Source organism: Pan paniscus, chromosome 9 (genome assembly GCF_029289425.2).
Source record: "Pan paniscus chromosome 9, NHGRI_mPanPan1-v2.0_pri, whole genome shotgun sequence".
In the NCBI taxonomy this organism is placed as follows: domain Eukaryota; kingdom Metazoa; phylum Chordata; class Mammalia; order Primates; family Hominidae; genus Pan; species Pan paniscus.
Genome location: NC_073258.2, coordinates 76,065,526 through 76,189,591, shown reverse-complemented (window position 1 = coordinate 76,189,591; position 124,066 = coordinate 76,065,526). Strand labels below are relative to the sequence as shown.

The following is a 124,066-nucleotide window of genomic DNA, read 5'->3' as shown; positions in this document are numbered from 1 at the left end:
CTCATGTCTCAGCCTCCCTAGTAGCTGGGATTACAAGCATGTGCTAACACGTTCATCTCATTTTTGTATTTTTTGTAGAGATGGGGTTTTGCCATGTTGGCCAGGCTGGTCTTGAACTCCAGGTGAACAATATATTTTTTAACATTCCTGTAAAATACTGTGCAATGTAGATCAGAACATTGCCCTCCTGGTTGCCCAGAAGGGAGTCTGTTTCCTCTGATGTTCCCTTCCAGCCAGAGTAGGGCAGTGGGAAGACACTGACATTTGAGTCAGGAGACTTGAGCTACAGCTTTTGTTCAGCTGCCCTCCCATATGGACTGTGTCAGTCTGAGTCCAGATAAGCAGTCTGCCCCTGCAGCAGGAATTTAATTGGGCCAGATGCAGTGGCTCATGCCTGTAATCCCAGCACTTTGGGAGGCTAAGGCAGGAGAATCTCTTGAGGCCAGGAGTTCAAAACCAGCTAGGACAACATAGGGAGACCCCCCACCCATCTCTCAAAAAAAAAAAAAAGAAAAAAGAAAAAAAAAAAAGCTGACAGTGGTAGTGCATGCCTGTAGTCCCAACTACTTGGGAGGCTGAGGCAGGAGGATCCCTTGAACCCAGGAGTTCAAGGCTGCAGTGAACTATGATCATACCATTGCACTCCAGCCTAGGTGGCAGAGTGAGAAACTGTCACTTAAAAAAAAAAAACAAGCCAGGTGCAGTGACTCACTCTTTGGGAGGCTTGCTTGAGCCCAGGAGTTTAAGACCAGCCTGGACAACATAGCGAGACTTCATCTCAAATTTTTTAAAATAAAAAAAAAAAAAGAAAGCAATTTAATTGGGGAAATGTTTATTAAAATGTTGGATGAGATGAAAGTGCAAATGGGGTTTGAGACCACCCAAAGATGTGGCACAATAGGAGACCATTACTACCCCTAGGGTGGAGGGACAAGGAGAGGAGCTGAGGAACCAGGGCAGCCTAGCAGGAACATTGGGGAAGAGGGTATCTACGAAAGCCAGAAGCACAGAGGAAACATCACCCTTGCTGGGAATGCTGCCCAAAGCAGAGAGACTGGAGACATGCTCTGGCTTCTCTCCTCCTGCCCTCCAAATTTAAGCCAGAGCCTCCTATTGGCAGAATCTAATTAAAAGCTGATTTTCAAGAAATATGAAAATGTAGTTTGCAATGGTCAGGGCCTGACAATACAGAGCAAGAGAAGGTCAAGGGATTTGATCTGAGATCAAATAGGCAAATGGCAAGCTCTTCCTTAGTGTTCTCATCCAAAAAGTAGAAGTAGTTATGTTGGCCTGGTTACCACAATTTAGAAGGAATGCCTTGACATCTGAACAGGATTCCAAACAAGGGAGAGATATTTGCTGTTTTCTCATATCTTTCAATTTTAATGCCACTATCACTGTCTTCACTGTGCTTTGGAGCTTCATTTCTCCTAGCTTTTTTAAACTCCAGCAAATCAAAAGAAACTGAACAGGAGGTTCAAATTCTGGCCAACATGGAGTAAATAAATTCATTATAGCCTATCTCTCCTACTGATTACACCGAAAAACGCTGGACAAAAATACAAAACACAATTAAATAACAACTCTGTGAAAGTTAGACAAAAGAAGGCAAATGATACAGGTGAGTTAAAATTTAGAGAAATCATCTCCATAGGATGATTTTCCCATTTTTCTCTTTTCTCGTGGCTTTTCACTAAGATTAGAACCACCACCCACAGAAAGTGAGACAGAGCTTAGAATCTGAACTTAAGTTGGTTCATTGCCTCCTGAAACAACAATAACAACACGATCAACATTCTATAGAGGATTATAGCAGGACCCAGAGTCTATACAATATAACATTCACAATGTCCAGGACACAATCTGAAATTACTCAACATACAAATATGGTAGTCCCCCCTTATCTATGGGGGATAAGCTCCAAGATCCCCACTGGACACCTGAAACTGCAGATAGTACCAAACCTTTTATATACTATGTTTTGTTCTATACATACATACCTATTATAAAGATTAATTTATACATTAGGTACAGTAAGAGATTAACGACAAGAGCTAATAATAAAATAGAACAATTATAACAAATGCCAGCATCACTACTTTGCACTTTGGGGCCAATGTTAAGTAAAATAAGAGTTACTTAAACACAAACACTGTGATATTGCAACAGTTGATCTGATAACCAAGATGGCTACTAAGCGACTAATGGGTAGATAGCATACACAGCCGAGGTACACCAGACAAAGCGATGATTTACGTCCCAGGCAGGAGAGAATGGGTCACTGTGAGATTTAATCACACTATTCAGAATGGTGTGCAATTTAAAACTTATGAATTGTTTATTTCTGGAATTTTCCATTTAATATTTTTTATTTCTGGAATTTTCCATTTAATATTTTCAACTGTCATTGAGTGCAAATAACTGAAACCAGGGAAAGTAAAACTAAAGATGGGGGAGTGGGGTGACAACCCATAAAAATGTGACCAATCCTCAAGGAAAAATACAATCAACAGATACCAACTCTAAGATGACTTAGATGTTGGAATTATAAAAGATTTTGAAGTGGCTGTTATAACTTGAAATGGATTGAAATAGTTCTCAGCAGAGATATAGAAACAATTAAAAAAGAACCAAATGGAAATTTTAGAACTGAAAAATACAATATCTGAAATTAAAAATTGATTGGATAAGTTCATAGCAGAATGGGGGGTTGACAGAAGAAAGAGCCAGTGAACTTGAATATAGATCAATAGAAATTATTCTATCTGAAAAAACAGAGAAAATAGGTTGAAAGAAATTAACAGTCTCAGGGACCTGTGGAACAATATCATAAGGCCTAAGATTCCATGTCACTGGACTCCCAGAAGTGAGGAGAAAGAGACTGATGGAGAAAAAATAGTTGAGAAAATAATGGCCACTAACACCCCAAATTTGGTAAAAGACATAAATTTATAGATTCAAGAAGCTGTGCAAATCTCAAACAGGTTAAACTCAAAGAAAATCACACATAAACATACAAAATAACCAAACTTATGAAAACCAAAGACAAATTTAAAAATCTTGAAAGCAACTAGAGAAAAGGACACATTCTTGTATTTTCTTCCATACAAAGGATGACTATCTGAACGTGGATTTCTCAATAGAAGACATGGAGGCCAGAAGAAAGGAGTACAACAACTTTACAGCACTAAAAGAGTTGTCGACCCAGAAATCTATATCCAGTGAAAACATCCTTCAGGAAGGGTGCAAAATAGATTATCAGATGAAGGAAAACCAAGAGAATCTGTCACCAGCAGACTTACTCTTAAAAAAAAAAAAAAAGCTAAACAAAATTATTTAGTTTAAAACAATGCCAGAGATAAACCCAGATGTTTAGAAATTAAGAGCAACAGAAATGGTAATTATCTGGATAAATTTAAAAGGCTATATTTATCATTTATCCCCTAATCTTCTTAAGTTCTTTAAAGTACTTATTATTGGCGTTTTTTGTTTGTTTGTTTATTTTTTGTTTGTTTGCTTTTTGACAGGGTCTCGCTTGGTCATCCAGGCTGGACAGGCTGGAGTGTAGTGGTGTGATCATAGCTCACTGCCACCTTGAACTCCTGGGTTCAAGTGATCCTCCCACCTCAGCCTCTTGTGTAGCTGGAACTACTGGCATGCACCACCACACTCAACCAATTTTCTTTATTTTTGTTGTAGAGACAGGGCCTTGCTATGTTGCCCAGCTGGTCTTGAACTCCTGAGCTCAAGCGATTCTCTTGTCTCAGCCTCCCAAAGTGCTGCGAATATAGGCATAAGCTACTGCACCTGGCTTATTACTGTTGAAAAAAAATTTATAACATTGTCTGATAGGTTTACCAATGTTGATAAATAGATGAAATACATACAACAACTATAATGGAAAGGTCAGTGGAGGGAGATAAACCTATTTGTTTTTTGTTTTTGTTTTTGTTTCTTTTGAGACAAAGTCTAGCTCTTGTTCCCCAGGCTGGAGTGCAATGGCATGATCTCGGCTCACTGCAACCTCCGCCTCCCGCGTTGAAGCAATTCTCCTGTCTCAGCCTTCCGAGTAGCTCGGATTACAGGCGCCTGCCACCATGCCCGGCTAATTTTTGTATTTTCAGTAGAGACAGGGTTTTACCATGTTGGCCAGGCTGGTCTCAAGCTCCTGACCTCAAATGATCCTCCTACCTCAGCCTCCCAAAGTGCTGGGATTACAGGCGTGAGCCACCGCACCCAGTAAACCTATTTGTTTTTAAGGCTTCTATATTACATTTGAAATGGTGAAATGGTACAGTGTTAACCCTAAGTAGATTGTGAAGGGTTATATATGTATATTGTGGTCCCTAGAGCAACAACTAAAATAGAGCCGAACATATTGATAAATCACAATAGTAAAAAAAATTTTAGTGACATATTAAAAATATCCAAGTATTCCAAAAGAAGACAGGAAAGTTGGAACAAAGGAATAAAAAATAGGGGGACAAACAGAAAAATAAAAGTGGTAGACCTAAATACAACCATATCAATAACTACACTAAATGTAAATGATCTCTACATAACAATTAAAAGATAGAGGTTGCTAGATTGGATTAAAAAACAAGATCCAATTATATGCTGTCCACAAACATACTTTAAATATAAAGAAACCTGCTTTGAATATAAAGACATAGATAAGCATGTCTTTTTGAAAAGAATGAAGATATACCATGCAAACAATAATAAAAATAAAGCTGAAATGGCTATATTAATACCAAACAAAATAGACTTCAGAACAACAAATGTTACCAGGGATAAAAAGGGACATATGTAATAATGAAAGTGTCAATTTACCAAGAAAGCATAACAACCCTAAATGTGTGTGCATCTGATCATGGTGTTTCCAGATACACAAAGCAAAATGTAATAGAATCAAAGGGAGAAATATACAAATCCACAACATTCCTCCCTCAGTAATTGATGGAACAAGAAGACAGAATATTAGTAAGGATATAGAAGACCTGAACAACGATATCAGTTTGACCTAATAGACACTATGGAATATTTCATCTCGAAACAATTGAATATGCATTTTTTTTTCAAGTGTACATGGAACATTCCCCAAGAACTATTTTCTGGGGAAAAAAAACCTTAACAAATTTTAAATAATTTATATATTTTTTATTTTAAATTTTTAAATTTTTCTTTATTGAGACACGGTCTCACCATGTTGCCCAGCCTGGTTTTGAACTCCTGGGCTCAAGCAATCCTCCTGCCTCAGCCTTGTAAAGTGCTGGGATTACAGGTGTGAGCCACCACACCTGGCCAAATTTAAAAGAATTTAATAAGTACATTCTTTAGTCACAGCAGAATTAAACTAGAATAACAGAAAATTACCTGGAAAATTTGCAAATATTTGAAACTTAAGCAATTTCTAAATGGGCCAAAGAAGAAATCACAAGGAAATTTATGAAGTGAAATGAAAAGAAAAACAAATATCTAAATTTTGGGGTTTGAGCAAAAGCAGTGCTTATCTCAACAGATGCAGAAAGGCACTTGACAAAATTCAACATCTGTTCATGATTTAAAAAAGCAAACCGCTCTTAGAAAACTTTCTTAACCTGATAAAGAGCATCTACAAAAAAACCTACATCTACTAACATAGTTTATGGTGAGAGACTTAATACCTTTCCTCTAAAATTGGGAACAAGGCAAGGATGACTACTCTCACCACTCCTATTTGACTTTATACTAGATGTCCTAGCCAGTGCAATAAGACAAGAAAAAGGGAGAAAAGGCCTACTGATTATAAAGAAGAAATAAAATAAGGCCAGGCACAGAGGCTCAATAACTGTAATCCCAACACTTTGGGAGGCCAAGGCAGGAGGATCACTTCAGCCCAGGAGTTTGAGACCAACCTGGGCAAGATGGCAAGACTCCATCTCTACAAAAACATTTAAAAACTAGTCAGGCACCGTGGTGCATGCCTGAAATTCTAGCTACTTAGGAGGCTGAGGTGGGAGGATCCCTCAAGCCCAAGAGTTAGAGGTGGCAGTGAGCTATGATTGCACCACTGCATTGCAGCCTGGCAACAAAGAGAGACCCCCGTCTCTAAAAAAAGAAAATGAAAATGGTTTCTATTCACAGACATCTTGATTATCTACATTAAAAATCCTAAGAAATCTGCAAAAAAAATAGCTACTAGAAATAATAACTGAGTTTAGATAGATTGCAGGAAACATGATTAACACACAAAAATCCACTGTACTTCTGTAGAGTAACATGCAACAACTGAAATAGAAATTTAAAAGATGATGCCATTTATAACAGCGCCCGAAACTGAAATACTCAGATACAAACCTAACAAAATATGTGCACAATCTCTATGCTGAAAAGTAAAAAGTACTGATGAAAGAAATCAAATAGGCCCAAATAAACTGAGAGCTATACCATGTTCACAGCTAAGAAGATTCAATACTGTTATGTCAATCTTCCTCAAACTGACAGTAGATTCAATACAATACAAATCAAGACCTCTGTAGGATTTTCTTTTAAAGACATAGAGAAACTGATTCCAAATTTATATAGAAAGGTAAAAAATCTAGAATAGCCAAGCAATTTTTATAAAGAAGAACAAAGTTGAAGGACTCTACTATCTGGTCTGAAGACTTACTAGAAAGCTACAGTAATCAAGACAGTGTGGCAGTGGTGAAAGAATAGACACCTATATCAATGGAACAGAACTGGGAATTCAGAAATAGACCTGCACATAGGTGGTCAATTGATTTTCAACGAAGGCACAAAGGAAATTCAGTTGTTGTTTTCAACAAATGGTTTCGGCAAAGATGGAGAGGAACTAGAACTCTCATACACTGCTAGTGGAAATGAAAAATGGTACAGACACTCTGGAAAACAATGTGGAAGGTTCTTATAATAAATTTGAACATACTCACTATAATATTCAGCAGTTCCACTCTTCAAAGAAAAAGTGGCTGGGTGCAGTAGCTGATGCCTATAATCCAAGCACTTTGGGAGGCCAAAGTGGGAGGATTGCTTGAGCCTAGGAGTTTAAGACCAGCCTAAGCAATATGGTGAGGCCCTGTCTCTACAAAAAAGGAAAAAATTGGCCAGGCCTGGTGGTGTATGCCTGTGATCCCAGCTACTCAGGAGACTGAAGAAAGAGGATCGCTTGAGCCCAGGAGTTCAAAGCTGCAGTGAGCTGTGTTTGTACCACCGTACTCCAGCCTGGGCAACAGAGAGAAATCTTTTCTCAAAAGATAAAATAAAATAAAGAAAGAAATAAAAAGTGACATTCCTTCAAAAACCTGTACATGAATGTTTATAGTGGCTATATTCATCGTTGTCAAAAACTGGAAACCACCCAAATGCTCTTCAGCTATTGAATGGATAAATGATTGTACAACCATATGATGGAATACTACACAGCAATAAAAATGAACAAACTATAATGATACCTACAACATGGATGAGTTTCTACTGCATTATGCTAAGTGAAAGAAGTCAGATTTAAAAGGACAAACATGTATGATTCTACTTATATGACATTGTGTCAAAGGTAAAACGATGGAGACAGAAAACAAAGCAGTAGTTGCCAATGGCTGGACTTGGGGGGAGGGCTGCTATGAAGAGGGATTTTGGGGGGTAATGGAACACTCTATATCTTAATTGTCAAAACTCATAGAACTGTATGCCAAAAAGAGTGAACTTTGTATAAATTTCAATAAAAAGAAATGGAGCAATTTACAGCTCACAACTGCAAACGATATTTACTGGGCATGTACCATTTGTTGGGGCTTCTGCTGGCCCTGAAGACACTAAGATTAAATGAGACAATCCTGGCTGGGTGCAGTGGCTCATTCCTGTAATCCCAGCACTTTGGGAGGCGGAGGTGGGCGGATCACTTGAGGCCAGGAGTTCGAGACCAGCCTTGCCAACAAGGTGAAACCCTGTCTCTACTAAAAATACAAAAATTAGCTGGGCATGGTGGTGGGCGCCTGTAATCCCAGCTACTCAGGAAGCTGAGTCATGAGAATCTCTTAAATCGGGGAGGTGGAGGTTCCAGTGAGCTGAGATTGCGCCACTGCACTCCAGCCTGGGCGATAGAGCGAGACTCAGTCTCAGAAAAAAAAAAAAAAGACAATCCCTTCTGTCAAATTGCTTACAGATTAATTGGGGGATAAGGCATGATGCTAAAGGTTTGGAATTGCTGATGAGGAGTATTGCAGAGGGGGCCTGTTGTGTAGTCACAGCATGCCATGAGAGCACCTAAGGAGAGGTCTCACATTTAGCTAGAGTGGCCAAGATGAGAAATAGGCAGCTTCCAAGAGGACGAAATGCTTGAACTGAGTTTTTGTTTTTTGTTATTTGTTTTTTGTTTTTTGAGACGGAGTCTCACTCTGTAGCCCAGGATGGAGTGCAGTGGCACAATCTCTGCTCACTGCAACCTCCACCTCCCGGGTTCAAGTGATTCTTCTGCTGAGTAGCTGGGACTACAGGCACACACCCACCATGCCCAGCCAATTTTTGTATTTTTAGTAGAGTCGGGGTTTCACCATGTTGGCCAGGCTGGTCTCGAACTCCTGACCTTAGATGATCCGCTCACCTCGGCCTCCCAAAGTGCTGGGATTACAGGTGTGAGCCACCCCACCTGGTCTTGAACTGAGTTTTTAAGGGTAAAAAGGGAATTAGGTAGGCAAGGAGGGGCTACAGACCTTCCAGGTAGAAGAAACAGCACATAGGGAGGCTCAGGGTGAGACAAGCTGGGGCCTTCAGGCAACTATAACCACATTGGAGTGACAAGAGTGAAGGGAGCTGGAAAAGCTGGCAGGAGATTGGATTAGTGGGTGGAAGTTACAGATAATCAGTAAAAAAAAAAAAAAAAAAAAAAAAAGCTTTTTTTTTTGTTTGTTTGTTTGTTTGTTTTTTGTAGAGATGAGTTCTTGCTATATCGCCTAGCCTGGTCTCCAACACCTGTCCTCTGATCCTTCTGCTTCAGTCTCCCAAAGTGTTGGGATTACATGTGTGAGCCACTCACTGCACCTGGCCTCAAAGATCTTTGTTTTTATCCAGAAGACAGTGGGACAGGTTTTAGGCAGAGTAAGGAGAGGGATCAGATTCACGCATTTTCACTGCAGTGTGGGCTGCAGTGTGGGACCAGAGAGGGGGGCTGCAGGCTGGGGGAACAGGGAGGAAGCTGGGGCAGGGATGCAGATGAGAGAAGTCCAAGCTGCGACCAGGTGGGGAATGAGTCTAAGGACAGTGTGGGGAGGTGTAGGAGTAGAGTGGCCAGAACTTGCCTTCCACCTGATGTTTGAATATTTGGTCTCAGCACCTTTGTGCTCACTGCTGCTTCTGCCTGGATTAACTTTTCCTAGATTCTCTGCATAGCTCGTTCCTTCCCATTCTTCAGGGTAGGTCGCCCTCAGAGGGGTCTTTCATGACTTACCCCACTCAAAGGAGACCTCTCCTTGTCACTCACTCTCACATTACCCTGCTTATTTCCCTCATAAGTATCGTGCTTGTTTATGGTCTAAATAAGAAGAGGGCTCTGGAGCAGAGCCTGAGTTCTAAGCCTAAATGGCCTCTTATTAGGAGTGTGATCTTGAGCAAATTATTCATCTCTACGTGCCTTAGTTTCCTTATTTGTGAAGTAGGAATAAGAATACCTGCTTCACAGAATTGTCATCAGGACAAGATGGATTAATATATGTAAAGTACCTAGAACAATCTCTGGCACATAGTAAATTCTGTATGTGTTAGTTTTCACTATTATTGTTTTATAAGGACAGAGACCTTATTGGTTTTCTTTTTCTTTTTTCTTTTTTTGAGATGGGGTCTCACTCTGCTGCCCAGGCTGGGGTGCAGTGGCATGATCTCGGCTCACTGCAACCTCCACCTCCCAGGCTCATGCAATCCTCCCGTCTCAGCCTCCTAAGTAGGTGGGATTACAGGAGGGCGCCCCTGCACCCAGCTATTTTTTGCATTTTTTGTAGAGACCGGGGTCTCGCCATGTTGCCCTAGGCTGGTCTCAAACTCCTGAGGTCAAGCAATCCGCCGGCCTCGACCTCCCGAAGTGCTGGGATTAGAGGCCTGAGCCACCACACCCGGCTCTAGTTTTCTTCAAAATTGTATCCTCATCTTCCTAGCACAGTGCTTGGCACACAGCAGGCACTTACATACTTGTTGGATTGTTGACTGAACGAAGAAAGGCACTTTCCCATCTCCACCAGCAGATGACGCATGTATACCAAGAAAAGTTAAAGCTGACTCGGCTCCCACACGGATCGGCCAATAGATGTCGCTGCAGCTCCCTGTGGGGAGGAACCAAGACTAAGCCAGTAGCAGGGGCTGCCCAAACAGAGCCCTGGACAAAGATCCCAAACGCAGGGCCAGAAGTTGTAATTGTATTAAAAAGCCAAAGTTAGCCAGGCACGGTGGCTCATGCCTGTAATCCCAGCACTTTATGAGGTTGAGACGGGAGGACTGCTTGAGCCCAGCAGTACAAGGTTACAGTGAGCTATGATAACGCCACTGCATTCCCAGCCTGGGTGACAGAGGCCGACCTCATAAATAAATAAACAAATAAATCAGTGCCAAAGTTAAGAGGCTAAGACTAAATTGTGTTTTGCATGACCACATATTCTAAAACTGCATTTTCTTTCTGCTCGCTCACTTTGTAGACAACGGAGTCAGCCATCCTGGGATCTTATATAATCGAAACCCCAGTTTAATGATAGGGGGGTTGTGGGAGTCAAAGGAAGCACCCATTCAACGTGCAGAGGGGTAGGCCACAGAGTCCTGCGTGATGCTTCTTCCTCTGTGTTTTGTATTTCTGTGGGGGCAGGGGCTGGGAGAGCGTTCACAAATCTCTGTGCACCCTGACTGGGGACTTAAAGTGACTGGGTCTGGCCTCTGTCCTGTGGGAGCTTCTGGTCTGGTGCAGACAAGAGGCAAGGAAACCAGTCAGTAGAAAGAAAGCTCTGGGTGGTACAGCAGTAGGAGAAAGACAGCGGGGTCATAAAGACTGGGGGACTCCTGGGCTGTCTTGAGTGCTCCCTGTGTTGGGGAAGGCATCCTAGATAGAGGGTACTGTGTGAGCAAAGGCACAGGGCATGGAAGAGCTGGGCCCCATTACTAACATCCCCATAGTTTGGTGCAGCTGGAAAATAGGGTTCAAAGAAGGGGAGTGTATTAGTTATTTATTGCTGGTAGATTTGCTGGTCTTGTCTAGCAATCTAGTACTTTTTCTTTTCTCTCCAGGTCTTGTCAAAAGTCATTGAAGTCCAGGGCCCAGCAGCTTGGTACAGTCCTAGTTCTTCTTCTTCTTCTTCTTCTTCTTCTTCTTCTTTTTTGAGACAGACTTTTGCTCTTGTTGCTCAGGCTAGAGTGCAATGGCACAATCTCGGCTCACTGCAACCTCCCCTCCAGGGTTCAAGCGATTCTCTTGCCTCAGCCTCCCGAGTGGGCACGCGCCACCACGCCCAGCTAATTTTTTGTATTTTTAGTAAAGACGGGGTTTCACCATGTTGGTCAGGCTGGTCTTGAACTCCGGACCTCAGGTGATCCACCCACCTCGGCCTCCCAAAATGCTAGGATTACAGGCGTGAGCCACTGCACCCAGCCAGTCCTAGTTTATTCTTGCTCCAATGTAATGATTAATAGTGGCCCCTTTCACTCCCGAGTTTGCCAGCTTGGATGATCCCCTAAGTTAGGGGCCTCCCTGGGATCCCTGTGCTTCCATGATCACAGTGTCCTGTGTGTGTGGTCACCATCTTGATCGAAAACAGGAGCAGGATCTGGTTCATCCAGGTGAGCCTCATGCTCAGATGATAGAAGCTCAGGAAGAATGAATTTAATGCCTGGGACCTCAGAGCCTGGAGGTCCAGACAAGCCCCTTTCTCCTCTCAGGGAGGGGAGACATAATTCCCAGCAGGGCCGCTGCCTGCAAGATGCTGGCATGGGACTCCTGAGGCCTGTCCGGAGCCGCAGACAGAGGCTGAAGAGTCCTTCCAACCCTCCACGGCTCACTTTCTTATTTTCATCTTCAGGCTACCTCAGGCTTGGGGCTGGCTCCTGGATGCACTGACAGGGTGGAGATAGCAAGTTAGGAGGCGGGGTGGCTCTGCCAGACGCTCAGACCCAGGGCAGAGCAGGGGTAGCCCTGGGGCATCCTGGGCTCAGGATCTGCTCCTGACAATCTGTGTGACCTGGACGGGCTCCTGCATACTCTTGGCCTCAGTTTCCCCACCCATCCAATGAAGGGCTAGTTGAGGGTCTGCATGGGCCTGGCCAGCTCCTGGCAAATCGCCCTGTGACAGTGCTGAGGGAAGCAGGTGGGGGTGGCGAGGCAGGGGTGAAGGGTGGAGGGGGGACTCAGAAGGCAGCCAAGTGTATTATTAGCACAGGAATATTAACTGCCCCCGTCACTTCTCCCAGTCTGGGAAAAGCCATACCCATAAATTAGGGCCGAGAGTCTGCCAGGCAGCGGCTTAATGAAGAAGGAGATGGACTTCAGGGAGAGCAGGCAGTGCCTTTAGAGGTCACAAGTCCAGCCCCAGCCTGGACAGAAGGAACCCGGAGCCAGAGGCAGGCAGGGGTGTCCGAGGCCACAGTGTCAGGCTGGGCCAGGAAGGCAGGGGCTGGTTCTGCTGTGGTCACTGCTGAATCCCCAGACCCTGGCACATAGTAGGATCTCAACTGGTATTTGTGGCTAAGGACTAGGTGACATGACAAGTCAGGTGCTGAGTTCAGACTCAAACCCAGTCCTCTCGACTCTAGCTAGGTCCTCCCTGGTTCCCAGCCCAGGTCTGAGGGTGTGAGTAGGTGAGGGGGCTTGGAAGCAAAAGGCTTCTCAAGGAGACGTCTTTGAAAGGCAATTTCACAGTGTTTTTGAGGTCACAGAACCTGGGAAGTCTGCCACATTTCTCCAGGTGTGCAGCTGGCTTCACATCTCCCACGTTTCTGACAGTCATACACACCTGTCCTCTCCTCTCCTGTTCTTTACCATGCCTGCTCCTTAAGGGGACATCCTAGAGGTAGATTTCTTCCTCTGTCATTTGGCTTCTGCAGGCAGGCCCCAGGCCTCTGGGCCTCTGCTCACCTCACACTCCAACAGCACTCCCAGTGTGTGATCAGAGGAGGAGGCTGGCCATTTAGTGGGGTCCTGGCACTTCTGAGAAAGAGTCTGGAGTGGATGGTGTCAGGGAGTCTGGGCAGGGCCAGTCGGCTGCTCCATCTCACTTTTTACTGCAAGGCTTCTCTGGGCTCCCCTCCCCTTCCCTTCTCTCACTGCCCTCTCTGGCCATGGTGTTGGTTTGATTCCTCTCTGTGTCTCCAGTGCCCAGCATGAGGCCAGGCACAAAAAGGATGGGCAGAAGGAAGGAACAACCAGGCTTTACAAGCAGGAGGCACAGTGCAGTTGCCTGTGCCCCCATCACACCTCTCTACCTTCCTGACTCTTCCTTCAAGGGCAGAGGTCCCTCTAGCGCTTCCCAGTGGAGAATGTGGTGAATGTAGTAGATCCATTCTACCCCATACGCATCCTCCTACCTACCCCCAGCCATTGCTGGCCTTCAATCCTCAGGCTAATGAGATCTTCCTGCCTCCAGACCTTTGCAGAAGTTGGTACTTCTGATCTTTCTCTGTTCAGCAAACTTCTACTCATCCGTCAAAACCCAGTTCAAATGTGACTTCCTCTAAGAAGTCTGTCTAGGTGGGGTCAGGGCTCTTACTCTGAGCTCTCATTATTTGCTGGGATTTCTTTTCTCCAGATCTTGATTAAATGTGATTCCTTCCCTGGATTGTTAGCTTTTCTAGGACTGGCAGAGTTGCATTCAGTAAGGGCTGAGTGAATGGCTGGGTTTGTAGAAGAGGTGAAGCTGGCGGCCCTGGACCTTGATAGCCCCGTAAGGCTATAGGCCACTGACAGACAGCAAGGAGGATGGCAGCCCAGAAAAGACATTTAATGGGGATCAGTGAATGGTACTAAGGTTAAACACCAACTGGCACACAGTAGACACTCAATTAGTTGATTTTTGATGACTATTGATTTGATACTTAGCAGTAGCTCTCACATACATCTTTGGAACTGGAGAGATCTACAGATTTACAGATCACCTCCTCAGTTCCAAGGACATGCTCTCTGCTAATGTAGCTTAAGACTACAGTAAGTCCTGGCAAATGAAACTGCAATTAGCTATGGGTTGTCAGCAAAAATCTTTGAGGTTTTATGAGAGCTACTGCTAAACTAAGTATTAAATCAATAGTTATCAAAAATCAACTAACAAGCTCTAACTTGCGTTAGAGAGACCATCACTATATTGTCCTGGGGGACTGCGGGGCACCCTTTGGAGGTCATTGACAGAGGGGAATGTGTCAAGAGGACTTAATCCTTTCTCATGAGGAATGACTTGAAGAAGGGGTAGAGAGCGTGCCGGGAAAAGACAAGGAGCCCCATGCACGGTCTCTGACTTGTGAAGAGCTGTCCTGGGCTGAGGGGTGCTCCTGGCCCCATGGCAAAGCTGGGGCTGTCAGAGTCCCAGGCAGGCTCCTCAGACACTGAAAGGAAGGGAGGGAGGGAGCCTCCCATCACAAGATGATGCCTCCTGTTGAGACAGCTTAGGAGGCTTCCCACATTACCTCTGCAGTCCTTTTCAATAGTTAGAAGGCACACATTCTAGAATTATGTGGCCCTGAAATTAGAAAATGCCAGAATTCTAGGCTTCTGCCCTATGGTTCTAGGGCTCTGTGACCCTGAATGCAAAACAATCCAGCCTGGGGACCTGGAGGCCCTCCTGGCCCTCCGGTCCCCTGGCTTCACATATCTCAAGGAGTCATTTCATCCACACTCCCCACACGCAGCCTCTCACATACCCAACACGCAGGTCTTACCCTCTGGCCAGGAGAGTGTGAAGTGACACAGGACATAAAGGAGTATCAGATAATAATTCATTAGAGGGGATGATCCCAAAGCAGCAAACAATCCCTCTTTCCTGTCTGAATTAACTCCTCATTCTCTGTAGCTGGATTTCCTCCCAGATGGTCTTGGCTGAGGCTAATGTTTCTTAGTCTAACTCCATCCCCATCCTGAAAATGAGGAACGGGAGGGAAGAGGATGTAGAGGAAGTGTCGAATCCCACTTTGGCTGTGCATAACCCCTCCTCCGATGATAGAAAGCAGGCTGGCTTGGGGAACAATGTCATCCCAATGGGAAGTCCCTCCATGTATCTAACCTTAATCCTGCTATGTGCAATCAGAACCCATTTCTTCTCCCACAGTCTGGGAGAACGCATCAAGGGTCACTGCCCCACCAAAAAGAGGTCCAAAATGCCCTCCCAAGAGTCCCCTCCCACCCCCATCAGTACTCCAAGGTCAGCAGGAATGATACAGCACCACTAACAAGAGTAGAGTATCTGAGATTATTGCAGACTTTATAGAAAACTGCTCAAGGGAGATCCAGATTTTCTGGGTATGGGGAGGGCAGGCAGGCTTCAAGCCAATATATTAAAGGAAGGTGACTTCCTGTGTGCAGACGCAGCACAGGCCAGCCATTCTGCCTGATCTAGAGGGTGGGGAGTCAGGGAGAGGGGGTCCTCTCCCCCACTCACCAATTGTGCTTTGGGATCATGGAGAAGGCAAGGTGCTGAGCTTCTGACCCTGAACCAGGAGGGCTTGTGCCTGAGGCAGGAGGAAAGACCTACTTCTCTTTCAGAAGATACACGGGGTGAGGTGGTGGTGGTAGCGGTGGTGGCAAGGAATCCCCAAGGGCGAAGAGCCACAGGGGTGGGAGAGAGCATAGAGAAATCGAAGGGCAGCAACTTCCAGCCCTTCAGACCCCACTTCCTGCCCCTCTCTGAGGCCACGATGCCCCACTATCCCTTTCACACACCCAAGACTCTCTCCTTCCCTACAAGGATCTGCCAGTATGCACTAGGGGTGCATGGCACCTGCACCTATCCGGCAGGACTGAAGAGCTCGTCCTGGGAGGAAAACGGGATGAGGACATCCCAGGGACGGATTCCTCACTGGACCTTGACTAGTGAATGGCAGGGGTGGGTGCTGAGTGCCAGCATTGGGTATGGGGGGGTCAAGAGCCTAAGGCTTGGGCAGGAGGACGAAAGTCAGATCGGGGTGAAGAGCTGAGAGTCTGAGACTGGGGACCAGCACTGAGTATCGGGAGGTCAGCGCCCTGGTGGGAAAGGCTGAGAGTTGGCTCCACACTAAGGCTAGATGGGCTGTGCTTGTCCCTGGGATGGGAGGGACAGACTAGGAGCTGAGCCCCATGCCTGAGCCGAGGAAGGGAAGGGCCTGAGCCAGAGGCGGGGGTGGGTGAAGGGGGGGCAGGGGTATGAAATATATTCTTAGATGAGGGGAGGGTGCCCAATCCTCAGAGCCCCAGGGTTGGGCCTCCAAGCAGGATGGAGGGCTCTGAGCTCTGGGATGGGACAAAGGGCTCAAAATCCACAAAACCATTCTGATGGGGGTGCTGTGCTTCGAGTCCAGAATGGGATGGAAGGGCCCTCAAGCCCCGGAGGGGACTGAGGGCTCCGAGCTGGCGAGGGAGGTCAGTGCAGTCTCGGGTGTCGGAGCGCCAAGCACAGGGTGCTGGGGGCAAGTCTCAGAGCTTTGGCCTTGAAGGACAGATTCTCTGTGTGAGCTCCGAGACGGGGAACGGACTTTCAGTGGTTCAGGAGGGAGGTTTCGGAAACTAGGGTGGGCAGGCGGGGTTTCTGGATTCGGACCGGCTATCTCTGGGTCTTTGACGGTGGGAGCTCTCGGAGGCGGGAACGAGAGGGTACGGCTTAGCGCCTCCGAGTCAGGGGAAGGTCTCAGAGCTCGGGGCTCGCGGGTGTCTCATCTCCACGGCTTCGGGCCAGGCAAGGGAAGCCCCGAGCCCGGGGGCGCCGCTCAGAGCCCCGAGCCCGGGGAGGTGGCGCGGGAGCCCGCGGGCGCGGCGGGCGCGGGCGCGCGGCGCGGGTCGGCGTCCTGCTCGTAGCGGTAGTGGTAGCCCTCCATCTGGTCCCGGCACGCCTCGCGCAGGTTGCGCATCCAGCGCTGGATGCCGCGGCGGTTTAGGTAGAGCACCATGAGGAAGATGAGGCCGATGAGCGCCAGCACCAGCCCGAAGAACACGTAGGAGGCTTCCAGCTCCGGGCCGGCGGCCTCCGCCTCCTCTCCGCGAGCGTCGGCGCCGCTGTCCGCGCAGCGAAGCCGCGCCCCGTCCAGGTCCAGTAGCGGCCGGTCTAGCAGCGCCCGCGGGGCGGCGCAGCGCAGGCGCCGCGAGTCGGGCACGCGCTCCGTGGCGTTGCGCAGCCAGGCCAACAGGGGGCGTGCGGCACAGCCGCAGCGCAGGGGGTTGTCGGCGAGCAGCAGGCGCGGCCCGGGGAGGCCGCCATCGCTCTCCAGCGCGCGCAGCTCGTCGGGGTCCAGGCCGGCCAGCGCGTTGAGGCGCACGTCCAGCTGCTCCAGGCGCGCCAGGCGCAGGGCGGCTGGCGGCAGACGGCTCAGCGCGTTGCCCGCTAGGCCCAGCAGGCGAAGCTCGGCCAGAGGTGCCAGCGCAGCGTCCAGCGCGGCCAGCAGCGCGGGGCCGCCGCGCACCAGCGCGTGGTTGAGCTGCAGCGAGCGCAGCGCGGGCAGCCCGCGGAAGGCGCCGCCGCCCAGGGCGCGCAGCGGGTTGTGGCTGAGGTCGAGCGCCGCCAGGCTGGGCAGCCCGTCGAAGGCGCCGTCCTCCACCACCTCGATGTGGTTGTGCGTGAGGCGCAGCGCGCTGAGGAGCGGCAGGCGCACGCCCGCCGCCTGGTCGCCGTCCCCGCCGGCGAAGGCGGCCGCGCGCAGCACCGTCAGGTTGGCGCCTACGATGGTGAGGTTGCGCGCGTCGGGCGGCACGTCCCGCGGAGGCTGGCGGAGCTCGGCTCCCGACGCGCAGCGCAGCAGCAGCTTGGGGCCGCCGAAGCAGTAGCACTGGAAGGGGCAGGGTGCCGCGGGCTGGCTCAGCGCTGCCGCCACGAGCAGCAGCCCCTGGAGCCCCGGCTGTCCCGCGCGCGGGGCCATCGCGGCCGCCCCCGCATCCAGCGCCCGGGCCGCCGCGCTCACCAGTGAGTTGGGAGCGCCTGGTGGGGGGCACGGGTGGGGCGAGTCCTTGACCCGGAGCGGCTGGCAGTCCCGGTCGGTCCGTTCGCTGTCTCGAAAGTCTGAGGAGCCGCACTTACTGGCTGACTGGCCGAGGGCGAGAGGGGTCAGACGGGGAGCGGAGCCCCCCGCCCCCGGTGCCCTCGCCCTGCGCGCCGGCCTCCGGCTTCCGCGGCCGCTCCGGGCTCCGAGCCGAGTGGGCAGGGTTTGCCTCCCCCCTCCCCGCCTCCCGGTCTCGTCCTCCGCCCCCAGCGGAGTCTCCGCGCCCTCCTCGCCGTGGGAGGCGGGGTGGGAGGCTCCCGAGAATCAGGGCTGTCGGCTGCTGCGCTTTCTCTTCATCCTCTCCGCCCCCGCCCCTCCGGGCTGCCGAGAAGTTTGGCTCCTGGAGGCTCCGACTTGGTTTTCCTCCTCCTCCACCCCCAACATTTAAGCTGGGTCCTTCCTCCTCCTTCTCCAGCACGTGTGGGGCGGGGCCCGACTGCGGAGAGCAGGCAGGTGGGTCACCACCAGGGAGAATTCGGGGGTTGGGGAGGACTTTAGAGCTGCTCCTACTACCGGAGGAAGGGATGAGGGGTGGACTGAGAAAGTTACTCATTTTCCGGCCTCTTCCTAAGGCAGAGAGACTGGAAAATCCCCAGTCTCTGCTTCCTCCTCTGCGACCCTAGTTCCATTAGACCTGGCTGTGTCACCACCCCTGCAGGTCCTATGGGACCAGCTTTTTCTCCATCCCATCCCATCCCATTCTCAGGAGAAGTCTGTGGCACCCGCTCCCCTCCCACCCACTAACTCTGGCTGCTCTGCCTCTGCCAGGAGTTCCCCCATGTGGTTTCCTCCACCGGGCTGGGCTTCTCTGCCAAGCACTGTCCTAGGCACAGAGACCCGGGGGTGTAGTGATTCTGCTCTTTGCTTTCACTCCCTGCCCCCAAACCTTTTAAGACTCCTGGGGTTCCGTTGGACACTGTCAACTAGTCCCTCCAGGCTTCTCCGCCTGTGAGTGGGGTTTGGGGCACCAGAGGTTGGGAGAGCAGGAGCAGATTTTGCAGCATGGAGTTGGGGGTCTCAGAAGGGGCCAGGGCTGAGCGGGGCGGGGGGGGGGGGCTGAGCTGTTTACAGATTTGTTTTGTTCTGGATTTTTTTTTCCCCCAGAACTGGGAAGCTCTAAACCTGATTTAAAGAGACAGGCTCCTGAGAAGGGAGGATTCTTGGCCTTAGCATGAATTATTCAGGCTGGAGAGGCTGACACTTGATCCGCAGGCCATTCGGGTATCAGCAGAGCTGGTTGGAATAGAGGCTCCCCCCCTCCTCCCAAGAATCAGTCTCTTTCTCCTGAATTGGGTACGGTTGTTATGTTGACTCCTTCCCTGAGGTTATATTTAACAGATCGACCAAAGGATCAATACCACTTAAGGAGAAGAGGCAGACCCTGCAGTGGCCTGGGTCTTGGGCAAGGACCAACATTAAGGAACAGAGCTGGTGATGATGGGGGTCTCCCAGCTCTCCCCTCCTCCAAGCCCCTCTCTCTTCCCTACCCCCTGTCTTAACTCTCCCAGGTATGAGAGCTCAGATGTGTCTCATGCAAGTCCATGCAGACTCATTCATATGTGGACATAGGATCGTAGGTTTGAGTGAGTCCTGGCATGTGTCCATAAATTCATAAAGACATACATATTTGAATATGCACACTTCTGAGCCCATGCAGGTTCGTGGGTACATTCTCAGAGGGCAAGCTTACAGGCCCATGCTTAAGCCATGCCAAGCACAGGGACCCAGAGATTGGCTAGCACAGTCAGACCCTACTCCTCCTGCCCTGCACCATGCCCTTGGTCTGTGGAGGTAACAGGCTGGTGATGTCTTTTCTCACATGGGCACACGTGCTCAAGTAGATGCCGCTGGGGCTGGGCCCCCAGCTATAGCACTCCCCTAAACCCCGGCCCACACAGCAACATGCCCCAGCTCTGACATCTCCCCTGGTAGGAGGCACTAGGTCGTTTTCACTTTTGTGTTTCCAGTATAGAGACTATCTCAGGAGAGTGTGTGGTGCAAATGACAGACTGAATGAACAGAAGTCTGTGTTTCCTTGTCTGCTTCCAGGCCCTGAGGAATCAGACCACTACCAAGGCTGGAACTCCTTCCCCAGGCCCCCGTGGTGGCTGGCCTCAGATTGGCTGATGCCCCCCTCCCCTGCTGCCCCCCAGGAAAGGAGCTGCAGGACCACAGGCAGCCTTGATTGGGGGGGTGCTCAACACCTCATTTGGGGAAATGAGGCCTGGAGAGAATTTAGAATCATCAGGTGCCAGAGAATAAGGCAAATGTCCTCTGTTTTGCACAAATGGGGAAATAGGCCAGAGGGGCCCCAAGGCCCCTGTCAAGGTTTCAGAGTTTAGCCTAGAAACCTGGCCCCAGGGTCCTTGCCCAGGACTCTGTCCAAGATGGTGGGCTGCATCTGAGAGGGTCCTGCACCACAAGGAATGCTGATCCTGACCCCAAGAAGCTGAGGCTGGGAATGGATGCCATGGTTGATCTGGTGTGACCTCAGGCCTTTCTCAATCTTGGGCTGTCACCTTCCTCTTCTATAAGGTAGATAGGCTTTAAATTCCTGTTCTTCCTATTCCTCTCAGGGCTGTTATGATAAAGTGAATTGAAAGTGCCTCAAAACAAGAAAAAACATTTCACCTGGGTCTGGGGGCCTAGCACCCGTCCTGCCAGACCCTGGGTAAGGCATTGCCCCTCTCTGGGACTAATTAGCTCCCATGACATTTTTCCCTGTTCCATGTTCTTTCCTTCTCCAACACAGCAGATTTGTGGTGGATGTTAATGAGTCTCTGCTTGTCTCTCTGTATGGCCTCTACTCAGCCTCCTCTCCTCTCTTCCCACTTTGTAAAGGTGCTTCCCGTCTAAATTCTCCTGGAACCAATTTCTCTCTGTCCAAGTTCCCCAAGGAATCAAGTCTGCGAGCCATTGGGGCTGAGGGATCTCTGTTCTTTGGAGGAACAGCGCTCTCCATCTTAGATTTGCCAGTGTTCAGTATGCATTAAGTGTTCAATAAATGTGTGTCCACTTGAGTCTGAGGCTGTGTGTTTATTCTCTGATGCATCTGGTGGAAGTCTCTTTTCTTGGACTGTTTGCCCCAGCTGGGGTGCTCTCCTCTTGATTCTGTTTCTCCAGTCCAGTCAGCTGTCCCTCAGGACTTGTGAGTTTTGCCCCCTTCAGGGAGCCCTCATGGCTTCCCTCTCCATCCTTTGAACTTCACTGATCAATTAGAGAGCTAAGACTCCCCTGATCTTCTTGACTGTCAGCAGCTGGGGCTCAGGTCTGGTCTAATTTCTTAGGGATCAGTACAGAGAAGGCACCAGGGAATATTTGCTGACTGAAATAATGATTTAAAAATCTGTGACTCGAGCCTCTCATCCCCATGAGGCAAGCTCGGTGAGGACCCCTCATCTACACTTCATACCAGGAGATAGCTGCTCAGAAATGTTAAGTGCTTTCCCCAAGGTTGCACACCTCACTGGGACCTGAGCCAGATAGAAGCTCGGGTTTCTTGCCCATCTCCTTTGTCGCAGCCCCCCCTCATCCTAGGATCCCTCTCTCCTGGGAGTGTGGCTGGGTCAGATTCTAGGGGAGCCTGTGGGCAAAGAGCTCACGCCCTCAGGGTTTCCTTAGGACTCAGAAGAAGCGAGGCACCCCTCGCCACCCAAGCAGAGTGATCATCTGCCCTGTGCCCAGATGAGTACCCCTCATGTCAGCCACACTGGATCTTCACGCTTGCTTGAATTTATTACTCCACTAGGTCCCAGAGCCCCTCTCTTAGTATTCCAAGGTGTTGTCTCTACCTGAGCCTCTAGTGCCTTCACTGGGCCTTTTCTGCTGGCACAGACCCTGCTGTTGGTCAGCTCCACTAAGCCTTGGTAGGGAGCACAGAGTGTGATGACGTCCCTGAGATCACCCAGCAGGTAGCCCCTTCTCCAGCTCTGTTTTGTCATCAGAGGTGTGTCAATATTATTAAAGTCCTTGGACACACCTCAGTTTCCCTGTCTGCAAAAAAGTGTGTGTGGATAGGATGGTCCTGGGGGGCCTAGTAGTCTTGTGCCCCTTGGCTTTTTAGGGATGGGGGTCAGGGAGGGGAAGGTCATACTGGGATTTGCCCAAGTTGGTGCCCCCACCTTCTCAATATATGACCTTGAACTTGGTACCACCCCAATTAAGGCCTCGGTTGCCCGACTAGAAAGTGGTAGGGGTGGCTGGGTGTGGTGCCTCATGCCTGTAATCCCAGCACTTTGGGAGGCCGAGGTGGGCAGATCACAAGGTCAGGAGATTGAGGCCATCCTGGCGAACATGGTGAAACCCCATCTCTACTAAAAATACAAAAAAAAATTAGCGGGGCGTGCTGGTGGGCACCTGTAGTCCCAGCTACTCAGGGGGGCTGAGGAAGAAAGTGGTAGGGGTGGTCTGGGGTCCTTCTGGAGCGGATGCTGTAGCATCCTGAGATCCAGGCTCCCTTTGTCCTCTGTCCCAGCAGCCCTCCTGCTGCCTTCCCATCCCTCTGTTCCCCCCTCCTCCAAGGCAAATGGAGGAGCAGCAGGCGGCCTGACGTGATGAACTCAGCCACGAGGTAGTGGGGGAGGCCCCAGCTTCTCTCCTCTTGCTTGGCTTCCTTGCCAGCAGGGACGGGAAACTTCACTGTGGGCCTTGCCATTCCCATTTCTCACTCCCCCTCCCCTCCCCCACTGCTGTGAGACACAGGAAAATCCATAGGCCCAAGATTCATTTTCTCCGTTGAGTCAGCAGAGGCCAGTGCTGCTTCTGAGGGGCAGGCAACTGGCTTTTAAATAACTCTCTGATATTTAATACCCTCCTCCTCCGCTCTGTGGCCTGGGCCTCTGGGGAAAGGCTAGAATAAATGAGCTGGATGCGTCCTCCGAAAGTCCTAAATGTTCTTGCCCCCACCTCAGTCTTCCCCCCAACCCCCAACTCTCAGACCATTGGAAAAGATGACTCCTTACTACATCTGTACCTTGCTTTACAGTTTCTAAGTGGTGGCAGGCTGGGTTTGTTGTCCCAGTTTAGAATGGGAAATGGACATTTAGAAAAGGAGAGAGATCCCACTTGACTTTTGGTCTTTGTCTGCTGTTGGCTGGCTGTGTGGCTGTGGGCAGGTGGGTCCCTGTCCCTCCCTGGGCTTCTGTTTCCTCATCTGTGCTGCAAGGTGGTTCGGCCAGTGGGTTGTTGTTGGTCCCCCTTGGCTGTGTAATGTTACGATTTGCTGTGCTGGCCTAGGTCTCCTTCCCTAATGAAGCCTCTGTTTCTCCACTCCTCTTCAAGGAAAGGCTAAAGGGCAGAGCCGACTGAGGCTAAAGGCCAGCTAAGGTCTGACCCCTAGGATTCCACTCTGTTGAGTCAGGGACAGGAGTGGGTAGGGGAGAGGGGAAAGGGAAAGGAGCAGAGTTGGGTGCCTTCCCTTCCCTTCCCTTCCCTTGTCTTCCCTTCCCTCCCCTCCACTCCCCTCCCCTTTCATTATTTCTTGCTTTTGCCAGTAGAGGTTGGGACAGACCAAGGGCAATAACCTGTCTTGGTTCTCTTAAAACCCAAGGTCTCTACCACTGTGGATGCAGTTTAATGAGGTGGGAGCAAAACCCTCTTCCTCAGCTGTGCCCAGGCCCAGGATCCTGATAATGGAAGTTAGTGGGCCCAGTTCTCCTGGTTTTGCCACTGTTCTGCATTATTCAGAAGACAGGGATTGATATCTCTGTTGGCTATATGAGAACACTGGGAGGTTAAGAGCTGTGCTTGGGGTCATCCCAGATTAATGATGGAACAGGGCCTATAATCTAGGTTTTCTGATTCCCAACTCCGTGTTCATGCCACTTCCCTGATTCAGGCAGGAAGTTGGGGCCTGAGGGGTGAGCATGGGAGAGGCAGCTGGTTCTCTAGGGGTGACCTTTGTTTGCCCAACTTCTTTAGCCGCCTCTTGGGTCCTCATGCTCTTCTTCAATGTACTGAGCCTTCTGCTTCTAGAATCACAGAATCTTGGAATCAAAACATTGACTGCTAAGAACCACAGACTCAGAGAGCCATAGAACTGTGATCTCTTTGAATTAGAACAAAGACTTATGGTATTGGTAGTATGGTGGTGGTGAATGAGACACTTAGAGCTTGTGGTAGGTTGTTAATATTGATGGTCCCAAATGAATTCTGCATATCTGAGTCCATACTTTTATGTTGTCCTGCCCCATACTGACTTTGGGTTGGCCGTGTGACTTCCTCTGGTTAATGAGACGTCAGCAAATGTGATGCAAGGAGAGTCTTAAAAAGTGCTTGTGCATTGGGATTCACCTCTTCTTGCTCCCCTGAAACTGCCATGTGTAGGAACACAAGCATGCCTTTTAGAGGAAGAGACCAGAAATAAACCATCCCAGCTGGAGACCAACCAGCTCCCTGATGGTCTTCCGCCTGCCTCCAGCCATCTGAGTGACCCCAGATGAGACCAACAGAACTACTCAGCTGACCCGAGCCCAAATTTCTGACTCACAGAATTGTGAACAAATAAAATGGTGGTTGTTTTAAGTCACTAAGTTTTGGGGTGGTTTGTTACACAGCAGTAGATAACGGATGCAGAACCTCATCATTGTAGAATCTTGGTCATAGATCCAATATGCCCTGACAGTCACAGCATTGTGGAACCCCAGGACCAGAAACTGGAACCACTGATGTAGAATCCAAGAAACAGAAGAGTCCTGAAAACGCCTTAACTCCCACCCAATGGTACCCTCTCCTTTCACTGTCAGACCAGGTGACCACTCATCTTTCAACGTTGAGCTCTCTCCCCACCCACAGGTGTCTCTTATTCTTTAGCGTTGTGCCCATTCTGTCACAGTCTTCTGGTTCCACCCCTCAGCTGGCTTCTCAATCCCTTTCTCTAGGAAGCCTTCCTATATCGATCTGCTTGCTCTGGTCCTGGGAGCCAAATGTGGACTTTGTGGAAATTTATCTTAGTATTCATCCCAGTTCCTAGCACAGTGTCTGGCCAGAACATATCTTGAGGACAACAACCGGCACCACCAACCACACTTCTCATTTCTTCCTGCCCTGTTGCCTCACAACTGGCAGTCCTGGATCTGTCCGTGGTCCTGAATGTCTTTTTCCTTCTTGCCAGTGACTGCATCAGACTGGCCACTTCCCACATTCCCCACATTCCATTGTTTCACCCTCCCCCATATACAGATCATTAGCCTGGACTATTAAATGCAAAATAATATGTGGTGATGATGATGCATATTAATTAGGATTAGTTTCAACTATATGTGTCAGGATGCCCACATGAATTTCTTACATGATAGAGAAATAGAAGTTCAGTTTCTTTTCTTCTCATAAAAGAAGGTCCAGATGTAGCCCAGAGTCTGAATGGTCTCTCCATAGTCATGAGTACCTCACATCCTTCTAGCCTCCCACTCTGCCTTCCCTATAGTTCTCATTGCCATGGTCCGAATGGCTGCTAGAGCACCAGCCATCACATCAGATAGCAGATGGAGGAAAGCTATAAATAAGGGTACCCCCTTTCCTTTATTGGCACTTTTATACTTTCATTCAACACTTTCACTTACATAAGCACACCTAACTAGCTTCAAGAGGCTAAGTAAGATAATGTGTCCAGCAAAACGTTATGGTCCTTATTACTGAGGAGGAAGAAGAAATAGCTATTGAAAAGCAACTACAAATCTCTGACATTAGTAATGGAACAGAGGTGTTGATGGTGACAGAGATTGTGGTATAATAGTTGTAGTGTTAGCAATGGTGATGGTAATAGTGGTGGTGTTGGTGGTGGGAGAGTGGGGGTGATAATGGTGATGATAGCACGGATGGTGATGAATGAAGCTGGTGGCTGGTAAAACTCAGATCCAGGAGCACACACTCCCTTACACATTAGCCTGGACCAGGAGAATACTGGGAGATGGACCCAGTGAGTGCAAAGTGTCTGAGCCTTGGGGTCTGCTCCAAGCCATGCAGGAGTTATTCTGGCACCCCTGCTATTTGCAGTTCATCAGTTACAAGCCTCCTGCCTTCTTGGGTACAAGTCATCCCCAGCAGAACACGAATCAGATTCCCCCTATCTAGGCTGGAAATAACTCTGGAATGAAAATTTTACGCCTTAGGGATGTGAAGCAGGAAGGGCAATATTGGACTTCCATTTATTAGACAATAAGCACTGATGGAATTTGTGGTTATAGTCAGAAAAGTTTTGCTGTGAAATACACAGAGAAACACATGGACACATAGCTTCAGAAATAGAATCAAGTCATTACAAAAACAGAGAGAGAGTTACAGAGATGGATGCAGAAAGGAACAGGCCCACAATCAGAAACCAACAGGCACAGACACACCAGTCTCACAAGGATGGCCAATCTGTCTCCCCAAAGAGATATGGACACCTGGCCATTTTTTTGTTGTTGTTGGTTGTTTGTTTGTGTGCTTGCTTGCTTGCTTGTTTGAGACAGTTCTTCCTCTGTCATCAAGGCTTGAGTGCAGTGGTGCAATCATAGCTCACTGCAGCCTTGAACTCCTGGACTCAAGTGATCCTCCTGCTTTAGCCTCCCAAGTAGTTGGGACTACAGGTACGTGTCACTATACCTGGCTAATATTTAAAATTTTTTTGTAGAGACAAAGAGTCTCACCATGTTGCCCAGGCTGGGCCTGAACTGTTGGTTTCAAGCAGTCTTTCCACCTGGCCTCCCAAAGTGCTAGGATTACAGGTATGAGCCACTGCCCATGGCCCACTCAGCCATCATACTCCAATGGACAACTTTCATGTTACCAGCTGGATCCTATGCACTGAAGATACCTAGGAGCCAGAAATAACAGTGATGAGGGGCTCAGAGGTCAGTAGCCAATCACAGAAGCGGGCAGTCTGACCTTCCGTGCCCCTCTCATCTACAATGTGATACTGCAGTAGTGCACCATGGCCTTCACCAGGCTCTGTGACTGAAGGTGATCAGAGGGGTGAGGCTTGGGTAGGAGGGGGTGTGTCCTCCAGGAAGTCTCCCTCCAGGGGCCCAAGGACACATCTGGAAGCCATTAACAGAGGGATCATCAGGCAGCAGGCTCTGACTCCAGGTGAGAAGGCGTGATGAGAACATGTGGCAGCCTCCCACTTGCTGGAGCTGGTGCATGGAGGACACCTTGGCACCGAGTAATTCCAGAATCACCCCCTGCCCAGCACCCACCTAGAATGTAGAGCTATCCACAGTGCGGGCCCTGGAGCTCACCTCTGAAACCTTCGGTGAGCTCACCTCCAGTTCACCTCCCGAATCTTTGACACAAGCTTTTCTGACCTTTGTAGTGACACTCTTTTTCCAGGAAGCCATCCTGATGCCTCCTTTGCCCCCTCCCCCACTTAGTCTCTTTCCTTTTCTGCTTCTGCTCAGAGCTCCTATAAGACATTGCTCTGACAGGCCTCCCATTTCCATTGATCTGTGCTTCTTTGGAAGTGACAGCCCTGCCTAGCTTCAGCTGCCGCAGTTCTCTCTTTCCTGCTGGAGCATCTCCATTTCATGGCACTTGCAGTCCTTTCCTAGTGATTGAAGATGTCTGCGTCCCATCTTGGGTCTCAACCCCCTTGCTGCTAACCCTTGGTCCTGGGACTCATATGAATGACTGTCAATTAATTTCCTGCCACTGCAGCACTGGAGCTCCGGGTTCATGATGGAGCCCCAAGAGATTCCACTCTGCAGACAGATCATCTATTGCCACTAGCCCGTACCTCCAGAACTAGGGGCTTCCGCCACCCCAGAACTTCTCCCTTCCCAGCCTCATGTTGGCTATTTACCAGGATGACCTATTCTTGGCTTCCCCCAGTGGGTCTGGTTCTAGGTCACTGGATTTCCCTGACTGCATTTCAGAGTGATAGAAAAAGCATTTAGCCCCAGGTTGGGTTGGGATAGCTTCCCCCAACCCCATACGGGTATAATACCCCTGGGGATCTCTATGAGCTCATCACTCACCGGAAGGCTGTGAGTGGGCAGGAAGACCTTGAAGGCTGGCCAGTACATTGATTATTGGCTGTCCCACATATTCCTGGACATAGGACATGAACCTCAGAACAGATGGATGAAAAGCAGGTTGTGTAGGCAAGAAGTTCCCTTGGGGCAACCCCAAACTCTGGGTCTCAGCAGCCCCCACAGCTCAGCCAGGATAAGCAGCTCTCACCCTGTTCTTAGCACAAGGACTGGCTGTGGTTGGGGCCTTAGCTTTGCCCTGCCAGTGTGTCCCCATCCCTGCCCTGGGGAAGGGAAAAAGAAGCCAGTTGGAAGTTCAGAAAAGGAAAGGCTAAAAAGGAGCCCACAATCGGCACTAATTAGCCACTGGGAGAGAGGAAAGGAGGTCAGAGGACTGAGTCTACTTCCGAAAGAAAGCATCTGGCAGGCAGAGCCCTGGTTGGTCATCACCCCTGACTGCCCAGCATTGGCTTGGCCCCACACAGGCCCACCTGACACTGCCCCAGCCCTGCTAGGGGCTGGGCTCCACCTCTGCCCATAGACCCTGTTCAGACCTTCAGACCTTCTCCTCTGGAAGAGGCAACTGGCTAAAAGGAAAGAGGGAAAGAGGGAGGGAGGGAAGGCAGGCAGATGCGATTGAGCACCCACTGTGTGCAGTGCACTGAGTTGAGAGCTTTGCATACAGGATTATGTTTAATTCTCACAATGGTCCTGAAATGTGGGTACCTTGGCCCTCAGCCTCCCGGGTAGCTGGGACAACAAGTTTTAAATACAGAGGTGGACCCTCAGGTTAAGTAGTTGATCCAAACTGAAGAGAGTCTGGTTCAGGCTGTGTATGCTGCAGTCTATATTCTCAGTGCTATACAATGAGCACTTGGAGGGCAGAGCCCTTGCTCACATCATCTCTGTGCTCCCAGTGCTCTGCCCAGGCACATGGTAAGTGCTGAGGAGCTGTTGGACTTGACAGGCAGGAGAGGCTGAGCCAGGAAACGGCACAAAAAGAGGGAGACAGATGGAGGAATGGTGGAGGTGCAGCAGATGACTCCCATCCCACGGGACACCATGCAGGGGACCTCTGGGGGGAGCTTTCCTGAGGCCCAAGACAATGCTGGACAGTACACAGCCTTGTACCCAGCCATGGGGGGAGGCAGAGAAGGTAGAAGTGGGGGAACATTGTATTTATTCTTCCCTCTTCTTCCAATTCCCAGATGGTTACACTGAAGCAGAAAACACAATGAAGAACCTTTAAGCTCTTGCTGGAGCCAAGCCACCCATGCTGGAGCCAAGGCAGATCACCAGCAGGCCAGCTGGCCCAGAGCCAGCTTGTGATTCAGGGTTGGGGGACCAAGGGGTGTTGAGGAGAAGAGGGCCTCTGGGTACGGCCACTGTGGGCATGATGCCCTTCCACATGGGCTGGACCTTCTGGCAGGGTCGAGTATCCCTAACGAGGAGAACAGGCAGTGGCATGGGGGCAGGGAAGTGGATCGTCCTGTGTCCCTGAGAACCCCAGTAGCAACTGGGGTGTAGGAGAGACACACTGTGGGTCAGACCGACTTCACATAGTGGCTGAATCAGTCCTCACAACCATCACCCTGAAAGGTGATGATTCTCAGCCTTGATTTTTTTTTTTTTTTTTGATGGAGTCTCACTCTGTCACCCAGGCTGAAGTGCAGTGGTGTGATCTTGGCTCACGGCAACCTCTGTCTCCTGGGGTTCAAGCGATTCTCCTACCTCAGCCTCCTGAGTAGTTGGGATCGCAGGCGTGCACTACCATGCCTGGCTAATTTTTGTATTTTTAGTAGAGATGGGGTTTCGCCACGTTGGTCAGGCTGGTCTCGAACTCCTGATCTCAGGTGATCCTCCTGCCTTGGCCTCCCAAGTGCTGGGATTACAGGCATGAGCCACCACACCCGGCCAGCCATAATTTTAAAGATGAGGTACGGTGGCTAACCCCTGTAATCCCAACATTTTGGGAGGCCAAGGCAAGAGGATCACTTTAGGCCAGGAGTTTGAGACCAGCCTGGGAAACTTCAGGAGACCTCGTCTCCACAAAAAAATTAAAAAAGGTAGCCGGGCATGGTGGCACATGCCTGCTGTCCCAGCTACTCAGGAGGTTGAGGTGGGAGGATTGTTTGAGCCCTAGGGGTTGAGGCTGCAGTAAGCCACGATTGGACCACTGCATTCCAGCCTGGGTGACAGAGCAAGACCCTGTCTCAAAAAAAAGATGAGGAAACTGAGGCACAGAAAGGGTAAGTGACTTGCCTAAAGTCACAGTTGAGTTGGAGGAGGGCTGGGATGCCTCCCCTGGCTGTTTGGCTCCAGGCCTGCTCTTAATCATTATGATCTCCTGAGAGGAGCAGCGAGAAGCTTGCCTGCCTGCACCCCCCAGCAATTAAGGACCCCTTGGTATTGTGAAAAATGTCAGTGGAGTGTGTCTGATTAGGCTCATCAGTGCCCAGCATGGGACACATGTGTTTTTAAGATGGATCACCATTATCCCTGGCTGAAGAATTGCATGGGGTTTTCTAATTACAAATTATTCCTGCTGGATTTCATTATGCTTCCTCTTGTACTGGCTTTTTGTATTTTCAGTAATCTTATAAAACTTTGAAAATCATGATCAGTCAAGCTTATCTTCTAAGTCTTAAGAATATACAGCTAAGCTTTTATTAAGACAGTATTGTTACATTTTTTTAAAGTGAATGTTTGACTCAATATTACAAAACAGCAATTACTTGAATTTTACCATTCCACAATTATAATGAGTCAGAAGAGAAGGTTGAACATTTATCTTCCTATAGAAAACCTTCATTCACTCAGAAAGCAAATTTCCTGTGGTAGAGAAAAGTTTTCACTTAAGTGTTTTAAACTATTTTCAGCCAACAGCAAGTAGGCAAGAAGCCTGTGTTAATTTAATAATTCCTAACTGAGACTTTTCACTGATCACTGAAAATTCTTCCAATTTAATGGCATTAACAAAGACAGCAGAAAAGGAATGGTATATATCATTTTAAAAAGAAGAATATAGTTCAAATCCCAGCTAGGAAAAAAAAACTAAAGAAGAATAAAACATAGTGATCACCAGGACCCAGCCTAGGTTTACTTAAAATAAGTCAGGCTAATCTCTCATCTCTCTTGCTTTGGGAGAACCAAAATTGAAATAGATCAGGGGTCTGTTGAAGTCTTGAGAATCCTGATTTCAAAAAGGCAGTTGGAACATCTCCCAAGGTACTTTTTTTTTTTTTTGAGACAGAGTCTCGCTGTGTCGCCAAGGCTTGAGTGCAATGGTGCGATCGCAAGTCACTGCAACCTCCGACTCCTGGGTTCAAGTGATTCTCCTGCCTCAGCCTCCCAAGTAGCTGGGACTACAGGCGCTTGCCACCACACCCAGCTAATTTTTGTATTTTTAGTAGATACAGGGTTTCACTATGATGGCCAGGCTGGTCTTGAACTCCTGACCTCAGGTGATCCTCCTGCCTCGGCCTCCCAAAGTGCTGGGATTACAGGCGTGAGCCACTGTGCCCAGCCTCCCAAGGTACTTTCATGGCAAGCTACAGTAGGGATCAAATCGTGATACACTAGGGGAATCCCTGGCTGCCTGGACAGCAGGTGGTGGAGAACAGGTAATTGGATCAATGGCAGCTTAGAGGGAAGACTAGTGCCCTGCTCCGGGCTTGTTCCTCCCTGCTATCTTGCTCAGTCTGATGTATTTTTTCAGGGACTTGGATTAGGCCAAATAAAGCATGCTTATCAAATCTGGGTGGGAGAGTGATTATGTCAGATGGCAGAACTGGGTTTCAAAATGATCTGCATTAACTTGGCCCATAGGTGATGACCATAGGTTCACGTTCATGGAGGTAAATGTCAAGTCCTCATTGGGGCTCAGAGGTTCGGGTGAGGGAGAGAAGAAGGAATTATTGAGCACATACTTCGTGCTGTACCCTAACATAAGATATCTCAGTTAATAGTGAAAACCTTAGGAGGATGTTGTTCTCATTTTATTTTTTTTAATTATAGATTCAGGAGGTACACATGCAATTTGTTAAACAGATATTTTGTGTAATGGTGAGGTTTGGGCTTCTAGTGTATCCATTACCCAAATAGTGAACATTGTACCCAGTAGGTAGTTTTTCAATCTTCACCCCTTCCACCTTGTTCTCATTTTATAGTGGAAGAAACTGAAAGCCAGAGAAGCTAAGCATTTGCTCAGGTCACATAGTAAGAGATGGAGCTCAGATCAAAGCCAAGGCCCATAAGACTCTTAGGTCCATTCTTCATAAAAAGTTCAGGATGAAGGAAACAGAGTTTAATAGCAGTTTATGTGGAAAGAAAACAAAACCACACATTTATGTGATATTAGTCCTGAATTCATATGCTAAGTCTTTCCTGAGCCTCTCTTCTGGGACCATCCTTGAGCTAGGCTTGGGGTGCAGAGATGAAAACTCACAGCCCCTGAGCAAGTTGAGCTCCTGGTCGGGGGAAGAGCAACCAACACTAGAACAGGTGGATTTGACAGTGCTGGGCATACAGAATACTGTGGGACCCCAGAGAAAACCTGAACCCTCCAGCAAACTGTAGAAGAGGCAGTGCCTGGCCTGAGGCCCGAGGCTGGTTGGCTTGTCTGGGAGCCCAGGGAGGACATGGATCGTAGGTCCCAGCACGATGACCCAGGCTGGGCCTCACCTCTGCCCCTCAGTGGTGAGGAGCACTGAGGCCCCGGAAGGGGTAGGGCTGAGGGAAGGAGGTTTGCCAACTCTTCACCAGAAATGGAAGAAGAGAGCAGGAGGGGGTGGGGCATGGTGGCTCATGCCTGTAATCCCAGCACTTTGGGAAGCCAAGGTGGGTGGATCACTTGAGATCAGGAGTTCATGACCAGCCTGGCCAACACGGTGAAACCCCATCTCCACTAAAAATACAAAAATTAGCTGGGCATGAGTGCCTGTAATCCAGCTACTTGGGAGGCTGATGCACAAGAATCACTTGAATCCGGGAGGCAGAGATTGCAGTGAGCCGAGATCATGCCACTGCAGTCCAGCCTGGGCGACAGAACAAGACTCTGTCTCAAACAAACAAACACCAGACAGACAGACAGAGAGAGCAGGAGGGGAGTGGGAGCTCTGGAAGGCATCTGAGAGCCAGGCAGGGACACGCCTCTGTGGACACTGGGAGGTTCTGGGACCTTAGCTCCAGACAGGCCGGTTACTTTGTAACCCCCCACTGTGTCCTGCAGCTGATCCTTCAGGAGAGAAGGGCTAGAGACTGGTGTTCAGGGTCAGTGAGCACATAAACAGATGTCCTGGGAGTCATTTGGGAGAGAAAAAGAGGACATCCCAGGTTTTTGTGCCCACAGGAAAGACAATGTGAGTAACACATACAGAAGTTTCTAAGGTGGGCAATGAGGCCAGGTGGGCTGGAGGTGGGAGGTCAGGAGACAAGGGAGGGAGTTGTTGAGATACTACTGGCACTGTCAGCGAAGGCCAGGCCATGCTGGGCCTTGCAGGCCTTGAAGATTTTAACCTTTGTTTCAAAGGCAAAGAGAAGCCATTGAAAGCTTTTAAGTAGAAATGTGACATAATTTTATTTGTATTTTGTAAAGATCACTCTCACCACATGATTGAAAGAGCCAAGTATGAGAAGATAAATGAGGAGATGCTTGCAGAAGTACAGGTGAAAGGCAATGGTGCTTGGGCTGGGTGGTGGTGAGGAGGTGGGGAGTGGTGGGTGGGTTTGAGATACTCAGGGCCTGGTGACAGACTGGATACGGGGTGAAGGGGAGGGATGGGCCCAGGGTTTCTGGCCTGTGGATGGTAGAACTGACAGAGGGAAGACCAGGTGTGAGGTGGGCAGAGAGGGTGAACTTAGCCTTGGTCCTGATGAGTTAGGGATGCCAAGACATCCAAGTGGAGACATTGACTGGGCAGTGGGATATTGACGCCTAGAATTCAGGAGCCATGTCAGGACTGGGGGTGCACAGCTGGGATTTGCCAGCACTTAGAGGATAATTGAAACTACAGACCCACCATACCTGTATATTCAAGGCCCTCCTCAGTCCCCTACCTGCTCTGGGAAGCCATTCCTGATGCCTACCCCACTGCAAGGCTAGCTTAGGGCCCCTTTCAGCTCCCTCTGCTTCCCTGTGGGGGTGTGTTGTCAGTTTCTGCCACCTGCCCCCTGCCTGCCCCCAGATGGCGAGCTCCTGAGGGCAGGGATCACATTCATCCCTGCTTCCCCAGAGCCCAGCACAGGCTGTGGCTCAGAGAGGCATTTCAGCAGCTTGAGTGGAGTGGGCTGCCAGAGAGGGAAATGAGCTTCCTGTCCCAGAAGGCATGAGAGCCAGGGCTCTACAGACAGAGGGTGAGAGAGAGCCCTCCATCCAGCAGGTGTCCTCTGGAGTATTTTCCAGGATCTGAGTCACCTCCCCAAGGGAGGAGGAAGTGTTTTCACCTATCCCCGAGTCCATGGTCACTCTGTGGCCTCCTCCTTCTCCAGAGAGGTTTTTGGAGGCTGTGCTGAGCTCAGCAGAATGCCCTACTCCTGCCACCAGCCTCTTTGGCCCTGGAGCTGCCACCCAAGCATAGATACCTTGCTAGAGTTTAGCAGAAGCTGCTGAGGTGGCTCTGGTCTGGGCTGTTAACGGTTGGCTGCTTGCCCTGCTTAGCCTCCTAGACCTGAGCCTTGGCCTGGGCCCTCCTCCTCCCTGGCTGCCTCTACTTTACCCACTGCATCTCTTACTGCAGCGGCTTAGCTACCTGAGCCAAAGTGGGCCTCAACCTGGAGATTCTAGGGGCTCAGCAGGGAGTGTACTGGGAAGGAAAAGGAGAGGGAGGAGCTTGGTGAAGAAGCTGGGAGGGCAGAGGGAAGGGAAGAGGTTTGGGGAGAGGAGAGAGACACAGAAAGCACTGGGCTGGGTGGCCTATGAGGTTACTAGCTCCTCAGTTTTTTGCCCAGGAAAAAACTGAGAAGAGAGGGGGCCTGACTTTCTAGAGGGGCACCAAGAATCCTCCTTGCACTTGGAAGGGTGAGAAAGGCCGAGCAAGGCAGCGGGCTCTGGAGGCCAGGGGAGGTCACGACAGTGCAGGGAAGAAAGGGCTGGGGGCTTGTCCCTCAGACAAGAAAGATACAGAAGACACCAGGGAGGGGCCCACAATTCACACAACTGAGCAGCCCTGCCCCATTTGTAGAGGAAGGTGAACCTTGAAGCCTGGGAAATGAGGGATGAAACCAGCAGAGAGGAGGATTCCAGCTACTGGAGCTGAAGTCCTCATAGTGCAGAAGGGCTTGATACCATACACATTGTTACAAGACGTGGGCACACTGGGCTCCTCCCACCCTGGTTCTGAGTGGTCAGCCGGAGATAACCGTGGTCACTGTGCCCTCATGCTGGCCACACCACCTCGGATAGTGAATGCTGCAGGAACTGCCAGGCTGTCCCAGAAAACACAGAACTACCTATGCTTCCAACCATGATAGGATAGGACTATGAGAACTTGAAAGGACCAAGGCACATCAGTACCATCACTAGGGTAATATCTTATTTATGCTTGTTTCTTTTTCTTTTTCTTTCTTTTTTTTTTCTTGAGACAAGATTCTGGCTCTGTCGCCCAGGCTGGAATGCAGTGGCGAGATCTCAGCTCACTGTAACCTCTGCCTCCTGGGCTCGAGCCATCCTCCCACTTCAGCCTCCCGAGTAGCTGGGATTACAGGCGTTCATTACCACATCTGGCTAATTTTTGTATTTTGTACAGAGACAGAGTTTTACCACGTTGGTCAGACTGGTCTCGAACTCCTGGACTCAGGCAACTCACCCACTTCGGCCTCCCAAAGTGCTGAAATTACAGGTGTGAATCACCATGCCCGGCCTATGCTTGTTTTTAAAATAAAATGTATTTTACTTTTTTTTTTTTTTTGGTGTGAAAATTTGAAAAACAGAAGTTGAAAGAAAAATAATTATGCTCATAGTCCCACCATCTAGAGACTTTTTTTGATGGACATCTTTCCAGTCTTTTTTCTATGCATATTTTCTTCATAATTATTATAACACTGCTATAATCCTTAAAACGGTTTTACAGCTGGGCACAGTGGCTCACGCCTATAATGTTAGCACTTTGGGAAGCCATGGCTGGAGGATTGCTTGAGCCCAGGAGTTCAAGATCGGCCTGGGCAACATAATAAGACCTTATTTCCACAGGAAATAAATAAAAATTAGGCCAGGCGCGGTGGCTCATGCCTGTAATCCCAGCACTTTGGGAGGCTGAGGTGGGCAGATTGCCTGAGCTCAGGAGTTCACAACCAGCTTGGGCAACACGGTGAAACCCCGTCTCTACTAAATAAAAAAAACTAGCCGGGCATAGCGGCAGGTGCCTGTAGTCCCAGCTACCTGGGAGGCTGAGGTAGGAGAATTGCTTGAACCCTGGGAGGCAGAGATTGCAGTGAGCCAAGATTGCACCACTACACTCCAGCCTGGGCAACAGAGCAAGACTCTGTTTCAAAAAATATATATGTATATATATTAGCCGGGCATGGTGGCATGTTCCTGTAATCCCACCTACTTGGGAGGCTGAGGTAGGAGGGTCACTTGAGCCTGGGAGGTCAAGGCTGCAGTGGATCGTGATCACACCACTGCACTCCAGCCTGGGTGACAGTGTGAGACTCTGTCGCAAAAAATAACCCAAACAAACAAACAAAAAACTGTTTTTTAGCTGGGGTGTGGTGGCATGGGCCTGTAGTCCCAGCTACTTGGGAGGCTGAGGTGGGAGGATCACTTGAGCCCAGGAGTTTAAGGCTGAAGAGAGCCATGATTGCACCACTCACTCCAGCTTGGGTGACAGAGTGAGATCCTGTCTCAAAACAAACAAACAAACAAAAAAACAGAAAAACAGTCTTACGTTATTTTTATTTATGATTATTAAGGTAAAGTATGCTCTCTTTTTTTTTACAGGAAAGTACAGAAAAACATTAGAAAGCTAGAAAAATATATTACTCATGATCCCATCAATCATTGTGTGAAGACATTGGAGTATTTATTTCCAGTAATTTTTTTTGTGCCCCATACTTTTTTTTTTAATGTGCACAAGTGCTTTGTATTTACAATTTGGGAGGCAGCATAATGTGTTTATGAATAACAACAACAAAACCCACCAGTTTTTGAGTCCTGGCTTCATCACCTACTAGCTGAGTGACTTTGGGAAATTTATTTCACCTTTATTAACCTCAGTTTCCTCAGCTGTAGAATGGGACCAAGCATCATCTAGCTGATAGAGTTGCCTTGAAAATTTGTGTATATACTATGCAGCCATAAAAAAGAACAAGATGTCCTTTGCGGGAACATGGATGGAACTGGAGGCCATCATTCTTAACGAACTAACATAGGAACAGAAAACCAACTACCACACGTTCTCACTTATAAGTGGGAGCTAAATGATGAGAACGCATGAATGCATAAAGGGGAACAACACACACTGCAGCCCATTGGAGGATGGAGGGTGGGAGGAGGGAGAGGATCAGGAAAAATAACTAATGGGTACTAGGCTCAATACCTGGGTGATGAAATAATCTGTACAACAAACCCCCATGACACAAGTTTACCTATGTAACAAACCTGCACATGTAGCCCTGAACTTAAAAGTAAAAAATAAATAAATAAATAAAAATAAAAATAAATTGTGTATATAAAAACTGCAGGCAAGGCAGAGGCCTTGGAGCCCTATACAATGCTGGGCCTTTACTGTAAAAAAAAAACAAAATCAAAAACGAACAAAAAAACCTCCTGGCAACACATTCAGCACTTAGTGGGTCCTCAATAAAGGTGCAGTGGACATTTGTCACATTTTTTTTTGCTGCATAGGACTAATCTGTTGCTTTGTATTTTGAGTAAATATCCCACTAGGTGAGCCTTTATGGAAACTAGGATCCCATCTCCCCCTTCAAAGTCAAACGTGGCCAGATACTCTTTCCCTTCCACTCCCTGGCAATTTGGCCGACAGGGTGCCTGGTTCAGGATTTGATGTGAGAATTGGTGAGGCTGGGAGGAAGCTTCATTAGAACTCATTGTGTTTGTGTCATGCCACAGTCTGGGTATGCAGTGGGGTGATGTTCAGAGGCCAAGATCATGCTGTTGGAGACATTGGAATCAGCTGTTCCGATGTTATGAACTTGACTGTGAATTCAGCTGTTCATTCATCTCCAGCTTTCTCATCCATTCTGAGCTGCCTGGTGGAACTTTCAATAGGTTTTTTCTGCTTTGTTTAACCTCAGTCAGTTTCTGTTGCTTGCACCACAAAGGTTAGTTCTTATCTATCTATCTATCTATCTATCTATATTTATTTATTTTGTAGAGACAGGGTCTCACTGTGTTGCCTAGGTTGGTCTCAAATTCCTGGGCTCAAGCAATCCTCCTGCCTTGGCCTCCCAAAGTGTTGGGATTACAGGCATGAATCACCATGCCCAGCCAAAGTTAGTTCTTAAATCTTTCCAATAATAAAGTAAATTTGAAGCATTAGCTTCAATTTCCAGCCCAAGTTTTCATGCAGAAAGGTCCTGGGGGATATGGTAGAAGTGCCATTCTCTGTGCTGTCCTTCTGGACAAAGAACAGGGTGACTCTCAGATCTTTGCCTCCCTGCTTGGCCCAGAGCCAGCACAGAAAGGGGAGGTTCTTAGAGAGGGCTGCTGATGGAAAGAGTAAGGGAGGGAAGGGAGAGAGTACAAAGAAGATTTCCATGTGATGAAGAAAGCTCCTGAAGGCAGCTTATGTGTAGTACATTTGAATTCCTAAGGCTCTTGGGCCTCTACCCAATGAATCCTGATTCCAGCAGCCTGAAACAGTTCCATCTCATTTTCCCTTTCTGATCTCACATTCTCCCATGTTTACCACAGATGGCACTGCCCAAGATAGAAATCCTGAGTGCCATCCAGGACACTTCCCTTGATCTCTCTTCCCCAGCATCCAGCAGTCCTGGTCAGTTCACCCCCTAAACACCTCTCAATCCATGTCTTGCCCCTATCCCCAGGGTTCCAGTTTATCCTCTCATCTGTCTGCATTTCTTCCCAAGGCCCTGGATTACCATAAGACGTATCCTTGGGAGGTCAGGTAGTTGTCAGGGGCAGGCCCCCAGAGGTCAGCTCCCCTCTGAGCAGCAAGACTGCTTGTCTGGATATCTCAGTCCTTAGGCAAGGGGCTGTAGGCAGGTCTAGCCAACAATTGGAGCCCCAGAAATACCATGTCTGGCTTGAATCCCACTTGGAGCCAAGTTGGTACTCACGAGCTTAAAAAGAGGGAATATTCGTGTGTGCTTCTAGAGCTCCCATGGGTGCAGGGCCTGAGTCAGGTTCATCTCTGCTCCCCCACTCTCACCCCACCCCAGTTCCAGCATGGGGCATGGCTTGCTGTTAGTGCTCAGAAAGTGTGGATTGACAGTCTGGGATTATTGCCTCAATCCTTTCTTGGCATCCCATCAAAAGTGAGACCTAAGCCCTCCTACCTCTCTTACCTTGCACCTCCCATCCCTACCTCACTCTCCAGGCTCCAACCACAAGACTCATTCGTAGTTCTCTGAAAGCATGCCAACCCACCTCACCCACCATGCTATTGTACATGCTTTTCCCTCCACCCAAAGCCCTCTCTCAACCAGGGCAGCCTGATGAACTCCCACAAATCCATCCTTCCTTTAAGGCTCAGGGAGTGCAAGCACTGCCTCCTCTGGGAAGCCTGTTGGAACTGGCCTTGGGAGGCCTCCCTCCCTTGTGCTGTCTCCATGCCTGCCCATGCAGAACTCTGTTTGTCACTTGGCACGGAGTGTTGTGAGTATGTGTCCCCCCATGAAGCAGTATACCTGAAGGAACCGGGTTTGTTTCCTTCTGTACCTCCAGGGCCTAGCTGGTACCTAGCCCGGAAGGAATGCCAGGACCTGGTAGTTCCTTTTCACTCATACCCACTTTTTGGAGGCAGATGATGCAGCTAGAGAGGTTGCAGGGCCTTGAATGCCAGGCTAAGGAGAGGAGGCTTGACTAGATTTGCATTGTTCAATGATACTGGTGGCTGGGACACCCTCATTTGGGGACTGGACAGTGATTTTTCCATTTTGGACCTCTTCTAGCCCAGAGGACAGGGATTAGTTCCTTAGCAGGAAGATACAAGATGAGCCTGGGCTCATGACTCCCTCCTCTCCTGGACTCCCTTTCTCCTTCTGCATTCACTCTCAAGTCCCAGAGTCCCTCTCTAAAGGCCTGGGGTCTGGAATCCACCCCCACTACTCAAGGACCAAGTCCAAACCTCAATTCCCAGTTATGTAAGTGAATTATCTGCTGTCCCCAACCAGCGCCAACCAGATCTCCTCCTCCTCCTCCTAATTGATTTAATCTTCTCATACCAGAGAGTGGGGCCGGGTTTGGGGAGATGGTGTTGATCAGAAGCCAACACATCAGTGACGTAGACTCATTAATTACAGAGAATCTGGGTCATGGATTGGCTCTTAGTGGCTCTGATCCTCCTCCTCCTCCCTAGTCATTTGGGTCTATGAAAGGACATTTTCAGCAACTCCTCATTCCTCAAGCCCCTGTCCTACATATAGAGAAAGACAAGGGTCCCTAAGACCCTGTCTGTCTCTTAGATCCCCCTAACCCTTAGCTATGAACAGAACTTCCCTGCATTCCAGTTCTGAGCACAGGACATAGATAAACCTAATTCATTGAAAAGTGAAGAGATGAACAAATTATTTAACTTTAGGCTGCGAAGAGACCTTAATTTACTTTCCACACCAAGCATGCCTCTACTTTGGAGCTTCCTTGATAGAGGATGCCCAGGCCCTATTTGTACACCCTCAGGAATAGGGAGCTCACTGCCCTGGGATAGTCCTTCCCTTATGTGATGACTCCACCTAGGAGAAAGTCCTTTTTCACATGGGGCTGGGACAGCAGCCTGGTGACTTCCCCTAGGACCCAGCTCTGCTGCTGAGGACATAGGGCATGCCCCAGGACAGCCAGCCAGATCCTGGGACACAGTGGTTGCCACTACCGAGTTGGCTGTTCTCCAGGCTGAACACTTATTGTTCTTTCAGTGGTTCTTCATTTGGTGGACTTAATAGATTACTTCCTACTGTATCTCCTATGTGCACATCTTAGTTCATTTTTGTGCTACTATAACAGAATACCTGAGACTAGGCAATTTATAAGGAACAGAGATTTATTTCTTACACTTCTGGAAGTCTAAGATTGAGGGGCCCACATCTGGTGAGGGCCTTTGTGCAGTGTGATCCCACAGCAAAGGGGAGAAGGGCAAGAGAGGGTATGTGTGTGATACAGAAAGAGAGATAGAGAGAGAAAGAGAGAGAGAGAGAGTGAGCAAGAGAGGGGTTGCTTTTATAACAAACCCACTCTTTCAATAATAAACCTATTTCCATGATAGCCATATTCATTCATTCATGAGGGCAGAGCCCTTATGAACTAATCCCCTCTTAAAGGCCCCACCTCTCAACACTGTTGCATTGGAAATTCAGTTTCTAACACATGAACTTTGGTGGACACCATAGCAATGCACAAGCTATGGATGGCATCATCTCTTCAGAGGTACAGAGTGGAGCACAGACCCCAGGGAAGTGTGAACAGCTCAGGGCAGGATAGAATCATCACTCTTTTTGGTCTTGTTATTAGATTTCCATTGATATAGCCTGAAATCACCTGAGATCTTTGGGGGTGTTAACACACTTTGACTCAGCTTAAGCACAGAGTCAACTAAACCCCATAGTAATTTTTCTGGCACCAGCAATGGAAAGTTTCTATGAAAAAGATATTAGGAACATCTCCATGTCCCCCCAATAAATAATTCTTCTCTCCACCTACTCTGACATTTATCTTTCCATACAATGATGCAATTATTCATCTACTTGTTTGCCCACCCATATGCAACTACCCAACCATATATAATGCAGATTTGTTACACAGACAAATATGTGCCATGGTGGTTTGTTGCAACCTATCAACCCATCACCTAGGTATTATACACCATATGCATTAGCTATTTATCTTGATGTTCTCTGTTCCCCCACCCCCCGACAGGTCCCAGTGTGTGCTGTTCCCCTCCCTGTGTCCATGTGTTCTCATTGTCCAGCTCCCACTTATAAGTGAGAACATGCATTAACCACTATATATTAACCCATACATTTACCAGTCCAGCTAACCACCCACATTCCCTTCCATTCATCTGTCCATAGAGCACTCATTCACCTCTCCAACTACCTACTCATCCACAAACCCACTTACATTTAATCAATTTTCTACCCTCCTAACCAATGATATACTTCCCTATCTGTTTATCCATCCATTCACCCACCCACTCACTCATCCACATATTCATGCCTTCATCTACCCTATTTCCCAGTCACCCATACATCTGTATTCATCATCCATCCATCCTTCCATCCATTTTTTTTTTTTTTGAGACAGAGTTTCGCTCTTGTTGCCCAAGTTGGAGTGCAATGGTGTGATCTCAGCTCACTGCAACCTCCACCTCCCAGGTTTGAGTGATTCTCCTGCTTCAGTCTCTCAAGTAGCTGGGATTACAGGCATGTGCCATCACGTCCGGCTAATTTTTTGTATTTTTAGTAGAGATGGGGTTTCATCATGTTGGCCAGGCTGGTCTTGAGCTCCTGAACTCAGGTGATCCACCCACCACGGCCTCCCACAGTGCTGTGATTACAGACATGAGCAATCATGCCCAGCCCATCTATCCATTTTTTACTGAGATTCTATGGCATGTCAAATCTTGTGTTGAGTATTTTGTGCTCTCTCTCTCTCTCTCCTTCCTTTTCTTAGGGGAAGGAATAGGAGCAGATAAGGCAAACGGTATGAAATACTATAAAACAGGAACACAGAAAATGCTTTGGAGATTTGGAGGAGGGAGTGGCTTCTGGATGAGGTTATGGATGCCTTCCTGTCAGGAGAGACATTTGGTTTGGGCCTTGATAAAACAGCAGTATTTGGATATACACGGGTACATTGGAAGTCATTCCAAGTAGAAGAAGCAAAACATCAAAGACCTGGTGCCTAGAGAGCAGCATTCATACCTTATGTTTTATATCCCTCCTCAAGTGCCTAGTAGAGAGCTGGGCACACGTCAGCAACTTAATACATACTTGTTAATTCATATTGTCTCTCTCTCTCTCCTTCTCCGACAGGGGCACCACCAACACTTAAGGTAAGAGTTCACTCTTTCTTTTTAAAAGATTCAAGTGTTGCCTTACTAGATGGCCTTGGGCAAGTCACAAAACCTTTCTGGGATTCTCTGAGTGTGGGGTTGATTTTCTGTCTCTATCAGGTGATCCTTTCCCCATAATCTTAATTATTTATGCCATGCTTTCTGTTCTCTTCAGAGAGATTAGCATTTACACATATGTTAAATGTTATTTTCTAAATGCTAACACCAATTAATGCAATCCTATCTGTTTTTAACTTCCTTAGCCTCCATCTTCAGGCAAGAAAGTCTGTGATATGAATGAAGGGGTAAGTTTGTGGAAATAGCACTGGGGTAGAAGCCAGGAGCCATGAATTAAAGTCTGCTTTGCCATAAGCTTGCTGTGTGACCTTGGGCAAGTTCCTTTCCCTCTCTGTTTTAAAGATTTTCAACCATAGCACATTAGCACTGAACTCAGCATCTGATATTATCTAGACCAATATACATTTGCAAATGGAAAAACAGGCTCAAAAAGAAAGGGCACATGACCTGCCTAGATCATATCTGGATTAGTGGCAAAGCTAGGACTAAACTAAACTTCCTGACTTCCAGTTTAGGGGTTTCTCTACCCAACCACCACATGTCAGCCTTCATTCACAGCCTCTGTGTATCTCAGAGACAGCTTCCTCTCCCACTTTCATTCCCTAGGAAGAAACGTGTGAATCTTCCAAGTGTTCTATTTTACTGATTCATGCCTGGGTGGGGGCTGGGCAGGCAGTATTTAAGAGCAAGCATTCCCAGCCTGACGGAGTTAATTATGTTCATCAGGAAGGGAGAAGATAAAGGAACAAGGCGCTCTGGTTATCTACTGGGTTTTAATCAAATTGAGAAGAGAGGAAATCCATCACCCAGAGGCTAAGGGAGGTGGAGAGCTTGGCTTCCTCTGGCTCCGCGTCCTGTAATGGGTTGGGCGCTGTCCAAGGTGCTGACATCTTCACTTATTGCTCCGAGTTGCTGGGAGGAGCTGGGAGAGGCCCCCTCCTGGCCAAGGGACAGCAGCTCTTAGAATAGGGTCTAGGAGAGACCAAGAGAGGGTCTGGACATGTTGGGAGAGGCTCGAGTTTCTACTCTGCCTCCTGAACCTTTCCTTTTCCATATATTTGTCTATCTGCTTTAAGAAAAATATTTTTTCCTATGACCAGAGTCCTGGGCTGGGATAGAGGGAGGGAATACACAGAGAAGGCAGAGCCCTAGACTCCTTGCTGTCAGGGAGAGGGTCCCCAGGGTGGAGGCACAGTCCTTAAGGGACTTCCATATCTTTTTTTTTCCATATCTTTTTTTTCTTTTTTTTTTTTAAGACTGAGTCTTGCTCTGTCGCCGGACTGGAGTGCAGTGGCGCGATCTTGGCTCACTGCAACCTCTGCATCCTGTGTTTAAGTGATTCCCCTGCCTCAGCCTCCCAAGTAGCTGGGACTACAGGCACGCACCACCACGCCTGGCTAATTTTTTGTATTTTAGTAGAGACGGGGTTTCAACATGTTGGCCACGATGATCTCGATCTCCTTACATCAGGTGATCTGCCTGCCTCAGCCTCCCAAAGCGCTGGGATTACAGGCCTGAGCCACTGCACCCAGCTGAGGACTTCCATATCTTAAAGGGGAGGTGTGGCTTCTGCTTTTGTGAAATCGTTAGTCCAATGGCAGAGACATATACTTGCCTTTAGGAATTTGTTGATCTGATAGAGGAACATCACTGTGCCTCTAACTCTATTCAAGTATGATACAAGGGAACATTGGCCCATGTCTACATGGAGCCTCCAGTCTGATGGAGAAGACATTGTCTTCCTCTGTAAAATTCCCAGTCTGGTTGAGGAGACAAACTCTTGATTCAGGGGGAAATCTCACATATAATCAGGGAGACAGGATAGACAGACAAGTTACAGGTCTGTACAATAACCAACCAAGGAACTCAGATCTTCACATTTCACACTCAAATTGAGATTGTTGGTGTTAGAGATTTAGTGTCAACCATGGAAGGCTTCCTGGAAGAGGTACACTTGAGTTGGGTTAACAGGAAAGCAGGAGACATGTGTCTCTAGACCTTAGGCCACATGAGAACAATAACCATGTCTTCTCATTTTTTATATCACCTTTGAAATAAGTATAAGCCTGGCCACAGTGAAGACTCTTGTTTAATAAACAGTAGCCAGCAGGTAGAGAGTAATGTACCTCTTTGGTAGGCTGGGAGACAGCAGAGTGTGGATGGGATCGGAATTGGGGAGAAGGGTTGGTTGGAATGGAGAGCCTGAGGCTGGGGGTGGGAGGATGTTGGTGGAATGACAGGGTGGGCAGAAGGAAAAGCCCAATGTGTGTCCAGGCCACTGAACCACAGCATTTGGAGCAACTCCCTTGTATTTCTGGAGTTGATGAGAGAAACTTTATTGACTTGAATTGTTAAAGCTAAAGACTATTAAATTATAAAATAAGAGGCTTCTCAGCTTCTAGAGCCACACAATTATGGAAAGTTCTAGTATTAAAATCATAGCACCTTAGCAGGGAAGAATTACAGAAATTATAGAATGGTAAAATATTAGAGCCAGAGAGCCAAAACTCCATATTAGACAATTTTAAAATCCCAGAATCTCAGTGTTAAAAAGGAAAAAAAGAACCCAATAATTTATTGATCCTGTCTATTTGCACTGGTCATGATGTTAGGAGTAATCTCATATGTTATCCCATTTAATTCCTACCACAAGTCTTATGCCATTCAGTCCCATACCTGCTCAAACCTTTGTCAGTAATACTGCATTATCAAACACAAGCTTGCATAACCCTTATGACGTGGGAGTCATCACATCTGGGCATAGCTCTGCCGCCTGCCAAATGGTGCTAGAAAATTCTCCCTTATATAAGTTGCACTCTATCTCCCTATCGTGCTCCCACACTGGTCCAGTTCATGTCCTCTGAGCTACCCCAAGTAAGTCTAATCTCCTGCTCACGTGACAGCTTTTCAGATGTCTAAAGACAGCCCTTATTTCTTTTTTCTCTAGGCTAAGCTGGCTTGTTGATCATGTAGCTAGAAATGGGACAGCAAATGAAAGAATATTTGAGCTTAAGAGGCCCTTAGAGGTCACCTTGTCTGGATACTTCCTTTTACTGCTAGGCAATATGGCTTTATAGTCAGGATCCTGGACCTCAAGTTTCTGGGCCTCAGTCTCCTTATCCCTAAAATAAAGATAATAGTGATACTGACATAACAGAGGTGTTGTGAAGATTGAATGAGATGATGCAAGGGAAGCTCTTAGAAGAGCACTGGGCACACAGTAAGCAGCCAATAAATATTGGCTGTAATCATTGGAGGCCCAGGGGGGAAGGGACTTGCTCAAGATCACACAGCAACTCAGAGGCAGAGCTGGGGTTAGACCAAGGATGCCTGCCTCCCAGCCTGGGCCCTTTCCCATTCCACTCTTCCCTCTGTCTTCCTCAGAAAAAGAAAATAGTCCCAGAGGGAACCAGGATACTTTTCTCACTGAATCATTTAGGATGCAAGGAAGAGGTCACCTGCTTTAGAGTGGCTTAAACTTTTTGTTTTTTAATGAGGCCAGAAGAAGTTGGAATGAGGATTGGTCTGCTGATTCAACAATGTCTTTGATGACCCAGGCATTTCTCATTCTGAGCCTCGAGGGTGACTACCCCTGTGATTGCAAGATGACTGAGTGCCATCAGGAACCATGTCCTCCCAAGCAGGGAGAAAGGGCATGGTAGCAAAAAGGGTATTCTCCCTTCACATCATTCTCTTATCCAGGAGAGAAGCTTTCCCAGCAGACTATCCCCAAACATGTCATTGACTAAGACGAGGTCACATGTCTACTCTTGGACCACTCTCTGGCAAAGGGGAAGGCATTTCCATTGCTGCCTTGGATCATCCCTGTGGCTGAGCACCTTGCTACCAGAATGAAGAAGAGAGCATTTGCCATGGGAAGGCAACCAATACAACCTGCCATACTCACCTTCTGTTTTCTCTCTGGATTGCCCTCCTACCTCCTCTCCACCTCCGCCAGGAAGTCTTCCCTGGTTGCCAGGGCCTTGTCCAGCACACCCTCTTCTAATGTAATTGAACATTGTTTAATTCAAGTTACATTTCACTTTGCCAAAGATTTCTCACCTTATCATGTCCAGATCTTATCTTCTCAACCAGGCCGTGATAGGTCATTGCAAGAGTTATAGCAGCGACTAATGAATAAGTACCTACTGTGTGTCAGGCACTGGTCTGAGTGCTTGTTGTAGCCAGCTTCCAAATGGCTCCCAATGATCCATACCCCCTGGTATTCATGCCCTTTTGTATTCCCCTCCCACATTATACCAGGGTTTGTCTACATGACCAAGAGAATATGGCAAAAGTTACGGTATGTTTCTTCCAATATTAGATCATAAAAGGCACATGGAATCAAAGCTTTTGGTCAACTGCCAACAAGGTACAGAGGCCCAACAGCAATCATCGAATGAGCTTGGAAGTGGATCCTCTCACCCCAGTTGAGCCTTCTGATGACTGCAGCCCTGGCTGATGCTTGACTACAACTTCATCAGAAATCCTCATGAAGATCCAGCACCTTCCAGTTAGCCCATCTGTGGGTTCTTGACCCTCAGAAATTCTATGAGATAATAAATATTTGTTGTTTTAAGTTGCTAAACTTTGGGAAAATTTATTTTTTGGTTTTGGGGGGTTTTTTGAGGCAGGGCCTTGCTCTGTTTCCCAGACTGGAATGCAGTGGTACAATCACTGCTCACTGCAATCTTGACTTCCTGGGCTCAAGCAATCCTCCCACCTAAACCTCACAAGTAGCTGAAACTACAGGTGTGGGTGCTACCACCCTCGGCTAAGTTTCTTTTTATTATTATTATTATTTTTTGGAGAGATGGGGCCTCACTGTGTTGCCCAGGCTGGTCTCAAACTCTGGGGCTCAAGTGATCCTCCTGCCTCAGTCTCCCAAATGGCTGGGATCACAGGTTTGAGCCATTGTGTCAGCCAGAAAATTTATTACTCAGTAGTAGATTACTATATTGCTACTTTATCACATTAAATCCTCTCAACGATTCTGATAGGTGAAGCTTATTTATCCCTTTTACAGATGAGAAAACCAATGCTCCGATGAGTGCAGTGACTTCCCATGCCTGGTAAGTGGCAGAGCTTGGATTGACCTTCCTGTCTGTTGGATTCCAAAGCAGAAGGACCTGGGTTCTGTTTTCCCAGCTGGAATGTCCCCAGCTGCAGGATGAAGGCTGAGGAAATGGGGACATAAAAAGGAAACCTCTTTCTCTGATGTGTTTTCTCTCCTCCCCCCTTTTTTCATCCCAACCACATTAGTTAGCACTTACTACATCTATTGTATATATGTGATTCAGGGACAAGTAGGTTTATTAGCAACAACATGGGAGCCTTAGGAGGGGGATACCTGGGCTCTTGAGTGACCTTGGGCAAGTTTCTGCACTTTTCTGGGCCTCAGTTTCTTTACCTACTACATGGCAATAATAATCCCTTTCCTGCCTTCTTCACCAGGAAACCATGAGGACGGGGTGTAAAGGGACTGTGTAAAATGTGAAATGTAGTGAACACTAAAAGGTTTGTTTGGACTAAGGAGCACCCCTGACCTAGGGCTCAGACCTGTACAGCCACCTCTGTACAGAGGTGAGGGCTCCCTCTCCTCTCTCACCTGGGGCTAGGTTCGGGAGGTGGACAACACTGAGTGGCATTGAGGGCATCAACCCACTTCTTCAGCCTCACCCTCTCCATGCCTTCTCTCTTAGGCCATGCTGCAGCCCTGCTAAACTAGTGGAAATACCCCAAGCCTGCCAGGAGGTTTCTGTCTACTTTGTCTGTGCAGTTTCTTCTGCCTTGACACCCTTCCCAACTTCTCCTCCTGGTGCATTCCCACTCGTCTTTCAAGACTGACCTTAGATATCCCACTTCTAGGATGCCTCTCCTGACCTGGCTGTAGTCCTCCTACTTCTCTTGATTGTTGCACCCGCCCCCTGCCTGAGCTCTTGGCCTTCAGCTTCTCTTTTCCACTCAAAGCCCCCATGGTGCAACCAGCGGCCTTTCCAAAATGCAAATCTTGTCATGTCACTCCCTGCTTAAAATAACTGGCCAATGGAATAATCCATCAATCAGTGCTTCAGGGGTTCCTCCTTGCCCTCAGGGAAGCATCCACACCTTCAGCTGGGTCTCCATGCTTGGTCCCTGCTGGTCTTTCCAGCCTCTGCTCTCTTCTGTCTCCTGATTGCCCTGCACATGCAGTGCCCTCCAGCCACATTGCTCTTGTCACTGTATCTCAGACACACCTCTCTCTATCTTTGCTCGTCCTGTTGTTTTTCCTGCCCATTTCCACCTTGTCCACTTGAGGAAGTCCTGCCTAATCCTTAACACCAGGTCTGATATAACCTCTTGGAAGCCTTCCCTATTGGCCCCAGGAAGAGTCCTTGGCTTCCTCTTCTTCCCTCTCCTGTATGACTACTCATGCTTTTGTTACTGTTTGTCGTCTGTTTACAATGAGAGTTTCCTGAGTAGAGACTGTATCTGACACATGGTTGTGTCCCCGGCAATGCCAGGAGAAGGGCACAGAGCAGACATGTAGGATATGTGTTGCTCATGTGAGTGGTTGAATGAATGAAGGAAGGAAGGGTGAATGAATCCAACCTTGAACCATCACTTCTTGGCCAGCCCTAGAACTGCTGTTTCCCAGGGTAAGCCCATTTGATAGCCAAAGGGGAAGTAGAAGGGAGGGACTGCTCTAGGAGGGAGAAAGAAAATCAATAAAAATGTAAATCTGGTTGAGAAAAGCTGTCCCAAGCTGGCTGTGGGGAGAGATAAGACTGGGCTGGCTGAGCCCTGGCTGACAGTGGAGGAGAGATTGGGGACAACGGAGCTGTGGCCAGGGTAGGGCAAAGGAGGTGTGTTCCTCCCTCTGTTGTCACTTCCCCCTCCAACTCTGATGCTCTATGTGTTTATGAAATTTTTTCAGGGACAGAAGGGGAAGGGAGCTTACAAATCCTGATCATCAGGTGTGGTGCCTGTGAGCATGTACATGATCTTACCCAGTCCTCGCAGCTTCTGGGAGATAGGAGCTAGGCATGCTCAACCTCACTTGCAGGTGAGCAAACTGAGGTGCAGAGAGGTTAAATCATTTGTTCATCGTCACACTGTAATAAGTGGCAGAGTCAAGATTTGATCCCAAGCCTGACTCTCTCCACAACTCTATAATCTTTTCACTCCATTAAGGGCTTTTGACTGGGGACCTGGGATGCTTAGGAGGTCTACACCCAGGCATCATATGGTCTTCAACCTCTGAAATCATATGCACAATTGTGTATATGTCTCTGTGTGTGTGTTTTGTTTTATATTTAGTGGAGAGTCTATGCCTTTGATCAGATCCCCAGAGGTGGTTGTCACTTGCCCCCCATTGCCTATACCATGTTGCCTTCCTGGAGTTGATGGCCTTTGAGCTGGGCCTGGAAGATTGGGTAGGACTTTATGAAGTGGGGATGGAGAGACAAGCTGTGGGATGGGGATGAAGAAGATAACCCAGGTCAGAGGGAACAGCATAAGCAAAGGTATGTGAAGGGGAAAGAATTCAACACCTCCAGGCAATGGTGAGGATGTCGCTGAGTTCTCTTTCACTTATCTGCATGTCAGTCATGACCCCTGGATGCCAGCTCCTGATGGGTCATCTGCCTACCCTAGAACTTCCCAGCATCTAGCATCCCAGACCTTCCCAGAGTCTACAAGAAAAGAAATCTAGGCATCAGGATGTCAGTTCTGGTCTGAGTCCTGTCCTCTGCTGACTTTACACCAGCACAATCTAGCAGGGAGACTTAATGTCTTCTCCTCCCAGCTTCCTGGTACAGTGTAAGAAAGTAAGCTTGCAGATGCAAATGCTTGTGGCTCTTCATTGACCAGAGGCTATATTAGGGGAGAGGACTTCCCTGGGACCCCCACAGGGCCTGGAAAACCCCTCTGGCCCTGACTTGCTCCACCCCTTGGCTCTCGACCCATTTCTCTCTTGGGTAACTCCTGAGTCTCCTCACCATGGCCAGTTTGGAAGACTTTAGGCACAAGGACCTCGTCTTTTCCTTCAGATCTTGGCTCAACCAAGAGGCGGACTCACCGTGATGTGAATGCAGCTTGAGCATCCAGGACTCTCCCCAGGTCCAGGGAGGGCCTCAGCGATGTGTTCACATTGTCATATTTTTGTAAAATTTGCAAAGGTAAGATACTTTAACCACAATCAAAATTACTATTTTCTTCCCACTCCAACTTCCCTTGTGTTTCAATTTTCCTTTATATGGGATAATTGGAGTGGCCATGGGCACTTCTGGGATCTGACCAAGGGGAAGCTGAGTCGGGGACTGATTTGAGTTGGGTTCACTGGGATATGTTTATGTGGTTTTCTGAAACAGAGGATATATTAATATTTATGTGGTTCTCTGTGTATAGATAAATCATTGCTAGTAATCTCTGTGTAGAGAATAGCTTCTAGGAATTCTACCCACTGCCCAGCTCACTTGGCATGGTGATATTAAGTTGCCATATGCAGAGGTCATATCGTGATATGAATGTGTGTCATGGCACCCAGCCCAGGAAGTATATGGGCAGTAGACAAGAAACAGGAGAAACCAGGTTTGAAATGTACAGAGCCAGAAGCTAGTCTGTGGAAAATTCTTCTAATCATCAAGGGGAGAAAATGTGTCTCAGAGGTTAAGCAGGGCAGTTAATAAAAGTATTATGCATTTTGGGGGGATTGTGTGATGTATCTGTTTTGATTTCTTTTCTCATTATAGGTAAATATAGGTACCTTGTACCTAATTTTATATTCATAATTTTGTATATTTTTCTTAAAGAGGGCTCCTCAAATTATAAAACCTTCAGTTCCCACAAGGTCTACACATCCAACCTTGGCTCCATCATTTATTTTCTGTGTGATCTTGGGGAAGTCACTTGTGCTTTCTGAGCCAGTTTCCTCTTCTATAAAATGTGAATGACAATTTGGACAGGTGAGGATTCAGAAATCCTCATGACCTTATTCCATTTTTGAAACCATTAGTAGACGAAGACACTCAAACAAAAATTAGACCAGAATATAAAGATTGGAAAAGATGTAATATACAAGCAATAATGGTGAGCAATGAATCCAGTAAAACTTAAATCTAAGTTAATGGAAATGATGTGGTTGTTGCAAACCTCTAATGCAGTTTATAAAGAAAGAATTTTTGTAATAGAAGAGACATTATGCAAGAACAAATTTAATAATAAGCCGTATCTATAATTCCAGACTTTTTTTCCCTGCAAAACCTGGGAAACAAGAGGGATGAAGGAATATAAACATCCTAAAAGCCTCATATTGTTGAAGGAGACTTTGAAATTCTTGGCGTTGATAGATACATGCTCAGATATTTATTAAACATTTACAGATACCAACCAGCAAAATAAAAAGGGAATTGGAACTTCTGTACCTCCCTTTTCTTTTATCATGTGGGAAAGTCTCAAAGCCCTGGCACTGGGAGCTGCTCAGAAGGCAAGGGCCACATGTGCCCCCAGCTTCCCCCCACCCCCAGCACAGGGCCAGGAAGCCACTGCTGGTGGCTCCCTGTCTGCTGCCTCCCGAGCAGCAGGTCCCAGCGAGGTGGGGTGGTAATAGGTTGGGCTGGGAGTAGATTAGCAAACCCTCTCCTCCCCGCAGGGAAATAACCAGGCCAGATAAGACTAGCCATAAAACAAAACAAGGCCTGATGTAGAAAAGGATTGGATCATAAGACCCGAGCAAGCCATAGCATCACTCATTACACAGAGCTGAGCTTTACTGCTCCCAGCACTACAGTCCTGGGCCTGACGCCAGCCCAGGCATCGGAGAACCAGGTGCCACCCTCAAAAAACAGTGTCACAGAACTAAACATTATCCACACTGCCCCAGGTGACACAGACCCAGGCACCCAGGAGAAAATAGAGAAATTAGGATCCTAGTCACAAAGGTCACAGGGACTTTGGTGGCCCCTGGTCACATGTGTGAAATCTTGGCAATGTGTAGGAATCAGTGAGTGCGGGCTGAGTGTGTGTTTGTCTGAAATTAGAAAATACCCAAGTGGGGGCCTGAGTCTCCCTCCCTACCCCAGGGCCCAGACTTGCCCACCCAGGGCCCTAAGGCAGGTGTTGGGCCTCACCCTCAACCGTGGCTCCCTGAGGGCAAGGGCTAGAATTTCCTGAGATGGAGAGTGAGTCTCCCCGCTTCAGCTAAGGCTTCCTGGGGCCCCCACACAGGCCTCTTGAAGGCCCTGCCAAGTCTGGGTGTCCCACTCCTGAGGCCAGCTCCGTCCTCCCTGTGGGAGTCTACCCAGGGTCCAGCTCAGTGCTCTGCCTCCAGGGGGCGCCAAAGGGACACTTCTTAAAGGCTGCTGGAGTTGGGGAGATCTGAGTGTACCCTGACCGCACAGATGGTCACAGCTGAACGAGCCTGAAGGCTGGCAAGTTCATTCCCACCTGACAGGAGATGGCTAAGGCTCAAAGAGGGTGATCCAGGCGAGTGCAGACCTGGGCTGGGGCCCAGCATGGAGGGCAGCCTGGCCCACTATGGCTCACTTTGCTATCCTAGGGCCCCAGGGAAAGGTATACTTCTTTCCACCCAGGAAAGCCTGGCTCCAGGACAGCTGGCTGGCTGGGGGAAGGAGGAAGAAGACCCTCTTGCTCCAGAAATGGCCAACACAGCAAATGCCCAAACAACTCTTTGGTTCAGACTAGCAAGCAAAGGCTGAGAGAGGATCAATGTCTTGCCTGAAGTCACACAGCAATTTAGTGGAGGAGCCAGAATGGAACACAGGGCTCTTGACACCCAATCTTGGGCAAAGGACTCAGAGGAGGTACTGCTGTGGCTGCTACTCTTGGCCAGGTGGGGCCCCAAGACAGCTCACACTCGGGAATCCTCTGGCTTCTTCCCTGGCCCCGACACTAGCAATTGCTGCTCTACGGCAGGGCTGGATCTGCTCTCTTTGGTCCTTGCCTCTTTGTCCTGCTGCCTCAGGACAGCCAAAACTAAGGCGAAGCAGATCACAGAACCTGTTTTGAAGAAGAACTGGAGGCCGATGAACCTGGGGAAAGAATGGGGACCCTTGAACTCAAGAGCTGCCAGGCCAGGGCATGAACGTCAGCAGTCATCACTCATTGTGAAATCAGAGATACTGAGGCCTCAGGGAGACATTGACCTCTGCTGTGGCTCTTCCCTGGAGGAGGGGGAGAGGCTCTGCAGAGGAGCCCTGGGTGGGAGCAGAGGCCTGGCCATCTTCATTGCCCTGTCCTGGACTCTGCTCTGTGGCCTGGGCTGGCCCTGCCTCTCTCCGAGCCCAAGGGCTCAGGGGGCCTGACAAGTGCAATTTTATATTGCGCCACCTGCCACAAGAACAAACGGATTCCCTCTCCCCTGTTTAACTATCAAAGCCCTTGTTTGACTTTTCCTTTTCTAGGAAGCCCCCTGTGGACAGTCCCAGCCCACAGGAACTGTGCCCTCCTCACCTCCTCAGAGCTGAAAGTGACCAGCTCCCTGTCCCCAGCCCTGCTAGCAAGTCCTCTCCACATCCATCCCAGGCCAGCCGCCTCTGTGCCTTCAGGTTCCTTTGAGTTCCCCTTTGTACAGATGGGAAGACTGAGCCCCAGACAAGATAAGTCCCATGATGAGGAAGACAGAGCTGGGCCTGAAACCCAGGCCTCCTGTGTCCTAGACAGGGCTTTCTCCCCAGCCCTTCACCCCAAGTCCCTCTCGCAGCATGGCTGCTCCTCTGTTTCTCCCCAAGTTCCTGCATAGACTCTGTGGTCAAGGCCCAGCTCTGCAAGTTATTAGCTGTGTGACCTTGGGCTACTTGCTTTAACTGTCACTTTCCTCATCTATAAAAGGAGGGGGGCAGTGTTTAGCTTGAAAGACTGGTGAGCTCAGCACTGAATATATAATGACACCTGTCACCTAGCAGGTAGACTTAAATGAAACCTCCCCTCCCTGCTGGTATCCTGCCTGGGACTCTGAGAGTATTTCCAGCACCCTTCCCACAAGCCATCAAACCAGGTCTCACCGGTTTCGGAGCAGGTCATTATTGTAGTAGCGACAGACAGCTCGACGCCCACAGCTCAGGGCCCAGTGCACACAGGTGGTGTCGATGGCGCTGCCGTGGATCACGGGGCTGGGCATCCAGGCTGAGGGAGGTGGTGCTCAGGGGACAATGAAGGCCCACCGTCCTACCCTGCCCCCTCCCTGGCATGTACAACCCCTCAGGGGCTCTGGGTTACTGGGGCCTCTTGGCTGTCTGGCCCTCAAGCCCGCCCCACCCCTGCATCCGAGGTGGCTTCCTGACGGGCTGTCTAGACTCTGCCTCTATACCCCGCTCTAGGAGAGCTGGGCCAGGTCTGTCACCCCATGAGCTTGTGAGCCCTAAGATCAGGGATTGAGTTCCGCTCATGCCTGTGCCCCAGGCCTGGCACACAGTGGGCATCTGGACCCCATCACCACCACCAATGGTCCCAAGCAAGATCTTTACCCAAAATCCTCAGGAACATGAACTGGATGCCCACAGCCAAAGTCTTGTCTTCTTTCTTCACTCCTCTAACAAGCAGAGACATGGGCAACATGAGGTTGGAGGGGTTCCAGCCCCCAAGGGCCATGCATCAACGTTGAAGGGTTCTTATTATGCCCTTCTCTCCCACCACCCAGAGCCAGCCTCCCTCCCATCTGATGATCTAGGCTGGGGGCTCAGGGACATACCCCATCCTTTTTCAACCTGCAGAGCCTGGTCCCATATACAAGACAACACACCCACTGACCATCAGGGTCCTGTGCTGACCTCTGTATGTTTCTGGTCACAGACATCACTCCTCTTCCTCCACCCACTGGTCCCATCAAATTCTCCCCTTACTCCTACAGTTGGCAAGACCTGGAGCTGGGACAGTCGGACACTTCCCCAGCATCCCCAACCACTGTAACGCCACAGCCTGCCATCCTCTGGCTCCTGCCAGACAACACCAGTGGCCGGCATTTATGGAGCGCTTACTATGGGCTCAGTAACTCTGCCCTGCAACCCCACATCACTCCTATGAGCGAGGTGTACATTAGCCCCATTTTACAGATAAGGAGACTGACACTTAGACAGATTCAATAACTTGGCCAAGATCTCATGGCTGACGGCGGTCAGGGCCTGTATCCACGCAGCCCTGAGGCTGTGTTCTCAACTCCTTTTAGTCAGGCTGCCTGTTGGGCATCTGATTCCTCTATTTTCTCTCCCAGGCCAGCTTGTGTTCTAGATCTACATGTCTTCTGGTATTTGCAAGAGGCTCCATTTCCCTTCTAATTTCCTAGAAAGTAGATAGTGAATAAAATAATCCCAGGAGAAGGAAAATGGAAATTATCTTGCTCTGAGGTCCCTGTGATATTGTGAGATGTGTATTTGGTCTTCCCGGCATACACTCCTAAAATTCTTGGAATGTTCAAAGTGAAAAGTGTCTTTTTGTATGCTAATGAGTTGATTGATGGTGAGCAGCCCCTAGGTAGCTTCAGGCTGGGGCTTGGTCACCAGAGGGACCAAGGCAGGATTAGAGGGTTGGGACTTTCAGCCCCAACCTCCAGCAAGGGGAGAGGGGCTGAAGGTTAAGGTGACTGCCAATATCCAGTGATTTAATCAATCATGCCTACATAATGAAGCTTTGGAGAGCTTCCGGATAGCTGAACACATGGAGGTCCCTGCAGGATGCAGCCAGGGAGGGCATGAAAGCTCCTCCCCTATACCTCGCCGTATGCATCACTTCATCTGTATCCTTTGTAATATCTTTTATAATAAACCGATAAACATTAAGTAGATGTTTTCCTGAGCTCTGTGAGCCACTCTAGCAAATAAAGCAAACTCAAAGATGGGGCTGTGGAAACCCCAGCATACGGCTGGTCAGTCAGAATCATTGGTAAAACAGCCTGGGGCTTGCGGTTGGCATGGGAAGTGGAGGGAAAGTCTTGTGGGACTGAGCACTCAGCCTGTGGGATCTGATGCTGTCTCCAGGTAGATTGTGTCAGAATAGAATTGGAGGACACTGGCTAGGGTCCACTGCAGAATTAATTGAGTGCCTGGTGTGTGGGAAAATACCCCCACACTTCTGGTTGCAGAAGTCTTCTGTGTTGATTGTTGAGTGAGAGAATAGAAAAACTGTTTTTCTCAGCCGAGTGTGGTGGCTCACGCCTGTAATCCCAGCACTTTGGGAGGCCAAGGCAGGTGGATCACTGAGGTCAGGAGTTCGAGACCGTCCTGGCCAACATGGTGAAACCCCGTCTCTGCTAAAAATACAATTAGTTGGGTGTGGTGGCGGGTGCCTGTAATCCCAGCTACTAGGGAGGCTGAGGCAGGAGAATGGCGTGAACCCAGGAGGAGGAGGTTGCAGTGAGCCGAGATTGCGCCATTGCACTCCAGCCTGGGAGACAGAGCAAAACTGCATCTCAAAAAAAAAAAAAGGAAAAACTATTTTTTTCTCACTCAGTCCTCTTATCCCAGCCCTCACCCCAGGAGACCCTGACTTTGAACTCAGGTGACAATTTGTCAGGGCCAGCAGGCATTCTTAGGACGAGGGCCACAAAGATCTTGGCCTAAAAGGCAGTGCTCAGCATGGGTTGGGTCCACAGCGGGCACCTAATAAGCACTTGTACGTAGCCTTGAAGCAGCATTCAGAGTCATGCACCAGACTGACGCAGTTTGGTTTCCTAGATGCACCTCCTGCAGCTCATCCATTGCAGGTATGATGCCCTCACCTCCAGAGGCCAGGACAGGGCCCTAGGTATGTCCTCCTCTCCCCTGGGCAAGTAGGAGCCTGGGCTGTGGACCAGGGAACCAGTACTATTCCACCCAACACTTGCTATGTGATGGGGGCCAGCTCCTGAACTTCTCTGAGCCTCAGTTTTCTTATCTGCAAGATGGGGAGAAAACCTTGCCTCAGTAGGTTGCCATGGGATGAACACAGTTAAGGCCATGTTGTGGGGGCCAGGACACCCAAGTGGCCTCCTTTCTTGAACTCCGCCCTTGGAATTCCTTGTTCTGCCTGTGGTTAAGGACCTCCTGGTATCCACCTGCCCCTGCCCCGCCCCCACCTTCACCTTAGGATGAGCATGAAGGAGGGTGTGTGGGTGAGACAGGCCAGGGCCGAGCCCAGGCTGACCAGGAGCAGGAAGGGCACCACCAGATGGCTGCACGTTGAGTCGCAGGATCCTGCCAGCACGGGGTTGCCCTCCACCACGCAGCTGCAGTTGGTGTAGAAAACCTGGAGTGGGAAGAGGAGGAAGAGACTTCAAGAGCCTCCAAGGGCAGGCAGCTGGCCAAGGGCTTGCAGCGGGGAAGGCTTGTGAGAGGCCCGAGTTCCACAGCCAGTTGGGGTAGAGCTGGCTGGGAGTCCGAGATCGTGACCCGTTGGCTGAGCAAAGACGGCTTGAGGAGCAGGCACCTCAAAGGCTGTCTATGTGCAAGTTGAGCCTGGGCTGAGGCGGTGGGCAGGGAGAGGGAAGCAGAGAGAAAGTAGAGAAGAAGAGGGAGGGACCCAGGAGAGCATCATTCGCCCACATTCTACACACCAACTGTAAGAAAACATCCCCAGGCTGGCCATGTCCCTGGGCTTGCCCCCTGGAGTGTTTGATCCCAGCCTGCACTCACTCCCTAGGTAGCCAGGAAAACCTCCAGCCAAGGACTCTGCGAAGTGATCTGGACTGCCAGGGCCCACAGGCACCCGATAGAAGCCAGCCCAAGCCAAGAGGCCTGGGCTTCTCTTTGCTTTCCCATAGACCAGAGCTTCTAGACTCATGTGCCCCAGCCACACAGGGCCTCAGATGGGAGACAGGTGTGCAGGGATTAGTCCCATCAACCCTTGAAGTGGCTGGCTGGCCTGGACAGCTGGAGCCCTCTGGGCCTCTCACCTCCAGCCCTGGCAGCTGCAGACACTTCCCAGTGTGAAAAGGGTTGGGAATCCCTGAGGTGGATGCTGGGGGCCTTGGGAGAATTTTAAGCAAGGGGTAGATGAGACTGGGTGGTACAAAGGGTGTTCTGGGAGCTGCATGGAGGAGGGACCAGATCGGGGAGGCAGGCCAAGGGGCCCATCATAGAGTGGGCTTGGGGGTGGATGGATAAATGGGTTTAGATTTGAAGTTACTTAGCAGGTGGAATCAGACAAAGGCAAGAGAGAGTGAGCATGTGAGCACTTAGGCTTGGGTGACCAGGCACTCTCCACTGGCCGGCAGAGCCAATGCACATGATGAAGCTGTGCTGATCCTTCACACAAGGGTCTGAAGACCCTTCACACAAGCTGTGTGACCCCTAAGTGCATATCATCTTACACTGCAGGAAAAGTGGCCCCTGAACCTCCAACTACAGGCTGGAGATACAATGGAGGGACAAGAAAGGGAAATGCTAAGCAAGGTTCCTGGGAGAGAGGCATCCTGCCCCTGCTCCTTTTCTCAGAAGCAGAGGTTGCCAGGATGAACACAAAGGCTGGAGGCTTCACTTGGGTTTTTCCTGACCCTTCACTTGGGTTTTTCCTGACCCTTCACATTCATCTAATTCCATGGCAGGAAGTTTTTCTTATGAATGACTTCAATCTTTCTGCTGCCTCAGAGTCTCATTCCCCAAGAGCATTCAGCTCCACACCTGTGCAGGCGCCCACCTGCCCCATCTTACCTCATTCGCTCGTGCACTCATAAGCTGTTACTGAGCAGCTGTGCTGGGCACTGAGCCACCCATCCCTGAGCCAAGATGTTCACAATCCAAGGAGGCAGAACATGTCAAGACACGATTCCAGGCCAGTGTGACAACAGTCCCTGAGTGCTGGCCCGGTCTCAGCTGCACCCTCCTCCAAATACTGCACCTAAATCCAAGCCTCCGTGATGCTCCAAAGAGGAGGCTGGCTGGGAGGCCAGGGCCTTGGTGCCTAGTCCCAGCCCTGGTATTGAGACTCTGGGCAATGTCTGGTCCTTTCCTGGGCCTCCATTTCTCATCTGTACAATGGGCGTAATAGAAACGCCTAGGCACTGTGTATTTAAAATTGCCTAGGCACTGTGCTATGTGCTTTCATGGATAACGTTACGTGGCGCTTTGCTTACTAGTTAATGAATTCATCCAGGTAAAGCATTTATTCAGCACATTCCTGCTCTGTAGTAGGCACTCAATAATATCTCCCCTATTTTACAGACCAAGAAACTGAGGCACTGGTTAAATAATTTGCCTAAGGTAACAGAGTCATTTAGAGGCAGAAGAGGGATTTGAATCGGTTCCCATATCCACAGGAGTTCACTGCTCCACCTGCCAAGGCCTGGGGGCCTCTGGAAGGGCTCTCAGGCCCAGGTGGTGCCTGGCTGGCTTCTGAAGGACTATGCACCATCAACAGGTTCTTCTGCACCAGCCGGTGCAGCCCAGGTCTCTCCCTGGAGGAGCCTCAGGTTTAGATGCTGATGCCCAGCATGAGGGTGGGAGGTGGGAGGACTCTGGAGAGAGGGAGATGTTGTCATAACCACCAGCCTGATGCTGCTGCCCCCACAAATCCCCCAAGCTTCACTACAGCCTGGGGGCCTGAGAAGGCAGACATTGTCCCCCTTTGTCATTTTGGGGAACTGAGGAAAAAGGGGAGGAGGAACCGGCTGGTCTTAGCCCTCCTAAGATTCAGAATGCACTGCTGCTGATTACATTGCCTTCATTTCCCCACTGGGCCCCTTGGCTCTGAGTCCTCAGCTCCCAGCACAGGGCCTGGCACAGAGGAAGAGATCAGTGAAGTTTGTTGACTGACTGACTGACTGAATGCTCGCTAGCCTTCTGTGTCCTATCCTGTACTCTGCTCACCTGCCCCCACACTATGGCCTCAAGCGTGATCAAACACAGATCTGAACTTGTTACTCCTTGGCTGAAAACCCATCCATGGCTTCCCACTGCTCTCCAGAAAGTCCCCACTCTTGGCCTGGCATTCAAGGCCCCTCTTTTTCTGGGCCCTGCCTTCCCTTCATGAACCCTTGTGCTTCTGCTCCAACAGAAACAGTGTGTGTGCATGCTTGCGCATGTGTGTTCCTTCAAACCTCTGCTGAGCACATTTCCCCCTGCCTGGAAAGCCCTTCCCTCCCAAGTCCTAGTTTACCCATTCTTTCTTGAATGTCTGGCACAAATGCCACTTCCCATGAAGGCTTCTGGGACCCAACCCCACCCAGGTGGGATGTGTCTCTTTTCATCTTTGTATGTGCTTATAGGGACCAGTTGTCTTACCTATCAGCACCTCTGGAATTCCTGTGAGTTCTTTCCTTTTGCGTCTCCCCTGCACAGAGATCTGGAAGCTAGAATGATTCACCTCTGTGCCCTGGGCCCAGGCTGGCAATGAAAGCTTTATTTTTATTTTTTGAGATGGAGTTTCACTCTTGTTGCCCAGACTGGAGTGTAATGGCATGATCTCAGCTTACTGCAACCTCCGCCTCCCGGGTTCAAGTGATTCTCCTGCCTCAGCCTCCTGAGTAGCTGGGATTACAGGTGCACACCACCACGCCTGGCTAATTTTTTGTATTTTTAGTAGAGATGGGTTTCACCAGTCTGGAACTCCTGACCTCAAGTCATTCGCCTGCCTCGGCCTCCCAAAGTGTTGGGATTACAGGCATGAGCCACTGCGCCCGGCCAATGAAAGCTTATTGTGAGAATAATGTTCTACATCTGCCAACAGAGAGAGACAGAGAGAGGAGAGCTACAGAGTGAGAGCATGCAGAAGTGGAGAGTATGACAGGCCCACAGAGACAGGGCAGGCAGAGTCCTGAGGGGCAGAGGTTGCCACGAGAGGCCTGACTCACCTGGCTTTTGTCCAGAGCATCCTGGACCACCCGGCTTGAGCAGCCTGCGTGGCAGGGTGTGATGTATTCCACACGAGTGCTGGGGTCGCAGACAGGGTTAAAGCCATCCGATGGGCAGGAGCAGGCCTCCATGCAGCTTGGAAACAGCTCCAGCCCAGGGTGGGCACTGGTGGGAGAGAAGACCAGTAGGGTTGGCCTGGCTTCCCTCCCTTAGGCCACTAGCTGGGGTATCCTCGGCCCTGTAGCCGAGAGCAATGGCCAGAGATTTCAGCTCCACACAGAGGATTTTCATCATCAGGGCTGCCCGATGATGGTGTGATAGTGAGCTCCTTGCAATGAAGGTGGGCAAGTATGGAGACAGGCCCCCTCAATCCTACAAGCCTTTGAGCTTCTTCAAACATCTCTGCACCTCAGTGACCCTTCTACAGGGTATACAAGATAAATTTCTCCCAGAAGTTAGTGTCAGATGAGGAGTATCTTTCCCTCAATCAACTTCCTTTCTCCGAAAATCAATGATTGCGTCATTTCTCAGAAAATCAGAGCTATGAGTGTGGGACCCGATCAGGAGACCTGACCACCCGTGGGATCTCCAGCCTGTTCCTGCCTCTCTGGGCCTCAGTTTCTCTGCCTGTCATGGCCATCCTGCAGTCTCACTCCCACCACCCTGTTCACTGTGTCCAGGGCACATTTTAGTCCCACTTGCCTCCCTCCAAGGGCCTGTTCCCAAATCCCTGGGGTGCCCCAGCTCCAGGTGGCCAGGGCAAGGTGAAGGTGGGCAGGGGCAGGATGTCAGAGGGAGGCTTAGTCTGAGGGGGAGGTCACCCTGGGAGGAGGGCAGGGAGGTGGCCCCTGGGACTCACAGTGTCACCTGGCTTCACGCTAGCAGGGAGCACAGCTAACCTGCCAGGGAGACAGAGGCCCAGAGAGGCTGCGCCTTTCAGGGTCACACAGGGGTCCAGTGGCCAGGCTGCAGAGGAGGCCAGAGGCAGAAGCTGGAGGTCCCTGTCTTGGGCTTGGGGTGGGTGTGGGGCAGAGGCCCAGAATGATCAGTGAGGCTGGGACTGGGGCTTAGTGAAATGTCAGTTCCATGGGGAAGAGGGTGAGCAGGAGCTGGAGACAGTCTCTAGCCAGGGTGTGGAGTGGGGAAGTGGGGCATGGGGCAAAGTGAGCTCCTCTCCCTCCCTGGGGTGAGGGGGCACTCCATCTGAGAGGGAAGGAAGATCATCAGCCACAAAATATTTCCTCTTCCTCCTCTGCCAGACAGTGCTTGTGTGTGTCTGACAACATCTTGGCACATCTCCCTCGGGGTGGGGGTGGGAGTGGGAAGGCTGGCACTGTCTGAGCTGAGGGCCCATCAGGAGGCAGTGCCAGGGGACTCTGCCAAGGGTGAAGCACTTCCCAGAACCCTCTGCTAGCAGCTGGAAAGCTGAGCAGATAAGAGCTAGGGAGTCCTTCCTCCGCTCCTCGCTGTCATTGACCACCTGGAGCTGATTGCTTCTGTGGGGAGAGTCCTGGCTCCAGGCTCTACCCTGTTCCAGCTGTGGGGTGACTTCACCTCTCTGAGCCTTGCTGTATTCATATGTGAAATGGGGCTAATAACAGGACCCATTACAGAGATCCTGTGGGGGTTCAGTGAGAGGTAACGTGGGAAGACGCTGAGCGAAGGGAGACCGTCGGTTCTTGCAGCTGTTAGTACCTGCGGTTGTGCAGAAATATGGAAAGTTCTTCTTGCCTAGCTCAGTTGGTCCCAAATGGTCTCTTCAGTGAATTAGAACCCAGAGCTTAGTGAATAAATTGCAAGAATTTAGACGAGAACAGAGGTGACATGAGATGTCAAAGCTAAGGTGTGAAAGGGAGAAGAAAAGAGAGATGGGGTGTGTGAGATGAGCTGACTTTTTCTGCACTATTTTTAAAATTGTGATAAAATATCCATTTACTTTTTACTCTAAAAATCATTTGATTGAGGACCTGGCTCCCTCCTCAGACCAGGGACTTCCTGAGGAGGTGGCTAAACCCCCGCTGCAGTGCCTAGAACAAGGCTCCGCACACAGGAGGACCCAGGCTAGAGAGCAGAATTGCCTCCCTATGTGGGAAAAGAGGGGCAGAGAATGAAAGGGGGAAGAGGGAGGGGAGGGGGGGAGAGATCAGCGAGGGTGGGACCTGGGACAGACAGGGAGGGGCTGGGTGCTCCTTGGCCCTGAGCTGAGCCCCCGACAGCCATGCAGGAGGACCCCTGGTGATGAAAGCTGGCACCTAGGTGGAGGCAGAAGATGCCAAGGAAGGGGTGGGGACAGAGAAAGTTGGGAAATTCTAGCCGAGTGTTGGGCCAACCTAAGCCTGGAGCAGTTTCCACGAAAAATGAAATCATTCTGGAGAAGAGGCAGGAATGTGACTTCCAACATCCTCTCCAAGAAGGCTCCCAAGGGTAAAGGTGTGAGGGAGAATTGGAGAGATAGAAATCAAGAGACTTCCTCCCGGAGGGCAGAGGCAGGTGCTGCCTCACAGATGTGGAAAAAGAATTCTGTAATTTTAGAGTCGTGGAATATCAGAATTTTAGCTCCCAAGCTCTAAAACCCAAAATTATCAGAGGTCTGCTGTCCAATCTTTTCCCAGTGCCTGAGTCCCCTCTGCAGCCTCCCTGATAGGGGCCATCCAGTCCCTTGCTCACCCTCTCATCCCCTCTCGTCCCCAGGATGGAGAGCATGCCCCCTCCTGGGCAGCCCATTCGTCTGGCTGAGCTGGGTCCTGGCTCCTGTGATGCAGCCTCTGGCTCATCTCTGTTGGGCCCACAGGGCTTGGTCACCCTGGACATGCCATCCCATGGGTGGCTCTGCCCTATCTCAGCCTCCACACCCTCCTGGGCTTGAGAGTTTCTGCCCCTGAAGTCTCATCCATGCCCCTTCCAGTGGTGCCTGACACCTACCCTGGAGCCTTCTGGAGCACCCCACTGCTTGACTCGAATCTCTAAAGGGTTGTTAAGCAGAAGTGGGGAGGCAAGATTTGAGGCAGGGGGTGCCCTGCCATCCTGGCCTCTGCCCAGGGCCCCTGTCCTCCCTGTCCTGTCCTCCCATGCTTGCCTTTACGTGCCCACGCACACACTCACCTGGTCTGGTGTGTGATGCCCGCAATCTGGTGGCTGGAGCAGCCGATAAAGAAGAGCGGCAGGCTGAAGAAGAGGCACAGCAGCATCCCCAGCAGGCAAAGGGCACCGCATCCCACAGGGCCCAGGTGGAGCCGCTTGACCAGGACGCCACCCACCACGATGCCCACGATGACCGAAGGGAAGGAGAGGCAGCCGATGAGCAGGTTGGCGTAGGAGGCTGTGATGGAAAACTGGCGCTCCAGGAACTTGGGCAGGAAGGTGGCCATGCCCGCAGCCATGGATGACAAGCATACCTGGGACAGGACCACCAGCAGGAAGATGGGGTGGCGTAGGGTCTGCAGCAGCACCCTGGGGAAGACTGTGGGGGCGAGTGCAGAGGTCAGGGCAGGCAGGGCAGCCAAGCCGTCCAGCAGAGACTGCCCTCCTGCCCTGCTCAGTTCAAGCAGTTCCATTTCTTCTAACCCGCCCCATTCCACTTAATTCTATTGCAATCAATTTTATCCCACTTGACTCCATTCCATTTATTCTAGTCCTTTTTTATTTTTCTTTCTCTGTTGCCCAGGCTGGAGTGCAGTGGTGCAATCTCAGCTCACTGCAACCTCTGCCTCCTGGGTTCAAGTGATTCTCGGCCTCAGCCTCCTGAGTAGCTGAAACTACAGGCGTGCACCACCATGCTGGCTAATTTTTGTATTTTTAGTAGAGATGGGTTTTGCCTTGTTGGCTAAGCTGCTCTCGAACCCTAGGCCTCAAGTAATCCACCCTCCTTGGCCTCTCAAAGTGCTAGGATTACAGACGTGAGCCACTACGCCTGGCCCTTGTTCTAGTTCATTTTTGAAATTCTGTTTCATTTTGTTCCACTGAGTTAGACTATATCTTATTTGATGTTTTTTTTTTTCCATTCAATTCTATTCAGTTCCATATAGTTCTGGTTCATGCCATCCTATTTGATTCAATTTCATCCATCCCATCCCATGTCATTTCATTTTTTCTACTCTACGTATTCATTCCTCTCCCCCGCCCCACCCAGTTCTTTCCATCCTGTCCTGCTACAGCTTTTTCCAAGCCTCCCAGGCCTTCATCCTCCTTCGCATCCCAAACACAGGCCCCAATCCTCTGCCCTGACCTCCCTATCCTTAGCTTGTATTTCTCCATAGCCCTCTACCTAATGTACTATACCTTTCACTCATCTAGCTGTTTTATTGTCACCCTACCAGAACGTAAGCCTTCTTTAAAAGATCAGGGGGTTTTGTTTGTTGTGTTAATTACTAAATCTCCAGAGCCTGGGATATAGGAGGCACCTGAATTCATGGAATGAAGGAAGGAATGAATGGATATATGGACTAATATGTGATCAAATGTCAATATGTCTGGGGCAGAATCAAAGACCTCCAGAGAAGGTGAAATCTGAGTCTGCTTGGTGCTGGGAGACTTCCTGGAGGTGGGACAGAGCTAGGGCCTAAAGAATGGGGCGGGGGGGGATCTGGGGAGGTAAAGTGAGGAGGAAAAGGAATTGAGTAGGGGCCCAGGAGGGGCAAATGCTTGGAGGTAGGAAAAAAAGTGACTGTTTTGGCAAAAAATTACCTCCCCAGTCTCCTGCTAGCTCCTAAAATGGTGCCTCATTCACAGGTTGCCCCCACTGCAAGTCTGCTAAACTAAAGGGCACAAAAGGGTGGGTAAGTCCTTTCCTCTCTGGGCTCCAGCAGCCAAGTGATGCTCATTGGTAGGGGCAGCCCAGGTGAAAGTGTCAAGGACACTTTCTGTTCGACACATGAAATCCTCTCTCCACTAACCTGTGTTTCTGCCTGCAGTAGGCAAGACTGAAGTCAAATATAAGGTATGGAGGGAGAGGAGCAAACCACTTGCCAGGCCGGGCTGGTAGGGCCATGGGGATTCTCTGGGCCAGGTGGGGGCTCCTTCTGTTCCTGCAGCAGCAGGACCAGGGCCTCTGTCATGGGAAGATTTCTGTCTGTCCTCAGAGCAGGGCCAAGCCAGCTGGTTCCCTAGCCCCCTGGGCCAGGCTAGGATCTGTTTCCTTGGGAGCCAGAAAATAAAAACAAACAGTTCAGGACAGTGGGTGGGGGCTGCGGAATTCCCCCTCTTTTCTGTGCCAGGCCTGCCTCCTGTCCCTGGTTCCTTGCTGCACACCATGCATTTAACTAGCATTAGAGTGAAGAGGTATGAGGCTCGCTCTGACCCCAGGTAGCTGCTCAGCCTTCTTGCCATAAGCTGCTCTGGCCAGGGCATCTGAGGCCTTATATTGAGCCATGAATTTCAATCTGGCATGGTCCAGGTTTTACAGGTGCCCCTACTGCATGGTAGAGTCTAGAGAGGGACAGGGGCTCGCCCAAGTTCATCCAGAGGCCAGTTTAAGGCCAGGAGTTTCCTAGGGTCTCCTGGCTCCTAGTACAAGGTCCATCCTCCCTTCTATCCTCCCTCCCCCATCCTGTGCCTCTCTGGCTGCCTGACTCCAGAGGGCTCCATCTCATGGATTGCTTTCAGTTCATTCTCCTGCACTGATCACTGCAGTGTGCTTTGTAGCCATCCCCCATCTCTCCTCAGCATCCACAGCATGGCACCGGAATAGATGGAAAATTCCTGGAGGGCAGAGGCTATGCCTTTCACTAAGATAGGTCTACCTGCAGGGGAATTCCAGGGCCCATCTCCAGCTCTGAGGCAGATCTTTGCCATGAGACAGGGCTTCCCTTAGCACAGCACAGTGTCTCCCCCATCAGACAAGCCAGGGCCTCCCTCAAGTCAGTGACTCTGTCTTCCTCATCAGCCAGGAGCCTCACCCAGCTAGAGGCCAGGTATCCTCTGTCAAATAGAACAGGTTCTCCCTCAGTCTAGGGACTATACTTCTTCCAATTAGGTAGGGGCTTCCCTTAACTCAAAGGCAATGTCTCCCCCAGGAACCTCCTCTAGTTCAAGGACTACGTCTCCCTTATCAGACAGGGGCCTTCTCCATCACAGAGGTCAGGTCTCTTCCATCAGACAAGGCAGGGTCTCGCTCCATTCAGGGACTACGTAACCTCCATCAGAGAGATTGTATCTCTCACATTAGACAGGGGCTTCCCCCAGCTCAGAGACTGTCTCCCCCATCTGACAGGGGCCTTTCCTAGCTCAGGGATTATCTTTCCCCAAGAGTATAGGGCACCTCCAGCTGAAGGACCATGGTTCCTCCTCCCTCGGCCTTCCCTGTGACACCAGGTGGTCAAGGCCAGGCCCTAGAGTTAGACTGGCCCCTGGAGCTCAGCAGAAGCCAGGCTGGCTCACCAGCCACAGGGCCTGAGGGCACCCCTGCCCTGATTCCCTCCAGGCTCATGTAGAAGCTGAAACCACCAGAGACAATCTGGCCTAGAACACTTGCTCTAGGTTCCAATTTCAGAAGCTTCCCTCCGGGCAGAAGCCCAAACGGTGATTAATAAGCAATTCAGCAGCGCAGAGTGCCGGGGACCTAATAGCATCTGGGGGTGGCCTGAGGCTAGGGAGTCCCGGCTGCTGCGTCTAGGCCCAGCACCATGCATGGAGTCCAAGCCCTCTCTTTCCCTGGGAATGCTGAAAAAACTGGGGGCTAGATTACCGATATCCCAACATCAAGTCTTTTTTTTTTTTTTTTTTTCAGACAGGGTTTCTCTCAGTCACCCAGGCTGGAGCGCAGCGGCCAGATCACAGCTCATTGCAGCCTCAAACTCCCAGGTTCAAGCAATCCTCCCACCTCAGCCTCCCCAGTAGCTTGGACCACAGGCATGCACCACCAAGCCCGGCTAATTCTTTATTTATTTTTTATTTTTCTTTTTTTAGAGGCAGGGTCTCCTTATGTTGACCTGGTTGGTCTCAAACTCCTGGGCTCAAGAGGTCCTCCTGCCTTGGTCCCCCAAAGTGCTGGGATTACAGGTGTGAGCCACCATGTCCTGCCCCAACATCAAATCTTAGGAAGCTCTTCCCAAGAATAGGCCTAATTCCTTCCTGTTGCAGAAATCCTCAGTAAGGTCTATGAGGCAACTTCTGTGGACATGCCCTCCTAAACCACAGGCAGCTCAATTTACTGTCCTAGGGCATGGTCAGAATAATGGTGGAACAAGAGTAATAATTGAAATAATTGTACCTTATATATAAGTACAGTTTTTTTAATAGCATAAAGAGGCTTTCCATGTTTCATCTCATTTGATTCTTGTAATAGCCCTTGAGACAGGCAGAGCAAGGATTATTGACCCAATCTTCCAGATGAGGAAACTCAATTTAGAAAAGGAAACTAACTTCTTTAAGATTGTACACTGGTCACTGTTAGGGGCAGGGCTCAAATCCAAGTCTTCTGACCTACCATCCAGTGCTCTGTAAGAGCTGGGCACACGGCAGGCACTCAATCAATGCTCCTGGGGTCATAATCTTGAGAAAGAATGGCCTGGTCATAATGTATACTCTGGTTACTGATAGACTGAGTTCGTAGTCTCAGGATCATAGCCTCAAGGACGTTAGATCATTGTCTACTCCTGGCTATATAGATGGGGAAACGGAGGCCCAGAAAGGAGCAGGGATCAGGGACAAAAGCCCAGGTTCTGGATATTAGCCCAGAGCTCTCTTCGCCCATGCCACTGTCTGGGAATTTGACAATTTCCTGATGGCCTCCCATTTGCAGGCTCAGCAGTGGGTGGGAGGAGAGGAAGGGTCATAGATGAGCCAGCACAGGCCTGACCTTCAGGAACACAGGCTCAGATCTGAACTGATCTAGAAGCCCTGAGGGTTCTGAGAACCAAAGAGGGAAGGAAGTGGCTTTGCTGGCTGGAAGAGCTGGACATGTGGGGAAAGTAGTGGGTTTTTAGCTGGACCTAGAGGGATAGGGAAGGTTTTTTGTTGTTGTTTTTGAAATGAAGTCTCTGTCTGCTGGAGTGCAGTGGTGTGATCTTGGCTCACTGCAACCTCTGCCTCCCAGGTTCAAGTGATTCTTCTGCCTCAGCCTCCCAAGCAGCTGAGACTACAGGTGCCCACCATCATGCCCAGCTAATTTTTGTATTTTTAGTAGAGACAGGGTTTAACCATGTTGGCCAGTCTGGTCTCAAGCTTCTGACCTCAAGTGATCCGTCCACCTCGGCCTCCCAAAGTGCTGGGATTACAGGCATGAGCCGCAATGCCTGGCCCATAGGGAAGGCTTTGAAAGCAATAAAAAATGATGGTCCAGGCAGAGAGGATTGCATGTGCAAAGACTCACAAGGAGTAGATGGTGCTCACGAGGGGTCTGCAGGTAGAGAAGATGAATCAAGAAAGGCAGGAAGGACTGGATCCTGACAATCTCGAAGACCCCTCTGGCCCTGGCTCCCCATAACCTGGTCTGAGCTGACTTACCTTTAATGAACTGGATCACAGTCAGGTTTGGTGCAATCTGGACTAGGCCATCCTGCTTCTTCGTGGACTCCCCAGGGCTCTGCTTAGAGGGAGAGTCCTTGCCCTGAAGGAGACACAAAACCAAGGACAGTCCGCTGGATGCCAGCAACCCCACTCAGAGTTGGCTGTGGGCTGGGCAGGAGAGGTCTTGGAGAGGAGAGGGTGAGAGCCCTGTCATCTCTTCAGGAGCAATTGAGGCCTGCAGTGTTCCATTTGTTCTTGGCCCTATAGGTACCCAACAAGTGGTTTTGAAAGAATGAATAAAATTCTTGTGGTTAAACTTTGTCATCACCAGTATCCACATGGGTTAGTTGTCATGACCACTATTAACATCATAATAATCACCAACATTTTTAGGAAAATCACCACCATAATCATCTCATCATTTCTATTCCTTTCAGCTTAAATATCACCCTCATTCACATCACCCATATCGTTGTGACTAAATGACAAATTTAGTCACGACATTACCATCACGATGTGATGATTGTTATTGTTGTCTCTGTCATGATCACCACCACCAGCACAATCATCATCACTGTCACCTGAACCTTCAGAATCACTACCACCATGATGATGATCAGAATCATCAATATCATTATCACTGTCTCTAACATCATCATCACTACCACTGTCTTCACCAAGATCAGTATCACCAGCCTCATCTCCATCACCACTGCCATCATCACCACCAATGTTACCCAAAACACCAACACACCAATCCAGTCAATCTTCACCACTGTCACTGCTCCTCTTGGATGAATCAGGCCACACCCAGAGGATGGGCTCAGCTTTGGGTCCAAGCTGTGAAGATTCCCATGGACACCCTGGAGTATGTCCCTCCACCTGGGTGGGAACGGCCCATGTGCAACTCTTGAAAAAGAGGGGAAGAGAATATCATGTGTGTGGGGGGAGGGGGCACAATCACCATCTTCTGATTGTCAGAAATAAGAAAGGAAATAATGACAAATAACGGTTAATGCCTACTAAGCACTTACTGTATGCTGGGCACTGTTCTAATGACTAATGCATAACTTACTGAAACCCCACAACCTCCTGAAGTATATACGTCCCTACCAACAACTTGGAGAAGGAAATAACAGTCAAAAATCATTTTTAAATAATGAAGTAGATACCATAATAATCCCTTTTTGTCAGGTGATAAAACTGAGACACAGAGAGAAAATAACTTATTTCAACTTATTTCACACAGATAATAAGTGGTCCCGCTAGGATTTGAATCCAGACGGCTTGGCTCCAGAGCCTGAGCACTTCACTGGTACACCCTGAAGGAAGGGTGCAACCAAGGCCAAGGGCCCAGAGTACTCTACCTACATTTCTCTAACACAAAACTGTGTGAGGCAGGTACTATTACGTGCACACTTTTTAGATGAGGAAACTAAATCTTGGAGAAGTTGCTATGGGCACAGGGTCATTTGAATACAAGTGAGCAAGTGGAGTGTAATTTAGTTATTTTGCTATGTAGGCTGAAGTCAGAATTAAAAGCAAAAAATTCGCTGGAAGAAGACTTATGCCTAGGCCGGGTGTGATGGTTCGCGGCTGTAGTCCCAGCACTTTGGGAGCCTGAGGTGGGAGGATCGCTTGAGCCCAGGAGTTCAAGACCAGCCTGGGCAACATGGCGAAACCTTGTCTCTACTAAAAATAAAAATAAAAAAAAAATCAGTCGGGCGTGGCGGCTCACACCTGTAATCTCAGCACTTTGGGAGGGTGAGGCCAGTGGATCACCTGAGGTCAGGAGTTCAAGACCAGCCTGGCCTACATGACTAAACCCTGTCTCTACTAAAAATACAAAAATTAGCCAGGCATGGTGGCGCATGCCTGTAATCCCAGCTACTAGGGGGGCTGAGGCAGGAAGATCGCTTGAACCTGGGAGGCGGAGGTTGTAGTGAGCTGAGATCGTACCACTGCACTCCAGCCTGGGCAACAGAGCGAGACTCCATCTCAAAAAAAAAAATCAGCCAGGTGTGGTGGCACACACCAGTAGTCCCAGCTACTCAAGAGGCTGAGGAGGGAGGATCATCTGAGCCAGGGAGATGGAGATTTTGTCAGAGGCATTAGAATCAGAACAACTCCATCTTGACTGAGGGGTAGGAAAATGAGGCTGGGACTTGCTGGGCTGCATTCCCAGAAAGTCAGGCATTCTTAGCCTCTAGATGTTTATGGTTAAGGGAACAGATTGATCATGTTTACTAAAGAGACCCAGACTTAGGAGTGTCCTGATAGCCCGATGTCTGGAGAACAGAAGCATTTCTAATTTTGCTTTAAATATAATAATATCGATTCTTGCAAAATATAGTGATTAAGAAAATCGTTGATCACAAACCCTTGTAGCAGAGCACATCTCCCCATGATCTTTTTTCATCCTATATATAAACATGTATTGTAGCTAGGGTGGACGCGTTCCTCCTCTTACTTTCGGGAACACCCTGCTCTGCCTATGGAGTAGCCATTCTTTATTCCTTTACTTTCTTAATAAATTTGCTCTCACTTTACTCTATGGACTTGCCCCGAATTCTTTCTTGTGTGAGAGCCGAGAACCCTCTCTTGGGGTCTGGATTCAGACCCCTTTCTGGTAACAGTTGCAGTGAGCTGAGATCATGCCACTGCACTCCAGCCTGGGCGATAGAGTGAGACCCTGTTTCACAAAAAAAAAAAAAAAAAAAAAAAAAAAAAGACTTATACCCAATGTGGACAGCAGTTTGGAAGAGGCTACCCTGGGAGGAAGCGAGCTCCCTGTAACTAGGAGTGCGCAGGCAAGGCTTCCCCACGTCCAGGGCCAGGATGCCATGGGCCATAGGGAAGGACCTGCTGGGCTGGAGAGCACTCATTTGGGCTTCCTGGTTCTGCCTCCTCTTCCCATGTTGCCTGTGAGGTTCCTACAGGACTCACACTCTGGTTGGGTCTGACACTTTCTCTTTCTTCTCCCATCTCGTTTTTTCTGAGATCATCATGAGGCAAATGCTGGATTTCCCCACATTTCAGAACCTTCATGTCAGCCACCACCTTGGGGGGTCCCTTGTTCCATGCCTCCCCAACCTGGCTTCCTGATGCTGGCTGGCTCAAGGCTGGCCTGTCCCAGCAGGACAATTCATTCAAATATTAATTCATGTGTGTGTTCCCTTGGGCTTCTTTTCCCTTTCTTCTTTCTTCTTTCATTCCAGCAGGGAGCAGGCTCTAGGTTTCCTGTCCTCAGGGGATGTTTGTGGCATGGCAGAAAGCAGTAATGGATTGCAAGATTTCCCTTCCTGTCTTTTGTCTCCAGAGCTTGAGTCCCTTGAGAAGATTCTGCTGGGTGTTGTGGTGGGTGTGAGTAGAGGGGGGAGGCTCTGAGGATGAGAGGAAAAGAATACCATCTTCCCTAAAATAAAGCCTGGAAAAGAGGATGGGGCAGAGACAGAGCAGTCTGTGGGTTCCATGAGCAGCGAGGAGCCACGTACCCTCTGAGATAGGGCCCACGGAAGCAATTCACCTCCAAGTGGCAGGATGCAGGCTGACCTAGGGAGGCTGGGCTCCTAGGTTCCCAGCCTCACCAAGACTCTGCTCCAAGCATGGTAAGGGAACCATATGGGCCAGGATGGCAAGTGGGCATCACCATAGTGACCACAGTGGGCTGATGCTGATGTCTGCTGGGGGGGCCTCCCTGGTGCTTGAGCACTGTGTAAGACACAGGACCTTTGCTTCACCTTGGTCAGAGAGCTCTGAGAAAGGCTGAGTTTGAATTTCTTGATGATCTGGCAGGATAGGCATTCAGAGTAGAAATTAAGTTGATTTTCAAGTAAAATAAAGAATGTCTATTTTATACATGCTTTAGGTCTGAGGCAAACCTTATTTGACATCTTTCTCCCCTGCTGGACCCTGAGCTCTGCAAGAGCAGGATTCATGTTTATCTTGTTTTCTGTTCAAACTCTTGTGCCTAGCAAGAGCCTGGGGCGAAATAGTGGTTATCTAGTAAATATCAATTGCAAGAGGAGCGCAAGAGATGGTTCTAACCAGAAGTGGGTGTAGCCAATGCCAGGCTTTTGGGGGAAAAAATGAAAGCAAGAGGAGATGCCATCATGCCGCCAGGGAGTTCTTGAACTGCTGATGGTTCCAAGACAGGCAAAGGGTCCTCAGAGCACACCAGCGCTAGCGGAACTACCTTTCCAGGACATGCCAGGCCACTGGTATATGGGCTGGTAGCTACGCACACATAAGCCTGCTCCATCTTCACTGGGACCTGCCAGCAAGTCCTACACTCCTTCACACATGAGCAAACAAATTCTGAATGTAGGCAACTTGTTCAGCATCACATAACTAGAGAGTGGCAGGACTCAGATCCGAGCTCAAGCTTGCCTGAGTAGAAAACTCATGCCTTGACTGAGCTCTCACCTGTAATTCCAGCATTTTGGGAGGCCAAGGCAGCAGGATTGCTTGAGGCCAGGAGTTTGAGACTGGCCTGGGCAACATAGTAAGACCCCATTTCGACAAAAATTTTAAAATTAGCTGGGCATGGTGACATGCACCTGTGGTCCCAGCTACTAAAGAGGCTCAGGTGGAAGCATCACTTGAGCCCAGGAGTCCAAGGCTACAGTAAGCTATGATGGCACCTCTGCACTCTAGCCTAGGTGACAGAGCAACACCTTGACTCAAAAAAAAAACTCATACTTTATCCACTAGCCCCCTGAGTCAGACAGCCCTGATGCAGGACTGGAGAATTAGGAGGCATCTTTGTGGTGTGATTTGAAGGAAACTGAAATCCTACCATGTCTTATTTTTTTGGGTAAGGCAGCCTGCGTGGATTATTCATTTATACCTTAGAGCTGCACTGTCTCATACAGGAGCCACCTGTCACGCATGGCTCTAAGCAATTGAAATATGGCCAGTCCAAATTGAGATGTGCTGTAGGCATAAAATACACATCGCATTTTGAAGACTTAGTATGAAAAAAGGAAAATGTTTCATCATTAATTTTTTACTATTATATGTTAAAATAAGAATATTTTAGATATAGTGGTTTAAATAAAATGTATTATTAAAATTAATTTCTTTTACTTTTGCATGTGGACAAAAAAAATTAGAATTACATATGTGGTTCATATAACATTTCTTTTGGACATGCTGCCTTAAAGAGAATCAGTGAATCCTTGCTCCTTTCTGAGTCCCGTCTGAGCTCTGGGAGAGTGATCTGGGAGGGATGCCACAGGGGTGGGAGGGTCCTGGACAGCTGAGAGAGAATGCTGGAGTGAGTGCTGCCCCAGGAAGCAGGAGAACAGGCTGGGGACAGACTGATCACTTCCCAACATTTTTTATCAGGAAGGGGCAGGGTAAGCAGAATCTTCTGAGTTCCTTGCTTGGGTTCCTTGTTCTCATAAAGAGTAGAAACAACCACAATGTCGTCTGCTCCCACGTGTACATTCCTATTTGGTCTACATTGCACTTTTTTTTTTTTTTTTAACAGAGCCTTGCTGTGTCCCCCAGATTGGAGTGCAGTGGTGCAATCTCAGCTCACTGCAACCTCTGCCTCCCAGGTTCAAGCAATTCTCCTGTCTCAGCCTCCTGAGTAGCTGAGACTACAAGCACACGCCACCACACCTGGCTAATTTTGTATTTTTAGTGGAGACGGGGTTTCACCATGTTGGGCAGGCTGGTCTCGAACTCCTGACCTCAGGTGATCTGGCCGCCTTGGCATCCCAAAGTGCTGAGATTACAGGCGTGAGCCACTGCGCCCAGCTACACTGCACTTTCATATCCATCATGTCATTTAATTCCCACAATGGTCTGTCTGGTGCAGGGATTATTATTGCACCTATTTTACAGAAGAGGAAACTGAGGCCCCAAAAGGGGGAGTGTCACCCAGGCAGTTATTGGCAGAGCAGGCTCTCAAACCAAGCCCAGGTTCTCTAGTCTCCCTGTGTCAGTCCTGTCTCCTGCTGTGAAAGAGCATGGGGTTTGGAACAGGAGGGGAGTGACAGACCTTCAGGGGCTGGGTGGTCAGGGGTGGCATCCAGGGAGAAGTGAGCTTTGGGGTTTGGGTAGATAGAAAGGGAGAGCAGATTTGAAGCAGAGGCACGGTGGGGGAGGTCTTGTGCAGGACGCAGTGGGGACACCAACCTGATTACAGCAGTGCTTGGCTGGGGTAGGGGCTGGGGCCAAAAGATGGGCCACAGCCAGACTCGGGTGGTTTGGAAGGCCAGGCTGAGATTTGGGCTATATTCTGTGGCTATTGGGAGCCCTATCTGTCCTTAGCTCCTGACCCTGTGTTCTCCACAGATTTCTGCCGCTTGCCCCCTCATCTGCTTTGAGGACAGCTGAGTAATAACGGGCTCCAGAAACAGGAAACGTACCTCTGCTCAGTGCAGGGATTGCAGTGTGACCCATCTGGGCTGTGTTTGCCTGGGTCAGCAGCCCTGGATGGAGAGGGCTGCTGGAACTTCCCCTCTGGGGGCTCTTTGCTGATTGCTGCAAGCCTGCCGGACACCATGTGCTGTGTGTGGCTCAGCCCATGGAAGGCCCTCCTGTCTGCTGGGCCCCCAGGGATCCAGGCGCTATCCTTGGTGAGAACTAAGTTCCTATTAAAAGAAGGCTTTGTCCAGGGGCTAGGGTCCCTGACCCACAGAGCCAATGTGGACTCTGGGGTGATATGGAACCCTCTGCCAGCCTCGGGTTCCTTCACATATCATGAAGGGAAGCAGCCACAGGGATGAGAGATCTGCTTAACTTCCTCCCACCCCATGAAAGAGAGTGTTTTTCAGCAAGAGCTGAGTTTCCATGAAGAATGAAACACACTTCCAGCTTTCTTTTTTCTTTTTTTTTTTTTGAGGCAGAGTCTTGCTCTGTCACTCAGGCTGGAGTGGTGCAATGATGCAATCTCGGCTCACTGCAACCTCCACCTCCCGGGTTCAAGTGATTCTCCTGCCTCAGCCTCCCAAGTAGCTGGGATTATAGGCACCCACCACCATGCCTGGCTAATTTTTCGTATTTTTAGTAGAGACAGGGTTTCTCCATGTTGGCCAGGCAGGTCTCGAGCTTCTAACCTTAGGTAATCCACCTGCCTCAGCCTCCCAAAGTGCTGGGATTACAGGTGTGAGCCACGGCAACCGCCCTGGCTTTCTTTTAATGAGATTCATGCCACTGGCCATGCTTCTTTTCGCTTTGGCTACCAGAAACCTCAGAACCAAATAAATGGCTCAATGGTATCAACTGAATTAATCTTTATGGGTCCATGCATTTATGTTTTTCTTTCTCATTCTGAAAACCTTTCGCTCTTATTTATATTTTTCCTGCTCCTTAGCCTTAATTGATTGGTTTCACCATTTACTAGCTATGTGACCAGGTTACTTAATCTCTGTTACCCAAGTCTCTCTGGTATAAGATGGGGGTAATAACTATATCTACTTCACAGGTGGGTTATGGGGACTAAATGAGATCATCCATACAAAGGTCTTAGAACATTGCATGGTACAGAGTAAGTAATAAATGTTAGCCTAATTCCTACTGTTGTAGTACTGTACCTTTGTGTGGTGTGAGCTGTCTCAAACCTTTTATAGACTATAGTGCAAGTAGGATATAGAAAAGCATATGCAAACACAGTGGGATATCATCTCACACCTGAATGTGTATAGATACCATATAATATATTAAAATACAGTAGAATGGCTATTATAAAAAATATGATAGATAACAAGTGCTGGGGAGGCTGTGGAGAAAAGGGCACACTTGCACCCTGTTGGTAGGGGTGTAATTTAGCACAGCCATCATGGAAAACAGTATGGAGTTTCCCCCAGAAGTTAAAAATAGAAACTTCGATCTAACAATCCACTACTGGGTATATATCCAAAGGAAATGAAATCAGTATATTAAAGAGAGACAGAGCTGGATTTATTATACACTTAAAAATAGCTAAGACACTTTGGGAGGCAGAGGCAGGTGGATCATCTAAGGTCAGGAGTTCGAGGCCAGCCTGGCCAACATGACGAAACCCCGTCTCTACTAAAACTACAAATATTTGCCAGGCATTGTGGTGCATGCCTGTATTCCAGCTACTTGGGAGGCTGAGACAGGCAAATTACTTGAGCCCGAGAGACAGAGGTTGCAGTGAGCCAAGATTGCGCTACTGCACTCCAGCCTGGGTGACAGAGAGAGACTCCATTTCAAAATAAATAAATAATAAATAAAAATAACTAAGAGAGGGACCAGGGCCAGGTGTGGTGGCTCACGCCTGTAACCCCAACACTTTGGGAGGCCAAGGCAGGCAGATCACTTGAGGCCAGGAGTTCAAGACCAGCCTGGCCAACATGGAGCCTGGAGCCTGTAATCCCAGCCACTTGGGAGGATGACGCAGGAGAATTGCTTTAACTCGGGAGGTGGAGGTTGCAGTGAGCCAAGATTGTGCCACTGCACTCCAGCCTGGGTGACAGAGTGAGACTCTGTTTCAAAAAAACAAAACAAAACAAAACCAACAACTAAGAGAGTATAATTGGAAGATTTGAAACACAAAGAAATGATACATTCTATTGATTGGTTATACATTGAAAAATAAATTAAAGAAATAAGAAATGATAAATTCTTTCTTGTTTCTTGAGGTGTTGGATACCCCATTTACCCTGATATAATTATTACACATTGTATGCCAATTCAAAATATCTCATGTAGGCTGAGCACAGTGGCTCACGCCTATAATCCCAGCACTTTGGGAGGCTGAGGGGGGTGGATCACTTGAGGTCAGGAGTTGGGGACCAGCCTGGCCAACATGGTAAAACCCTGTCTCTACTAAAAATACAAAAATTAGCTGGGTATGGTGGCGGGCACCTGTAATCCCAGCTACTCAGAAGGCTGAGGCAGGAGAATTGCTTGAACCCTGGAGGCGGAGGTTGCAGTGAGCCAAGATCGCACCACTGTACTCCAGCCTGGGCAACAGAGAGAGAGAGACTCTGTCTCAAAAAAAAAAAAAAAAAAAAAAATCTCATGTATCCAATAAACGTACACACCTATGCACCCATAAGAATTAAAAATGAAAACATTTTTAAAAGGAAAATGAAAAAACACAAATTTTCAAATAAAAGAATGTATTTAAATGAAAGAAAGGAGAGAGATCTGCACTCTCAGGCTTATTGCAGCACCATTCACAGTAGCCAAGATATGGATTCAACCAAAGAGTCCATCAATGGATGAATGGATAAAGAAAATGTAGTATGTATACACAATGGAATACTATTTGGCTTTAAAAAAGAAGGAAATCCTGTCATTGTGAAAACCTGGGTGAACCTAAGGACATCATGTTAAGTGAAATAAGCCAGGCACAGAAAAACAAATACTGCATGTTCTCACCTTGGTGTGGAATATAAAAAAGCCAAACTCATAGAAGCAAAAAGCAGAAGGGAAGTTACCAGAGCAAGTTGTTAGTCAAAGGATACAAAATTTCAGTTAGACAGGAGAAATAAGTTCAGGCAATCTATTGTACATCATGATGAGTCCAGTTAATAACAATATATTGCACACTTGCAAATTGCTAAGAAAGTAGGTTTTAAGTGTTCTCACCACACACACAAAAAGATAAGTAAGTGAGGTAAGGCATGTGCTGAACAGCTTGATTTATCCACTCCCCAATGCACACATAGATCAAAACATCATGTTCCACCATAAATACATATAATTTTTACTTGTCAGTTGAAAAACCAAATTTAAAAAATAAAAAAGTTAAAAAACATGTAAAAAGGAAAAGCATACAAGTTTAGAAAAAAGGCACTTTTTCTCTTAGTTTTCCCCTTAAGAGCTGGCCTGCTCGGAGAAAGATGCCAAGAACAGGCACTCCTGTTTACTGCGCCTGCGCTTTGGCACTGAACTGCCCACCTCACCACTTTGCCTCACTTCATTCTTATAAAGACCCCGAGATGCAGATGTTATGGTTATACCCATTTTACAGATTTCAGAATTAGTAAGTAGCAGAGCCTAGCTGGTATGGTGCGGCCACCATATTGCATGGTAGACGCACCTGACAGTACTAGCTTCTTAAGCATACCCTGAGAATGATTGGTCTAAACAGAACTTGCATTTGGAGTTTTTTTTTTTTTTTTTTTTTTTTTTGAGATGGAATCTTGCTCTGTCGTCTAGGCTGGAGTGCAGTGATGTAATCTCGGCTCACTGCAACCTCTGCCTCCCAGGTTCTAGTGATTCTCCTGCCTCAGCCTCCCAAATAGCTGGGGCTACAGGTGCACGCCACCACATCCAGCTAATTTTTATATTTTTAGTAGAGACGGGTTTCACCATTTGGTCAGGCCAGTCTCGAACTCCTGACCTCAAGTGATGTGCCCACCTCAGCCTCCTAAAGTGCTGAGATTACAGGTGTGAGCCACCACACCCAGCCTCATTTGGAGTTCTGAGCTAAGGAATCTGGGAGTGGCCAACCCAGAAATTCATTTCTTATTTATGAAGAACATCTGAACCCCTGGCTCATCCCATGAAACACAGGCTGTATGAAGGATCAAGGCCCTTTGTTTTGGGTTAAGTGAAGGTTGCCAGGTGGAGGGTGCCATATAATTTGCATGGTTTTTACAAATGGTAGTGATTCTCTGTCCAGCCCACCACCACTGGACCACCCTGTATGTAAGTTCCCTCAATAAACCCTATGTCTTGTTTGCTGACTCCGGGTCTTTTCTTCAGCCCCTCGAGCATGGTGCCATCCCTACTGAAGTCAGCAGGCCTTCAGCATGAATGTGTCTAACCCCTGCCATGTCTAGCCCTGTCCCTGCCACTGCAGGATGCCTTAGACACCAAGGAAGCTTGCATGGTGCCTCTTGGGCCTGATCAGCTACCTTTCATCCCTTCTTTAGCCTCAGCCTCCTCTGACAAATGGCAGTATTGGACTAGCTCAGCTGGTTTTTAGGAACAGAACCCTTTTCCCAACTGAAATCTTATTCTTTAGATTTAGTCTTTAGACAGGTATAAAAACACAAAATAGTAGAACTACTTGGACTGAAGTGTGTGTGTGTGTGTGTGTGTGTGTGTAGAGGGGTGGAAGGCCCTTAGCCCTGCTCGGTGATGCCCCTCCTCCTCCTCCCTGTGGTGGTACCCTTGGGGTTCTGGGGGTTCAATTCGAAAAACCACTCAAGCAGATTGCCCCAACAGGGCCTCAAGCCTCGTCGATGTTAAAGGAAGCTCTATGTGCAGACCTGGTGGTCTGGGGGAGCCCTTCCTCAGCCCTCTGGCGCCAGGACCTGGCTTTGTACAGACAGGTGCAAGGGCCCGTGGTGCTGTCCAACCTCTGGACATGTCTTTAACCCTCTATGGGCCAATCCCTCCATCAGTGAGATACAGCAGGGTCTAGACGCTGTGCCTGCAAAGCGGAGGCACTGGGCACTAGGAGGCCTGCGCACCTCAGAACTCACAGATGCTGCCACGGAGACACAAAGTCCCAGGGAAATGGAGGCCTCCTGGCTGGGCAAATCCCTATAGACCAGCCCTAAGTCCTGGGTTTTAAGGACCATTGCCACCTCACACTCCTGTCCTCCATCCCTGACTATTCTCCCAAAGAAGAACATGGAAGTTAACGACTGGGAGACAGTGGACATCACAGGCTTACAGACTCTTAGCCAAAATTGCAGCCATTTAGAAATGTGGATTTGGGGAGTCATAGACCATTCGAGGCACAGACTTTTAGCATAATGTAAGTACTTGAGAAGCCCTATTAGGAACACAGACTTTAAAACCATATAATTTTAGAATCCCAACCTCTCAGACATATTCCAGAAATAACAGACAAACAGACTCCTAGTCTCTATGGTCACAGAGTCCGGTGGTGCTCAGAGCCTGGAGAGGGACAGGGGTCCTCATGGCACAGGCTTGCCTGCCAGGAAGTAGCTCTCTGGGCCCCTCTGAGCCCCTGACCCAGTCCCAAGGGCAGGTTGTCAGAAAGACCAGAGGGCATGGCAGGCACAGGAGAGTTGCTGGCTGAATGGCAGCACCACTACCACAGGGACAGATGGGGACGAAGAATCTGTCAGGGAGCCCTCAAGAGACCATCTTTACCCCACAGACCCTGCAGAGCCATCTGCCAGGAGTCCTTGGGCCTAGCAGGACCTTGGGGACTGGCTGATTGTAGACAGGAAGACTGAGGCCTAGAGGGAGGTGAGGCCTGTCCTGGGTCACTCCTATGAGGGTCTCTTGGTAGCACCTGAGCTCTGAGGCCACAGATACAGCGACAGAGCCAAAGGCAAGAAAGTAGGGCTCCTGTCCCCTCCCATTCCCTGCATGGCCTCCCCCAATCCCATGTCCTGCTCTTCTCTGTGGGGACTGCTATTGCCCCCTGCCCCCCAGGCAGAGAATCCCATAATCATGGCCATGGGAGAAATCTAAGCTGTCATTTGTCATCCCCTGTCTCTCTGCATCTGGCCTTCCTTCACCTTCTCAGACCTCCTTGGGGCAGGGGCTGTGGAATGCACCCCTCTTTTCCCCTGTGAAAATGCTCACATATTTCTCCAGAGACGTGAGTCATTTAGAGGAGATGGCCTTGAACCTGTCAGAGCCGACAGACCTTGTCTGATCTGCTGCCCATTAGACAGATAGAGACACTGAGGCCAGAAACATTCTCGGGGGCACATAATTCTTGTATTACATACTGCCAATCTCCCGGATACCTTTAAAAACAGCATTTACTTCTAAGAGGGTATTTAGGGGACCCCTGAGCCCTGAGCCTGGGAGGGGACGCCTGGTGAGATTTCAGAGTTAGCTCTGCCCTTCACTTTCTCCTCTTGCCCATTCTCTCGCCCGGCAGAAGATACACATCCCATGTCTGGGGGCCTGGACTTTCTGGCAGCCAATTCAGCCTCATTGGGCCTTTGCTCCTGGTTTATTCAACTCCTCATTGGTGGCCCTCCTGGGCCAGGCCAACCGGCGTTACTGCAAGCAGACCCGGCCAAGGCAGCCTCAGGGAGGTGGAGGAACAATTCCTCCCACATCAATATTTATTGCCTGAGAGCTGCTGGAAGCAGATCATCATGTTCTCAGCCCTTGTTTCTTTTTAAAGAACCTCTCACCCCCTTCCCTCCCCACTCCCCATCCCCAGTGTGCTGACAGAATGAATCCAGACAGCCAGACAGGTTCACAGCTGGGGAGCCAGGGTTTCAAAGCATCATAGAGACACAGCTCTTAAAATCTGAGTCTCTGAATCACAGCAGCTCCGACTCAAGGACTCGTGCATTCTCAGAATCTGAGGCGCACAGGATATTGCTCCAGGAACCTAACCTCAGCATCTTACACAGCAGCACAGAATGGGGAAGTGGCTTGCTGCTCAAGGTCACATGACTGGCATGTGACAGAGCCCAGCGTGGTCTCCCACCCCTAAACTTTGCTTCTGTCACCTATCCCACCTGTGGCTCAACTGGCATTCTTCTCTGTTCAAATTTAGGACTCAATTTGGAGATCATCTGTAACCAGCAATATAGGCTCTCTCTCTTTCCTTTATAAACATCACTCCACCTTTAAGTTCTAGGAATTTCATCTTCTCGAAACTTTGGCCTGAACTAGGCAGAATCAGAAAGGCCCATCTGTAGTTCCAAACTGTCTTCTTCCCCTGAAACTGCTCACTCCCTGGCAGCTGCTTCCCCCTGCCTCTGAGACAGCTGCACCCAATCCCAGCATCAGCCCAACTCATCACTGTCTTGGGGACATCCCATAGCAGGGCAGCTATGTGCAGTCCCCAACCTGGGTAGCTCCCAGATGCACCTCTATCCCCTCACTGCCAATGCACGGCTTCCACCTGGCCTGGACCACCATCAGAGCTGTCTCATTTCTCTCCCCGCCCCCACCCTCTCCAAACATATTCAAATGCATCAACCTGCCACAGAAATGCTCTTGCAGCAAAAACATTCAACAGGATTTTTATAAATTGTCCCTTTGAAATTAGAATTACTTAGCAACAAGTAAGTTACTTAATTTATGATTGTCTATGATTTCTCAACAGCCACCTCCCATACTTGAAAAGGAGGAAATCTAAGGCACAAATTTTCAGAATGTAATGAAATGTGTATAAGTATTAAAAAAATTAATGAACTTGACATTACTGGCTTGTAATTAAACTTTTAGGCCTGGCACGGTGGCTCACTCCTGTAATCCCAGCACTTTGGGAGGCTGAGGCGGGCAGATCACCTGAGGTTAGGGGTTCGAGACCAGCCTGGCCAACATGGTGAAACGCCATCTCTACTAAAAATACAAAATTAGCCAGGCATGGTGGCACACACCTGTAATCCCAGCTATTTGGGAGGCTGAGGCGGAAGAATCGCTTGAACCTGGGAGTTGGAGGTTGTGGTGAGCCGAGATCTAGCCTGGGCAATAGGGTAAGACTCTGTCTCAAAAAATAAAAATAAATAAATAAACTTTAAAAATTGTTTCTATTTTGTCATTTTCTTTTTAATTTGAAGCCAATTTGTTGTTTTTCAGGCCTCGTGTTTTTGTGGGTATCTGAAAAACTTGGAAGTCCCTGGCCCAGAATGGCTATCCTGCCTGGTGGCTCACATGATCCTGTCCTCTCCTACCAGTTTTGTGACCCTGGGCAAATCCCTCCACTGGGCTGGGCCTCTGTGTCCGCTTCTGAGGAGAGACCCACCTGCCCCAAGAGCAGAGGAGGAGGATTCTAGATACCCCTGGAGCATCACACCGGTTGTGACTTCTCCGTGAGTCTGTGTCCTCCCTAGACTGTGCCCGCTGGAAGGGTGGAGGCCACAGACTGATCTTCAGATCCAGCCTGGGGCCTGCACTCCATGCATGTTTGTTCCCTTCACTGTCCCCGAAAGGGCCAGGTTTATTTCTACAGCCAAACCCTTCATGCAGGGTGCTTCTGTGCCTAGAATCTCTGTTCCTCTCTCCTTTCTGTGCTTCCACAAATCCTTCAAAGTCCAGCTGAAATCCCTTCTCTTCAGGGAAGTCTTCCCAGACGATCCTACCCACCCTCCCAATTCTTAACATTCCTGTGGCACATTCAGAATTTACGAAAACTTTAAGTGATGAGCACAGAGGCCATATTGTAGTGGTTAGTATGAGGGGCATGGGCTCAGAAAGGTGCGGGTTCTCATCCCAGTGCTGCCTTGCTTGCTGGCTTTGTGATCTTGGGTAAGTCACTTTCCAACACTGGCTCTGGGTCTCCTCAGCTGTGGAGACAGCAGGTGATATTCACTGTGCAAGGCTGTCAGAAAGATGTGATGGAGCCCAGGCAGAAAGTATAGTGCCCAGTGGGGATGCAGTGTAATTTTTTTTTTTTTTTTGAGACGGAGTCTTGCTTTGTCGCCCAGGCTGGAGTGCAGTGGTGCAATCTCGGCTCACTGCAACCTCCACCTCCCGGGTTCAAGCGATTCTTCTGCCTCAGCCTCCTGAGTAGCTGGGACTACAGGCGCCCACCACCATGCCCGGCTAGCTTTTTGTATTTTTAGTAGAGACGGGGTTTCACCATGTTAGCCAGGATGGTCTCGATCTCCTGACCTCGTGATCCGACCGCCTCGGCCTCCCAAAGTGCTGGAACTACAGATGTGAGCCACCACGCCCAGCCGAAGTGTAATGTTACAAAAGAGAACAAGTGGGTGGTGCTGGAGCCTGGACCCAGTCAGGTGACATGGAGGGAGCTTACCTTCCTGGCAGGTGAGTCTGTGACTGCTAAGACCTTTCGCCGAAACTGAAGCTCACGTTTTTCCTTGGGCATTTCCTTGGGGAAGAAGAAGTAGGGGATGGCAGCCAGGGCCACTGCACCGGCAGCGATGAGGAAACCCAGCCACCAGGCACCCACCCATCGGGGGTCCTTTATGGTCAGGCTGATACCACCTGGAAGAGAAGAGCATGGTGACATTAGGGTCAGGATGATAGGCTGTCACTTCTAAGCCGCCATCCTGGGACTGGCCTCTGAGACATGAGGTGGCCCAGGCTGGGAGTCAGGAGACCTGAGTTCCAGTCTGCTCTGCCAGGTGTGTCCTGTGTGACCCTGGGCAAGTCCTTGGCCCTTTCCGAGCCTTGGCTTCTTCAACTACCAAGGCAGTATAGTGCAGTGGTCAAGGCCATGGACTCTAGAGGTGGACTGCTGGGTCTGAATTCCATTACTAACTCATAACCTTGGGCAACCTACACAACCTCTTTGTGCCTCAGTTTTTGTCCTTTGTGAAATATAGATATTAGTAGCTTCCAAATCATAGGACTGTTGTGAAAATTAACGAAATAGATGTGAAGCACTTAGAAGAGTGTGTGCCATATAGGTACCTGCTCCTCTTCCTCCTCCTCTTCCTCCTTCTCATTACTATTGTGATTATTATTCTTAAATGAATGTTTAGGATTACTGTTGTGTTTCTCAGACCTTCATGATGATTAATATCCCCAGGGATGTTTGTCAAAAATACCTGGCCTTACTGAAGACCCACTTAGAATGACCACAGAGTGGGGTGGGAAGGTGACCAAGGAACCTGTACCTTTAACAAGTTCCCCAGATGATTTTGATCCCCAACTAGGTTTAATTGGGACTAGATTATCCCAGGTGTACCTCCTGGCTGGAACACACAAAGCTCCCGTCATACTTCTTAATCACAAGGCTGAGTTGTGTACATTTTCCTTCAATTTCCACAGCATCCAAAAATGCTTCATAAAAATACAAATGAGCTGGGTGCAGTGGCTCAAGCCTGTAATCCCAGTACTTTGGGAAACTGAGGTGGAAGACTCATTAGAGGCCAGGAGTTCGAGACCACCCTGAGCAACATAGTGAGGCCCTGTCTCTACAAATAAATTAAAAAGTTACCCAGGTGTGATGGTGCACACCTGTAGTCTCAGCTACTCAAGAGCCTGAGGTGGGAAGATTGCTTGAGCCCAGGCATCCAAGGCTGCAGTAAGCTAGGATTGTGCCACTGCATGAGGGGCAGAGTGAGACCCTGTCTCAAAACAAAAACAAGAAAAACCAAATGCTCCTTGATGTACCAACCCCACATACAGAGCTGGTTCCCCTGGTGCTTGATCCTAAGCTCCTCCCAGGCAGGGACCAGAAGACTCAGTTGGCACTTAGCAAACGCACCTGTAAAGCCGGGGATGGGTTTGGCTTTTGCACTGATTAGACTTGATTCTCTCCTTACTTGTTATCTCCCCTGCCTCCATGTCAGGCTGGTGAGAGCTCACACATGCACTTCTCCAACCCGTCCGCTTCTCTCTTATCAGTCTGTGCCTGCAGCTGGCATGATCTGCCCACCCCGTGAAATCCCCCATGGAGAAGGGAGTTTCGAGGTGGCAGGTCGGTCCACAGAAATGTCACATCTGCCTGTGGAGATACCCCGTCTGCCTGGACAATGTCAACAGAGTCAGAAAACACACCCCCTTGCATGGAGCTGAGGTGTGTCCGGGAAATCTAGGGAACCCCTGACTCCCAGGACTTTTCTTTCAGGGGAGGGAGGGGTCGCAGCCAGAGCCCACACTCTGGACCCAGCCTTCCAGAAGGAGAGTGGGCGGGGTGGGGCTGTCCCTGGTGGCTGCTGTTCAGAGCTGCGCAGATCTGTTCTGGCTGGAGGCGCTTGTGGGCAAAAGCTGGGGAACGAGAAGCAGCGTCTGCATGTCCATTCAGCCACACACACGTCACCTGAGGCTCCCAGGACCTGGCAGAAAGTCTGCAGGTGAGAATGGCAGGAGGCACATCTGGAGCTGCTTGGTGTGACGAGTTGGGAGCTGGGATGCCACAGTGACGTGCTCTAACAGGAGTACGCTACTGCTCTCCAAGGACTCCAGAACCCTGGAACCCCCAACACCCCTCCCTCCTGGCCACCTTCAGACCAAGCGTCAGTCCAACTCCTTGGCCCACTCTGACCACTGCCTGGACCAGAAACTACTCTTTCCCAAATGGTGCCCCTGGCAGTTTCCTAGACTCTGAGCTGGTCAGAACTAGAAGGGTTCTTAGAGGTCACAGTAAATGTCCCATCTGAGAGAGGCCCAGGGTAATACTTTGAGTCACCAAGTTCTGCTCCAAAAGTTCTCTCCAGTGTGCACTGTCCTCTCTGTTTAACTCAAGTCTTGTTTCCCCCTAAAAACAGGGGCTCCCTACAGGCAAGAAAGTACGCTCTTCCACCTGCCCCACAGCATGTGTGAGCAGGGGGCTGAGGGCCTGTTGAAGGTGGGGTATGGAACAAGGCGAAGACTCCCAGTAATAGTAGTGATGGCAACCACGGTTCCTAATTTGACGGCACTTTACAGTTTATCTCCACCAACTCACTGGACTCTGATCACAGCTTTAGGAGACAGACAGGACAGAGATTATCTCACAGATGAGAAAGCTGAGGTTCAGAGAGGCTAAGAGACTTGCCCAAGGTCAGTGGTGCTGCTAGGATTTGAACCGAGGTCCCCTGGCTCAATGTCTCCTATGAGAGTGGCAGTCAGTTAGTTAGGGTCTAGCAAACATGTGCTCCTGAGGCTCACCTTCTGGCATCTGGTTAATGTCCACATAAAGGCGCAGCATGAGGCTGCCCAGCCCAAAGGCCAGGCCTGGCCCCATCATGGTCACTGCAAACAGGATCCCTACAACACAAAGCCTGAGTTAGGATCCTCTGGCCCTGGCTTCCCTCTGCAGACCAGTGCTTGCCCAGTCTCTGATGGGCAAGAACACTCTGTCTCCCCTGGTCAGGGATGGGGAACTCTCCAGGGCTTCCCTGGACCTTTACTGGCCAGATGGGGCAGGGGGCAGGGATTCCATCTCCAGCCCCAACCCTGGTTCTCTCTTCCTCCTAGTTGAGCCTGGCCTGACCCTCAGAGGCCAAGGGATGGCACTAGTCCTCACCGAGGTAGAGGGGCGAGTTGCTGTTGTGGGCAAAGTCATCGATGTAGGAGATGCCAAAGGGCTGAATGGGCACCCCGCCCACGCCCAGCAGGGTCTGTGCCACGAACATGATCCCCACCACACTCAGATGCTGGGTTTCTGTGTAGCTTGAGCAGTTGCCATTGGAGGGGGCCGAGGCTGGGGCCGAGGTTGTGGGCAGGCACAGGGAAGCCTTGAAGTCCTGTGGCATATCCTCTGAGAGACGACAATGAAAAAATATTATAACAATAGCTAAGACTTAAATAGCGCTTACCCCGGGGGAAGGTATACACTAAGTGCTGTGTATAAAAATAATTTGAGCCCCACAACAAACCTCAAGGGTGAGTGCTCTCATTTTGCCTGTTTCATAGGTGAGGAAACTGATGCTTAGACAGCAACTAGTAAGGTGACAGGGCCAGAATTGGAACTCAGGAGGTCTGGCTTCAGAGTCCATGCTCTTAAACTGCTCTACACCACCTTTCTGAGCTGAGGCATTTGCAAGTGCCATAGCAACGGTGGCCCCTGGGTGGGGCGGGGTGGTCAAAGGTGGTGTAGTTTGAACTGGGTCCAGAAGAATAAACACAATTTTCCAGAAAAAGAGGGAGGGGAGGGGTGTTCCAGGGAGAGGTCACAGTACAGGCAAAACCCAGGGACTTGAAGGGGCACCGTGCCGGGAGAATGAGAAGCTCAGAATGGCTAGATCACAAAGTATGAGGGCAAGGCCAGGGCTGAAGGCACGGTGGAACAGGGTGGGGCAGCTGGGGCTGGATTGTGGAGGGCCCTGGGGCCCTTGGCATTCACTTTGGGGGAGGGTTCAGTGTCAGCTTGGGACGCAGATGCAGAGTACAGAAAAGAATTTCTTAATTTAGTACCTGACATTTGTTCCCTGGAGCTCACCAATATTTGGTGAGCAAACTTGAGGAGACCCTCACACTATTATTATCCCAAATGTGGCTGTAGAAGCAGCCTTCTCTCTGCGGCCCTCCATTTATGGAGCTGGGACTCTGAGCTGTGTCAACCCAGCACGGAGAGCCCCTCCCTTGGGCTGCAAAGAGCCATGTGAACCAAGGTCAAGAACGTGAAAGAAGCCTTCCACGGAGGCTGCCTGGGACTTGCTGTGTGACTTTGACAGAGGCCCTTACCCACTCTGGGCCTTGGTTTCTTCATCTTTCAAATGAAAGAAAGAACAAAATTTGGCCAGGCGCTGTGGCTCATGCCTGTAATCCCAGCACTTTGGGAGGCCGAGCAGGGTGGATCACCTGAGATCAGGAGTTTGAGACCAGGCTGGCCAACATGGAGAAACCCCATCCCTACTAAAATACAAAAATTAGCCGGGAGTGGTGGCACATGCCTGTAATCCCAGCTACTCAGGAGGCTGAGGCAGGAGAATTGCTTGAACCTGGGAGGCAGGGGTTGCAGTGAGCCAAGTTCAAACCACTGCACTCCAGCCTAGGTGACAGAGTGATACTCCATCTCAAAAAAGAAAGAAAGAAAGAAAGAAAGAAAGAAAGAAAGAAAGAAAGAAAGAAAGAAAGAAAGAAAGAAAGAAAGAAAGAAAGAAAAAAGTTCTCCAGATAAGGAATTCAGAAGTGGAAGAATTCGGCAGTTCAGAACAACAGCTAAGGCAGGGCTACCTGGGTGTGTCCTTGGGGCAGTTCCTCCCCTCTCTGAGCCTTGGTTTCCTCACTTGTGAGGAAGTAATGATAATCCCTGCCTCCTGGAGTCGTGAACATTAAGAGTGGTGGGTGGTGAGTGTGCCTGGGCATGGGGCCTACTAGACGTTAGATGCAACAATTATTAGAGAGGTCATGTCTGCCTTCCCCATCCCTGTGTCCCCAGTGCCCTGCAGAGGGCCTGGCACAGAACACAACTTCATCAGTACTGGATGAAGAGTAAGTGAATGGAATAGCCTGGAGAGTCAGAACAGGAGGGGAGTTTGGAGATCCCCGAGTCTCTCCCATTCTTTGGGCTGATGTAAAGACGGAGGCTCAGACAGAAGGGCTTTGCTTGCGGATTCAGGGGCACCTATTGCAGAGGGGTTTGTATGGTAGTAAGGATGAAGAACATGCATGACCTTGCACAGAAAAAGTGAAAATGTAAAGTGAAAATTCTGTACAAAGAAATGTGAGGAAGTATTATTTTCTGGTATTCCAAGCAGTTCTCTTGACAAGTTTCCACGCAGGCCTAGAGAACGACTCTGCATTCTTCATGCACGCGCTGAGCTTTCCCATTTTCCTGCCTCTGCACCCATGCCCTCCCCTCCACCTGCAACTCCCACCTTCTCTCTAAGCTGCAGCTCAAGTGCCACCTCCTCTAGCCCCTCCAGCTCCCTCCAGTTGCCAAGGTCCTTCCCCTATTCAGGGCTCTAATGGCCTCCTCTGGCCACCTCCCAAGGTGCTGGGCTCTATACCTTGTAGCAGAGTTGCCCGTGCTCACGCCAACCCTGCGCCCCACTGGGTCACGTCTGCTTCATCTTCTCTCCCCTATCCCTGGCCTCTGGTCTGGTACAGAGTGGGACTTCAGAGGTGTGAGCTGGTGGGAGGAGGAGGGAGGAAACCTGCTCTCTGACAGTCTTATTCCCCTAGAAAGGCTTCCTCCATGCCAGGCTGGGGTGTGGGCTCCTCCCACTCCTGTGCTTCCCTCCTCACACAATTGTTTTTTGTTTTATCTGTCTCCTCTCCCAGGCTGGGAGCTCCCTGGAGTAAAAAGGACTGATTCCCCTGAGAGGCTCAGGCACGAAGTAGGCAGCATTAAGAGTTTGTTGCGTGTCCCATTGGATGGATGAATAGATAAATAGATGGATGAGTAGTAGGTGGATGGATCGATGGGTGGATAGATGATGGATGAATGGGTGGATGGACAGATGGGTGAGTGGGTGGGTGGGTGAGTGGGTAGGAGAGGGAAGGAATAAAGTGAATGATCAGGTTGTTAGGGTCATTCTGTAAGAGACATCCATTTGTCAAGTAGGGCCTCAACAAAATCCCACTGGGCTGAACATGGCTTCACCATTCCTGTCCAGAATTCTTTCATTTTTTAAATTTGTTCATTCACTCATTCATTCTTTCTTTTCCCAATGTCTTTTATGAGGATTAAATGCTTTCTTTTCCCAATGTCTTTTATGAGGATTAAATGCGTGACTACACATTAAGTGCTTAGAGCAGTGTCTGGTGCATAGTAAGTAGTGTATGACACTATTATTATTACACACGCAATTCCGGAGGGTCTACTGCATGCCAGGCCCTCAAAGTAGGCTGTGTTGTAAATTCACCCCCACCTAAAAAAACCCACAGTGACATACAAGCAGGCCCTCACCCCTATGCGCAGGGCCTACTTCCTACCCCACTCCCCAGGTCTGCCAGAGACCCACCTGGGCTGGGGCTTGGGGAGCCGGGTTGGTGGGGGACTAGCAGCTGTCCTGGGGTGTTGAGGTTTTGGGGTGTATCCTGCCGGATGAATGCCTGTGGGGTGGGCCCCAGCGCAAAGCAATGCAGAGGCTAACGTCCCACTCCTGCCCAGCCCCTGCTGCTCTTACCAGGGCTGGTGCTGTCGTAGCGGTATGGCTCCGAGATGAAGTGCGGGAGAGTCATGAGCAGGCCCGCCAGGGCCACAAGGATAGCCCCATAGCCAATCATTCGGGGTCGGTGCACCCGGCTGCCAAAATAGCTCACAAACACAATCAAGGCTGTGTTCCCCACCTGCAAAAGGACGAGGTGACCCATTAAGGTGGAACAGTTCCCAGGGCTGGGGGCCTGCACTATCCTTGTCTCTATGTCTAACTTCCGTATGCCCATCTGAATAATGGACTGAACAAAAATCATCTGGGTCCCTCTCCTGGGTCCCCCTCGGAAGGGCCGCACGGCCCCCTTAGGGGAGAGAAATGAGGGCAGAGTGGAGAAAGCTAGGAGTTCAATTCCATTTTTGAACACAGATTGGACCCCATGTTAGAACATGGGGAAGGATGGGCCATCAAATGAAGGGTTTCGAGTTTCAGGAATGTCATAAACAAAGTCTAAAGCCAGGTCGAGGCTTGAATTTTTTTTTTTTTTTTTTTTTTTTGAGACGGAATTTCTCTCATCGCCCTGGCTGGAGTGCAATGGTGTGATCTCAGCTCACTGCAACCTCTTCCTCCCAGGTTCGAGCAATTCTCCTGCCTCAGCCTCCCAAGTAGCTGAGATTACAGGCATGCGCCACCATGCTCAGCTAATTTTTGCATTTTTAGTAGAGACGGGGTTTCACCATGTCGGCCAGGCAGGTCTCAAACTCCTGACCTCAAGTGATCCACCCACCTCAGCCTCCCAAAGTGCTGGGATTACAGGCATGAGCCACCGTGCCTGGCCCAAGGCTTGACCTTTTGAGCCTTAGGATCACAATCCTAGGATGTGAGTTCAGGAGGTGACTTCAGTGCATGCAGGGCAGGGACAGTCTCTGCCACCATGAGCAGGGAGTGCATTGGCTCTGCTGCTTATTGATTGGTGACCTTGGGTGAGTCCCAGACACTCCTCGCTGGGGGAGTGGAGCAGTATCAGCAGGGGAGCCAGGGGATGGCTGACCCTGGAAAGGACAGCCATACTCCATAGTGGCCGTATCCATAGATAGGGCCCTGAGGCCCAGAGACAGGGGAGTGACTTGCCCAAACTCCCAGAGCAAAGTAAGGACTTTCCCCTCCCACCTATGAGGCGGGTGCTGAGGAGGATCTGGGGACACTGCAGCTGGACGGCCTTGGGTTGTGAGAAATATGACACATTACCAAGGGGGGAGAATTTCATGGGAATCTGCCCTGGGGACAGGGGAGACAGACAACTTCCTTCAGGGTAAAAACATCTGGCGGGGGAAGGACTGAAGGACTGGGGCACAGCTGGACTCTGATCTCCAAATCCACCCAAAGCAGCTCATCTCCTCCTCCCTGTTTGGCTGCGGGCCCCACAGACCTGTGAATCCCCAGGCAGTTCTAAGGACGGACACCCTGCGCCGCGGTATCCCTCCCCCCACCATCCCAAGGCCCAGAGGTTCTGCTCTTGATGCGATTTAAGCCTCTCTCACTACTGTTGAAGTGGCTTTCTTTGATTCCTTCCTGGGACAGGCAATAGTTGGGTGCCTGAAAAGGTAAAGGACACAAAGTGGGAGTGGGTGGATATGGGGACCCTGGCTAGCTCCGAAATATTCCAGGACCCGACCCATTAGAGGTTCCCAAGGGGAGACAGCCAAGTCCAAGTCCTAGAAGACAGCTGCAAACGCTCTGAGGTTTCAGGCAGGCGCTGGGACAGGGGTTGCCTGAGGGCACTGGGAGGGGAAGGCCTTAAGGTGGGGTAGTGAGAGGGGAGGCTGGTGGAAGGTGCGGTGCAAGCCTCCCTCAGTGTCCACCCCTGTGGCTGGGTGGGGCCTGTACCTCGTTGAAGGAGGCCAGCAGCCCCGACGTCTGGCTGGAGAGGCCGAAGCGCTTCTCCACTGTGGAGATGGAGCTCTTTAGGTAGCCGGAGATCATGAGCTGCGCCAGCTGCAGCAGGCTGTGGCACAGAACGAACAGCTGTGGGGGGACCCGGAGGCAGGCAGAGGTGGGCGGTGCAGGGGGAGACAAAGAGGCAGAAGGAGGCAGAGGGAGCAGCAAGGAGTAGAGATGGGGAAACAGAGTCACAGAAAGAGACAGAGGGCGGGAGAGTAACCAACAGAAGAGAGACAGAGAGAGACCAAAGGAGACAGGGAGAGGAGGAGGGAGGGGAGAGAAAGAGAGAAAGGGAAGAAAGGCCAGAGGAGGTAGGGGGCAGAGAGAGATGGTTACTGGTGTAACTCACAGCTTCTCACACAGGACTAAAAACTAGAAAAGCTATCCTGGGTACACTCCAGGAGCCTGGGGGCTATTGAAGAGCCACAAGACCGAGAGTAGGGTCTTCCCATGGCCAGGAATGGTGAGAGCCCCTCTGACTCTCAGAGCCCCCCTTGGCTGGGCTGGACTTTCCTCCCAGTTCCACCATCCTGCCCCTCTCTCAGAGAAGCTATCTCAGATTCACCCAGATCCTTCTCCATCCCACCCCCACTAGTCCTCTCCCAGAGTGGCACTGTGAGGCCACCTGCACACACTGAACCCCACCCCAAACATCCCAGCCTGCCTGGAGTCTCCTCCTGAAACTCTAAGAGAATTCCTAAGAGAAGAAAAACTTCAAAGGATTAAAAAATAGAGTATTTATGACAGAGCTTAATATATTCACTCTGTTCTGAGTCTCAGTTTCCTCATCTGTACAATGAGGACAACAGCCCGAGTCCCCAGGGATATTGTGAGAACTAAATAAGATCACGTGTGAGTGGCACCTGGCACAGCGCCTGGCACCCAGTGGGCTCCAGTGGACATTGGATGTTCACAGCTGCCCTTGATGGAGCTAGGACTCCCAGTATCCACATAGGTTCGGGATCCCCAGGGCACTTCTCTGTTTCTCTGGGAAAGTGGGAAACAAGGGGTGCCTCATCCTGTACTACTCCAAGAACACCCCTTTCCTCTCTGGGAGGAGCGAACATATACTGGCCACCTTCCATGTGCCCGAAACCCAGCTGAGTGCTTTCGCAGATCATCCCTTTGATCCTCACAGCCACATATTCTATAGATGAGGAAACCGAGGCTCAGAGAAAGTCTTCCTTGGCATTACACCGCCAGCACGTGGCAGAGCCTGCTCTTCTAGACTCGGAGGCCCCTGCCAGGCCCTGAGAGGTACCTTGATGTTATGGAACACACTTGGTCGCACATCCTGAGGGTCTGGGCTGGCTTTGCCTCCAGGTGTGTTTTCTGTGCCCATTGTGGCTTTGGTTTCCTTGTCTGGTACCTGGGGTACCTCACCCGCTGGCCCTGAGGGACAGAAAACCAGGGAAAGAGAATAGATAGAATCCCCAAGAATGGCCCTGACCTGATTAGATAGCCCTAGACCTCAGAACCAAGGTCTTTCAGGAAGAAGAGTTCTTAGTGGTTGATGAGAATCTGAGAATCAAAACACCTTCAGCCTTCCTCATTCTTAGGTCACAGTTCTGGAAGGGACTTTCCTAAAAGGGTGTGTATCCCTGTGCCCCTACTGATCAAATACCTACTGGGTACCTATTTCACACTTCACTCTGCTCCCAGAAAAACTTCCCTTCTAGGGAGAAGCTGCTGACCTCTCTACACAACACACCTGCAGGTAGTGGCCCCAGCAGTAGGGTAAGCCGTGAAGACTCTCAGCCTGCCTTGGGTTGTGAGACATCCTGTGCTCTTGGAGACTGAGTCTGGGCCTGGGACTGTCTGGCTCAGTCTAGGATCAGAGATCTGGGGCAGGTGCAGGGTCAAGGCTAGGTGCATAGTCAGGGAATAAAGGCTTTTCTGGGGTGTATTGGAGTAGATTTCAACCCCTGCACAGGGAACCCCTGTGCATGTCATCACAGAGCTAACCAGCCAATCCCCAAATCACACCATCAGACCATGTTGCTGGTCAGGGCAGAAAGGGCCCTCTGAGCTCGTCTCATTTAACACCCTTGTGGACAGAGGCCCATGGGGTGATAATTGAGGACACAGAGCTGTCTTGGACCCTTGGCCTCCCTTATGCATGTTGGCTTTCCTCACATGGTAACTATGGTAACCATCAGTATCTCACTCACTGCAATGAGAAGAAAGCTGAGCCCCTTCAGAGGCATCTCCCAGGGTCTCCTGAGCTCACTCTCAGTGGGGAGCCCGGAAGTCCAACCTTGAGACTCCACCCCTCTATTTAGACTGAAACCACCTGCTCCTCCTGGCAGCCCAGGCCTCCCTGGTCTTCCTCCCCTTCTGCGGCTCCACTTCCTGCCGGAAGCCTCCATTGTTTCATGTCCCTCTCACCACCGGCAGGAGTTTCCTTTCACTCAGCATGCTTTCTGGAGCCTGAAAATTGACCTCAGGATTCCTCTGATCTGGGGGACTCTCACTCTATCTCCAGGGCTAAAGACAAACTCAGGGAGGGGGCTATGGAGGCCCTGAACCACCACAGGTGAAGTTTTTGTGCTCCTCTTACAAGGTACCTGGGAGCCTGAGGATTTTTAAAATTGAGATGTAATTCATAGCTATAAAATCCACCCTTTTAAAAGTGCACAATCCAGTGGGTTTTAGTACATTTACAAAGCCGTACAACTATCTCCACTATCTAATTCCAGAATATTTTCATTCACTCATAAGAAGTCCCGTACCCATCTGTAGTCACCCTCCATTCCTCCCTCTTCCCTGGCAAACACTCATCTACTTTTTGTCTCTATGAATCTGCCTATATTCTGAACATTTCATATAAATGAAATCACACAATATGTGGCCTTTTGTGACTGGCTTCTTTCACTTAGCATAATGTTTTCAAGTCTTAGGTATTAGAAGCATTCATGTACAAATTTGTATGTAGACATACATTTTCAATTCTCTTGGGTGTACACCTAGGAGCGGAATTGCTGGGTCATATGTTCATATACAATAATGCTATGTTTAACTATGTGAGGAACTGCCAAACCATTTTCCACAGTGGCAACACCATTTTACACTCCCTCCAGCAATGTCCCAATTTCTCTACATCTTTGCTAATACTTTGATTGTCTGCCTTTTCAATTATAGCCATCCTCATAGGGTAGAGGTGGTATCTCAGTGTGGTTTTGGTTTGCATTTTTCTAATGACTAATGATATTGAGCATCTTTTCATGTGCCTACTGCCATTTGTATATCTTGCTTTGGAGAAATGTCTATACAAACAGGTTGAGGAATTTGGCTGAGGAAATGGAAGTGCGTGTGGCTAGGGAGGAGTCCCTCTGCGGGGCATAAACACTCAGAGGAAGCAAGGAACTGTTGAAACAAAACTGACACCTGACGAGGAGACGGGAAATTGGCCTAGGGAAGAGGAGTGTCATGGGACACTCAGTGGGAGTCACTTTAAAGGCAAGGAGGAAATAAGGCAGTTCAAAGCAAAGGCTCCCAGAGGAGGTGGAGGGGACCATTTCTGAGCCTCAGCTCCTCTCACCAGCCGCAGTGGGTTTCCTGCTGTAGTCTGGGCTCCATGCCACAGGCTTTCTGTGCACTGGCCCATGAACCCTCTCCACAGCTCTGTCCCTTTGGTGTCTTATTATCTCTATGCTTCTGATAAGGACACCCAGGCTCAGAGGAACCAGCTTTGCTGGTTAGCATTGGTCCCAGGACTCAAGCCCAGGTAAGTGTTAAACTCAACATCACTCAATGCTCCTTGTACAAGTTTGACAGGGGGAAGAAGCACAGTGCTTTTCTCTGTCTTGGCCCACCCAAACCTAGCCAAGTCACTTCATAGGTAGCAGTGCCAGTCCACCAAGGGGCCAAGCCAACCAGGTGAGAGAGCGGGAGCTGAGGCTGGGAGCAGAAGTCCTTGACCTGGAGCCCCAGCTCTGAAGGAAACCCAAGGAATGGATGGGGGAGAGGGGTGGAAGCCTGTGGGCCAGCTCAGAATGTGAGGCCCCCGCCTCCAGGCCAGACCCTGGACCCTCCACTTAGCTTCCTGGGTATACTGGAGGCATCCCTGCTGTGCCCCAGCCTGTCTAGCCCCAGTTCCAGCCCCCTGGCCTCTCACCTGCCCACTCATGGAGCCTGCTCACCTGCCTCAGGTGAGGTCCCACTCCAGCCTCACCTCTGGCTCTCCCTGAAGCTTCAATCCCAGCCTCTTCTGCCAAGGCTCAAAGCCTTCCTGGGAGAACTTTATCCTTTAGAGATATGGCTGTTTGTGGAGGGCAAAGTCCACAGCCTGTGCCTCTGGGCAGGGGAGGGAAGCACTGGCCACATTCCTCCGGGTTCCGAGAGGAGCACGAGTCATGTATTGGGGGTCAGCTGGTAACTGAATGGGGCTTGTCAGGCAGGCTGTCCACCCCCTCCGAGCCTTTCCTGTGGGCTGGGGTCTCTGCTGACGCGCTGACAGCAAACCTTCGCCTCCCTGACTCAGGGCGGAACTCCCCTTGGAAGGATGGTCCAGTCCAGGACTGCGTGTCCTCCTGTGGAAGGGCACTGAGACCCTGCCCTGTGCTGTGGGGCCTTTGTCAGGGGCCACCCCTGACAGGAGGATGGGACGGCCATGGGACTGAACCTGGGCTGGGCAGGCGGTTGCCTGCGGGAATGAAGGGACCTGGGGCAGGGAGCCAGGCCCTAGTTTAAAAAACCCAGTCCCTCTCTCTCCCAGGTGGGCAGCTAAGTTTTGGGGTCCCAGGTAGGCCAGGTGGCTCCAGGGGCTAGGGACCCACAGCCCAAGCTGGCCCACAATGGGTCTGTGTGCCTGACTGTCAGTCGGTCACTTGGCTGATCACTCATGCAGGCACATCGTGTCCACCTGCTGGTAAGCCAGCCAGCCAGCGGGCTACTCTCTTTCAGGAGAGCTGTCCGTTCAGGCCGTCAGTGAGCCACCTGCCTGCAGCTCCTCATAAGACAGTCAGACAAGTTCCTGAAAGTCTGTCAGCCACAAACTTCGTTTCCCAGGTATCTGGTCAGTCAGAGACTCACCCTTCAAGGGGCTGCCCTTCATGGGTACAGTCAGCCTTCTCCACACCACCTGAGTCTGGGTGATGAGGAGCAAGGTTTCAGAGACCAGCCTGACTGCAAGGACCGCCTTCCTTTACCTGTTCTCTGTGGGAAAGGCCCAGGATTCTGCCTCCTTTGGCTGCCTCCCAGCTGCAAAGGACAGATCTCAGGGAAATGTGAGGCTGAGAATAGGCTTTAAGGCCTCAGACCTGGGTTGGAATCCCAGATGTGCTACAAGCCCACTGTGTGAGCCTGGGCACATCCCTGAGCTTTCTGAGCCTCAGTTTCCCCATTTGTAAGGTGAATATAACAGTATTTACTGATGGAATTCAGGGCACACTATTCTCCAAATATGGCACCTTGGCCACATTTGAGAAAACAGTAGAAGCAGGTCATAAAACCTAGGATAGTCACCCCACTCTGACCTTCTCCCACCTTTCACCCTGAAATAGGTCATAAGATTCTCATTTGAGAGTTGCTGTCTTTGTACCTGGAGAAAAAAAAAACAGCCTTAACTTTGTAGATGCAAGGACACAGAGAAGAATCTGAACAAACAGGCCTTGCTAGGTTCCCCTAAGTGTATCACCATTAGCTCACACACTCTTCGTGCAATACTTCCACAACTATATACTTCTTCATCAAACTTGGCATAAAAAGTCACAAGTTTTTGACATTTTAGGCTAGATGATTAAAAAATAATAAACCAGCCTGGGCAACATGGTGAAACCTCATCTGTACTACAAATGCAAAAAATTAGCCAGGTGTGGTGGTGCATGCCTGTAATCCCAGCTACTCGGGAGGCCGAGGCAAGAGGATCACTTGAGCCTGGGAGTCAGAGGTTGCAGTGAGCCGAGATCATGCCACTGCACTCCAGCCTGGGCGACAGCGTGAGACCCTGTCTCAAAAAATAAATAAATAATTAATTTAATTTAATTCAATATAATAAAAACTAAAAAGTTTAAGAATACACACGTTTTCCCATTTCTTTGGGTCTTCATTTCTGAAGGCCCCTGTGTCATGTAAAACTTATATTAAATAAATTTGGGCCAGGCGCAGTGGCTCACGCCTGTAATTCCAACACTTTGGGAGGCCGAGGTGGGAGAATTACCAAGCCCAGTAGTTCCAGAGTAGCCTGGGTGACATGGTGATACCCCATCTCTATGTAAAAATAATAATAAGTAAATTAAATTTTTAAAAGCCAAATAAATTTGTATGCTTTTCTCCTGTTAAGCTGTCTTTTGTTATAGGGACCTCAGCCACCAGCCTAGCAAAGAGTGAGGACAAGAAATCTCTTCTCCTCTATACGACCTCAAAGAGGTAAGGCCTTTGGGGCAGCTGGCCTGGCATATAGGTGGCCCTTGCTCTCTTTTCCTGATAAATATTCAAGCACATCTGAGGCAATCGGGCCCAGCTGGATCCATCCCCTTCCACACACACCTGGTCTTCCTCCAGGTAAACCCCTCCATCCTGACATCGCCATTCATCCATCTCTGGATCATCTCTCTCCCTCTCTGGGCTAGGAGGCAGTGATACAGGCTTGAAGCCCCCAGCTACCATGCAGAGACTGTAATCGCTCCTTCCTGGTGCAGAAAGCATCTCCTGAGGATGAAAGCCATCTATCCCCACATTCAGCCTGACAGCTAAAAAACCCAAACTGTACCTTACCGTCTACATTCATTCACATGATGGTATTTGCTATTTCACTGTCTTCATTAGCAATATTTTTCCTCTTCCTAGACTGTCCGTCCAAAGCAAATGGTTTGATTGTTCTTTAGAGAAACTTCCTGAAAGATGGATCAGCCCTTCAAGGGAAGAGGCTGTGGCCATCAGATTCTCAGACTCTCTCCCCACAAAATCCAAAACCATTGAATTGAGATTCTTACCCATCTCCATCTCCATCTTCATCTTGAGTAGGGATTGGGTAACATAAGGCTGAGACCTACTGAGCTGCATTCCCAAAGAGTTAGGCATTCCAGGTCACAGAATGAGATAGGAGGTCAGCACAGGGTACAGATCATAATGACCTTGCTGATAAAACAGCTTGCAGTAAAGAAGCCGGCTAAATCCCACCAATGCCAAGATGGCGATGAGAATGCCCTCTGGTTGTCCTCACCGCTACACTCCCACCAGCACCATGACAGTTTACAAATGCCATGGCAATGTCAGGAAGTTACCCTATATGGTCTAAAAGGGAGGCATGAATAATCCACCCCTTGTTTAGCATATCATCATGAAATAACCATAAAAATGGGCAATAAGCAGCCCTCGGGGCTGCTCTGCCTATGGAGTAGCCATTCTTTTATTCCTTTACTTTCCTAATAAACTTGCTTTCACTTTACAGACTCACCCTGAATTCTTTCTTGCACGAGATCCAAGAGCCCTCTCTTGGGGTCTGGATCCAGACCCCTTTCTGGTAACATCAGCAGCAGATGCTGGGCAATCCATTCCTCATGATAATGGTAGACACCTCCCTCCAGAGGTGTTGGGGTGGGAGGCAGACAACTTCAAGGCCACAAGCCCCTGCCTTGGGCCCTTCCTACCTCCTAAGTTGCTTGGGGTTCCCTGGGCCTGCAGATCCCCCTGCCAAGCTCCTGCAGCCCAGCTCATCTCTCATCTCTCCCTCCATAAAATCCCACTCCCAGGCCAATTTCTGCCGGTCACTTTCTTGCATTACTTATGTTTCCCTCTTATCTGCCTGACTAGGCAATAAACTCCCCCAGGGCAGAGGTTGTCTTGTACTCCCCCAGTCCTGGTGGATCATGTTAGTTCCCTGCTGAAAGCCTCTGGGTGAGAAGACTTTGGATTCAAATATTTGTTTTGTCATATCGTAGCTATGTGACCTAAGACATCTGATTTAGCCTCTCTAAGCCTGTTTTCTTCTTTGTAAGTGAGTGAGCAGTGTCTATCTCCCAGTGTTTTTATTAGGATTAAAGGAAAATGTCCTATGCCTGGTATACTGTGGTCCTCAACAATGGTTAGCCCCTCCCCAACTCCCAGCTCCATCTGCAAACCGTGAGTACAGGCTCAGTCCCAAGGAGGTCAAGGCTAGTGGAAGCCAGTCCCATCCCACGTACCCCCCACCCTAGTGAGCATTATTCTCTGGCTCCAATAGATTCTTGCCATTCCCCAAATTCATCATGTTCTTTTCTACCTCAAAGCCTTTGTACCAGCTGTACCCCCTCAGCCTGGAGTGTTCTTCTTCCCCAGCAAACCACTTATCTTTCAAGGCCTGGCTCACACCTGGCCTCGTGGTGGCTCACACCTGTAATCTCAGCACTTTGGGAGGCTGAAGCGGGCGGATCACCTGAGGTCAGGAGCTCGAAACCAGCCTGGCCAACATGGTGAAACTCTGTCTCTACTAAAAATACCAAAATTAGCCAGGCATGGTGGCGTGTGCCTGTAATCCCCACTACTTGGGAGGTTGAGGTATGAGAATTGCTGGAATCTGGGAGGCCGAGGGTGCAGTGAGCCGAGATTGTGCCATTGCACTCCAGCCTAGGCAACAAGAGTGAAACTCCGTCTCAATAAAAGAACAAGATTGTTGAATTGAACTAAACTAAATGAAGGGGAAGAGAAGGCTGGAGCACGGGGTCTGTGGGTGGGGACTGCGGTGGTGTGCATGAGTTGGGATGGGGGCAGCATGAGGGCCCTGAATGCTCCAGTTCCTTGTTCGGCCTGGCCCAGCATTCTGGAGGAGAGAGAGTCAAAGGCAGGAAGGGGGCATGTCTCCAGGCATTGGGCTTGGCTGTCATATTTGGGAAATTCCTCCCAGCAGGACCTTGGGTGGTCTGCTGGGAGGACAATAGCATGCTTGAGGTCCAGCTTTGTGAGACTCCAGCTGTTGTTTCTTGAAGGAGATCTGGCAGGGTTGTGGAGGGGCCAGGCAAACTTTCTGGTGGTTTCCCAGCTCAGTCAGGGACCCTGAGCTGAGACTTTCTGTTCCCAGTTGTAACCCTGGCTACCCCATCTAGACCCAGGATGACCTAAAAAAATAGCAACTAGGGCCTGGAGGGAGAGTCTCTCTATGCCTAAAACAAGGAGCCAGAGGCTCAGAGATAGGCAGCTATGGCTCAAGGCCATGCTCTGTTCCCTCCATGTGGTCCCAGCTAATCTCTCTCTCTGCTTAAATTGACCCCTTAAGGGGTCCATGTTATCCCATCTCACTCGGATCATGAAGCTCTAGTGCTCCAAACACAAAGTGACCCAAATGACCGTCTTCAGGCTGTTTTGGCACCAGAGACCCTGGGGTCAGGGCAGGCTTCCTGCAGAGCCAGCTCCCTCAGGCCTATGTTCACCAGGCACAGGCTGGGAACATTGGAGCCTTCAGTACAGATTTGTCCAGAAAGAGGGGAAGAGGAGGCCAGGAAGGGCTCTGTTACCAGTGGAGGGCTCAAGTTTGAGCCCCAGTTCTGTTGCTGAGTAGCTGCATGGCCTTGGGCAGGTAACAGAACTCCTCCTAGCTTTTATTTCCTCATTTGTTGTTGTTGTTGTTGTTTTTGAGATGGAGTCTCACTCTTGTTGCCCAGGCTGGAGTGCAATGGTGCAATCTCGGCTCACTGCAGCCTCTGCCTCCCAGGTTCAAGCAATTCTCCTGCCTCAGCCTCCAGAATAGCTGGGATTACAGGCATGTGCCACCACACACAGCTAATTTTTTGTATTTTTTTTTTTTAGTAGAGATGGGGGTGTTTCACCATGTTGGTCAGGCTGGTCTCAAACTCCTGTCCCTCATTTGGAAAATGGGCTCAGAGTGCTTTGTCATCATAAAAGTGCTGCACATGGCCAGGCGCGGTGGTTCATGCCTGTAATCCCAACACTTTGGGAGGCCGAGGCAGATGGATCACGAGGTCAGGAGTTCGAGACCAGCCTGGCCAACATGGTGAAACCCCATCTCTACTAAAAATACGTAAATTAGCTGGGCGTGGTGGTGAGTGCCTGTAATCCTAGCTACTCGGGAGGCTGAGGCAGGGGAATCGTTTGAACCTGGGAGGTAGAGGTTGCAGTGAGCCGAGATGGCGCCATTGCCCTCCAGCCTGGGTGACGGGGTGAGACTCTGTCTCAAAAAAAAAAAAAAAAAAAAGTACTGTACACATGATTGGGGTTATAATGAATGTTCCCAGGACACAGATTCTCTGGGCCACTGAAGCAGGGCCACTTCCTCCTCAGATACTTTCTATAGCTCCCAATTGCCTTTAAGACAAAGTCCATGTGCCTAACCTGGCATACAAGTTCCTTGTGACTGGGCCCCATCAGCTTCTTTGGCTTAACTTCCCAAGATGTTGCCCAGTGACCCCCGCTCCTCCAACGGTACTGGGCAGCTCACTAGCTCCACAGACATGCAGGTGTAGTCACTTTTCTAAGCAGTTGCAGTGCTATCTCCTTCCCTGGCATGCTCACCCTGTGTGGGATTGGTGGAAGGGAAGAGAAACCACAAGGGCAATGGCACGGAGAGGAAGAGCTCTGGTACCAGGCAGACCTGGGGGCTGGCCTCCACTCTGCTGTTTACTTTGGGGTGAGCTTGGACCTTGCTTGCCCCCTCTGAGCATCAGTTTCTCACCTATTGAAAAGGGGAAGGACATTTCACTGAGTTCTCTTAAAGCCAGTGATGCAGTGCTGGAATTTGAACCTGGGACTGCTGGTTCTTTCCCTCGCCCCACCTGTCTGCCCTAGAATGGCTTACATTTGAACACAGTTGGGCTGGAGAGAGGAAGAGCAACACCGGAAACAAGGAGGGATGAACCTCAAAGAGAAGGTCATCAAACAGCATATGGGAGAGGTTACCCCCAGCTGGAAGAATCTGGAACGGCTTCCTGGAGGAGTTGGCATTTGGAAGAGTTGGAAAACAGGGCAAATGTCACCAGAATGGGATGTGGGCAGGGGCTTCCTGAGCAAAGGTGAACAGGTGGGAAGATGAAATCTCTGAGTCACACTGTGTGTGTGTGAATGGCTGCCCCAGCACTGGCAGGGAAACTGCTGCCTAAGGGGTATGTGGTGAGTGGGTGGAGGGGCTCTGCCAGAGCCGGATCTGAACTTCATCCTCTCTGGTGTCTGCCCTGACTGGGACAGCTTCCCCTCTCCCTTGGGGACTCTTCCCAGGCTGCAGGCTCTGTGTCCTACCCCACCCACATTCCCACACCTCTCAGAGTAGTGTGGTGAGCCTGGCCACAGCCCAGAATGGGTCTCGGGAAGCAAGGCTAGAGATGGCACCCAATGGCCCACCAGGCAGATGCTGGGGTCAGCTTCCTGCTGTCTGTGTGGAAGGTCAGTGGGCACCTGGAGAATATTCCAGAGCTGGGCCCTGCAGGGGTCAGAAAAATAGTACTGGGGGGACTTGTGGGGAGGTGTAGTGCAGCCAAAGTCTCTAGTTAGTTCCCACACTCCCCAGCTCTCCATCCCTCCCATCCATACTGAGCCAAGGCTGATGGGGAATTTGGTTTGTCAATGGCCCATTCACACCGCCCCCCAACCATCCCACCCAAATCTGACCTCATTCTCATCTGTCCTGTGAGGTGCCCTGATAGGAGGCATCCATCCCACCCTTCCTGCCGTACTGCAGTCCCCAAGCCATGGCTGCGTTCTCCTGGAGTCCCTGCAGCTGCTCCTCAGCCGGGTCTGTCTCCATGGCCTATGAAGCTCTCCCTGCTGGGCTTCTGGGAGCAAGTGGGGCCTTGCCCAAATGGCTGTGAGGCTCACACAGCCCAGGGGAGGATCAATAGCTGGGAAAGAGGCCAAAGGTGACTGCTATAGGGCGTCTAACCTGGAGTTCTCCCAGTAGAAAGATCCTTTGTTTCTTCTACCTATACTGCCTTCCCAGAAAGTGTTGGGCCAGGTGCTCTGTTCCCAGAAACACTGCCCTCGCTACAAGGTGATTCCTTGTCACCCTGCAGGCAGAGCTTCAAGACCTTTTTCCTCCAGCCTCCTCCCCACTCTATAGTAAGAGACCTCACTGCACAGAGACCCATGCAGGTCTCTGCAGGTCACTCTCAATCTCCTGGTCTTCTGGGTGGATCTTCTGACGCTGCCTGCAGGTCTGTCTGTAGCTCTCCGTCACCTATCCCTGTCTGATTCTCTTTCCTGCTCTGTCTCCTGCCTCTTTGTCTCTCCCAGTCTCTGCTGCAGCCCTCTCTCCCGGTTTGACCTCCCTACCTTTCCCTGCATTCTCTCGCTGATACCTGTTGATATTGCGTTCTCCGACCTCCTGTGTGCCTCTTCGTTTGAGCCTGCCTGTCTGCACTGTCTGACTACACTTTTCTCTTTTTCTCTGCTCTGTCTGTCTCTATCTTTGTCTCCTTTGAGAGGGGAAACAGGGCTTGAAGAGGGGGTCAGGGGCCTGTCTTTCTGTTGTCCTCTAAGTCTTGGTCTCATCAACGAGGTTTGGCTGGGTTCCCTGGCTCCAGCTGAGTAAATCGTGTCCCTTCCTGCTCCTACAGTCATTCACTCATTCATTTAACACACCTTCACTGAACTCCGGCCATGTGCCTGGCTCTGTGCCAACAGCTGTGAGCACCCATCCCATCCACTCTGGCTCTACGGCCTCACCCTTTTCTCTGGTAACATGTCCCCCAGGCTTGCTCTCCATGGCCCTTCCTTAATTTGTTCGGACTTACCTATCCTGGGTCCCATGACTGCTGGAGTGCAGTGAGCTCCAGCCCCTAATTCAATCTCAGGACCTGGAGCTTAGCAGGGGAGAGGAAGCAAATCTTCTCAGGGGCTCCTGGAGACAGCAGCAGGTGAGCCACAGCAGGGATGCAATAACGGTGGGAGCTCCAGACACGGGGTCAGTTCTTCTTGGGCCACACAGGACATCAGACTTGTCCAGACACAGGTTAGGGAGTCTTGCTCAAACTCAGCCCCAAGTATCTCCAAGTGTTTGTCTCCCTGGGTCACTTGCTCCTTCTGTCTCTCCCTTGCCCTGGCTCCACGGTTGTATAGAAGGCTGGGTTTGTTCAAGTCCAGCCTCTCTGTGAAGAGGAAGCTGCACCCCGCCTCCCTGAGGCTCAGCCTCAGCCTGTCCTTTTCCAGCCTCTTGCCTCAGCATTTCCCTTAGGTATTTTCCCCTGCTCTGTTAGCAGCAGAGAGGTGGGGGCACAGGGGGGATGCTGATGGGTCTCCCCAAGCTCCCCAACCTTCCACATTCATCCCCCAGTCTCCTCACTGCACTCCCATTTTCCACCTGAGCCCTTCTCCTACCAAGCTCTTGTTCCCTTAACAGAACTTTTGTTGCCCTCCCTTGATAGGAGGGCCCCATAGAGAGCCCTTGTTTCCCCATCTAGCAGTTGTCCTCTTTCACTGAACCCCTGTCCCCCTCAAGCCCACGTGCCCTCTCACTAAATCCCTCATCTTCTCCCTGAGCTCCAAGGATCCACAGCAAGAAGGGGCTCTGTCCACTAAGTATCCAGTGGCAGCCTGCCTGGGTGGAGCTCATGGTAGAAGGTCCATCAATTTCAGCCATCTAGGCAAAGGAGGAGGGGAACAGAATGGAAAATATGAAATTCTCAGAGTTTCCTGGACTGAGGACTGAGGATGGAGGTTCAGGAGCCAGAGAGATCTGGGTCCCACCTCAGTTGTTATTTGCTGGTCAAGTGATCTCAGGCAAGTCCCAGCATCTCCCTGAGCGTCAATTCTCTCATCTATAAAGAAGGGACAGTAATCCCTTGCAGAGCCACTGTGAAGGTTCGGTGAAGGACAGAGAAGCCAAGCCTGCAGGCCTGGAGCTCAGAGAAGGGAGTGGCAGAGGTGGGGCTCCAAACAGGGCAGCAAGGGAAAGCAAATCCACTTTGCCTTTCCCAGCTTGCACAGCACTCTCACACACAAGGCCCCACTGGGTCCTCCCCTTGACACTGTAACATCAGGTTATTTATTCCCTGATTTTACAAATGAGGCATGGAGTCTCAGTAACTTGCCAGAGATCACCCAGCTAGTAGGTGGTGGGTGCCTTGAACCTCTAATGATAGAACCAGGCTTTTCCCTCCACCCAGGATATCTTCTCTGAGGAAGATCTGGGTTTCCCCAAATCCAAGATGCAGAAGTGAACCTGACCCTGTCTCTGGAATAAAGTCTTTGCGTGGAATGAGGATGTGGGTTTGGAGTCTAACTTTCAGGGTGCAATAACAGAGAAACATACACCAGCTCCACTTGGCTCCTATTTGCTGTATGAGGGTGCTAGTAGGATGTAGGGAATGTGTGAAATAATCACAGATCTCCCTGGCACTCAGGAGGCACTCAATAGATACTTGTTACATGAATAAATGAGTCTTTGAGAAACCAGAAATGTGAGTACATGACCATTCCACTGAGAAAGGTCAAGAACTGGCTTGGATTAATAGAAAGACCAGACCCTGATGGGTTTGACCCAGGGTCTGACCTGATCAGACCCTACTTGAGAAAACCAAATTGGGTCTATCTCTCCAAATCCTTCTGACCAACATCAGCATTGTGAATCCTCATGAAGACTGGCAGAGGTGCAACCTTCCAGACTCCAAATTACAGGTATGAAGATCCCTTTAAACTTTCTGGAAGCCCAGTTACCCCCACCTTGGCCCCAGGGCCTGAAGAAGTTCTGTGCATGGAATGGTCTTGGTAGGGGGACCAGCTTGTCTGGCTAAGTTTATCTGATTGATCTTTTTGTTTTTGTTTGTTTGTTTGTTTTTGAAATGCAGTCTCTCTCTGTTGCCCAGGCTGGAGTGCAGTGGCACAATCTCAGCTCACTGCAACCTCAGCCTCCCAGGTTGAAGTGATTCTCGTACCTCGGTCTCCCGAGTAGCTGGGATTACAGGCACGTGCCACCACACCTGGCTGATTTTTGTATTTTTAGTAGAGACAGGGGTTCACCATTTTGGCCAGACTGGTCTCAAATTCCTGGCCTCAAGTGATCCACCCACCTTGGCCTCCCAAAGTGCTGGGATTACAGGTGTGAGCCACTGTGCCCGCCCAGCCTATCTCATTGATCTTTGAGTCAAGCAACACACAATACCCCCCAGGGCATGGTATATACAGTAGCCTCTGGCATGAGCAGCTTTCATTTATTACCTCAACTTCCCCAGGCTGGCAAAGCCTGGTCCAAGAATATTCCTGAACTTGAGCTGTGGAACTGGAGCAAGAGTCAGGTACCCAGGAGCCTCTGAGACATAGGCTAACATGCCTTCAGACCAGCTCCCTGGTGAACCCCGTAGTCAGCTCCTGCTATGAGTGGCCCAGGTCTGAGGTTTGACCACACTGGTTTGCACCTGGGCTTTGCCATTTGCCAGTGCGTGGTGTTTGCTGTGCTTTGTTCAAGTATTATATGAAGGTGCATTTTACAGAGCGCCACAATGCGTGTGGATCACAACACCATCTGTGGATTCCCACAGTTTACAAAACTTGATGCCTGTTTTAGAGTCCTGTGCCGTTGGCAAAAGCCTAGCACAATCTGCAAACCTCTGCTGCTTCCAGGGCCCCATAACATTCACAGAGCCCTGTGTCTCATGCTAAGCCTGATGCTGTTCATAAAACCCTGGGCTGTTTGCAGAACCCAAGCCCTTACCTTCTTCAAGCCAACCCACTTAGGAAAATGCCTTTTGATAAACCAGGAAAAATAGGAGACTCTTCATTTTATAGAACTATCTGCTTTGGGGTACAAAGGAAGAGTGCTGGGCCCAGATTAAAGACCTCAAGGCTGGTCTCAGCTCTGTCATAATCCTGCTGTAGGACTTTGGGCTGATCCTTTGTCCTCTCTGGGTCTCTGTCTTCCCATCTGTTAAATGGAGATCCTGACATCCAACCATCCACCTCAGGCCTGTCCTGAGGATCACTGTGAGATTGCTCAGAAGACGGGGTGTGGGCGGGGTGAAAAGGGGAAGAGTGCCCAGAGGCTTCTTCCTGAAAACGGCTCCAAACTACCACCTCAGCATCTTTGTTCCCACTTCCCTTCTGGCCTGGCAGCCAGGAAGGGGATATCTAAAAATGAGCCATGGGCCAGGCAGACAAGCGAGGGCCTCAACCAGAGCCTCGGCCTTCCCTGCCCCCTGGATGCTGCCTTGGAGTCAGACCCTCGCTGTGCAGACACACTCCCATGTATGGCTCGTTAACTCTGCTCAAGGAAAACAATGTCCTCCTTATTTCACCCATGAGGACACTGCCGCTCAGAGAGGCCTCATGTCTTGCCTGAGGCTCCATGTCAAGTATATGGCAGGGGCTGGGATCTGAGCCAAGGACAGCAAGGATGGATGCCTGGTCCTCAGAAGTCTGAGGTGGAAGGAATATGGAGCTCATTTAATTCAACCTTTCCTTTTTTCAGATTGGTAGACTGGGGCCAGGAGAGTGTGGAGATCATGGGGGAGTCACTGTTTATCTCTCCCTAGATAAGCAGGCTTCAGTCTCTCTAGCTGGTTGATGAGAAACAGGCCCCATCCTGCCAAGCATTCAGGGCTTCCCCTGTCTTTGTTGGCACAACTTCTCCATCAGGACACAGCTCATCTCCTAACTGCGAGGAGAGGAGCAGGTGTGCAGGCCGGGTGGGTGTCCAGGTTGCACAGCCACCTAACCTCAACACAGCCCCTGGCTCTTCCAGTGCCCCACCCTTGTATAGCCCCTGCCGTGCTCCCTGTAGCAGCTTAAACCCCATCTGGAGGTTTCTCCCTACCTCCAACCACTCCCTTTGGAAGCTGCCTCCCCCAGCCGCCACCTTCAGGCTCTTTCGCCCCACAGCAGCCTTCCCCTGATTCCAACTCCCTCCATCTCTCACCAGTTTCTCCCTCCAGCCTATGGGAATACACACTGTGTTGGAAACTGCATCCTTCCCTGAAAGTGACAGCTCTGGGCCCCAGAAAGAGCATGAGCTTGGGTGTCAGTTCAACCCTGACCCAGTACAAAGCTCTCTGAGGCTGTTTCTTCATCTGTGAAATAGAGATGAAACGTGATAACTGAAAAATCATGAGATCTATAAATTTGGAGAGAAGACTTTATTTCTTTTCTTTCTTCCTTTTTTTCTTTTTTTTTTTAGAGACAATGTCTCACTCTGTCCCCCAGGCTGAAGTGCAGTGATGCAATCATGGCTTACTGCAGTCTCCATCACCTGGGCTCCAGCGATTCTCCTGCCTCAGGCACCCCAGTAGCTGGGACTACACGTGCATGCCACCACGGCTGGTTAATTTTGTAAGTTTTTGTAGAGACAGGGTCTCACTATGTTGCCTAGGCTGGTCTCAAGCAGTCCTCCCACCTTGGCCCCCTGAAGTGCTGGGATTATAGGTATGAGACTTTATTTCTTATGAAGAGTTACAGCCTACAAGGTGGCCATTCTGATGGGCTGGGGAGCTCAGTCTTTGGCAGAGTCCAGAGACAGACACTTCAAGGGAGGAGGGGTTGGACAGAAATTTAAGCTGAACGCATTGACAAAATATACATATTCAACAGGTTATAGGAGGAGCTATGAATATTCATGAGGTGATCCTAATGTATGCATATGGAATAAACATGCATGTTTCATAAGACCCATGTTCACCTTGGGTTGGAGACTTAACATTCAAATGCATATATACATCAAAAGGTGAAGCAAGGACATGAAGGGCTCAAGTGCGGTGTCTACAAACTGGCCAGAACCCATCCATGGTCGGTGGTCTCTTATCAGAAAAAATTCCTGAAACAGTCTCTAGTCCAATCAGAGCTATCGTTATGGCTGGTGGAACGGGGATCAGTTAGTTAGTGTCTGGCGGTGGAGGAGCTGCAAATTGTTTTACCACTGCTTATCTCAAGACCAGGGCTTATTTAGGTGCTAGAGAAAAAAAGAAATGTTGTGGCAGTGAGAACATAGTTTATTCTTTAGTGTATGGGTGTGGGACTTAACCCTTGCCTGGCGTGACCCTAGGTCATGTTTATAGTTTGGCATCTTATTGCCACAAAGAGTCCATTCTGTCAGTCTTATGATCTCTGTTTTAACATTAATGCTGCTCAGGTGTAGTGTCTAAGCCACAAAAGGGAGGAGGATAAACGAGGTGTGTCTCTTGTCCCTTCATGGCCAAGAACTCAGTTTTTAAAGGTTTCTCTGGGGTCCCCTTGGCCAAGAGGTGGGTTGTCCATTCAGTGAATTGAGGGGCTTAGATTTTAGTTTTAGTTGACACAAGAAGCCTCCTGGCAGGACTGTCCTAAACCCTGTTATCTTGCCCGATCTTCTCCTAAGTATGTGGTACAGCTTCTTCCTCCTGGGAGACCACCCCCAGCCTCACCCAGTGACCTGGGGCTGGTCACTTGCCCTCTCTGATCCTTAGTGCCATTGTCTGCAAAACACCTTCCCAGAGCTGTCATATGGCTTGGATGAGCTGATGGATAGATTAGTGCTTCCAAAATTCTGAGAGCTGAGCAGACATGAGCCATTATTAATACGGCAGTGATGGTGATGGTGATGACTCTTATAATTCTGGAAGCAGAGGATGAGGAGGAAGTAAATCATGACACGTACGTGCCAGGTCAGCCTGATCTCACTGACAACCCAGGAGAATAAATCACTAGGAAGGCCCCCTGAGGTAGGAGGAAGCTCAGGAGCAAAATGGGGACTCTGCAGGTGGGCGGGGGGACCACTGTTCACAGCTGTTGTTCTACAGGTGCTGCAGGGCTCCAGCTTGGGCACTGGCTGGCCTTCAGCCCCCAGCCCTGGCTCTGCCACTGACATGCTGGTCAGGTCTCATTCCCTGCCTGGTCCTCAGTTTCCTTATTATAAAATGGTGGAGGGTGGGGGGTGCAGGTGCAGTGGCTAATGACTACAATCCCAGTGCTTGGGAGACCGAGGCAGGAAGATTACTTGAGGCCAGGAGTTCGATGCAAGCCTGGGAAACATAGTGAGACCCTGTCTCTACCAAAAATTTAAAAATTAGCCAGGTGTGGTGGCACATGCCTGTGGTCCCAGCTACTGGGGAGGCTGAAGTGGGGAGGATCCCTTGAGCCCAGGAGTTGGAGGCTGCAGTGAGCTATGATCACACCACTGTACTCCAGCCTGGGCAGCAGAGCGAGACCCTGTCTCTAAAAAAAAAAAAAAAAAAAAAAATTTTAATGGTGGCTGGGGATGGGGGTGGTGGGGGTTGGGGGAAGAGTCTCATTCTGCTCTGCCCCTGTCTTTTGGAGTCTCATTCTGCTCATGGCCCACATGAGCTAATGGCTGTGCCACTGTTTTCCTAAAGTGTCAAGTGTGGGATTACAGTTATTAATATGTCTTCTTGGAGAGAGGACACGGGAGAGGGGTGGTGCAGCAAAGGCTGGGAGGGATGCCGAGGGTGGGAGTTGGGGATGGGGTGAGTGGGGGTGGCAAATGCGCAATGGGAGCAAGCCCCTGCCAGGCCGTGGATAATTTGGAAGAAGGGCCCTGCTCCCTAAAGACTTTGCAACACTGCCCCCTGGGGGCTGGAGAGGAAGCCTGTGCCCTGACTTTTCCTCTGAGGCTTCAGTCAGGGAGGGGACCTTGAAGGACCACTGTCCAGGGGCTGAACTGGGTGGGCCAGAAGAAACCCAGCTAGGGCAGTCATTGCCTGCCCGCGTTCCCCACCTGTCCATTCCACTTCACGAGCCTCTCAAATCTGCAGCCCTGTCCTGGTCTAGCCCACCACTGCTCTTGTCTGGGCCATGCCCCGGCCTCTTTCCTACCTCCAGTTTCACACCAGCCCATCTTCTTGCAAGCCAGAGGGAACTTTCTGACCCTTAAATCCTACCATGCCCCTTTCTGTGTAAAACCCTGACCCAGCTCTCAGTAACCCCAGGAGAGACCATCCTTCTTAGCCTGACTCTGAGTGGTCCCTGTCTCTCTGTCCAATCACATCTTCTGCAGGTCACTATCCTCACTCGCAGATGAGACATTACAGGAGTGTTTAGAGCAAGGAAGGCGCTGGGGTAGGACTTCTCGGGTGTGACTGCTGGCTTCCCCCCTTAGTAGCTGTGTTATTTAATTCTTAGTTTGCGGTTTTTTTTTTTTTTTGAGACAGAGTCTTGCTCTGTCACCCAGGCTGGAGTGCAGTGGCATGATCTCGGCTCACTGCAACCTCTGCCTCCTGGGTTCAAGCAATTCTCCTGCTTCAGTCTCCTGAGTAGCTGGGACTACAGCTGTGCACCACCACACCTGGCTAATTTTTGTATTTTTAGTAGAGACAAGGTTTCACCATGTTGGCCAGGCTGGTCTGGAACTCATGACCTCTGGTGATCCGCCCATCATGGCCTCCCAAAGTGCTGGGATTACAGGCGTGAGCGCCCAGCCTGCAATACTTTTTTAAACTATAAAGTATATATAACATAAAATGTTAACATAAAATTCAGTGGCATGAAGTACATCTACATTGCTGTACAACCATCCTCACCATCCATCTCCAGACCTCCCTCATCTTTCCAAACGGAGACTCAGATTCATGTGTTCTTCATTCCACCTCTGTTTTCTCATCTGACGGATGGAACTAATCACTGAGTGTGTTTTGCACGTGCTTACAGGTGGGTAATAGGTACTCAGGCAATGTTACGATTGTTTTCTTCTCTTGAGGAAGCTGCTCTGGAAAGTCAGTGCTGCAGCACCGCATGGAGTGATCTCTAGAAACCCACAGCCTACCGCTGCCCGGCTTCATTTCTGTGGCTCGGGCAGATTTTCTGAGAGCTGCTGGGGAAGCATGCCGCCCATCTCATCTGGGAAGATGAGTCACTTCCTCTGCTGCTGGGTTATGAGCCTAGGGATGGGGAAGGCAGGAAGCAGAACACAAGCAGCTGCTTCTCAGCTGGGCGGGGCCCCCGCAGTGGCTCACATAAGAACCACGTGGCAAGGTGGATTCTCTCTGGTGTCTGGACCAGGGTAGGACACCCTAACTTGCCTGTGTGCCAGCTCTCTCAGGAGGGGCTGGAGCAGGCTAACTTGCTTCCATCAGTGTTGCTTATTCAGAGCACAACAGTTTGCGTTTCGCTTGATTCTCTCCTTTTCACATCATGCTCCCAACACATCATCCGCCCCCCACATTCTGTGCACACACTTCCAAGATTCACTCACTCCAACTGTTCCTGGCATGCGCGTCTAAAATCATCTCACCTTCCAAGTGGCACTGTCCTCATTTAAATGCATGTCTTTTTTTGTCCCCTAGGTGGAACTAGGGGAGAGGCCAGGCCTCAGGCCTCCGTGATGGATCCTGGTTTCTGGCCTGCTCTCTGGCCAGGGGAGCAAGTGGATCTCTCCAGCAAACAAGCTGAATGGTGGTGTCAGAATCAGAGCTGGGTCCAGACAGGACGCTTAGAGGGCCACAGAATCTCCTCCTAAGAGTCCTTCAGCTGGGGACTCTAGTCTTTTCAGTTAAAGACATCAACCATCCTCCAGAAAGAGCCAGCGGTGGCAAGCAGTTAGCTTAAGCAAACCAGTCAAGTCTTTGGAGTAGCTTAGGCTGGAACTCGGCCAACATTAGTTGTGTGGCATGGGGCAGATACTTCATTTTTCTAAGCCTCAGTTTCTTCTTCAAAATGGATGCAATGATCATGACTAACACTCATTATTTGCCAAGCACTGTTCTAAGCACTTGTATCAGCTCAGTTAATGCTCCAAACAACCTATTATAATCCCCAATTTACAGACGAGGAAACTGAGGTACAGAGAGACCTGCCAAGGTCACACAGTTGGTAAGAGGCAGATCAGGATCTTAACCTAGACAATCTGGCCCCAGAGTCCAAGCCCCTAACCATGGCACTTAACCGTCTCAAAGGGCAAATTTGAGGACTCAGTCATTATCTGCTGGTCCCTAAGCCATGAGGTTGAATACAGAATGATCCAAGTACTAAGCTGCTGCCTTTGACTGACCCTGGGCATTTTACTTTCCTTGTCAAATCTCAGGTTTCCCTCCTACAACAGGAGGGCCTTGAATCCCAGCTCCGGCTCAGCAGAGAGCTCACCATTTGCCTGGAAACCTGCCCCTCCCTGGTCCCTGTTCTGAGCCCCTCCCATCTCCTCAGAGTCAGCCCCCATCCCTGCAGCCTGTGTGGCAACTCTGCCTTCATATTTCTCTGTCTGTCTTACTCCCTCTTCTCCCTAAATTCAAAGCCCACTCCTTGTTCCTGTAGAACCCTTGCACAGCCTCCTTAATCGTCTGTGACTCCCGTCTCCCTAGTTCTAATCCATCCTCCACATTCTACTGGAGCCATCTTTCCAAAGGCTAATCTTTTTTTTAAGACAGGATCTCACTCTGTCATTCAGGCTGGAGTGCAGTGGTGCCATCCTAGCTCACTGTAGCCTCAAACAAGCAATCCTCCCACCTCAAGCTTTCCAAGTAGCCGGGACCACAGGCATGCACCACCATGCACAGCTAATTTTTTTTATTTTTATTTTTGTAGAGACAGAGTCTTGCTATGTTGCCCAGGCTGGTCTCAGACTCCTGGGCTAAAGTGATCCTCCCACCATGGCCTCCCAAAGTGCTGGGATTACAGGTGTGAGACACCTTGCCCAGCTCCCAACCCTAATCTTATTGTGCCCAGCCATTCTCCTCAGAGCAAAGCCTATTTCTTAGCCTAACATTTGCTGCTCATCACCACACACCTATAACCTACCTTTTGCACTTTCATCCCTGGCGCCTGCATATGCACAGTTCCCTCAGCTCAAATGCCCTTCCTGCCTTTTACCACTGGATAAGCACAGATCCATCCTTCACCTGATAACGACGACCTCCAATCCCTCCCAGCACCACCCAAGTGTTCCCTGCTTCCTCCTGAAAGAATACACACGTGCTCACAGTCATATCCTAGTTCTCCACGTGTCCTTGGCTGACCAGCATCGAGCAGGCTGGCCATTCACTCGAGGAGCTTCCCATCAGCCAGTTCCTCTGCCTGCAGCCTTCCTCCTGTTCACTCATCTGAGCTGCTCCAATGCTCCAATGCAAATGGAGTTTTTCTTCCCCTTCTCAGACACTGGACTAAGAATGGGGGCAACCCAGGGTCACCTGTCACAGGACTGGCATAATCCCAAAGAGAAACTGAGTGCAAGAGTCTCAGGCTTTGCAGGGTGAGAAACCTCAGAGGGGAAGGCATCCAGCGGGTGGAATCTCTGTGGCTGTGGTGGCGATTGCACTGAGGCACCTGATGATTTGCAAAGAGCTCTCACATAGAGTAGCTCACTAAACCTCACTCGAGCCAATATTGCCATTATTATTACCCCCATTCACAAAGAGGAAACAGAGGCAGAGAGAAGTGAAGTCATGCGCGCCCAAGGACACACAGGTGGTACGTGGAGCTGAGATTTGAGACCAGGTGCGTTTGGCCCCCAAAGCTGATGCCCTTGCGCTGGGGCCACACTGCCCCCTGGTGGCAGCGAGGTTGGTGGCGGTGATGAGTATGCCGGAGGCCCAGCATTGGGGACACATTCTGGACTCTCCTACCCTGAGCTCCATGGCCTCCTCTGCATGGTCGGTAAGATGGCCCAGGTTCTCTCTGGACATATTTATAACCTCCCTTTGGCACTTTCCTTTTCCAGCCTCTCGCGTCTGTCGGAGCCTCGCACACCTGGGGGAGTGAGGGCGGTAGGGGCCAGACAGAGAGACAGAGCTCCACCGTTCCCAGTGTTTCCAGGGCAGAGCAGCGCCAGGACAGGGCACAGGCAGCCAGCCTCTGGTTTAGGGGGAACTTCAAGGGTTGGGCTATTTTTTTGTTCTTAGCTTAAAAGTATTCCTGAAATACACGGGCTCCTGCTGAAGACATTTCCGTGCCTCTCCGATTTCTGTGGAGGGAGACAGTGGATGGACTGTGAGTGTCTGGACTTCCCCATGGTCCCAGGAGAGGGACAGTGGCTTGTGCAACCTGGATGAAATGTTTATGACGTCTGCTTGTGACTGTTACCTCTTCTCAACCTGCACTACACCAGCGCAGAGCTTGCACTTAAGAAATACCTGATGATGAGGCCGGGCATGGTGGCTCACGCCAACACTTTGGGAGGCCGAGGTGAGTGGATCACGAGGTCAGGAATTCAAGATCAGCCTGGTCAAGATGGCAAAACCCCGTCTCTACTAAAAATACAAAAAAAAAAAAAAAAAAAAAGCCAGGCGTGGCGGCAGGTGCCTGTAATCCCAGCTACTCAGGAGTCTGAGGCAGAGAATTGCTTGAACCTGGGAGGCTGAGGTTGCAGTGAGCAGAGATTGCACTACTGCACTCCAGCCTGGGCGACAGAGCAAGACTCCATCTCAAAAAACAAACAAACAAACAAACAAACAAAAAGAAATACCTGATTATCAATCCTCCATTTTGCAGAAGAGAAAACAGATTCTCAGAGAGCTAAATGCCAGGCTTGAATCCAAATTAGTCTGGCACCAAGATCGGAGCATTTAACCACTATACTGCCTCCCAGTCCCGTTCAATGGGGAACAAACACTTCTACAGTCTCAATATCTTCACAAAATTCCCCTACCACTCCAGTCTTAAGTGAGGATAGGCCGTCCCCCTGCAGCGCCAAATCTGCACACTGACCTTTACTGCACTCTTTCTACTCTCTTGTCTCCCACTCCCACTGGGAGCCCAGACACTGGCTTCAGAAGCTCTCCTCCTCCTCCTATATTAACCATCCTCTTCATCCTCTCACTCTCTACTGGCTGCTTCCTACCCACGAATTGTGGGAAATATGCTAAAATATCTCCAATTTTTAAAGTACAACAAAATTCCCCCTGATTTTTTGCTATGGTCTGAATGTTTGTGACCTTCAAAATCCATATGTTAAATCTTGGCCAGGTGTGGTGGCTCACACCTGTAACCCCAGCGTTTTAGGAGGCCATGGTGCGAGAACTGCTTGAGGCCCAGAGTTCAAGACCAGCCTGTGCAGCATAGTGAGACTCTGTCTCTACAGAAATGGAAAGCACTAGCCGGGCATAGTGGCATGTGCCTGTAATCCCAGCTATATGGGAGGCTGAGGCGGGAAGATCACTTAACCCCAGGAGTTTGAGGCAGTGAGCTATGATGGTGCTACTGCGCTCCAGCCAGTGCAACAGAGTGAGACCCTGTATCTAAAAAAAAAAAAAAAAGAATGCATGAGTGAATAAATAAATTAAAATTTAAAAGGTCAGGCATGGTCTCAGCTCCCAGCTACTTGGGAGGCTAAGGCAGGAGGATTGTTTGAGGCCAGGGGTTCAAGACAAGCCTGGGCAACATAGCAATATCCTGTCTCTACAAAAAAAAATTTCTTTTTTTTAATAAAGCAAACCTAACCTCTAGGGTGATGGTGTTTAATGGTGGGGCCTTTGGGAAGTGATTAGTTTGTAAGGGTAAAGCCCTCTTGAATGAGATTACATCCCTTATAAAAGAGGCCTGAGAGACCTTGTTGGTCCCTTCCACCATGTGAGGACACAGCTAGAAAGTGCCATCTATGAAGCAGAGAGCAGCCCTCACCAGACACTGGATCCACTGGCACCTTGATCTTGGACTTCCCAGCCTCCAGAACTGTGAGCAATAAATTTCTGTTGTTTACAAATGACCCAGTTTAAGGTATTTTGTTATAAAACCCTGAACTGCCTAGGACACATCTCATCAGCCTCCAACCATCCACATCTCTTTTCAGCTAAACATCTTGAAGATGTTATCTATTCTCTCTTCATTTACTCACTCCCAACCTTCCATGCTCACTGTTCCACTGGCCTGTTCACACCTGGGGCACCAGTGATCCCCTCATCACTGGACCCCACAGACACTTTTCATCCGATTCTTGTCCTCTTGGGCACATCAGCAACATTTGATGCTGCTGACCACAGCTGCCCTAGGGAGCTTCTGTGATATTACACTCTCCTGGTTTTGCTTCACGCTCTCTGGCTGTTGTTTCTCAGTATCTTTTACAGAAATTTCTTGTTCTGCCTCAGTCTCATGTTGTTTCCCCCCATGGTTCTGTCCTTCTCACACTACACTCTCTCCCTAGGTGATCTTGTTCACTATCATAAGTATATACCTCCCAAGTCTTTGCCTGCATCCACTCTCTCTCCTGAGCTCCAGACATCAGTCAACATCACCACCATCTGTCTCGTCACCCAAGCCAGAATACTGGGCATCATCTTGGACCTTTCCGTAATCAGTTGTCAAATTCTGACTATTCTACCTCTTGAAGATTCTCCAAATTTTTTTTTTTCCTCACTCTGTTGCCTGGGCTGGAATGCAGTGGCTTGATCTTGGCTTACTGCAACCTCTACCTCCCAGGTTCAAGAGATTCTCCTGCCTCAGCCTCCCAAGTAGCTGGGATTATAGGCATGTGCCACCACCCCTGGCTAATTTTTATGTTTTTAGTAGAGTTGGGGTTTCACCATGTTGGCCAGGCTGATCTCGAGCTCCTGACCTCAAGTGATCCACCCGCCTCAGCCTCCCAAAGTGGGATTACAGGCATGAGGCACCACGCCCAGCCAGATTCTCTAAGCTTTGATAGTTAAGAGGCATGGCTTTGGAGATGGATTGGACTCTACACTAACTCACTATTTATCCAGCAGAATGACCAAAGCAGGCTTAGTTACTTAACCCTCTGAGCTCCCTCATCCATAAAACAAGGGTAATGGAAATTGCTCCTTGGATTAAATGAAATGAAGTATGTGACTACCAGGGCACAGCCATTAGTACAAGTAAGCTCTCAATAAAGGGCAGCCATCATCTGCTATCATTGTCATTAATACTCCTCTCTATTCCTCTCCTCACCACCAAGCTTCCTGGCTGGTTGCCCTGCCTCTGGTCTCTCTCTCCTACTCGAAGACATTCCCCGTGCCACAGTGGGTATGAGCTTTCTCAAACATGTAGCTGACTATCTTAGCCCTCTGTCTGAGCCCTGGTTCTGGCTTTCCAATGTCCTCATGCTGAGGGTTGTTCTTGGCTTCAAGACTCTCCTCTCTCTGGCCCCTGCCAACCTCTTTAGCCTCATCTTTGGAGACTCGCAGTCTCTCCTTCTATATTGCAGCCCAAACCAACTTCTGTCTCCCCTCTAACACACCTCCTGCTTTTTCTACACTTCATGACTTTATTTACCCCCTCCTTTGTGGCCTGCACTCTATTCATCTGCTTGAAATTTATGACCCATTTAAGAGATGTCTTCCATGATGCAAGTCGCTTTGTTTCCTCCTCTGGGCCCTTCAGCTCTATGGTAGCACAGATCACAGTGGATATGATGGACAGGGTTTTGGCTGGCTACCCCACTAGACTGTGTCAATTCCCTGTGACCATGCACCCAGTGCAAAGCCAGCCTTATTCAATGTGGAATGAAAAACGAACCTCAGTTATCTTAATCTTTAAAATGGCAGCATTGGCAGCCAGGCCTGGTCAATCCAGAGGAGAGAAAGAGCACTGGAGCCTGGAGGAAGATGAAGTCACAGAAGGCTCCCTGGAGGAGGTCAGGCTTAGAATTATAAGGCCTCTGTATTAGTCTGTTTTCACACTGCTGATACAGACATACTCAAGATTGGGCAATCTTCTGAGCCCTCCAAACTGTTCCAACCTGTGCCTGGTTACCCAGTTCCAAAGTCGCTTCCACAGTTTTGGGTATCTTTTCAGCAATGCCACACTCTATTGGTACCAATTTACTGTATTAGTCCTTTTTCATGATGCTGATAAAGACATACCTGAGACTGGGCAATTTATAAAAGGAAGAGGTTTATTGGACGTACAGTTCCACTTGGCTGGGGAAGTCACACAATCATGGCAGAAGGCAAGGAAGAGCAAGTCTCGTCTTACGTGGATGGTGGCAGGCAAAGAGAGAATGAGGAAGATGCAAAAGTGGAAACCCCTGATAAAATAATCAGATCTCATGAGACTTGTTCACTACCAAGAGAACAGTAGAGGGGAAACCACCTCCATGATTCAATTATCTCCCACTGGGTCCCTCCCACAAAACGTGGGAATTATGGGAGTACAATTCAAGATGAGATTTGGGTGGGAACACAGAGCCAAACCATATCAGCCTCTAAGAACGATCAAGAGTGAGCAAGAGAGATCAAGAGAGTGAGGATTTGGGAGACTGAGTGGCTCTCTGTTCTGTCATGCTTGTTCCTCCAGCTTCAATACACTTGAGGGGTCCCACCAACCAATAGCACAGCCTTTTACATTTACACAGAAAATTTTCACAAACTTTTTCATTTGTGTCATTGGTGCAGAGGCTGGAGTGAGGGTTAGGAAATCTGAGACTTCCTATCCTGCCCTGTGTTTGGATTGCTGTGTGACTTTGGGCAATCCCTTTCACCTCTGAGCCTGTTTCCTCATCTGCCACATGTGGATACCAATGGTTGCTCCACACATGGGAAAGTCCCCGTAGACCATAAAGTTCTGTGTCCCACTAAGCACTATTAATCTTGTTGTTCTAATTATCAGCAAAGCCCATGGTAGCTGCTAACCAGCCACCTGGGGGTCCCCAGAAAATATTATTCAGGGCCCCAGTAAAAGGGAACCTCTGGGGGTCAAGGCCCCAGCAGGCCAGGAAGGGGTAGAGCTTGGGAGTTTAATGGAAATAGGCTCAGCTCCAACCTGGTTCTTCCCACTGAGGCAGCACTGACTTCGGGAGAGGAAGGAGCAGCTGGCATGGCCTGGGTTGGGCAGATGAGCTGGGTTGACCTGCAGAGGTCTCGGGCATGAAGGCTGAAAGTGAAGTGCCCAAAGCCAGCCATAGCCAAGGAGGGGCTAGGCTCTGGGAGGGCAGCGTCTGGGGAGGTGGGCAGTTAGGGACCCTCATCCCGCTAGGAGAGGGGCTCTAAGAGAAGGGATCTGGGCCAAACTCTTTGTGCTCTGATTTAGAGCATTCCTGGCGGGCAGGCTATGCTGCTGGTTTGCCATCTGTGTGACTGTGGCTGGGTCAGAACTCCTACTGGGCCTCCCCCTGCCTATCAGCAGCAATACAGGAGCTGGACTAGGAGCTCTCTATAGAGCCTAGTGTTGTCTGATTCTGCAGCAGCACTGGACAGAAAGCCCTGAGGTTGTTAGGACAGTCATGGTCCAGTCTGCCTGTGGAAAACTGGGAAACCAGGTGCCCAGACCCCACTGACATGTTGATTTTGTAGAAGAGGGGTCAGAACACATCCCAGGCCCCAGGGAACGCCTAGTCTGGTGAGGGAAGCAGATGTGAACATGGATAGCTCCCAGTATTGTCTGGGCTGCCAGACAGGCAAGCTTCAGGGACCCTCCCACAGAGGACACCTGGGAGCCCTGAACAGGGAGCAGGCATCTGGTTTCTGGTGTGGCTCTGCCAATAGCTCTCTGTGTAG

General features: G+C 49.7%; 2 protein-coding genes and 1 long non-coding RNA gene across 5 annotated transcripts; 1 reads left to right on the top strand and 2 right to left on the bottom strand.

The window, feature by feature from the left end:
• Positions 1-15,407: 15,407 nt before the first annotated feature.
• Positions 15,408-18,577, bottom strand: TPBGL (trophoblast glycoprotein like). Its single transcript, XM_034933381.4, has one exon. The coding sequence runs from the start codon at positions 18,046-18,048 to the stop codon at positions 16,906-16,908; it is 1,143 nt and encodes a 380-aa protein (XP_034789272.1). The 5' UTR covers positions 18,049-18,577; the 3' UTR covers positions 15,408-16,905.
• Positions 18,578-18,631: 54 nt separating this feature from the next.
• On the top strand, positions 18,632-52,284 carry LOC129393394 (uncharacterized). Of its 2 annotated transcripts, XR_008620231.2 has the most exons (5): positions 18,632-19,461; positions 43,284-43,303; positions 43,567-43,608; positions 48,408-48,453; positions 51,412-52,284. It is a non-coding gene; the product is annotated as an uncharacterized LOC129393394 (long non-coding RNA). The 2 variants fall into 2 exon arrangements; XR_008620230.2 differs by lacking the exons at positions 48,408-48,453; positions 51,412-52,284 and adding an exon at positions 47,706-47,738.
• Positions 52,285-52,413: 129 nt separating this feature from the next.
• Positions 52,414-107,842, bottom strand: SLCO2B1 (solute carrier organic anion transporter family member 2B1). 2 transcript variants are annotated; one of them, XM_003814695.6, is made up of 14 exons: positions 107,510-107,842; positions 96,115-96,245; positions 94,800-94,937; positions 92,946-93,108; positions 89,396-89,629; positions 89,038-89,136; positions 86,234-86,424; positions 70,582-70,684; positions 65,242-65,599; positions 62,139-62,304; positions 58,434-58,597; positions 55,846-55,910; positions 55,384-55,504; positions 52,414-54,411 (listed from the first exon to the last, which is right to left on the bottom strand). In XM_003814695.6, exons 1-14 carry the CDS (start codon positions 107,523-107,525, stop codon positions 54,231-54,233), a joined length of 2,130 nt encoding a protein of 709 aa, XP_003814743.1. In that variant the 5' UTR covers positions 107,526-107,842; the 3' UTR covers positions 52,414-54,230. The 2 variants fall into 2 exon arrangements, with proteins under 2 accessions (XP_003814743.1, XP_034789271.1); XM_034933380.3 differs by lacking the exons at positions 94,800-94,937; positions 96,115-96,245.
• Between the last annotated feature and the right edge of the window lie 16,224 nt (positions 107,843-124,066).

Excerpts from the sequence above, each read along its gene's own strand:
- TPBGL (XM_034933381.4), bottom strand. The coding sequence starts at position 18,048 with ATGGCCCCGCGCGCGGGACAGCCGGGGCTCCAGGGGCTGCTGCTCGTG.
- SLCO2B1 (XM_003814695.6), bottom strand. Across the intron at positions 86,425-89,037 it reads CATTAACCAGATGCCAGAAG|GTGGTATCAGCCTGACCATA; the intron begins GTGAGCCTCAGG and ends CTTCTCTTCCAG. Across the intron at positions 62,305-65,241 it reads GGCATCACACACCAGACCAG|TGCCCACCCTGGGCTGGAGC; the intron begins GTGAGTGTGTGC and ends CTCTCCCACCAG.